This window comes from Rhinatrema bivittatum, chromosome 5, assembly GCF_901001135.1.
Source record: "Rhinatrema bivittatum chromosome 5, aRhiBiv1.1, whole genome shotgun sequence".
Classification (NCBI taxonomy): Eukaryota; Metazoa; Chordata; class Amphibia; order Gymnophiona; family Rhinatrematidae; genus Rhinatrema; species Rhinatrema bivittatum.
The window spans coordinates 205,507,767-205,651,945 of NC_042619.1; the positions used below are offsets into that span (position 1 = coordinate 205,507,767).

Here is a 144,179-nt window from a genome sequence, read left to right on the forward strand (position 1 = left end):
TTTTAAAGGCATTTGAAACCATCAACAGAAGGCCAGAAGATATTTTTATGCAGGGCCAAGAAAAGCAAAAGCAGCTACCAAGTCTGCTTTGGCATGCTTAATAAGGGAAGCTATTACAGTAGCTTATCTTGGTAAAAGGCAATCCTTTCTAGGAAATTGAAGGCACAGAGATGGCTTCCCTATGAAGAAAGGCTAAAGAGGTTAGCGTTGTTCAGTTTGGAGAAGAGATGGCTGAGGGGGGGATACGATAGAGATCTGTAAAATAATGAAAGGACCTGAATGGGTAAATGTGAAGCAGTTATTTACTCTTTCAGATAATATAAGGACTGGAGCACACACCATGAAGTTAGCAAATAGTACATTTAAAACAAATCAGAGAAAATTCTTTTTCACTCAATGCACAATTAAGCTATAGAATTGCCAGAGGACATGGTTAAGGCAGTCAGTGTAGCTGGGTTTTAAAACGTTTGGATAAATTCTTGGGTGAGAAGTCCATAAACTGCTATTAATGATGTTGACTTAGAGACTAGCTACTGCTTATTACCAGCATCAGTAGCATGGGATCTATTTAACGCTTGGATACTTGCCAGGTATTTGTAACCTGGTTTGGCCCCCTGCTGGAAATAGGATGCTGAGTTGATGGACCCAGTAAGGCAACTTATGTTCTTATTCAACAAGAGCTCAGGCGGCCTCATGGGCAGAGCTTCATTTAGTTTCATCAGCAGAGATATATAAGGTGGCAACTTGGTCATCATTGCATTCTTTTTCAAAGAATCGCCTGGCTCTTTGGGCCAGAAAAGAGGCTTTGAGAGCAGGTTTGGCAGTTGCTTGCCAAGGGAAGAAACAGCTTGGGTACATCCCATACATCTGGACTGGTCTGGCTGGAAAAAGGAGACATTTTACACTTACTTGCCTGATAATTTCCTATCCTTGAGTCCAGCCCCACCAGTCCAGAACCTGCCTGAGGCTGCCAAACTGAATGTTTCTGCTAATGTAATTACAGCAAAAGTTCAGAATTTTGCTATAAGTTTACTGTTATGGTTTTTCTGCCTAGCTATATTGAAATGTTAGTTTATTCAGACTATACTCTTCTGTAAGTCAGCTGGTTTGGAGGGAGAGTTAGCAATTAACTTGTTACAGGATGCTGCCAGGTTAAGATAACCACAGGAGCCTATAGAGGGTGACATTAGCAAAGCTGTTATACTACTGCCCAGCTGATGGAGATGGACTAACCCATATCTGTACTGGTCCAACTGGACTCAAAGAAAGGAAATTATCAGGGAAGTGTAAAATTTCTCCTTAATGCATTTTGAACAAAAAGGATAAACTATTTTTTGTACTTAGTATTTAAGCTTGCCAGAGGATATGGTGAAAGCTGTTAGTGTAGCAGAATTTTTAAAAAGTTTTGGATAAGTTCCTGGAGGAAAAGTCCTTTAACCATTATTAAGACAGAGTTGCAGATATCTACTGCTTATTCTTAGGATAAGCAGTTTGGAATCTCTCTACCCCTTGGGATCCTGCCAGGTACTTGGAACCTGGATTGGCCCCTGTTGAAAACTGGATACTGGGTTTAATTAAATGTTGGTCTGACCCAGTATGGCAAGTCTTATGTTCTAATCTGGTTTCTGCTCCATTGTTGCCTCAGACTTTTCTAAAAAAAATATTGGAGGTTTTATTTTAAAAGAGAAAATGATTATAAAACTGTAAAGTCATTGGCCTCTTGGCAGGCAGATTAAATTATTTATGCTTTATGTCATCAAAAAGCTAGAGGTATAAATCCAAATCAAGCAGCTCTCCAAAGGCTGAGCAAAATGTGCACATCCCTGTATTTGCAATAGACAATCAAATACAATCAATGCCATGGTCACTGATTCAATGTAGACATCCAGGTCCTCTAAAAGAGAATACAGAACAACTCCTCAAATCCAAAAGAAAACATTTAATTAAGGAAAGACCTTCTGACAAGACACAAAATTATTCTGACAAATGGATAAAGAATCACACATTACAAGCATTTGAAATAAGAATGTTGCAATAATTTTCCATTTTTCCCCCTAAAAAATATTAAATATATATGACAAAATAAATAGTCTCTTGCTACAAATTACAACCCTGGTCCAATTGTTATATCTAAAATAACATAGGCATGAGAAATAACTTACTAGAGTCTTAGACAGGATTTTCCACTCTTTGCTGGTGGGAAAATCCAGTCAGTTGAGTTCATAGCAATTAAGCTAGCTGAGATCTTTTTCTTCTTTCCTGTATAAGATTTAAGTGGAAGGCTTAACCCAGTTATAGTAGTGTATATATATATTACCCTGTTCACAAATTCAAATTAAGTCACCCAGTAAGTCTGACAGTAACTGTTAATTTAAACCTTGCTGAGAAATGTTGGCATTTATTATTTTTGGATTTTCCTCTATTTTTATTTTTTTTTTGCATTCCTTCGCTATTTGAGCAGATAGAGGTATGACTCAGTAATTTAAAGGCACAGCATGGAGCTGTGATCACTAGGCTGTAAGGATTGTGGCTCTGTCTACACAGAAGCAAGGCTGCTACAAATTTCAAAACTGGCACAGGAGCGAAATGTCTCTATTCTTCTATTACATTACAAGATGGGAGGAGCAGACAGCTTCCCTCTTTCTCTACAAATGAGGTCTCACGTTTAAATGGTAGAATTAATAGTGATCCCGACAAATATGCTGATAAAAGAACAAGGGTGATGGTAGGCAGATGGTAAAATCTTACACAAGAAGCTCCAGCTTCTTACAGAACCTGAAGGTCCAAGACACTGACTAGTAACTACATTGTGAAGAGCACAAATAATAAGTTTAATAAATTCAAACTCCTGTTGTGCTCATTTACTTTTAGCCTTGCACAACCAATCTTCCATGCACAGATCTCTAATTAAACCACAGCTAGTTCACAATAGCTGAAAGGCACTTTTTTCAAGTGCAGAACATCCTGGCTTATGCGACCCTTTGACAGGTTACACACTTTTCATTATGTTCTCACATGCATTCTTCTCATCCTGTGCTTGGACATACAAATTGCCTGGAAGAGGAGCCTTCAAACGTGTCCATTAGTAAGAACAAAATGTGTACATGAAATGTTCTTAATTGTGTGTCAGTACAAGTATTTTGTTCAATACCTTACTGCTAAGACTACACCAAAATACAGCAGAAATTGTAATAAAGTTAATAGCTGTTTAATCTTAAATAGAAAGATGTCCTTAATACAGATATACATGCAAAAGCTATTGCAGGAACCAGCAATCACGCCTTGTAACCTTATCATACAGGGTTCTAGACTCAACATTCTACTGAATAGCCAAATGAGCTTAGCACATTCTGGTCATATATTGCACTTAAAATGTTGCTGTACTGAATACTTCCTTTTTGGACTGTGAGGCTGTATGAGAGAAACAGGAATATTTTAATCATTTAAAGTTTCTAATTTACCATCTCCTTACAGCAATTAAGTTAGATCTGATACAATCCTGCTGCATGAAATCACTTTGTACCCAGCCGCAGTTTAACTTCAGATCTGTGGGCAAAATTCCCACATGTTGCTAGTACACAGGTGTCTCTGTAGGACTGAGTCTGCCCCATGGTTAGCACAAACAGGAGTGATGTGGTCGCTGCTGCCTGGAGGGCAGGATATATTCCTGCTGCACTCCAAATCTATGTACCATGGAACAATCAGCATAGTCATGGAACATCTAATTTTCCTCTCTCTCTCTTTTTTTTTTTTTTTTTTTATTTAGAATTTATTTAGAAAACTTATACTCTGCCCATGGCAAAAAAACAAAACAAAACTGTGCTGGGTGGATTGCAATAGTACACTCATAATAAAACAGTTAAACAATACAAATTAAAACAAATTAAACACATGAATTAAAATTATATCCATCTAAATCATACAGAAAATGCACTTATTGTCCACAAGCTTCCTGAAACAAATACGTCTTAAGTCGTTTATGAAAAACTGCAAGATCAGGACAAGAACGCAGTGTTTACTGTTATGTTTTGGAGTTTATGTTACAAATCCTCAAGAAGTATTCCTGCAGATGAGGTGTATTTAAACATCTGTTCAGTTGCCATGTATGCCTTGTGCAGAAAGCCTACTCCCTGTGCCATCTAAAGAATGGACATCTACAGGGGTAACCAACAGCTATGGCTTGTGTACTGTATATGTACCACAATGAGGACATGGCAGTAGTATTCTAAGCCAGCAAAATCCCAACTGTTTCATTCCGTGGCTTACGGAGGCTTTGCAGACCGAACTGTAACATAGAAGCAGTCATGATGGGCATTATCCAATCTCTGGACTAGCTATATAAACACCATTCTACTAGTGTATCATTCACACCAACATTCACCATATAGCTTCAGGGAAAAAAGGTTGACACAAAAGGTTTATTTTATTATAAACTGTAGACATACAGATTTCTCCCCCGCTTGAAACAGCAATGACCATCAGCAAATGTTTCTGATAAGGAACATTCCAAACTGCCCAAGAAAGTCAAAATAATCCTGAAAGGACTTAATAGGACCACGAGTTTCCTCACCCACTTCTGTATCTGTTAGCCTTTCCCATCCCCAACCAGTGTAAAGTGATCTGCAATATATCTGTACATTCAGATAATCCCCATCTTAGCATTTAGCTGCTCATTGTGCTTTGCCTGATGAAGGGCATGGAAGGGTAGCGGTGGAGCAGGCATTGCTCGACATCCAACAGGTGGCACTGATGGTGCCGATGCCAGTGCTCGCCCTGCTGGAACAGCTCAACGTGCTCATCGGTGTGTTACCAACCTAATTGGTACCGGTTACCGGAGGGCCATAGATACCCGGCAGGGCACTGATGCTTCCCCCCAACCAATAAAGTGCTTGTCACCAGTTCCTCTGAGGAGGACGCTCAATCGCAGCCGGCAGGGACACCAGGACCTGCTGCCTCCATCCAGCTTTGCCTGGGCTGGCATCAGTCCCACTGGTGCCCATGCCTCTGGACGAAAGCAGAGCACCTAAGGCTCCATCCCAGCTGGACTTCTGTGAGGATGAAGCCCTGTATGACACCTTGGGGGGGGGGGGGGGGAGAACGACACTGTGGAATCCTCCGAGGACTCAGAGGGTCTCCCCTCAGATCTGTCACCTCCAGAAGAGCAGAGGAAATCTTCTCCTGAAGACCTGACCTTTGCAGGTTTTGTGCAGATAATGGCTGAAGCCATCCTTTTTCAGTTGATGACTGAGGTGGATGCCAGGCATAAGATGCTGGACCAGCCGCCTGTACCTGCAACGCTGGACCCCCCAGTCAGGGGCAGGCTATGGTTCTTCGCAAACTGTTGGCCCAGTATAACCTCGGATCAGTGGATTCTGTCCATTGTCCGCCAAGGATACCAATTGAACTTATTGGGTATCCCACCAAATTGTCCTCCGTGCCCGTTGTGGGAGCCTATAGCACATCAGGATGTACTACTAAGGGAGCTCTCCACCCTCTTAATGGCCAGAGCGGTCGAGCCCCTTCCACCAGGCAAAGAGGGCAGGGATTCTACTCCCGGTACTTCCTCATCCTAAAGAGAAAAGGGGGATTCCATCCCATCCTAGACCTGAGTGCCTTGAACAAAAAAAAAAAAGAAAAGGTTCAAGATGGTTTCCCTAGGCACCCTGATTCCGCTCCTCCCAAAAAAAAAAAAAGGGACTGGCTATGCTCCCTAGATTTAAAGAACACATACGCCCACATCAAAATCTTCCCCAGTCACAGGAAGTATCTCAAATTTGTAGTAGGAATACAGCACCTCCAGTACTGAGTGTTGCCATTCAGGCTAGCGTCGGCCCTATGTGTCTTTACAAAATGTCTGGCCATGGTGGGCGCGCACCTCCGCAGACTGAAAGTGTATGTTTTCTATTATCTGGATGATTGGCTAGGCACCAGCACATTCTCCAGCTGGGGCCACTCGATCTATGCATATAACCATCCAGGTATTGGAGTCACTAGGGTTCATCATCAACTACCCAAAATTCCATCTCAACCTGTCACCTCAATTGGACTTTACCAGAGCCCTGCTAGACACAGATCAGGCAAAAGCCTTCCTACTGCGATCCAGGGCGGTCACCATAGCGTTCATAGCAGAGGGGATTCAACAGAGCCAGCAGGTGTCAGCTCGGCACATGTTGAGACTGTTGGGCCATATGGCTGCAACTGTCCATGTTACTCCCTTGGCACGTTTGAACATGCGCAGAGCCCAGTGGACCTTGAGGTCGCAGAGGTACCAACCCACGTACAGCCCCCAGGCTCACATCCAATTCATTCCGTCTCTCTGGGACTCTGCCTGGTGGCAGGTTCTCTCGAATTTGGAGTGGGGAATATCCTTCCAAAATCCACCTACCCAAATTGTCCTAACCACATATGCGGCCACTTTGGGATGGGAAACACATGTAAAGGGGCTCCACACCCAGGGCATGTGGTTGCCCAGAAAGCAAAGTGTCATATCAATTTCCTGGAGCTTCAGGTGATCAGGTACGCACTATGGGCTTTCAGAGATCGGCTGTCCAACAAAATCATTCTGATCCTACCAAGTTGTGATGTGGTATATCAACAAGTAGGGAGGATTGGAATCATACCTCCTCTGTCAGAAAGCATTCCATATTTGGACCTGTGGCCTGTCCCATGGGATGGTTCTCAGGGCCATGTACTTGGCCAGAGAACATGGTAGCAGACAGACTGAGTCATGCCTTCAGACCCCACAAGTGGTCGCTGAACCAGCGGGTAGTGAACCGGATTTTCCATCTCGGGGGGAACCTGGTGGTGGACTAGCTTGCGTCCCCCTGCAACAGGAAGGTAGCCCAGTTCTGCTCCCTGTACAGGTCATATGGGAATCCTGCCTCAGACGCCTTTACCTGCCACCATTGGGACAAGGGTATATTCTCCAATTCCTTTGACAACGAAGACTCTCTTGAAATTTCAAGAGGACCGAGGGACTATGATTCTCATAGCCCCTCATTGGCCAAGACAGATCTGATGTCTGCTCCTCTGGGAGTTATCCATCCAGAAACCGATCAGTCTGGGGACATCCCCATATCTCATTACACAAGATCGGGGCAGGCTTCGACATCCCAACCTCCAGGTCCTATCACTCATGGCTTGGATGTTGAGAGGTTAATTCTGCAACCACTCGATCTGTCGGAGGATGTGTCTCAGGTCCTGGTAGCTTCCAGGAAGCCTTCCACTAGAAAGTCCTATGGAATGCAGTGGAGGTTTTCTGTGTGGTGTAAGCAGTAGGCCCTAGATCCGTTCTCTTGCCCCACACAAAAATTGCTTGACTACCATCAACACCTGTTTGAGGCTGGTTTAAAGACCAACTCTGTTAGAGTTTCTTAGTGCAATTGGCACATACCACAAAGGTGCAGATGGTATGCACATCTCTGTTCAGTCTATAATTGTACGCTTCATGTGGGTGCCTGCTTCAATTGAAGCTCCCCTAAGGCCTCCCTCTGTGTCTTGGGATTTCAACATGGTGCTAGCTCAGCTGATGAAAGCTACTTTTGAGCCGCCGCACACTTGTGACCTGAAGTACCTGACCTGGAAGGTCATATTTTTGGTGGCAATAACTTCAGCACACAGGGTCAGCAAGCTCCAGGCCTTAGTGACTTATCCATCTTATACTAAGTTTTATCATGACAGGCTGGCCTTGCGTACACACCCCTAAGTTCCTGCCTAAGGTGGTGACAGAATTCCATCTTGACCAGTCAAACGTCATACCAACATTTTTCCCCTGTTCCCTTTCGAACCAAGGCAAAGGAGCCCTGCACAGTTAGGATTGCAAGAGAGCCTTAGTCTTCTATCTGGAGCGGAAAGAAGTCCATAGTCAGTCCACCCAACTTTTTATTTCTTTTGATAGGAATAGATTGGGAGTTGCCATTAGCAAACAGACACTATTCAATTGGCTAGCAGATTGCATCTCCTTCTGTTATGCCCAGGTGGGACTGCATCTTGGGGGTCATTATCCAGACTCATTCTGTCAGAGCCATGGCAACGTTGGTGGCCCACTTGCGAGCAGATCCCATAGGGATCCCATAGGGATCTGCAAGACTAAGTTCTCTCCACAAATTCGCATTTCACTACCGTCTGGATAGGGATGACAGACATGATAGTAGGTTCAGCCAATCTGTCCTCTGGAATCTCTGAGGTGTAGAACCCAACTCTCCCTGCCTAGGGCCCATTGTTTGGGTTCAGGCTGTCTCCCCCTCTGTTACCAACAGCACTGTGGTTGTTGTGCACATTGGCACCTGGTTGGGTGTCTGTTGGTTCCCTTTTTGTTGGGGTGCAGGCAGTAGCTAGGGATTCACCCATGCTTGTCCTAGGAGAAAGCACAGTTGCGTACCTGTAACAGGTGCTCTCCTAGGACAGCAGGATGTTAGTCCTCACAAAACCTGCCCACCACCCCACAGAATTAGGTTCTCTTATGTATGTTATTTAATTTCATAATTCTATGTTACCAGACTGAAGAGGGATCCCACGTGAACGCATAGTTTAGGGCATGCTCAGTGTGCGATGGAGAAGGTACAGAGAAGGGCGACCAAAATGATAAGGGGAATGGAACAACTCCCCTATGAGGAAAGACTAAAGAGGTTAGGACTTTTCAGCTTGGAGAAGAGACGGCTGAGGGGGGATATGATAGAGGTGTTTAAAATCATGAGAGGTCTAGAACGGGTAGATGTGAATCGGTTATTTACTCTTTCAGATAGTAGAAAGACTAGGGGCACTCCATGAAGTTAGCATGGGGCACATTTAAAACTAATCGGAGAAAGTTCTTTTTTACTCAACGCACAATAAAACTCTGGAATTTGTTGCCAGAGGATGTGTTTAGTGCAGTTAGTATAGCTGTGTTTAAAAAAGGATTGGATAAGTTCTTGGAGGAGAAGTCCATTACCTGCTATTAAGTTCACCTAGAGAATAGCCACTGCCATTAGCAATGGTAACATGGAATAGACTTAGCTTTTGGGTACTTGCCAGGTTTTTATGGCCTGGATTGGCCACTGTTGGAAACAGGATGCTGGGCTTGATGGACCCTTGGTCTGACCCAGTATGGCATTTTCTTATGTTCTTAAAGTTCTAGAAACTTTGACATAAGTTTTCCATGCCGGACTCCATCTGATGATGTCACTCATGTGTGAGGACATCCTGCTGTCCTAGTAGTACACCTGTTAAAGGTAAGCAACTCTGCTTTATCCAGGTAAGTGGAGCCAGCTGCAGCCACTTACACGAATAAGAACAGACTTTTCCACTGCCACTTAGTCAGAAAAGTCAATAAATATTTATCTAGCTAACTAGCAGCTAACTGCACCAAATACCCGGATAAGTACTAATTTATCTGGCTAAGTGGCAGTGGCTTGCTACTGACAGAGCCAGATAAATCAGTACGTATCTGGGTAAGTGCTGTGATCTGTCAGGAATGCCTTCCCCTGACCTTTCCGAGTTAAAATATGTGTTCAGGCTGTGCCAAATGTACATTTTACAGTTAATGCACATTTTTTTTAAACTCCTGATGCATTTTAGCTTACTATATCAGGAGTTAAATAAAACGTAATCTGAACATTCTGAATGTGCGCTGAAAACTAGCACAGTTTCTTAACGTCTAAGTTTGCTATGTTTAAGTTGAACCCAAAAGTTTACATTTCTAAAACCAATTCAAGTTCCAGAATTTGAGACTGATGCAGAAACAGCAGCTTTTTGTACTTTCAAAGTGGACTGCCGGGGACACAAAATGACCAAGGATTGCTCACCCCTGCATGTGCATTACTCCTGCAGAATCTCCAAGTCACATCTGCCCAGCTGGAAGCATTTCTTTCCTCTCACTCTCTGTTCAGTGACTACAGTTTCATAGGCAGAAGCTATGACCTCTCTGTTGAAAACATAAAAACATGGGCTAGCTGCTGTCCTATCTTGAGAAAGGAGACCACTGCCAGAGCTGAATGATCCAGCGCAAGCAAGCAGTAAGAGCAAGAGAGCATTGATCAGGCTGCCAAGCAGTTAAGACCCAAAGACAGGACTAGGAACATGCATGAAACCCCACCTCATATCCTAGCAGTGTCAAAAAACAGAGCAAATGACTGTGGATGCGAAGGACTTCTCAGTGCATCAGGTCACAAGTAAAAATTCCCAAAGCAAAACACTTCCATGATGGAGCACACTGTTTCTTAGACTGAGGAGAACAGACTTTTCTTTATTTTTTGCACTTAAACAAAATGCTGGCATCAGTATCTGGAAGAATTTCATTTCATCAGGAGTGTACTTTTATAATTAATTTACAAATATTATTTTACAACAATATAGGGTTGATGGTCAAAAACAGGTTTACTGAAAACTGTATTACAGTTCTTCAAAGAGTTAAATCTATTTGCTAGGGCTAAAAAGCAAAATCCTATTGAAAAAGTTGTGCCATCCGTTTCCTCCATTCAAGTTTCCATCCCTGCTGGAAACCTGAAAGGATCTACACAGCTTCATATGCAGAGCTACAAATGCTTTCAAAACTTAGCCCTTGTTTCGTTTCCCCAGTCGCCAGATCCTAGAAGGAGCTACTTATCAATAGGAATATGAGCAAAAACCAGACCCGGAATTCCAGTTGTACTGCTCCGTTTTAAAACCTAAAGATCTATTCATAGTACTGTTGACAATTTAACTACAGTTAGGGGTTTACAATGGAAGTGGAACAGCAACTTCACTTGATTGCTTATAACATTCTTGAGATATGTTAGGTCCGCATGATCAGGTCACAATTCCCAACGTTTTTCAGGAAGGTTGAAGATTACATTAGCAGTAAAAGGAGATACAGTATCTGTCATATCTTTACGTGCTTGGGAAGTTACCTTATTGCTCCATCTCTGAACACATCCTCCTATGAACATTCTCCAAACATGCTGTAATCCCATTCACACACGTAACAACTAAAATAGTACAGATAACCAACTTGTCTCCACCTAGATGAACTAGGGAACAGAATCGTCACATGTACCAGGTGAACCAGGCAAACAGCAAACGGGAAGGAAAGCCCAAGCAATGTCAGAAATCACACACAAAAAAAGCAAATACTAGACAAAAATATTTTTTATAAGAAACTGAAAAAGAAACTAGTCATGCAGAAAGCAATGACATGCCAGCTTGGCTATAAAGAACAGGCATAGTAATGACCTGTCTGCTTCCAACCTTAATGTGCCACATGCATACGCAATGAAAAAAATACAAATCATGGCTTTTGCACTGAAATACATTTAAGCAAAAATTTACCATGGTAAAGGTGCTATTCACAAGACTATACTATTACTTCAAACCAGAAATGCAGAAAATATACTCTGGAGGGTGTTGATCAGTGTACTCAAATCCATTCATGAATCTTTCATCTATCAAATATACTGCAAGGCTGTGTGCTTTTCACATTTTGAGAACACATAAATCAAAAAAGAAAAACAAAGACAGGTGGGTGTGAAATCTCAGATAGCTGGCCCATCACTAATGAAGGCCATGACCATGGGATGAGACGCAGCAATTGTACGGTTTCCAGGTCTGTGCCTTATGTACCATCTCAAGAGGCACAAGCACTCTCCTTTGTCACTGACGGACAAACACTGGGCCATGGAACAGCCAGCCACCGACATAGGTGCTTTAAGCACCTCAACACAATACATTACAGAAGCAGGACCACATACACCTGCAGCTATCCCTGCCTAACAATGCTGGCTAATTATATCAGTCTCTTTTCACAAAAATACATGGTCTTTTATAGAAGAATCTTCTACATAATTCAGCATGTCATCTACTTTGTCTAACCTGGTTTTTTTTTACACTTACAGGGCAGAGAGGCAGTCCTAGTACAAGCTTTCATCTGCCATGCATTTTATTCTCTTCACATCCCTATCGCGGGTTATGCAGGCTCCTGCTGAAGCTGTCTATGTGCTTAGTCATATTAAGAAGAGATCAGGAGTCTGCTGAGTGGTCTAGTTTCTGTGGTTTGAGTCATACAAGGCAATGCACTACCTCCATAGACAGTGATTTGCCTTATATGGGAACATTTTTACAGAAACAACAATTTGCCAAAAAATTGAAAAGAAATTCTTCCAATCAATATTCATTTTATCATTTGGCTTTCTTGTGCAAATCAACATTAATAAATTTTGATTATTTTTTTTTTAGCATGCCTTTACAAATGATGATCAAGGTGACTTACAGCATTATTAGTATTCGGGTACAATAAGTCCCTGTCCAAAACAGTTTACAACCTAAATGGGTACCTGAGATAAAGGGAGAGAAAGTGACATCCAAGATCACAAGGAGTATCAGTGAGAGAAGTGGGATTTGAACCCTGGTTTTCTGCCCATTGCTCTAACCACTAGGCCACATTTTAAACAAAAGTGTTAATGCACTTTCAGATTATATTTAGAAGCACTTAAGAGAGCATCAGTTTGCCATCTCCATAACCCTTTAAATAACTGAGCAACTCTACTCTCATACCACATAATGGAACCCAGTTTTTGTCCATCTGTAACACTACCATAGAGAGAGCATGGCACCCCACTTCTCATGTTGCCTATTGACTGGGGGACGGTGCACATATGCCCCATCTCTAAAGTCTCTGATTGATGGTGCAAATGGTTTGCTGCAATGGTGTCCACATACAACTCCAGGAAACATAGTGGCAGAAGTGGCAGCTCCTCCTCACGCTCCTGGCAGAACTTCTTACCTGCAGCCTCCTCCGGCCAGGTTACAAGGTGGCAGGACCTCAGATGACCTCAAGACATGATTTTGCTGGGTGACAAGTTGCCAGGTCCGCTATGTAAGTAGAGCTAGGGTGAGAGTGAGCTGCTGAGGAGCACTGTCTAACCGTCCCGAGGTTGTCAAGTTGCATGTGATCTGTTAAATCTCATCACAGTTGACAAACCTTTGATCCAAAAGGTATAAACCTTAAAGTGTTCAAAAAGGTTCTGCTAATAAGGGATATTGGGTTGGTTTCTTAATTTATCCAGTTTTTTGTATCCCAGCAATTTCTGGCACCAACACCCTTCATAAGTGCCATGAGCCACACCCTACCATTGCAGCATCAGTCCTTGGTTAAGGGGCACATACCACAGCTCCCTGGTGCAAGTGTACTCTTGAGCTGGTCCAACAAGGTCTGCAGTGTCCCCGATCCTGGTCAGCCCAAGAATTTAAACTTGGGTCCTCCAAATGGCAGCACATAGCACTGAAGATAGGCCATGGAACCAGCCCAGCAGATGTGCAATATTTTAAAAGATGTTACAGAAAACATTGCTTCTATTCTTGTGCACCACTGGAATCTGGGTATTCTATTGCATCAGACTGTAGTGTATGCTGCGGCTGCACAATGTCTGCAGCATCCACCACTGCCCCCACATCAAGCACAGGCTTATTTTGCTGTACAACTGTTATTCTAAGTGCAATCACAGTGCAAATCCCTTTTATGAGTATCACCCTTATCCAGGACATACAGCAAGTCAAACATTAAATGCACTCAAAGCCCCATTTATCAAGGCTTTCTTTCTATTCTCCGACTCTGGACCTTGAAAGGTCCCTGATTATATGCCCACAATTTTTTTTTTCAGTTTCAATGCCCTACACATCTAACGACAGAAAACTCAACTATAAATAAAACAGCCACTGAGATTCTTTCTGTAGGGTTAAAGCAGAAATGAGATGCTGAAAATTCTTCTAGTTGGCCTTGTATTTGGAAGCATCCCGGGGTTCACTGCTGGGATTGCTCCAGTCATCAGCTTCTGGTGTGGTCTTGTAGTGTCGCCATGCTGACTTATTGAAAACTGGAAGCCGTTCAAATGATTCACTGGAAAGAGCCTGCCAAAAAAGAAAGCCACACTAAACCTTTTCTGAGGATAGCTACAGAAAGGCAGTACATTAAGAGAATTAAATAAACTGTAAAGATATGCAAATGCCCTCGGGTGCTGCAAACACAGGGGGTTGTTTTGTATTTCATTAACGAGACAGACCATCACCTAAGCTTCCACAGGGATTTTTTATCCCAGACCTCTAGAGATACATGTACAACGAACTGTAGTTTACTTTAACCTACCTGAATTAAAGTTAACTAAAAATACTCTGCTACAGATGCTTAGGAGACTTTTTTTTTAGGAGAAAAGATTCTCTCTATACTTCAGGGTCTTTCTTCTAGGTGCCACACACTTGGCTGCCCTAATCAATGGCTTGAATGTAAATATTGTTAAGTGGCAAGAGATGACCATCCAGCCCTCTCATCTCTACAACATAATAAAAACAGGAGTTGGGCACATTTCTGGAAAGCAACCTTGAAGAACAATCCAAAATTAGACTCCAATGGAATACCAATTTGGACTAGTAGAGTTTGGTGAAGGTCCACAGTGAAGAAATCTTACTGCATGAAAGGAAAATTGGTTCTTACCTGCTAATTTTTGTTCCTGTAATACCACAGATCAGTCCAGACAAGCGGGTTTTATTCATCCCTACCAGCAGATGGAGGTAGAGAACAAAACTTTGGGCACTGCCACATATACGAGAGTGCCACCTGCAGTCCCTCAGTATTAATTGATACCCAAGCCAGGATAAGTAAAAATTAAAGAGCGAACGAGGCTCCCAATATGGATACCCCATACCAACTGAAACCCAATTTATAACAGCAAACTGAAAACTTGGCCAAAAATAGCAACTCTGCTTTGCAAACAAAATACATCAGTCTTTTGGCAGAGATCCTCAGGGCAGGTCTCTGGCCTGATCTGTGGTATTACAGGAATGAAAATTAACAGGTAAGAACCAATTTTCCTTTCCTGAACATACCCAGATCAGTCCAGACAAACGGGATGTATCAAAGCCCTCTTATACTGGGTGGGAACCCGAAAGACCCATTCGAAGAACACACTCCCCAAAAGGGGTTGTCTCCAGAGCCTGTACATCCAAATGGTAATGCTTGGTAAAAGTGTGCAATGAGGACCACACTGCAGCTCTACAGATCTCCTGTGGAGACACCAGCTGACACTCAGCCCAAGACGTCGCCTGGCGAGAAGAATGCGCTCTAAGCCCCACTGGAACCACTCTTCCTTTGGATACATAAGCTGCAGAAATAGCCTCTTTCAACCAACGAGATAAAGAAGCCTTAGACGCCTTTTCTCCCTTCTTTGCTCCCCCGAACAGGACGAACAAATGATCAGAACAACGGAAAGCGTAAGTGACTTTCAAGTAACGCAATACCACTCATCTCACATCCAAAAGATGAAGCTCTCGCCCCATCGAGGGATCCTGAGCCCAATCTGGAAACCCGGGCAACTCCACTGATTGTTTCACATGAAAAACAGACACCACCATAGGAAGAACTGAAGGTACCATTCACAAAGACACCTTATCCGAAGATATCCAGAGGAATGGATCACGGCAATAAAGCACCTGCAATTCCGAAATCCTTCTAGCCGAACAGATAGCTACCAAAAAGACCGTCTTCAGACTAAGGATCTTCAACAATGTCCGGTTCAGAGGCTCGAAAGGCTCCTCGCAAAGGGCCTGCAACACGAGATTGAGATTCCATTCCGGACAAATGCGACGCAGAGGTGGACGGAGATGCTTGATTCCCCATAGAAAATGCACCACATCCAGATGGGAAGCCAAGGCCTTCCCCTATACTCTCCCCCCTGAGAAAGCCGAAAACAGAAACCTGGACTCGAAGGGAACTATGGGCTAATTCTTTAGATAAATCCACCTGCAAAAAGGACAAAATATGGGACGCCGAAACCAGAAGAGGGTCCAAGCCCTGTTGTCCACACCAGGTCTCAAATACCTTCTATACCCTAGAATAGGCTAACGAGGTAGAAAGGCGTCTCTCTTGGAAAAGCGTGGAAATCACGGGTTCCGAACACCCTCTCACACGCAATCGCCTCCTCTCAAAAGCCAGGTTGAGAGACAGAAGCGATCCTCCCGATCGGAAAATATGGGACCCTGACGAAGGAGATCCGGTAGGTGGGTCAGGCGTAGCTTTCCATCCACTGCCAGAAGCACCAGATCCGCAAACCACTGGCGGCGAGGCCACTCTGGAGCCACCATTATCACTGACCCTGCGTGGCCCTCTACTCGCCTGAGCACCTTCGCTATCAGCAGCCATGGAGGGAAGACATACAGGAGGACCCCAGTCGGCCACAGACATACCAGGGCATCGAGCCCCACTGCCCCGGACGCCCTTCCGCAGCTGAAGAACATTTGCGTCTTGGTATTGAGACTCATTGCCATGAGATCGAACTGCGGCGTCTCCCACCGCTCGCAGAGGAGCTCCCAGGCCCTTGAGAGAGTTCCCACTCCCCCAGATCCAACTGTTGCCAGCTGAGGTAATCCGCTTGGACGTTGTTGACTCCTGGGACGTGGGAGGTGGCGATTCCCTCGAGATGAAGCTCTGCCCACTCGAACAGCAGCTGAGCCTCCTGCGCTACCGCGGGACTCTTGGTTCCCCCCTGGCGGTTCATGTAAGCCACTGTGGTCGAGTTGTCCAAGAAAATTTGCACCATCCAATCGCGGACCAAGGGTAGAAACTGCTCCAGAGCTCTGCGTACTGCTCTCATCTCCAGGTGATTGATGGAACATGCCTGCTCCGACGTCAACCAAAGGCCCTGAGCAGACTTGCCCAGACAAACCATCCCCCAGCCTCGAAGACTGTCATCCGTGGTGACCATCACCCAATCCGGGACCTCGAGAGGCATCCCCTTCTCCAGATTGCTCTGCGTCATCCACCAGGCCAGACTGGACCTGGCCGGTTCTGTCAGAGACAGGGGCAGAAAATATTGTTGCGACAGAGGATTCCAACGGGACAACAATGCTCTTTGCAGAGGCCTCAAGTGGGCAAACGCCCAGGGCACCAGTTCCAACGTGGATGCCATCGAGCCCAGGACCTGTAAATAATCTCAGACCTTCGGCACCTGTAGACGAAGCACACGCGTTACCCGCCCCTGAATCTTGTTCACCCTGTCGTCTGTAAGAAACACTCTGCTCCGCTGGGTGTCGAAACAAGCTCCCAAGTACTCGAGGGAACAGGAGGGGGATCAGATGACTCTTCTGCACATTGATAACCCAGCCCAGAGATTCCAGGAGTGACCGAACACGGACCGCACACACTCCTCTAGTGACTTCGCCTGGATCAGCCAGTCGTCCAAGTATGGGTGTACCAGAAATCCCTCTACTACTACTACCATTACTTTCGTAAAAGTCCGCGGGGCTGTGGCCAGCCTGAAAGGAAGCGCTTGAAACTGATAGTGCTGTCCCAGAACCATGAATCTGAGAAATTTCTGGTGCTCCTGACGGATGGGGATATGAAGATAAGCCTCAGTGAGATCCAGAGATGCCCAAAACTCTCCTCCCCGTACCACTGCAATGTCTCCATCCGAAAACGTGGTACCTTCAAACCCTGGTTGACTATCTTCAAGTCTAAGATAGGTCAGAACGTGCCTTTCTTCTTGGGCACCACGAAGTAGATGGAATATCTGCCTTGCCCCTGTTCAGACATTGGTACCGGCACAACCGCCTCCAAACTTAACAACCGTGAAGCGTCTCCTGGACCACTATCCGCTTGCTTCAGGAAAGACATCGTGACTCCAGAAAGCGAGAAAATTCTAAGGCGTAGCCGTTTCTCACCATGCTCAAGACCCACTGGTCGGAAGTTATCTTGGTCCACTCCCCGTAGAACCGGGCCAGCCTGCCCCCGATTACCATTGATGATGAGTGGACCTGCCGGATCTCATTGTGAGGACTTATTGCCACCTACTTCCTGGGTGGATCCGCCACTAGATGTCCTTCCAGACCCCCCAAAAGGACTGTTGTCTGTGCGAGGACTGTCTTTGGGCAGAGGACCTTGGTTGATGAAAACGTCTCGACTCCCGAAAGTGAGGCCGAGAGGAGAAACGTTTCCGGCCAGACTGGCGATCCTCTGGCAGCCTATTGCCCTTCGTCTCTCCCAGCGACTTCATCAGATGATCGAGATCCTCACCAAATAGCAGCTTCCCCTGAAAAGATTACAGAGCTGCGATTTTGACGACAAGTCCGCTGACCAGTTACGTAGCCACAAGTGTCTTCTGGACGCCACCACCGACACCATAGCATGGGTCGTGATTCTCACTAGGTCATACGAGGCATCCGCGCCATGGGCCACCCCCGCCTCCAGGTGGGCCGCCTGGACTGGGGAAAGAGACCCGGAGGCCAACTGCTCCTGCGGCTTCTGGATCCAATACAAACAGGCCCGCTGCATCAGGCTTGCACAGACCGCCACTCGCAGGCCGAGCCCCAGGACCTCAAAAGCTCGCTTGAGATGCACTTCCAACTTCAGATCCTAAACATCCTATAGGGCAGAAGCACCAGCAACTGGGATAGTTGTCTTCTTAGTGACTGCCGAAACTGCTGCATCCACCTTCGGGACCTTGAGAACATCCAAATGGTCCTGCAGAAGGGGATAAATCTTGAACATCGCCCTAACACTCGCAGACCCGAGTCGGGGGAATCCCACTCTCGGTTGATCAACTTCTGGATTTTCATCGGAATTGGGAAAGCGCTGGGGGGGGGGGGGGGGGGGGGTGTGTCTCCTCAGGCCATCCAGAACCGGATTAACACCCTCAGCATCTGAATCCTCCAGGGTGAGCTTAATTTCCAACTCCTCCAACATCTGAGGTATGAATGGGGGAAGCTCCTCTCTTTTGAAAAGACTGTTTAACCTCGGATCATCTCCTTTAGCCTCCGGACCCTCCGAAGTCCCCTGGATCCAGAGGGGAACCCCCAATCGGGTCCTCATTCCGATTGTCGTCCGAGGAAACCTCATCCTCCTCCTTAGACTCATCCAAGTCTTCCAAGGCCGATTCCAAGCTCGCTAGACGTCCCTCGGGAGGCAGAATTCGCGATCCCGCAGCACCGTTTAGCCAAGACCGCTGGGCTTTCTGTGACATCGCACTTACCTGTCTGCCTAGTCAGGAAGGCCTTGTGCAGCAAAAGTACAAATTCGGGAGAAACCCCCCCCCCCCGGGCCCCCAAAGGGCGTTTGGGGCTGCTAGGGCCCGAGACATCCAGGCCTTTCACCCTCAGTTGAACCATGGGGAACAGGAGCAGAAGGGACCCCCCCAGAACCCCCCCCCTTCTCTGGATCCACCTCCTCGGCCATAGCCACTCCCTCCTGCGCCTTAAGCACCACCGCCGCGGTCCACAAAAGGCTCCGTGGCTTTGATTGCCTCTCTGATCCCCCCTCCAGCACACTCCGTGCAGAGGAGGTCGTCATTCAGGCAGACCGACGGGCTCCCACAAGCCCTGCAGGCCTCCCTGCGCTGCCTGTCAGTCATGTAATTCAGCAACCAAAAAATAAATGCAAAAACAAGAACCAACAAGCAATTTTCTAGCCGACTGCGTTGCCACGCGGCCCGGAATGGGGGGGGGGGAGGGGCACACCACGCAGCAGCTGACAAACCCTGAAGAGGGCGCACTGCCCCAAAAACGTGCCGCCAGCGAGCTGAACAAGTCGCAGCTGCGGCTGAAAAATCGCGAAGCTCAATCGGCAGGGCAGCCAGCCCCCACCGGAGGAAAATCGGCCCGACCGGGACCACCCACCTTCAAAGACTCTCCCGATCCGCCTTCTTACTATGAGGCCTGCACCCAATGATCCTGCAGAGGTGACTGCCTGCCAGACAGCTCAGTCTGCCTGCTAGCTGCTGCTGTCGCAAAGCAGACAGTTGCGGGTTTCTTTTTTTTTTTTAAACAAAAATCTTAAAGAGCCAGGCACACAGGAAAGTAATCCCCCAAAAAGAAAAGACTAAGGGAACTTCCCTGCTCCTGGTCCGGCGGAGGGGCTTCAGTCCCACCACGGAAACCAGACCACTGGCTGTCAGTGGTCCCGGGGTTGCGGGCTGAAGCTGGTCAGGGGCATCCAACACCACGCTCGCCCGGCTCAACCCGAGGGACGACCCTTTTTCAGGAGCCTGCCACCTTGGGGAGCAATCTTCCTCAATATATCCAGTCAGTCAGGACTGCAGGGTTAGCACCTCTACCATCTGCTGGAGGTAGAGAAATACTGAGAGACTGCAGGTGGCACTCTCGTATATGTGGCAGTGCCCAAAGTTTTATTCTCTACCTCCATCTGCAGGTAGGGATGAATAAAACCCGCTTGTCTGGACTGATCTGGGTATGTTCAGGAAATGGATGCAAGATCAGCAAAGACATCACCATGGTCTAAATGTGCCCTTCAGATTCATGCCAGCCAGGGTAAAACAGTAAGAAATGCAGCCAGGAAGCTAGCTGACCAGATATGTTTCTTTACAAAACTAAAATAAAATGAATGTTAGAATGGACTGTAAAAGAAATTCCATGGTGAGCTGTAGGCAGGAAAGCAAGCAAACTAGAAAATATTTAATCAATAAATGAAAACTAAAGTAAAGGATGAGATGAGAGGCAGTCAAGGAAGGAAGAGATGTCCCAAGGATGGAGGTAAAAAAGATGCACCAGCACCTCCATGAGAAAGGGAATGAGCTGGCAGAGTGCCCTCTGCAGCAGGTTCACAATATCTTTTAAATTCTAACCTCACTGGAAGCTTTGCTGGCAGTAACCCATCACTATAACTATGCTAGTAAAAATTATTTCAGGAGGCCAGACTAGTTAAGTTGGAAAAATTCCAGTCCCAGAGACACTGCACAGAGGCCCACTGTGTACCCTCTGCCCCCATAATCCATGGGGCATTATTACCTCCAAGCCTGTACGCTTGTGACAACCCCCTATTTTCCCAGCTTTCCCATCCTTCCCTGCTAACGCTTCCCAAACTCCCCATGGCAACCTTTATCTGCTCCTGGCTGTCCTGCCTCTCTCTTCTGGCCATTGCTCAGTACATCATCTATGAGGCCTGTTTAATGCAACATATGATGTGTATGCAGAGTAGGCCTCACACATGCGCAGGTCACAGACAGATGGCTAGGACTTGGACATAAGGAGTTTTTTCCCCCCCAAGAAAGGAAAAACGGAAAAATTTGTGTCCAGGGTCAGGTGGCACAAAAATGGTTGATGGACTTTACCCGCATCACAAAGCCAAAATACAATATCTATTTTCTGACCAACTGGTGTGCTCTAAGGAAAAACCCAGAATTGGGACAACTGAGCTAACCAAGCTCAGGAACATTTGGAGAAGTTGTCACTAACTTCCAATCCTAAAGGACTTTTTCCATCAGCTTTTCAACAAATATACCTAAACTATTTGTATAATCTGATCTCGGCATCAGGCCAATTTGCTTAATTTTGAAATCCTGAATACCAGGCCTGGGTGCAGATCTTGAAGGACAGCAGTGCACACCACCTGCTCTACAAAAAGGGCAGCAGTTCCCCACATACAATTTTTAGATGTTACATGCGTTACCTTTAAATAAATGACCGCATCAGTTCCCACGCCCTCCATCGAATACAGTTTAAGGTCCCCTTGGAAATACATGGCATAGAGACGAGAAATTGGCAATCCGTAGCCAAATCCAGCCTACAAAAAGCAATTTACAAAAGAAGTTCAACCCTGGCAAAACATAACACTAAAAGTAGGATGAAACCAATCACTGTATAGTAAAAAAGTCTTTATTTAACACAATATTGAATAAAGTACTCTTGCCCAACTCTGTCCGAGTTTCGCCTTAATAAGAGGCTGCGTCAGGGGTTTCGCAGTGAATCCAACATGCACGGTCTAATCAGGAGCCAAGATGCTGGGGGTGGTGAGAGGTGAACGCGCAGGAGAAACAATTGCAGTGTTGCAGTTTCTTATACTCTCTAGCTTGATGTTCAGTGATTATACATATGATGACTCATTTATGAAAGAACAATACCAATAACATCGTTTTCTTGTGCACTGAAGCAAGGTTGGTCGCACATAATCACCCCTACAACAGAAAGATTAGACCGTGCATGGTGGACTTACTGCGAAGCTCCTGATGCAGCCTCTTAAGGTGAAACTTGGCCAAAGTTGGGCAAGAGTATTTTTTTCAATATTGTGCTAAAGACTTTTTTTATTTTTTACTATACAACGATTGGTCTCACCTACGTTTGTTGCATTCTGCAATACGAGACCATCCTCTGCTTCTTTTTGTTTTGATTTAAAACATATCACTAGCCAAAACTGCCATCATTTCCAAAAAAACCCCCCCAAAAAAGTGAAACTACTTACCTCTCTGAATGCAATTGATCACCAGTTACAGCAATGGGCAATGATATACAATAGCACCAGTTACATAAATAAGTAACATCTGATGGCATGGTGCCAGAGCTTCCCCATAATCTCTCTGCACATGTAACAAACTTTACCTCTGTACTTAATGTAATCAGTTCAACTCCATGGGGCCGATGCCGAAAAGTGCAGTCAGTCAAACACGCCTTTCTGCCTGCCCGTCACCACACATTTCCTGCACGCAAAACTTACTGCCGTTGCAGCAAGGAGTTTTGCACAACAGAAAATGTGCATTGCAAAACGGGAGTACTGCTTAGTGCCCTCGCATGAAACCCCATGCAAATGAGGGCATTAAGCAGTACTCCCCGATGCAAACTCTGTCCTGGCCAAATGCGGTCTCTCTTGGCACTGGAAACCTAACCCCTGGCCAGAGATGGAATTAAGTTTCCAGTGCTAATGCGCTGGCACTTAAATCTTCTGAAATAAAGTAAAAAAAAACAAAACAAAAAACAAGAAAATCGCACATGCTACCACCACTTAAGACTTACAGTATGGACTTATCTGGCTAAGTGGCAGCAGCAGCTAACGGGAATGCTTCAGCCTGTCAGGGAACCCCACCCTCCCAGAGTTGAAATGTTTTACACTAAATGCACTTTTTTTTTTTTTTTTTTAAATTCCCGATTCATTTGAATAGCATTAGTTCACTGCATCAGGAGCTAAAAAGAAAAGTGTAATCTGGGCATTAAAAATATACACTGAAATCCAGTGCACAGTGATTTAACGTGATTACTGCTTCGGCTCCTAGGAGAGGAGGGAGGGTTTGTATGACTGCTGAGAACACCTGTTACAGGTAAGCAACTTTGCTTTTTCTGAAGACAAGCAGTTCACTGAGTCACCATACAGGGGAACTCCCTAGCCAAGGGCTAACTAAAATAAGGTGAACCAACAACAAAAGCCACACTAAAAGGGTGGAACAATTATTTTTGGCAAATTAAAACTTTAAACAGAAGACCGCCTTAAATGAAAAAAATGGGCCACAGTGAGGCTGGAATTGGGCTCTAACCCTAAAGAGGACTTTCCAAACCTGCTGTCTAAACCAGTGGTTCTCCACCTTTTTCCCATCGTGACACACCTGACAGACCACGCTCACATGTGTAACACACTTGCTCATTACACTTCACGGCGGAAATAAAAAAAATAAAGGTCCAGTATTACTTTTATTGCTAAGAATGACACAAGGGAAAGATAAGTATTGTGTCTGAACAGAAATTACATAAATAGTAATTCTCCCATACCAGAACAGTGCCAACTTCCAGCACTCAAACAGTAACCACCTTACCTAAGAAAAGGCAACACTGAAAATATTATACCAGGGCTTAAGACACCGATACACCTCCTATTAAGAAAACGGAACAAGCCAGGCTGCTATAGAGCCCTACACAGAAACTACACGCCAGCAGAAACCTCATCCTCATGTCCTGGGAGAATAGCTAGATAACTTATCCAGCTAAGTCTGGCTGTGCCAGAGAGCAGTCCTAAAGCTAGACGCATAAGTTTATCCTGCTGACTAGGACCTTATACAGTTATATTCTGTGGAGTGCCTAAACAGCAGTACCCCGCTCAATATCCCGGACTAGTTATCCAGCTAACTTTAGGTTGATAACTTGTGCACACACCATGCTGCTGAACATCAGGCTCTAAGTTCTTACCTGTTAACAGGTGTTCTTCATAGATGACAGTGGGTAATTTTTTTTTTTTTTAGATTTATATTCCACTTTTCACACCTTTTTTTCAGCACTTGAAAGCAGATTACATTCAGGTACTGTAGGTATTTCATCAAACACACACAAGGTTCAGAAAAGCCTAGAAGGTGTTTTTGAGCATGCGTGAATGTTCCTGTGCCGGTGCCAATGCGCAAGCTTCCTCATATATAAGCTAAAAACCAGCTCCAAATGGGGAAGGAGGTTTGTGTGGGCAATTATCCTATGGAGAACACCTGTTACAAATAAGCAAGTTCATTTTTCCCATTGACATGTGGGATGATTAGCCACCCAAATGGGAATCACTAGCCAAGGATTGCCTTCCAACAAAAAAAGGAAAAATAATGAACTGCCAATGGGTAAGTTCACATATTTTTGTTAGGGAAAGCCCTGTTCCAGTTTTAAATAATTTAAGTTTCTTTTCTCTAAGGAAGACAATCCGAACTAAGAGTATTTCTGCTCTTTGCCACTGGATGACGTCACCCACTTGTGTGGCTGATATATTCTGCCTGTTGACAGATAAATGTGTTCCGTGTTGGCACCAGATGACATCAGTCTGTGTATGGCATGTAAGATGCTCACCCACACACTGAAAAGCCGAGTGCATGGGCAGTTATCTTACCTGGTGTGCAGCATGACTGCTCGAAGCAAGTAGAATCCTGTGCCCTCCACATGCTAGAATACAGGCTTATAAAGAAGCAGGAAGAATGTGAGGATTCCCATTCAAAGCATGGCAATGCACTGGGTGAAAGCAATATCAGATTCAATTTGAAACCAAAAAAGTTGAAAGAATGGAATAGCAGAGGAGCATAACAACTCCGGACTCCTTTAAAGGTGGTTGGTTAGAGGCCGATAGTATTTGCTTGTTACTGAATATATATATATCTGGAAGAAACGCTTAAAGCAGACAATTGTCGAAATGGAGCCTCACTGGAGTGACAGCCGTGGCTGCTAAATATTGCATTTAGAGTAGAATTCAGAGGGAAGCAGTTGAGTTCAGATGTTCAACATTTGATAAGTGCACTTTTAATGAATAAATGGCATGACATTTTATTGATGGGAAAAGCTCAAAGGGAAGCACTGGGAAACTTTTTATGATACGAAGCTTTCAAGAATAGGGTGCAATGATGAAACAGAATGTATGAAAATTTCAATATTAAGCACACTGATATGAACATTTGCAAACATTTAAGATGCAACTGGCTTACAAATTAAAAAAAACAAAAAAACAAAACTCAGTTTACAAAAATGCTGTCAGAATAATTTTGGTTAAAAATCTCTTTACAAACTACTGTGCCTTGTAAAACGAATATACCCTTGTTCATTTTTCACGTTGTCTAAAATATACAAATCAAAATGCATTAAAGTAGGAGTTTGCTTCACTAATCTATACAACATATTCTACTCTTTCATCATGCAAGAACAATTATAGAAATATTTCAAAAGTAATTAAGAATAAAAAACAAAAAAAAGTCTTGATCGTATGAGTCTCCACACCCCTTGACAATACTGGGTGGAAACCCTTTCTGCAGCAACAGCCAAGAGTCGTTTAGGATAAGTGTCTCTTCCAATGCAGCTGTTTTCCATTCTTCTTGCAGAAGACTCAAGCTCTCTTTTGTTGGGCTGGAGATCGTCCATGGACTGTGGTCTTCAAGTTTGCTATTGGATTCAGGTCTGGGCTTTGACTGGGGCACTCGAGGACATTCACCTTTTTTTTGTTGAGCCACTCCATTGTTGCTTTTGCTTTCTGCTTTAGATCAGTGTCTTGCTGAAAGGTTTCTTTTCTCCCCAGTCCCAGGTCTAAGGCAAACTGGAACAGATTTTCCTTTGCACCATCTTTTTTTTCAGTCTTCACAAGCCTCCTTGTCCCCACAGCTGCAAAGCATCCCACCACAATACTGCCACACCATGCTTTACTATAGGGATGGTGTAAGCAGAGTGATGTGCTGTATTTGCTTTACGCCACACTTATTTATGTGATTTATAAATGCTTACGCTTAGCATTGAGACTAAAAAGTTCCATTTTGGTGTCATCAGATCACAAAACATTCTTCCACATGCATGCAGTGTCCCCGAAGTGCTTTCTTCAGCAGTGGCTTCTTTCTTACCACCTTCCCCTATAGGCCATGTTTTTCGAGTAATCTTGAAACTGTTGAATAATCAACATTTTCTTCAGTCTCAGTCAGACTCTTCTGTAGCTCTTATAAATAAATCCTAGTGCCCCACAATAGTTTTCTTACCCAGGCTACAGACTTTGGAGGGACTGCCTAATTGCAGCAGTGAATGCAGACAAGGCCATGTTAAAATGGTTTCCACTTTAAAATGATGGACCTGACAGTGCCTCAAGAGATATTCAAACACAAATTTTCTTATAGTGTTCCCTCTATCTGTACTTTTTGAGTACAATTATCCTGGAGTTCTTTCGACAGCTCCTTGGTTCAGCATGTTTTGACCTTTGCTTCAAATTCCCTTCATACAACAGAAACAGCTTGGCTCTTCCATCTAGGAGTATTCGAATCAGGTCAACTACTGTGACTGGATACAGGTGGGTGCTATTTAACTTATTATTGGCCTTGTTAAGGCAATTTTTGGATCAGATTTGAAGGCACATCAGTGAGCCATGACACACTGGTTTACAGGCTGCTTGATAAAATCTTTTAAAAATGTATGGATATTGCTTACAATAAGATTTGAATAATGTGATATTTAAGCTAGGGACATTACAAGATGCCATTACCCATTTATGAGACTTAGTAAACTGCTTGCCTTCAGGGAAAGAATGGTTGCTTACTTTTAAACAGGTGTTCTCTGTAGACAGCAGAATAAATCTGATACACAAGTGAGTAGGCACTAGCTTGATGGTGCTCAGATGGAAAAGCTCTCTCAGAGCTCATTTTTTTCTGAGCACATTCAGATCTTACCATGCAGCTGTCCACCGCACAAGTCTTCTCAGTCTTCATAGCAGGCCAGCCTTCAACTTTAATGGGAGGGACTGTGTAGCTGATTTATCCTTCTGTCGATACAGAATGTTTTCTCCATGGACAAGTGAGATAAAGTCAGCCACACAAGAGATTCCCAAGCTGAGAGTTGCTTAATTTATCCAAGCATTGTAATTACTGCTTATGGCTGGAGAGTAGGGTTGAAGATATTCAACATTTTAAAACCTCCTGACAAAGTATTTCTAGGCAGTAATGAGTTGTAAAAGTAGAAGACCAAGTTGCAGCGTTGCAGATATCTTCTATGAAGCGGAATGAAGATGTGCCAAGGAAGCATGGCTTTCCCTTTATTTTGAAGATATAACCTCAATTGATTGTAGTAATAAGTGATGAAATCAGATATCCAAGTGGACAGAGCTTGCTTTGTAACTGATACCCCTTGCTTAATTGGGTTGAAAGAAAACAAAGGAGTTATGAAGACTTTGTGTAACATTTTATTCTGTCTAAACAGAATAATAAAGCTGTCTTCTGCAGTACAGTGTATGAAGAGTTTGCTTGCCCTTATGGGCATGTGGTCTGGAAAAGAACATTAGTAATACAATGGATTGTTTAAATTAAACTGGGAGACCACTTTTGATAGAAATTTGGGATATGTCTTCAAAGCTACACTACTGCAGAAGATGTGAGTATATAGAGTGTATGAGCCTAGAGCTTTTAATTAGTGCCCTCTTTGGACAAAAGTTACCACTACTGAAAGTAGAACTTTCCAGGAGAGGAACCTTACATCTGTTGAGGCTTCATAGACTGAACAAGGAACTTTGTTGTTGAGGAACATTGCAAAAAGGTCCAGTTGTGGAATGCCCCAAAGCTGAAAACCCTCCTGCACTATTTATGTAATGAAAAGTCGTGTGGTTGAAGCAAACAACTTAATATGACTATCTGATTTTGCTCTCCAGGCAGGTAAATATTTGATTTGATTTATATTCCGCTTTTTGACACTTTAAAGCGCATTATATTCAGGCACTGTAGGTATTTTCCTATCCCCAAAGGGCTTGCATAGCCAGAACACACACTCCTTGAGAAACTGCCCATTTCAAAGTCCATTCTGTTTCCAAGCAAAGCCTTAAGAACCCATTACCTTCTACTTGTTGATGTAGAACATTGCTATCTAGTTGTCTATTTGGATCAATAGAACCTTGTTCTTCAGCCATGGAGTGAATTGAAAATTGATCTCAATTTCAAATCATTAACTCTAGCAACCGCAACAATAGTGTTGGCCTGGCTACATCCTTCCCTTCCCCCAAAACCTTACATAAAACACCAATATGTAATAACACCCCACCACAGCAATTACAACAGAGGCATGTTAATTGAATATAAAAGGCCACAGCTTTATTCAACAATATGTTTTTAACATATTTTGGAGGCTCCTAACAACATGTGCCAAACAGTAAACTCTGGCCCTTTAAGCTGGTTGTGACATCATCCTGCTGCGACTGCTCCCCCCCCCCCTTGACCACGTCAATGGTAGCACTGAGGAACAGTGCACACAGTAGAGGAGGAGGAGGATTGTCAGGAGGAGTGAGCCACACGTGAGGTACCATGCCCCTGGAGTTCCACCTGTGATCAGACCGTAAAGAGGTCTCCATCTGCGGCGCCCACTTACAGGTGGGCTCCGGGTATGGGGAACAAGCCCATGTATTTATACAAAGTATTCTTTCTTTGAATGATTGGGTCACTTAGGAGCAGAGGCCTCTCAGATGAGCTCTCCAATCACCACCTGAAGCATCTATAGTAAGAATTTCTTGAAACTGTGGTCTGTGAAAAAGTTGATCTTTTAAACAGATTCAAGAGGTCTAACCACCAATTAAGAGTTGATAAAAATCGACAGATATCTTCACTTTGACACTACTGAAGATGCTGGTTCCATTGTAACTTCAGATACCATAAAGGTTGTTTCATGTGGAGATGGGCAAAATAAGCAACATGAACTGCTGCTGCCATATAGCTTAACATCTTCATGAAGAGCTCAGCAAGAACTTGTTGCTGTTTTATGACATTCAGGATTATTTTGGACAATTCATCTGTTCTTTGCTGAGGCAGACACACTTTCCCCTTCAATGTGCCTATGTGCACACCTACAAAACTCAGCAGTACTATTTGCCTTGACCTTATCCTCCAACAATTGTGGGAAATATAAGCTTTGCCAGCAGGCCAATTTGGGGTTTAAACACTAACTTCCCTGACATTTGCCTGAATAAAAGCATCACTTGTGCTTAAGTCTCTGCCTAGGAAAGGATACCTGACTTCATGTATTTCTCTGGCTTATAATTAATCCTGTTAGCCTGAAAGAGGGGCTGGGTGTTCCCTAGTCAGAGGCAGGACAAAGTCAGGAGGTATAGATTTCAGCAGCCAATGAGATGATCCGTGCACACCCCCTGAGCCAAAGCCAATAGTGTAGGGACTCGTCTGTTGCTATGGGGAAAGTAGCCAATCATGTAATGACACATCATCTGCCTTTGTATGAATGTACAATAAAAGAGAGCGCCGAAGTGTGCTCCAGTCCTTTTTCCTGCCTGCCATGAAAGCTGCCTCAAGTGTGTTCTATGCCTCCATACTCTACATCTGGTGAGCCCGACAGTGATGATAAACTCCATGCTTATTTCGGCTGGACATAGCTTAAGGTACGTACCGTTCAACAGATTTGCAATCGTAAATATTTTTAAAAAAGTACTTCTTAGTAAATTTTAAAGTATTTTTCAGCAAGTTTGTTCCCCACATTCGTGAGCATGGGCAATGATTTGACTGTACAGCAGAGGCTACATGCCAGGGAGCTGCAGAAAATCATCAATAATCATTATTTCATCACCAGAAGAAAAGAAATAGCGCAAGTCAGCCTGGGGGACTTAGAAAAATTAATAAGTGAAATAGCTTGCCGTTGCCCTTGGTATTCAATGGAGGCTGGAACTCTAAATACCCAGGACTGGATTTTAATCGGCAATTGTCTTCATACGGCTCCCAGAGCTCTCATAAAGCAAAGATTAATCTGGCAAAAATGTACAGAGGCCATCGAACACATAGAAAAAAAAAGTTTAAAGACAGCAGTTTCAAACCATGTGCTTTTAGAAGCAGGCAGACTCAATCAGAATACCCTTCCCCCATCTTATGCTCAGTCTTCCTCAGAGACAGCAAATTCTTTGTATCAGCTCTCCATACCCACACCCAAGCCCATTCACACCTTCCCCACTTCTTTAGAAAAGCAGTCCTTGAGAACAATTGAGCCACAACCTGGCCTGGGTGGGGCGATTAGCATTGAATTTCAGCAGAAAGAAAACCTTACAGAAAAAGAATTGTTGGAAGGACTTCAAGCCTTCCCCATCACAGAAAAGAACCATGAACAAAGGGGGACAGAAAATGAAATAGAACATCTGGGGACACACACTCACATGGCTCCTGTGGCTTCCTCTGCATCCATCTCAGAGAAAAGGCCCCAGGAAACTGAAAACACTGAGGTCAGAAAAACTAGCCTTCCTCCATCTTGCCTGCAACCTCCTTCCCCCACCAACCACTCCCTGTACCCTCATTTGCCATTGCCTGAGACAGTCATTGATTCTGCATCACCAATTTGTCCAGGTAAATTACCATCTCAAACCACTGCTCCCGGTAACAATTTATGTGCCGCGGTCAGCATGGGATTTCACCTAGAACATGGAAATCTCACAAGAGAGGAATTAGTGAAAGGGATTCAAGCCTCTCCTATTACAAAGGGGATTAAAGAGCTGGGTGTGGCAGCAAATGCCATGAGCAGTGGCTATGCCCACAGGTCTTCAAAGAAATCAGCGTATAAGACCTTGGGCCAGGCAGCTGCACTCCTGCGTTACAAGCAAAAAAAATATCAATATGAAAAAAAGGATTTAATTAGACTCCTGCGTTACAAGCAAAGAAAATATCACTATGAAAAAAATGATTTAATTATACACTTCAATGACCAGATTAAACAGGGTAATTGAACAAACAGTACAGATTTGGAAAAAATGGTTTCTCCTGGTCTTCGATGTTCAGTTGCAGAGGGACTGCATGCTTAAGGAGTAGTTTCTATTTGAATTCAGTTACAAAAAATCTGCATACTTTGAGAGTATTTTCCCCCACAAAGTGTATGCACAGCCTTATGTTAAAACTGTACTGAAATTTGAACAATTGCTGTGTGAATTTCATGTGAAATGTTCACTTCTTGCAAAATTAATTTGGCTCACATTTAAAATGACTCCATTTCTCTGAGATTTAAGTTTATAAGCAATTGTTTGAATTGCTAGCGTACAGAACTTATATTTTTACTGTGATTCTCCCTTTCAGGACAAAAGTAAATTAAAATAGAATCAGTCTGCAAGAAATCAGCAAGTCCTTAGATTGTTAAACAATGCTATCTTTAAGTTCCTATTGACTGAAGGATTAATTCCTTGGGTGCAGTTCTTTTCTTTTGAGAAACACTGCTCCTCCCCCCCTTTACTGTCTTTCTGTTAACTCCATGCTTGCCACTCAAGGGGGAGGGAGGGAGAACTTTTGAAAAGAAGAAAAAAACTGGACTTAGTCCTGCAGTTTCTCTCTCTAGTTTCTATATGTTAGTTAATCTTTTAATACTTTCAAACTTTAGCGTGCAGCAGACAGAGCTGCGTGAACAGCGTGTTTAATTTCCTATTCTAATAATTATATGAAGAAATTCTATTCTGATAGTCCACATTGAAAGTAAGCTCAGAGTATTATTGATTGCAACCTGGAATAATAGTTGCAATCTATAAAGTAATGATGGTGTCTCCACTAGGAGGCGCTATGTTATTCTACCAGTTATATTATTGTTTTAATAATTCTGTTGTATAATAGTTTCTATTTTTCAGATCTGCGGCCCTCATGTCTTAAGGACACTTCAGTTTTATTTTCTTTTTCACAAAATTTTTACAGAATTCTGAACCTTCTAATTTTTACTGACAGAGGTTGCTACATCTAAAGCAATCCCTCCCAAGCCTTTTCTTGCAAATCCAAATTGATTTTTATTAAATTGAATAATAGAATTGATTTATCCAAGGTTAAAAAAGTAAGAATTTCACTTTTATCCTTACCTTAGTAATTTTTTGCTGTATGCCAGTTTTTAATATTTTCCAGATTTACAGCCTTCCTGCCATGAGGAGATGTGAAGGTGAACACTTTGCAGTTTATTTTAACATTTTTCTAACACCTTTTGACTTTTGATTTTTGATCCTTGATCTAATTTTGTTTTTGATACCTTTTGATAAGATTTTTAGCTCATATTATGTGTTATCTGTTGTCTGTCTTGATGCCAAGAAGACTATGAATGAATATTTGCAGGATGGATGAATGTGTCAGTTTTGTGTAAATGAATATTTGCAGGATGAATGAATATGAATGTGTGTCAGTCTTGTGTAACATATGTTTAATGTAATGTCTAATATACTTGTCATTTGATTCTGCTTACTACAAATGACTTTTCCTTTAAACGATTAATTTACATTTATTGCTATTTTACTGAATGAAAATTGATCACTGCATAAAAAATTCTTGATAATGGGGTTACCCTCTGTTCTGAAAACTGATAATGGCTCTATTTACTGCAGCCATTCCTTTGCATGAATTTTGTCAATAATTGAACATTAAATACTTATTTGGCATCCCCTACAACACCACAGGGCAAGCCCTTGTGGAGAGAGCCAATCATACCCTTAAGAGCTCTGGACCAAACAAAAAGAAAAAGGAGGGATTGCCCCTGGATCTTCCCCCTAAGAAGGACTGGCTGAACAAGAACAAAGTATTGTTTTAAATCACTTTAAATCATCCAAACATATCAAATTTAAGACCACAGCCATGAGTAATCATTATGGGACTAGGGTTAGTCACCCACAGCCATCAGTTTTGTATAGAATATTTAATGTCTGGTACGGTCCCGTTCCCTTAAAATGGGGAACGAGGATATGTTTCTGTGCTTGCTCCCACAGGTCCAATCAAGCCGTGGAAAGATGGAAAGGTGTCCAGGAGTACAGGACCCGATCCCCAACTTCTCCATGAGCCTCCACAGCCCTCAGAAGGACAGAGACCGGACTCCTCGCAAAAAAGCAGCACCACATGACCTGGGGACAGATCAAGGCCCTATCCAACCAATCTGCACAACTCTTAGAACAGCAAGGCCTTGAGAAAACTCCAGAGAACTTATTAGCCGCCTTTTCTTGCCTGAATGCCAACTCATTAAGAATTGTGTTCTGCATCCTCCTCCTTTGCCTTATTTCTCCAGCTATGGCGATTTCAGAACAAGGACTCTGACAGGACAACATGTACATCCTCGATGCACAGAACTTTTCACACCTGTTGAATCGAACAGACTGTTGGATCTGCACACACATGCCAACCCAAGCCTGCGGAGAACGACTGATGCATGCTGTACCATTTAACCTTACTGTATGGACTAATTATCCTTTACAGAGAGGTTTTTATTAACTCTCCAGTTAATAATACCATACTACACATTGGTAGCCGTATTCAAGAGACTGCCGCTCTTTGTTGGGACTATTGATACAGGGGATGGAAAGGGACTTCAGGTGGGAAATATCCATATTGTAACCGAACCTTTGTATTAATCACTGAACACTTACATAATTATACCACATATATGTGCAATTGGCAGATTTCAGGATGTGCAGTGGGAGACCCAAGCAAGTACAGAAAGTATAGAGGGGATGAAGGATTTACCCTTTGTAGTAATATAACCCAAATGATATGAATTACAGAGACTTACACGTCCTAGCTAACTGGACAACTGCCCTATTTAATCAGACAGTCCATGCATTAAAACTACTCACAACAGAAGTCTCTCAGATTAGAGAAGTAGCATTACAGAACAGCTATACCTTAGAAACCATTTTAGCCTTAAAGGGTGGTGTTTGTGCATTAATTGGATCTCATTGCTGTGTGTACATATCAGACTATAAAGCAAACCTCACACATACCATAGAGCAGATAGAAACCATGGTTGCTGATGCACCACTTTCAGACAGAATACCAACTTCTCCATGGGACTGGCTATGGTCCTGGCTCCCTGATATTTCTGGTCTCAAAAGGGTGATTTCTATTATAATGACCATAATTGTCTTAATTATCTGCCTGTGATGCTGTATTCAGTGCATACCCAACCCTCATATCCATACTGAAACCTTGCTCTCAGCCCGAATACAAAGATGTCTTGTAAGATGCCTAATAGGGAATCATGAGCCCTGCAGCGTTGGCACACCACCTGCACCAGCTCTGGGTGATATGGAGATTCAGGAGCTCATCGGCAGCTGGCACACCACGTCGAATCAGCTTTCTTCTCTCCATAATCCCCCTTCCCCTATTTCCAGCCCATACCAAGACATAACAGATTTCAGTAAGGGTCTAAAGCTTTATTGAGCTACCTAAACAAAAACAGAAAGGATGAGATGTGGGAAATATAAGCTTTGCCAGCAGGCCAATTTGGGGTTTAAACACTAACTTCCCTGACCTTTGCCTGAATAAAAGCATCACTTGTGCTTAAGTCTCTGCCTAGGAAAGGATACCTGACTTCATGTATTTCTCTGGCTTATAATTAATCCTGTTAGCCTGAAAGAGGGGCTGGGTGTTCCCTAGTCAGAGGCAGGACAAAGTCAGGAGGTATAGATTTCAGCAGCCAATGAGATGATCCGTGCACACCCCCTGAGCCAAAGCCAATAGTGTAGGGACTCGTCTGTTGCTATGGGGAAAGTAGCCAATCATGTAATGACACATCATCTGCCTTTGTATGAATGTACAATAAAAGAGAGCGCCGAAGTGTGCTCCAGTCCTTTTTCCTGCCTGCCATGAAAGCTGCCTCAAGTGTCTTCTTTGCCTCCATATTCAACATTCAACAAACAATAACTTCTATAGCTTGTGTGTTGAGTAAAAAAGATACTCTCTCCAATTAATTTGAAATCTGTTGACTATTAGTTTCATATAGTGTCCCCTAGTCCCTGTACTATCTGTAGGAATAAATAACCGTTCCCTATTTACCCATTACACTCCAAGATTTTAGATACCTTTATCATATCTCCTTTCAAGTTGTCTCTTCAACAAACTAAAGAGCCCTAACATATTTAGCTTTTCTTCATAAAGGGAGATATTCCACCCCCTTTATCAGATATATACAGTAAGCTTAATTAGCACAAAATCTTGAACAGAGTTTTATAGACCCTTACCAAAGGTGCAGCTCTGGTTGGTTCCAGACTGGGCTGGGGTGCCGTCGAGTACATGTAATTGAACAGACGATCTATCTTTCGCAGAGGGACACCACCACCGTGATCACTTATCTATGGCATAAAGCCAAGAGTCAGGTTTTTTTTTTTAAAATTAAATGTTTTCACAGGAGCAGAGAAAATCCAAGTCTATTACATGCAAAATATGTTTATAGATTTTAAAATGCAAATGAAAACATTACAAACTGCAGCTGCTTAAATGAACACTCAAGTAAATCTGATAACTGCCGGAAGACACACTTGGTATACTGACTTCATGCTCCATGTAATTATGAAATGGTATCCAAATTAGATATAAATAGGGAGGATAAAAATAAATCCAGAAAAGTCAATTTCTTTAAATAAAATGCAAACTGGCTTACCTTTATGGATAAATCTTCTTTACCCAAAGTGACTAAAGTTTTAATAGGTGGGTATCCTTCTTGTCTACCCTCATGCAGTTCTACTGTAGCTCTCATGGAGTTCTGAAGTTAAAGAAAGATAAGAATTCATGTAACATGCCCACACAGGCACCAGGCAATATTATCCTGTCAAGGAAATTTCCAGATAGACGATTTCACGATAACAGTACATCATGGCTATATAATTAACCACGTTGTTTCCAATTCAGTTGAATGGTAGAATGGATTGACTGAACAATGTTATGAAGAATATAACAAGTTTTAGGCTGCCCTTAAACTCCAACTCACTGGCATGAACAAAATATTCTCTGTAATATTTTATATCTGTCACGATTTTGCAAACAGTGAGATGGTATATTTTTAAATGAAAACAAAGCCTAACGTTCTGTATTTTACATAATTGTGGGATCCTTCTTCAACAACTATTTGCAATATAACAGATGCAGAGTTATGGTTACAGGGGCATGTTATAATTCTGACTTTCACAACTTTTGAACCTTTCTTGGAGACCTATTCTCCTAACAGTTTTTAACAGATGTAGCTTGCATTACAAAAGCATACTGCATGCATTACAACATATGATTACTTAGAATTCAAGTGACTTAACATAGCAACTAATAATTATTCAACTTGTGAGCAACAAGATGATAAAATATATCTACTGTTGTAATTAGGGCCAATCTGGCAACTGTGCCATGCTACATATCACTAAATATACCATGCTGAATTAAGAATAGTCTCAATCTACAGTCATTCTGCGTACCTTGAACAGTTCAAACAGCATATGAAACAGATGTGATGGCACATAGACTACTTGAATGGGTCTGTCTGGAGCTTTGGCTAGAAAGAGGACAAAACATCATGAATTTAGAGTCCAAGATTGCTGCAGTACAGCAGTCAAAGGCCTGATTTACACATTCTTGAATATATAGTACAAGTACAAAACAATACTCAAGCACTGCTAGATGTCTAACTGGATTTAGATGACAATAAACTTGCTTTGTTTTAGCAAGAGTGAATACTGTAATGCAGCCAAAATATTTCACTACACTCATCTAGGTTACATATGCCAAATGCAGAACATAAAGTTACTATAGTAGCAAAAACACAACCAAATAAACAAGAATTACCGAGATGACACTTCCACTTTCAGATGGGGAAAATATATGAACCCAAAAGGCTGTAAACTAATTTGGATGATTTCTGAGAAAATGGTAGGGATCTAAAGATGAATAGTTGGTGTGGATAGGCAGACTACATAGACCATATGGTCTCTGCCATCATGTTCCTATGCCTCTAACACCCTTGCCTCCTCTCCCCAACAATGGCTTTCATCGGCCACATGAACCACTATTTATCATCCTTGTACCATTAGTATAGTAGAGAATATTCTCACTTGTCATAAGGGAGAACAGAGTTCAATTCTCTGACAGATGTAAAATGTTTAAATCCTTAAAAGGACATTGACAAGACAAATGGAAATCAGTGGAAGGCCAGGATTTGTGGAATTGAAGCGTGACTAGGAGGGATCCTTTGCCTCCCACACCAAGAATCAAAGACTTTCCATACCCTAACATAGGTGAGAGAAGTAGAGGTTTTCCGCGCTCTTAATAGGGTAGAGATGACAGCATCGGGATAGCCTTTCTTCCTCAACTGTTTCCTCTCTTAAGCCAGGCCGCTAGACAAAAGCAAGCCGCCTGGTTGAAAAATACTGGGCCCTGACGCAGAAGGTTCAGAAGACGACTTAGGCGCAACGGACCGTCCAGCGCCAGGTTGACTAGGTCTGCAAACCATGGCCTCCAGGGGCCATGAGAATAACCTTCCCCGGATGAGCCTCTATCCTTCTAAGAATCTCCTCGACGAGCGGCCAGGGAGGAAACATGTACAGCAGAACGTTGTGGGGCCAAGGGAGCACGAGGGCGTCCACTCTCTCCGCTCCATGCTCCCTTCTGCAACTGAAGAATCTTGGGGCCTTTGCATTTGCACGAGTTGCCATCAAGTTCAAATGGGGAGTGCCCCATTGACGAGAGAGGAGATCCATTGTCTCTGCCGACAACTCCCACTCTCCAGGTTCCAGACGTTGACGGCTGAGGTCCAAGGAAACAAACCGGAAACCGATCCAATACTGCAAGTAGCGACCAAACGAAGAAGATCGGTAAACAGCAAGGAATTTATTAGTACAATCTGTCATAAAAAGCCCGACTCAGGCAGAGTTTTGCTCTATTCAAAGTTGCTTCAGGGGCTACATAAAAACAAATAAGACCAATACAAAACAATTTTTCATATATAAAAAAATATAAAAATATATATTAAAAATATATTAAAAACCTTGTAAGACCATGCTGACATTATAACAAAAATTATATAAAAAAGAATTATATAAAAAACATATGGAATAAAACTGAACAACAAAGGAAAATATATGAATATTAACCAGATTGGCAGGCATTGTAAGGCTAATGGTACAGAATTGATTTAACCTCTGCCTATGAATGAAATGCAAGGTGGTCACCTAATAATCAATTATTTTAGAAAACAGCTTACTGTGTATCCATGAACTATTGAAATACAACAACAAAGGTTGGTATGTTTGTTAATTAGTGTCAACAATATGATCTCCCATTATTCATTATCAATTTAATTGTTTAACAATATCCTCCCATCTTAGTGGTACAATATATGTATACACCAGTATATTCAATTGGTACCCATATGAAATTCAAGAAGTTAAAATAGTTTAAAATTAAAAATAAAGGAAAAAGAAGAAAGAAGAAAGACAATGAACCAGTAGTGTGAAAAAACTCTAACTACCTGTTAAACAATGATGGCGGTGTTTGCCTATTTGCAGCAAATCCATGTATTGTGCTAAACGACTCTTAAAAAGAACAGGGACAAAAGACAACCACGTAAATTAAAAGGAAGAGAGAAAAACCAGTGCTTATTGTAATCTAAAAATTGTATAAAAACCTTGCCCACAATCTCTCTAAGATCTAATGTTTGAAACATAAAAAATAAAACCACCGGACGGATTGGCACTCTGGGCTGTATACGGAATTAACAAAAAAAAGAGTATAAAAGGATTGAGCAAACAAGTAGGGGGTCTGAAGTTGAATTGTTATTTATTATGATGGCTGAGGAAGTCCGCTTGGACATTGTTGACCCTGGCTATGTGAAAGGCCGCCAACGCGCGAGATGGCGCTCCTCCCAGGCCATCAAATTGTCTGCTTCCAAGGCTACCAGATGACTCTTTGTTCCCGCTTGACGGTTGCCAGGGGTTGCAAGGGGCCATTGCCAGACTGAACGGGAGTGCGCAAAACTGATAATGCCTCCCTAGGACCATGAAGCGCAGAAACCATTGATGATCTTTGCAGATCCCTATGTGCAGATATGCCTCCGTTAAATCCAGTGAAGCTAAGAACTCTTTTCTGCGCACTGCCGCAATCACGGAGCATAGGGTCTCCATACGAAGCCGGGGTACTCGAAGATCTCTGTTCACCTTTTTCAGGTCTAGTATCGTCCGGAAGGAGCCTTCCTTCTTGGGGACCACAAAATAGATTCAGTATCTGCCGGTCCCACACTCGTCCGGGGGGTACAGGGACAATGGCTCCAAGATCTTCCAGCTGACAGAGAGTCTGACTCACAATCTGCTTCTTCAATAGGGAACCACAACAGAAACAAGTCTCGGAGAGGGAGAGCAAAATCTAAAGCATAACAGTGTTCTATAATGCTTAGAACCCACTGGTCTGATGTTATCTTGACCCACTCCTCTTGAAACAGGGAGAGCAGTCCCCCTATCGCAGGGACTGAGGAATGGGTTGGTGCTATCTCATTGGGAGGATTTAGTGCCCAAAGAACCCTGGGAGACACCGTTGCGGGTAATTAGACGCCCGCGTAAGGACTGAGCCCAAGCCTGGGACCTTGATGAGGGCTGCCGCTGTCCAAAAGAAGGTGCCCTGTTCTGACAAAAACAGCGCTGACCACGAAAACAAGAATGGGAAGACCCAAAATTCCTGGGAGTCCTCTGCTTGTCCTCAGGCAGCTTATACACCTTATTGTCCCCCAAGGACTTGATGAGCTGCTCTAAGTCGTCCCCAAAAAGGAACTTCCCCTTGAAAGGAAGTGCCCCCAACTGCGACTTAGACGAGACATCCACAGACCAGTTACGGAACCACAAAAGCCTCCTGGCCGAAACTGCGGTGACCATGGTTCGGGACGAAGTACAGAGGAGATCATACAAGGCATCTGCGCCATATGCCACAGCCGTTTCCTAGCGCTTCACCTGCTCTGCTTCCGGAGGGGATAGATCCTTAACACTCAGAAGCTGCTGGAACCATCACAGGTTAGCTCGTTGCATCAAACTACTGCAAACTTCCGCCCTGACACCAAGCACAGACACCTCGAAAATCCTCTTAAGAAGGACTTGAGTTTCCTGTCCTGGAGATCCTTCAGAGCCGCAGCACCTGCCACCGGAATAGTGGTATGCTTCGTGACAGCCTACACCGAAGCGTTCACTTTCGGAATCTTCAGAAGCTCCAAAGACTCTTCAGCAAAGGATAGAGCTTATCCATGGCTCTCCCGACCCGCAGGCCCGCCTCTGAAGTTTCCCACTCCCGGAACATCAATTGCAACAGCATGGGGTGGAAAGGAAGAGTTCTAGCCGGAGCCCGAAGACCCGATAGAATGGGGTATTCTGTGCCGAGACCCGTACCCTCCGGGGTGGCCGGGATCCCCAACTCAGCCAGTACATGTGAGATCACTGGATCAAGCTCATCCCTTCGAAATAAGCAGAGCACCAGCAGGTCTACACCATCCACTGGCACAGCCCTATCTGGAGCCTCATGGGCCGCCAGGTCCGGTGGATCCACAGCTGGGGGTTCCAGCGGATCCGAGTTTCCATCTCGGACCTCCCTAATTCTATTGGCTTCCTGAACCTCTGACATCCTGGGGACCTTCAAAGGAGGAGGGTCTGACAACATCGGACCCCCACCAGAATCTCCCTGCTGGGGACAGGCTGGTCACATAGGCTTTGTGCATTAGAAGCAAAAAATCCGCCAAAAAAGGTTGCTGGCCCTTTAAGGCTCCCACCCGAGGGAGGTCCTCCGAATATCAGGATAAGCTGTTACTGAGTCCCGGGGACTCTTGGGGCTCAAATCGGGCGGAGAAATAGGAGGAAGAAATTCTCCTCCCCCTGCAGGCTGATTCTCCAAGGCCAGCAAAGTGCTCAAAATGGCCACTGTTCCCACACTCCGCGGGAACGGAGGAGGCCAACTCTGACCAACGGTGCACAGTCCACCCACACCGCGGGAGCTTGCAGACACCCTTCCCACTGCTCCCCCGCCACTCCTGAAGATCCTTCCCCCTGGGAAGACATTTGGAGCAAAGACTGTTGCGGGAGAGCCGCGTGGCCGGCTCCCCATAGGCCAAACAGCAGGACGCTCACGGCATGGCTCAGCGAGCGCGGCAGCGAGGGAACACTAAAAATAACCTCTGGAGCCTGGGTGACCTGAAAACAATGCAGCCATCCGTTTTGTGAGGTTTTTTGTTTTTTACAAGGTCACACCAGAGGAATGTGACTTCTCTGGGTCGGGGAGGGACCAGACCACCAGTATGCCCCCTACAATAAACAGTCACTGAAGCAATCAGGGTCACTATCCCCTAGCCCCGCCTGCAACCAGGGGGATGGTCCCACCAGGACCTGCCGACCCCCTGGGAGGAACCGTCCTGTTTGAAAGAGAGAAGGCCAAAAAATAATAAAGACATTCTCTATTATACATACTACTATTTTTTTTTTTTTTACAAGAATAGCCTTAAAAGATCAGGACCGCAGGTTCTGCTATCTTCATCTGCTGGAGACAGAGAGATATTGAAGGATCGCAGGTGGCACACCGTACTAAGGGGGGGGGGGGGTGCCCTTCAAGTTTTTCTCTGACTCCATCTGCTAGAGGGGAGGCATAACCCAGCAGTCTGGACTGATCCGGGTACGAACAGGGAAAGATCATTGACAAGACAAATGCATATCAATGGAAGGCAACCAAAATAGTGCCTAGCCTGCATAATAAACTACAGCAAGAGAGACTAAAGGAGCTAAAGACATGATCAGTGGAAGAAAGGAAAGGGAAATAGGATGCAAATATTCACCTATCTAGCAGCTTCAATAAAGAACCAGAAGGAAGCATTTTCTACAGAATGAAAAGCTCAAGACAAGCGGATAATGATATGAAACGGAAGGAGGAATGTAAGAAAATCCTCTTTCATTGAGGGGGTGGTGGACACCTGGAAGAGACTTCCAGTGAGGTCCTAGGAGCCAGAAGTCAAGAATGCATGAGACAGGCACAAAGGGACCTTAGTGACAGAGGGAGGAAGGACACACAGATCAAGTAAGACCTGTGACAGCACAGCAGGCAGAAACAAACGGGCAGACTGGGCGGACCAAATGGTCTTTTCCTGCCAACTTCTGTGTTTCTATGTAAATAAAAAAAAAGTATTCCCAAGCAGTTAAATATGACAATACAATTATACATGAGCCAAATGATATAAACACATTTACTGATCTTTATATCATGCCAACTGGAATCTTTGAGGTGAGAAGATTTAAATTTTCATGTGACCCACTTGTGTTATAGGGATTTGTTGTATCACGTCTTTTACTCCTAGTTTTATTATGAATATATATATAAAATACACAAAGTATATACACAAGATTATGTAAAACAAATACTTCATGATTACCATTGAATTCTTCAATTTCCAGCTCTGGTGCAACCAAATAGTACTGTTCACAAAGCAGCTTTGCAGTTTCATATGCATCTGTACCAAGAGAAAACACTACACTTTACAAAATATACAGAAAGGATACATTAACAACCAGTAAAATTACAAATATTAAAGTGGCTTTTAACAACACCGGACTTTGAAACTGGGAGAATCTATACATAATTTGCAGAAGTTTAATTTATTTTCTCTTCTCTAGCTGGACAAAATACAAGAACATTCTTTAAAAACACGCCCATGGAGATCACATGATGCAGCGAGTCTAGTGAGTCGCACTCCACTAGAGCTCCGGGTGCCACCCCTTCATTTGTGAGAAATTTTAAATTTACAAATTCCCTCTGGCTCCAACTGGAGAACTATTTCTATCTTAAGGGTGTAGAGATTTTATCAGTGCGCTCTGGAAGGGATCTATGTTGGCAAAACCGCTTAAAAAAGATTTAAAAAAAAAAAAAGGTAATAAAGTAGCTGATCCCAAAATGGCAGAAAAGCAAAATTCTTTAAGCATGGTTAATATGGAGGAACAGACAGTGCAGAGGCTTACTAATGCGGTTGTTGCGGCTTTAGAACATAAATTTGAAGCCATCAGCAACAACTTCTCTGAATTTAAAAAAACGATGGTTGACGTGCAAAGGAGAATGTAATATAGCAGAAGTCAGGATTTCGGTGGTTGAGGAAGACACAGTGGCTCTGATGTCCCACATATGCATGCTGGAGAAGTCCTTAGCAGCGAGCGTTACCAAAATAGAAGACTTAGAAAATCGCTCACGTAGAAACAATTTCGCTTTTTGGGTCAGCCAGAAAGTATCTCAGAGAGTGATTTGCTGGAAATGATTAAAAGCTGGCTGCCACCAGAGCTAAATCTACCCAATCTGGCTGGAAAACTTTTCGTTGAGAGAGCGTAAACAGGATACAGAGGCTTGCCCAAGAATCGTGATCGCCAGGTTCCTGAACTCATCACAAAAAACGGCAATATTCACAGCATACAAGAAAATTAGAGATTTAAAAGACAAGGATCACAGAGTACTGATTTTTCAGAACTTTTCAGCGACTGCTGTGGCGCAACACTGGGCTTTCACCCCAATATGTGGTGAGCTTATTAACTGCAACATCAGATTTACCAAGCTGTTTCCAGCTAAGTTGAAGATTTGGAAGGAAGGTAAGGTGGCCACCTAGGATTCGCTGAGCCAAGAAAAGGAGATGCTGTCCAAAAGCCTGATCAGTTGAGGCCAAGAGCTAAATTTAAGTTGGAAGAACTGAAAAGTATCTTTCATTGCATCATGTTTGCCCGTGAAAAGCACCAATGGTCAATAATGTCCTGAATTCCACTTCCTATGTGCTCTGTTGACTCATATTACCTCAGGATGGAGATGAGCTCCATGTTAGAAGAAAAAAAAAAAAAAAGCAAGCTTTTTTAAGCCAAGATTTGACAGAGTGATTAATGAAATTTATACTTCAGGAACAGAAGATTGCATGATTTCTGGTCTGCAATGTGTAGTTTAACATTTGGTTTCTCAGGACTTTCTTTCCTAATGCCTTGTTTTAGAATTTGCAAATTACAGCTCTGATGGGTAGGTTGCATTCTTATTAGAATACTGGTGTCATGGGGGGGGGGGGGGGGGGGCGCTCTAACGACATCGACCAGGATGGCTGCCTAATTCTAGTGCTCCTCTCCCCTGCACTTTAAAACCTTCATTTCTCTGGCCCAACGCCACGATTTTTGCATATTACTTATGAAGTGAATGGGGGCGGCATGCCCTGAGCACCAGCTGTGACTCACGGTGTTGGGAGCGCTGGTGATTTCTGCTTTCTCCTACATAGAGAGGAAGCTGGAGTCTAGGAGTGAGGGGGGCAGGATAGACAGAAGAGCAGTTCATGTCTGCTGAGAAGCTGAGTGAAAGGAGGCGTAGGAGACCACAGGCAGTGAAGAGCACAGTAGCATCTGCTGCAGGAAGAGGAATTGGGGCAGATGGGTGATGTTCCCATGTTAAGAGAGACAGCTGAGTGTAACAGAAGGCGAGAGGAGGCGACGGTCCCCAAGGCAATACTGCTGTGCACAATGGGACCAAATTGTGGGCTGAAGTCCAAGGAAGCGTCACAGAAAAACTTCTCTCTTTAGTGCAAGAGGAGCCATGGAGATGGTGGGAGAAATTCATGGGCAGAGATTGGAGGTCCTAAACCAACAGCACTGTGTATACATGGCTGCCTATTTCTGTATAAATATAAATGTGTGTAATTATACCTGCTTAAGACTGGCGGTACGGAAGAGCTGCCAGAGCCTCCTGCTATGACGCAGACATGTCAGTTAATTTCAAGTGTTTCCTTGTGACAGATCCACGGGTGTCTACGCCAGCTTTCTCCCTTTCTTTTAAAATTTGGAAGAGAGACTGGTGGGGCTTTCACTACTTCCCTAGGATTCTTTTGTAGGCCATATAAGTCCTCTTCGTGTTCACACTGCCTGCTCCATGGGGACTGGTGTACCACACATTTTTTGTACAAGGAAGCCAGCCTTAGGCTTGAAAAGTTAGGGAAAAACTGTTACATCATTGTGTCTCCGATGGAGTCACATGGCAGTGCATTAACCCCGCAATATAGTTCAGGTTCTGAGCATCAGTCAAAAGACCAAGGGAGAGTAGTCTTCTCATAGGTCATTCCCTGCACTTAAATCCCAGCCAAAAGGCCCCATGTATAATATGCCAGTCTATTTCATTTGAAAAGAAACCAGAGTATCTTACAAGAAAAATGCTGATATAGGTGGCCTCTGAATTTTGCAGAACAGAGACCCTAAATTTGAATTTTAACTGCAATTTACTTCATGGAAAATCTAATTAATTTACCATCATTTCCTGATGAGTCCTAAAAAGAAAAGCTTTGGAATGACTGCCCTAGTGTGTGCATGGTTACAACAAACAAGACTGGGGATAGGCTGAATAGCTACTACCTTTCGTGTCTTTACTAAGTTTCCAGTTTCCTTGGCAAACACACACTCGGTCTCAGAGGATTCTTCCTCTACTGGGGCTTCAAAATAACTATAAACTCATATGAGAGAACTCATATTGAATAACTAAGAGAAAAACTAAAGTACCAGCTATGTAGTCTTGAAAGCTCATACATATCATCTCGGGATAATTCTTACATTTGATTCATCAGTGGTTTCACAGTCAGAGAAGAGTCCAGCTTATATATCTATGAGAAAAATCCTATGAGGTCTGCTCTGCAAGCGATGCAGCAGCCACAAACCAGGAAAGTGCACATCTAATCAATTCACTTGGATGACTTGGGATTTTTGTCTGCATAAAAGGTTCAATATGTGGGAGTACAGAAACTAAAATTAGGCCTAGAGAAAACAGACTCAAGGAATTTTTACAATTAAAACATCATTTGCCATTCATAGCTACAGATAATGAGGACAGATGGTATAAAATATTCACCCTACAAAAAGTCAGGAGCTTTACTCTAACATAAAACTTCAATAAATGCTTTAAAAATGTCAACATTACACTGGTATTTAGGTAAAACCTCTGCTGATTATCACCATCTTCCTCTGCTGCTGTCACACCATTCCAAAAGGACTGGCAAATGTAAGAGAAGTGAGATTTATTTAGGTGTTGCCAAGGAATAGCATGGATCTGAAATCTTAAATCAGAGTTTAAATTGTTGAATCTTGTTTGCTGGATACAAAAGATGAGTACTGACCTCTTGTTTCAGGGAAACTTTGTCAATTTTGTACCAGAGGAAAAAGCTCAAAATGTACAAAAGACCATCTGCCCCATGTACAAGGTAAACCCCTCTGCACCTGTTCATCTGTTAGCCAATGCATGCCTGCTGTCACATCAGAAAGGATGCACTTTGGAGAAAATCTGCTTTCTACAATGGAAGTCCCAATGAGACCAAAACAAAATGCTCGCAAACCTCAACCAATACTGCTGTAGGGATAGCTGTGTTACATTTTATTAAAATGTCTTGGATTTGCCTTAGATCTAAGACACAAATTATTGTACAGTGGAAATTGAAGAGGCTCAAGAATATGTATGCCTTCTTACAGAGAGATGGGTCTTCATCATTTGGTAACAATCAAGACAGAAGGAATATAAAACTTCTGAAAAAAAAAAATGCCTCAAGCAAGATGAAGGGGAAAAGCATTTTCATACCTTTTACCACCTCTGCTACATTACATGTTGGATCGATACTCCCAATGTGCTTAGGATGAGCTGGATTTGGGTCTCCCCCGAAGAGAAGTGCTAAATATTAAAATAAACACACAAAAAAAGCAAATCCAACCTCAATATCCTTTGATGAGATGCTATATCATTCTATAAACAGACACAACAGGACGCTGCTTCCCAATCCTAGGCTTTTACCTTTATTAAGCTTTTAGCAGTAAAGTAAACTGCATTAGGTCTGTGCTATGAAGCAGGAGACCAGCTTCTTCCTGAAGGCCAGGGCTAGAGTTCTGCTGAAATTGCACATAAAGTCCCATCCTGTTCTTACAGTGACACCTAAGGGCCAGCCAGAAAGCAGCACTGAAATTATGATAGCAATCTGAGCAATGATTATTACCAAACTGAGGGTCAAGAATACAGCCGAGGAAAGATGCCAAGAACGAAGATTACATTTTATGCTGGATCCTGCTGGAAAAATCACAGCACTAGCATGTTTTCTAAGAAGGCCTGCTCATGTGAACGCTTCTTTCCCCTTACCCACACAATCTTAAAAGGCAGGCCAACATGCTTTCATTACAGATTTGTGTTAAATTGTGTGCCAACGAAGTTTGTAAGCAAATCATTCCTAAACCAATATCCAAAGGAAAATGCTGTAATACAAATTCCAACCTGACTAGTAGGAAAATGGGATATGCTCCTAATCCTTTAAAACAGGGGGGTCCCAACCTTTCAGGGAACACAGACCCCTTTTCAGCTTCAAGAAGTTTCACGGCCACGGCCCCCCCTCACACACACACACACACACACACTCTTCTCTAATGTTTGCATGCCATAACAAAAGAAATAATGAGATGCACTCCAGAATCATTTGTAATGTATACAGCTTTGTTCTAAACTGAATACAGAGGGTGGGCAATTTCCAAAGCTATTTAAAAATTGCCCACTTAATTGAAGGTTGAGGCCATTTCACCTTCCAATCCAGCTGCAATGTGGAAAAGGAAGCAAGTTCAAAAAAGTTCCAGGGTGAAGATCAGCACCGCTACTGCAAACCTGCAATCTAATTTTCAAAGGGAAAGTGCCCATGGAATTTCTTTTTGAAAATCGGGCTGGTAGGGGAAAGTCAGTGCTTTTATTCCTGGGTACTTTTCATCTGCTTTGAAACAGGTGCAAGGAACATGTGTGAAAGTGTGCTCAAATGAAATCTTTGCATGTACTTTCCCCTCCCCCAACCTACTCCTCCTTCCCCGCAGGCTGTTTACAGCATGGGTACTTTTACCCTCAGAGGCAGGCAATAGCAATTTTCAGAGGGCCTTTGTATGTGGATAAACAAGTATTTACCCCCACAAATAGTTATGAGATTTACCCTCCCTGAAAACAGACTTCCTTCAGCCTGCTTTTCTTTTATGATTCTTACAAACATACAGAAAATGAAATGATAGTCACAAAATAATTTAGATTAGCGACAGCAGAGCAACTTGCTTTTCAAAGAGAAGATGGCTTATGAGATCTCCAGGTCTGTCTGTGTGCCCCCTGAAATAACTTTTGTTTAATGTCATATCCAAGCCTAGATGTTTTGCCCTCCCTCCTCCTTGATCCTTGGTGGTCATCTATCCCTTCTCCCCTCCTGGACCATGAGGGCCCCTCTATCCCTTTCTTTCTCGCTGCTTCTGTTCAGCATGATTCCTGGGGGGGGGTCCTCTCCCCTGATAGGCTGCCCTCCACTTAACCAGATTAATCATGGCTTCCTGTTCCCCTCATCCTTCATTTCTACATGCCTGTCTCATTTCTTCTTCCCTCTGTCTTTCCCCTCATACTGTCAACGCCAGTCCCAATTCTTCCTTTGCGCCATTCACCTCACTTTTCTGGTGCAGTTCTCTCCTCTCTGTCAGGCCAGTGGCAGAGCATGTGGAAGTAGTGGGAAATGGTTCTCACTGCTGTGATAACCCAGCCTCCCTCTGTTTTCCTCAGTGTGCAGCAGAAGCTGAAAAGGTTCTGAAAGTCGCAATCGGGCCCTCTCTTTTCCGCATGAAGTGCAGCACTGGACTTTATAAAATCGCTCCCTCTCCTAACCATCTCCGCTAAACATGTGGCAGTGCGGTTTGATGCTTCTCGTCGATGTAAACGGCTCCTCTCTGTCCCTCCTCCTCCTAGTCCGCAGCAATGTGAGGTGACGTTTTCAGAGCCACACTAGGCCCCACTCACGCTCTTGGCCTGTGGCAGCAGCTCAGATAGTCACAGGTAACAGCAGCTCACTCATTTTCTCTTCCCTAGCTAAATTTTTTTGTATCCCTTCTGGAGGACCCCCTGGGATGGTCTCGCAAACACCTGGGGGTCCTCAGATTGCAGGCTAGGAATCATTGCTTTGAAACAATGAAGTTTTATTTCAATTTCTTGAACTGGGAAGCTAAAAACAGACAAATAGTCTGTTTTCAGTTATTATGCTGATCTCCTCTTAAAAAACAAAATGTGCTCCTGAGCCTGGCTGTTGCTCCCCTGCAGGCGGCAGAAGCATATAAACTGTTTTCTGCAGTCGCATTATTCAGCTTTTTTTTGAGATCATAAGTATTTTTTTTTATGCTTTTAATCTTTTCCTTTTAAAACTAAAAAATGATCAATTCCCCACCTTGTGTTGTGCGTATTTGTATCCTCTCATATCACGTTTTTGGTTTTTCCTGCTTTTGCTCCCCTGCTTTTTCTGCACCCCCCCCCCCCCTCCCCCCTCATCTCTTTCCATCTTGTACCCACTGGCATGGGCCTGTGGCTGCAAATGCATAGGCAGCACGAGGCAGTACATGGCCCTGGGTTTTTATTTAGCCCATAATTTAAAGGGAGTCTGTCACCCACTAACATTTCCACACCATCTAAAAAAAAAATATATATATATATATACACATACATACACACACAAATATATATTTCTTCTCACTCTCTGTAATTTACAGCACCTGAAGACAAAATGAGCCATCCAGTCTGTTCAGTAGAGATTCAACTAAGAGTCTCACTTTAAGCAGGTGCACACACAAAATCCCTTATGCAACCCGACTCACTCCCTGCTCCCCCAAGTCTATTATACCCTTTTCTCACCACTGTCCTCCACATCTGTCCTGCTAATTCCTGAGTCACCTTTTTACAGGCATGCATGTAACAAACCCGCCAAACGCATAAGTCTTTCCTTCTCTGTGTCCAATCTTATGGAAAAGAATTTTTACTAAAACTAGTATTTCTGGAGCAAGCCCAATGACTCACTACAGGGGAAGAAATATTTTTAAAAATTTAGTTGCCAGGGAAATTACATTTTCCTTAATGCAAACTCCAATCTTCTACAAAAAAATGTTGGGGGGGGGGGGGGGGAGGAAGGAAGGAGTGTGTGCTTATTTTGCTATTGATTTTATTTGGCTGATTCTGGAGGCTTATTGTGCTTGGTTTTTCCCCTTTCATCACATCTTCAATCACATTCCCACCCTTCCTCTCCCACCAGCTGTGTGTAGCCCAGTGACAGGGGGTGTTTCTTTTTGAGCCTGGGCCAGCTGTAGCATGTGACCAGGAGTTTTCCAGCCCTGGCTCACTAGCACTGCCATACTGTCATAAGAAAGACACAGGTCTGGCTGCCGACCCTGGCTTCTGCTTCTTTGGCTGATGTCGAAGATAATCATGGAAGCAGTGTCAGAGTCCCGGTCACTGCATAAGGACACCTAACGGCTGTCTAAAGGGAACACTGATGCTGGATTCTGTACGGAAATCACACTCTGTGCCTCTTAGTCAGCAAGCTATCGCCTTCATGGATAAACTAGAAAAGAAAGGCGCTACTTACTGTGCTGGTTAATAAGCATTCGGAAAGAGATGCGGTTCGTGTAGAAGCGATCCAAAAAGTACTGAATGTTGCTGCTAACAAACGGATCAAAGCCATATTTTTCCTTGTATTCAATCACCCCTTGGGCCATTGTAGGAACCACATCATTGTGTCTATTCCTGACTTTAATTAAAATTTCTAAAAAGCTGCAAAAAAATAAAAATGAGTAGTAGATATTTCACACATTTCTGTAAATCATTTCTGAAATTCATAGCTGCATCAATGCCAAACAATAAAACCCTTTTTGTTTTCAGACACTTAGTGAGGGTTTATGCATACTCAAGCCTCTCTCCTGTCCTGTCTATGGATTTCTGACTGATGCCAAACCAAGGAATTGGGACCGACTACAAACTTCCATTTGGATTAATTACTGTATCCCTAAGCAACTTGTGCAGAGAAACATGGAGCATGCCAGATAAAGACCACATGGCCTGTCTAGTCTGCCCTTTTCTATATCATTGAATTCACAATGTTTGGCTTTCCTTTCCCAATTAGGAATCATTTGCACTTGTTCCACAGCTTCTTGAATTCAGTTACTGTTTTTGCCTTCAAAACCTCTCCTGGAACACTGTTCTATGCATCTACAACCCTTCCTGTGACAAAATCTCTCATTATGTTATGCATGCATCTACATCTTTAACCACATAATGGGACCTCTTGAGTACTTTTTTCATTAAAAAGGTTTGCTTTCATTAAAAAGGTTTGCATTAAAAAGCAAACCTTCGATGGAACCGAAGGTCCTGCTGATATCGATGGCATGGTGTCCTATTGGTGGGGCTCCAAGGTCCATTGGTGCCAACACCGCCAATGTTGATGGCTTGGACTTCCCTGACCCAAAGAGTTTCTCCATCTTGTCGAGTCGGATGAGATGTCCCTTTGGGGTCATTTGGGCACATCTGCAGCAACCCTGTACTTCATGCGATGCCCCCAGAGGACACATATATCATGAGGATCCAAACAAAGGCATGGCCCTCTGGCACCAGGGACATCAACAAAAAACATTTGTGGCCATGACAGAAGTGAAAAAAAGAGGGATGCAAAAATGACAAGAAACCAGTGGGCTACAATGACCAGCGGGCACCAAGGCATCGAAGCCAAGGGGGAGGTCTATGTGAAAAAAAAAACTTACTTGAAACACTGAAAAACCTAGCTGAGGAGGTTACAGGAAGGACCAAGAGGGACCTGGCGTCGATGGAACACAAAAACCCAAAGAAAAAAAATTGGGTGAAAAAAGTTTTCCACAAGTTTTACAAAAAAATGCCAAGAGCTAACTTAAATCGCGATGCAACAGCTCAGCGGAAAAAACAGACTGAAGAGGGACCCTGCGTGCACGCGCGTTATGCCAGTATGCCAAGTCAAAGTTCTGGAAACTTTGACAGAAGTTTTCCTTGCTGGGCTCCATCTGATGTCACCCATGTGTGAGGATTACCATCCTGCTTGTCCTCGGAAAAACACTGCAACCTGGTTGTCTGTTTGAATCAGGGTACTCTTCCCTTGAAAATATGCAAAGGCTGATAGAGTTGTGAGCAATCAGGTATGCTCTAAAAAGGTTGATTTGACATAGTTTTTTATTCTTTGTGGAAAGCATTAAGCTCTCACAGAACTACTATTAAAGACTGGTTGTCATCTAATGACGTGATGCTTAATGTGGCAAAGACCACAGGTATGCCAACATGCAGAGCAGGAAATATCACAATTTTTAGATTTTGCCGGGGTACATATTCCAATATGCTCTGAAGTATGGAATTTGGGCATAACATTGGATTCCTGATTAACTATGAGCCACAATGGTCTTGCCTGCTTAAGAATGTTTTTTTTTCAAATGTATTTTAGCGACATTTATAGGGCATAAAAGGGGATACAAATATCTTCCATCAAAATAAACTAGATGTGATTGTTTGGAAGGGACAGTTTATAAAAAGTTAGGGATTCTCAATTGGAAAATTACTACTCATCGCTTCTACAACACTATATATAAAAACATGTAAGAGAGCTCCTGCTCAGTAGAGCTTACAATCTAATCAAAGCACACATACAGGGCAAAAGAGACTTTTGGAATTTCATTTATTAAGAAAATTGTTAAAATCAATTAAAGCTGTATATTGGATAATCAGGGATTAAGATTTAAAAGCATAGTCAAAAACTTGGGTTTTTAGACTGGATTTGAAGGCGGCCAGAGAAGGAGCATGGCACAGACACAGGAATCTATCCCAGTGTTTCTCAACCACTGGTCGATAGACTAGAGCTGGTCCACAGCAGCTGCAACTGCAGGAGGGAGATGGAGGGGAAACAATCCCCTAAAAATCACTCCTTCTCTTCTTCCTTGTCCCCTCCCAGCCAGCCACTAAGCGACAGTCCCCCTAACCATCTCTACACCAGTCTTAAGACCCAACACAAAGACCAGCAGAATCTTAAGGAATGCAGTCATAGACCATCAGCCTGTATATTACTTGACAGCATATTTATTTATTTAGTAGTTTTATATACCGTCGTTCCATGTGAGAATCACTAGATCACAACGGTTCACACAAACACTCAAAATAATAGATCATCTGACAGTTTAGACATACAAGATTATGATCCAATGGACAGAGGTCAGACACAAAATACATACGTATTATTCAAACATATATATATAAGCATGTTAGGAACAAATGGGATTTTGAAGGAAGAGCATATGTCATAGACATGTGTAAAATTATCATGCTAATCAAGTTATCTGAATCTATTCTGCCCTCAGGTCTGCAGTGGCCCCATCTCTCATGGCTTCCCTATGAGAAGCAAGCTCTAAGAACGCAACATAAGCTGACAGTCTTTGGTTACAGTCCACTGCTGTCTCAGTGATCGAGCCTCAGGGCCAGCCCAAACTTAAAAAAAAAGAAAAAGTCTGACAAGATGAAAGTGGAATGGGCAGAAGATTCGGTTGAATGGTAAAAGGGGGAAGAGAGTGAGCAAGAGAAAGAGATTGGTGACTGACTGGGAATAGGTTTGCCAACTGACTCTATAGTCACCCAACAGGTCTGATCCAATACTGGATTTACCCCTTTGCATGCAGGGATTTGCAGTCTTACTTATCTTAGAATCATGGAAATCAGAACTACACATCCATGATGTAATGGGGTAAATCTAGGACTGAATCAACCCTCTTCAGTGAATCCGGAGCCAGCTGGCAACCCTAACTGCGAGAGGTTTGTGTTTTGATATTTTTATTTTATTTTTTTAAGAGATACTAATGGGTGGACATAGGGGTGGGTGGGTGTTATTTTTTGTTTATTTTAAAAGTAATTTTTTAATAATTTTTTTTAACTGGCAAACTATCTGCTTAAAATTATACAGAACAGTCTCATCAGTCAGCTCTTGTACAGCTGAAGAGCGAGGGGAGGCAAACAAGTCTTCCATCCCACCCCTCCCATTCTTCAATATTTTTCATTGGGGAGGAACAATCCCGCCCCACCTCACCCTCAGCCTTGCAATATGTGCACATAATTTAAGGAAAGTAGCTAGCTGGTCCCTGGCATACAAAATGTTGAGCAAGGAGAAATTACTACTTACTTGATAATTTCGTTTTTCTTAGTGTAGGCAGATGGACTCAGGACCCTGCCAGCAGATGGAGACGGAGCAAGTTGACGTCACAGTATAAATACTCCTGCAGTGACCCCAGCCTGCCAGTATTGTCTTCAAAAGCAACTGTGGACAGACTAGCAAAAACTTGACTAAAATCAGTCAACCATTACTGTACTCAATAAGAACACTGAACTCAAGTAAGGAACATATGTGCCCCAATCTAGGGACTGATGAACACTTACCAGTAATCCCCTGGAACACAGCCCCACATGAGGACCATTGATACAATCATTTGGCAGCTAAGGGTGGGAAGCTGAGTCCATCTGTCTATACAATGAAATTATCAGGTAAGTAGTAATTTCTCCTTTCCTAATATGTAGCTAGATGGATTCAGGACCAGTGGGATATACCAAAGTTACTCTCGAACAGGGTAGGAGGCTGCCAGCTGCCCAGTCAACACCGCATGTGCAAAGGCTGCATCCTCCTGGACCTGCACATCCAGACTTGTAAAACCAGGAAAAAGTATATAAGGAAGACCATGTCGCAGCTCGGCAAATGTCAACAGGAGATAATCTAACCTCCACCCACTACACTGCCTGAACCCTAGTGGAATGAGCCTTAATCTGAGTAGGCAACGGTTTTTCAGCATCCACATACACAGCTGTGACTACCTCCTTAATCCAGCGAGCTATAGTAGCCCATGAAACTGGTTCGCATTGCTTATGAAGAACAAACAGGGTGATCTGTCTTTCGGAAAGGTTCAGAAACCTCTAGATACCGTATGTACCTTCAAGGAATTAAGGACCAATCCTTTATTTAATCCATCCTACAAAAATTCCAGAATGAGCGGGATCTTAACTGAACGAGGAAGAATACCTCTATCCTCATACCAGGCCTCAAACATTCTCCAAACCTATACATAGGCCAAGGAAGTGGAGAACTTCCGAGCACGGAGCAAGGTAGCAATCATTGCAGAAGAATACGCGTGCTTCAACAAGTGAGCCCTCTCAAGGGCCAAACTGAAAGACAAAATTGAGTCTGATCTTTGTGAAGTACAGGTCCCTGCTGCATCAGATTCTTGTGCAGCAGAAGAAAAGGGGAGGGGGTCTCCACCAGGAGTCTTTGCAGTCTTATACCATGGCCGTCTGGGACAATCTGGTGCCACCAGGAGTACCATTCTTCTGTGGCCTTCAATCCTGCGAACTATCCTGCCCACAACCTTTCTCCTGGGTCCAGACCCTCCCTGCTAAGAAAGTCTGCTCTTACGTTGTCTTTTCCTGCAATGTGAGAGGCTGAAATCATCTGTAGATGTCCTTTCACCCATTCCATAAGTTGATCTATTGCCTGCAACACTTGCTGGCTCTTGGTTCCACGCTATCGATTGATGTACTGTCGTTGAGTTGTACGACATCACTCGGCCAACTTGACTCTGCAATCTGTGGCTGAACTGCAAGCATGCCAACCGGACCGCCTGGGCTTCTAAGCAATTGATGCTACAGAGGGACTCTTCGGCATTTCAACATCCTTGGGCTGTCAGCTTCTGATAGGGAGCTCCCCAACCCTGGAGACTCGCATTTTTCATGAGTATCAACCAGTTTGAGGTGGTCAAGGAAACACCCTTTCTCAGAGAAGCCTCCTGCAACCACCACTGGAGGCGAGAGTGAATTTCCATCGGCAAGTGGAGCTGAACTGAATAGTCCTGAGACTGCAGGTTCTAACAAGACAACAGTGAGCGCTGAGGAGGACGCATATGCACCCTCGCTCACGGCATCACTTTCAGGGTTGCCGCCAGCAAACTGAGAACCTGTAGATAGAACCACACTGTCGAGTGTATAGTGCTCACCAACTGATGCACCTGTGACATCAATTTCTGAATAGAATTTCTGACAGGAAAACTTTGTCCTGTCTTACGTCGAACCGAATATCCAGATACTCCAATGTTAAAACTTACCTGAGCTCAGCCCTTACTGGCTGAGTACAGAGACTGTCTCTGGCTGCTAGGGGAAAGGGCATTTGCCGTCACCACCGCACTCAACCCCCTGCACCAGCTGCCTTTAAGGTGTACAATTTCTATGTCCACACCGGGAAACCCAGCTACCAAAGACAGACATCTGAGGGACCACGGAAATCACTTCAGGAACTCTTAACTGAGGGAGGGACCATCTGGTATGGCTGCAGGAGAGCAAGGCTTTTCTTTTTCTAATTTGAAATTCTCCTTCCAAAACCTGAAGCAATTCCCATAGGGAGATGCATGTCCACCATCTGCTGGAGATGGATAATACTGGCAGGCTGGGGTCACTGCAGGAGAGTATGTGCTGTGACGTCAGCTTGCTCCGTCTCCATCTGCTGGCAAGTGAGCATAACCCACTGGTCCTGAGTCCATCTGTCTACATGCTAGGAAACACTGGTCTATTTCAAGCATACGGAGAAGCAAGGTGGAAAACACGGAGTCAGGAATCTGTGATGGACAAAGGCATAGATGGAATTGACTTGCCGAATGAGCAGAGTTCACAAGGAGGGGTGTGGGGAGAGAGAAGGAAAGAGATGTAATGAGAAGCTATATATTAAAGGCTCTTTTAGGTGAATTAAGAGAAGCTTGAACTGTATGTGAGAATGGATTGAGATCCATTGTAGTGACTTGAGAGGATTACGAGTGTAGCGAATTTGGCGAAAGATGAGTTGTACAGCTGACATCTGGATAGACTGTATTGGAGAGAAATTGTTCATTAGGAGACCTGCAAGAAGCAGGTTTTTCACCACATGCATGTAAGACTATTCTTGGGCCCATGCAAGAGTGCTAGAAGGATGTTGTATCAATGTAATGCGATCAATATCAGTGTACCACAGGGCTCAAAATACAGTAATCTCATTGCAGAACTAGAAATACAAAGCATGAACTATACAATATATTTAATTACATTTTCCACCCACAATGGCTCCAGGTGGATTACAGTAAAACATTAAAATACAGTACAATAAAAATTAAACAATATCCATCAGGACTCACAGTTGTCATACAACCAAATTAAAATCACATCATAACACACAACAGAGCAGATCATCCAACACAGCAGGAAGAGACACTAACCAGGCTGAAGAAAAGAGCCATACTTTGCTTTGTTACCTAAAGGATAACTAACTCCCTTATCATACGCAGATCCTTTGGGATAGTATTGCACAGAGAAGGTCCAACATATGAAAAATGTTTTCCTAGTATCCCATAATCTAATATTTTTCATAGAAAGACAATAGAACAGAGTATCTTGTGAGGACCGCAAGCATTGCACTGGCCTGTACTTATGTATCCATTCCTTCAGATGGCTGAACAGTTTTAACAGTATCCTGAACACTAAGGACAAGATGTTAAATTTAATTCTACCGGACAAAGGAAACCAATGTAGTTTCTGCAATGCTCCACATCATTCTCTGGGTTTAAGATCCAAAAGGATCCAAGCAGCAGTATTCTGCAACAGCTGGAGCCCATTCAAATGCACTTTTGCAAGCCTACTACAAAAAGAAGTGGAGAAATTACTTACCTGATAATTTCGTTTTCCTTAGTGTAGACAGATGGACTCAGGACCAATGGGTATAGTGTACTCCTGATAGCAGTTGGAGACTGTTCAGATTTCAATCTGACGTCAGCCCTAGTACATATACCCCTGCAGGAAGTGCAGCTCTTCAGTATTCTCCTTGAAAAGCATTGTGGATATATGTATGACTGAATAATTTGAATAACTTGGTTAACTTTATAACTTGGTTAACTTGATTAATTTGAACCGGTTGAATTGGTTATAGCTGGAGACCGCCAGTGCCCTCAACTGAGAAACATCGACACCAAGAAGGATGGGTGTCCTAGCTGGAGGAAAGCATAGCTTACCCGTGAATCACTCGCTCTCGGGGATGTCACCCGAGAATTCCATGAATAACGGCAGCCGTAGGTGGGATGCTGAGTCCATCTGTCTACACTAAGGAAAACAAAATTATCAGGTAAGTAATTTCTCCATTTCCTAGCGTGTAGCAGATGGACTCAGGAACAATGGGATGTATAAAAGCTACTCCTGAACCGGGTGGGAGGCTGCCCGTGACCCACTTAGTACTGCCCTTGCAAATGCTGTGTCCTCCGAGCCTGAACATCCAGGTGGTAAAACCTGGAGAAGATGTGGATGGAGGACCATGTCGCCACCCGGCAGATTTCGGCGGGTGACAGTATCTTGGTTTCCGCCCAGAACACTGCCTGGGCTCTAGTGGAATGGGCCTAGACTTGAAAAGGCGGTTGGTTGCCTGCTTCTACGTAGGCCGCCTTGATGACTTCTTTGATCCAGCAGCAATGGTTGCTCGCGAAGCCGCTTCCCCTTGCTTCTTTCCGCTGTGAAGGACGAATAGATGGTCCGTCTTTCATACAGATTCCAACCTTTCCAGGTATCGGACTAGGAGTCCGCCGACGTTGAGATGGCGTAGACTGAGAGACTCTTCCAAATTCTTATGCTCATCTGGCGATGGTAGCGAGATGGTAGTGAGATACCACTTTGGGGAGGAATGACGGAACTGTACGTAACTGGATGGTTCCCGGGGTGAGTCTGAGGAACGGCTCCCGGCAGGACAGTGCTTGCAGCTCTGAGATACGGCGGGCCGAACAGACTGCCACCAGGAAGGCAGTCTTCAATGTTAATAGTCGGAGAGACAGGCTGCGAAGAGGTCTGAAGGAAGCTCCTGCTAAGAAATCTAGGACCAGGTTGAGGTTCCAAAGAGGCACCGGCCACTTTAGCAGTGGTCGGATCTGCTTGACTCCTTTCAGAAAGCGGGAGACATCCGGGTGAGAGGCTATGCTGCCGCTCTCGTTCTTGGTTCCGTAGCATGACAATGCGGCCACCTGTACCTTGATGGAGTTGAGAGACAATCCCTTCTTGTAGACCGTTCTGCAGGAATTCCAAAAATCGCAGGAATTTTGACTGAGCATGGATGATGTTGCGGTCCTCACACCAGGCTTCAAATACTCTCCAAATCCTTATGTATGTTAGGGATATGGAGAACTTGCGTGCTCGGAGCAGGGTGTCAATTACTGCCCCCGAGTATCCGCTCTTCCTCAGGAGAGTCCTCTCAATGGCCAGACCGTAAGAGAGAATAGAGCTGAATCCTCATGGAGGATCGGTCCTTGTTGGAGCAGGTCTCTGGGTGGAGGGTTAGCGGGAGGGGGCTCCCTATCAGCAGCCTTCGCATTTCTGCGTACCACGGTCTTCTTGGCTAGCCTGGGGCCACTAGAAGTACTGGTCCTCCGAGGTGTTCTATCTTGTGAATGATTGCGCCCAATAGGGACCACGGCGGGAAGGCGTATAACAGAGTCTCCTGTGGCCAGGTCTGAACCAGGGTATCGATTCCTGGGACTGGGGTTCCCGCTGCGGCTAATGAAGCTGGGCACTTGGGCGTTGGACCAGTTTGCAAGGAGGTCCATGGTTGGTGTTCCCCAACGGTTTACTATTAATTGGAATGCTGTGGTTGACAGCCTCCATTCTCCTGGGTCTAGACTTTCTCTGCTGAGGTAATCCGCAGCGACGTTGTCTTTCCCCGTGATGTGGACAGCCGAGATCTCCTGAAGGTTCGCTTCCGCCCATGACATTGGCTTCTGGTTTCTCCCTGATGGTTGATGTAGGCCACTGTTGTGGCATTGTCTGACATTACTCTGACTGACTTGTCTTGGAGTCTGTGACCGAACCTTAGGAAGGCTAGTCCGACTGCCCGGGCTTCTAGGCGATTGATGTTCCACCCCGACTCTTTTTTGTTCCATTGCCCCTGGGCGGTAAGCTCCTGGCAGTGTGCTCCCCTTCCTCGTAGGCTGGCGTCCGTGGTGAGCAGTATCCAGGATGGTGAGGATAGTCTCACTCCCTGGCTCAGATGGCCTTCTTGTAGCCACCATCATAGTTGGGTCTGAACTTTGTCCGGAAGCTGAAGACATACGGTGTAGTCCTGGGACAGTGGATTCCATCATGATAGTAGTGAGTGCTGTTAGAGTCTCATGTGAGCTCTTGCCCATGGCACTACTTCCAGTGTGGATGCCATGAGGCTGAGGACCTGAAGGTAGTCCCATGCTGTGGGGCGCAGCTCGCTCATCAATTTCAATCTCCTTGTCTGTGTCAGGATGACCTTGTCTTGTTTGGTATCGAACCGGACTCCCAGGTATTCTAGAGATTGGGAAGGCTGCAGGCAGCTCTTTGTGTTGACCACCCACCCGAGGCTCTCCAGTAGAGTTTTGACTCTGTTGGTCGCCTGGTGGCTTTCCTCTGGGGATTTCGCCCTGATCAGCCAGTCGTCTAGATAAGGGTGTACGAGGATTCCTTCCTTCCTCAGTGTTGCTGCTACTACCACCATGATCTTGGTGAACGTCCAGGGTGCTGTGGCTAACCCAAAAGGTAGTGCCCGGAACTGGTAGTGATGGTCCAGGATCGTGAAGCATAGAAAACGCCGATGCTCTTGATGGATCGGAATGTGCAGGTAAGCTTCCGACAGGTCCAGGGATGTAAGGAACTCTCCCGGTTGTACTGCCCTTATTACCGAGCGTAGGGTTTCCATGCGGAAGCGAGGAATCTTCAGGTGGTGGTTGACAGACTTGAGGCCCAGGATGGGCCTGAACATTCCTTCTTTCTTGGGAACGATAAAATAGATGGAATATTGCCCAGTATTTATTTGCTGTGTGGGCACCGGTGTTATAGCCTCTAAGGCTAGCAATCTGGTCAGTGTAGCTTCCACTGCCATCCTCTTGGAAGGGTCGTGGCAGGGGGATTCCACAAACTTGTCCGGAGGGAGGTGGTGGAAATCCAGTTAATATCCCTCTCGAATGATGGCTAGGACCCACTTGTCCGAAGTTCTCTCGACCCATCTTTGGTAGAATAGGGCAAGTCTGCCCCCTATGGCTTCTTCCTTTGGACGGGTCGGCTGATTTTCATTGTGGGGTGCGGCTGGGGCCTGGGCCCGAGCTGGCTCCCCTTTTGTTGTGCTTGTTCCGAAAGGACTGGCCCCGGCCTGCAGGGTGGGCCGCTTGATATGTGCTTCTGTATGGGTTGAAGCACTGTGATCTTCTGCCCCTGGAAGTTCGGGGGAAGGGTCACTGGTTTCTCTTATTCCTGTCCTCCGTTAGCCGCGGCAATGGAGATACGCCCCCATTTGTTGGCTAGTTTCTCTAAGTTCGCTTCCGAACAGGAGGGTTCCCTTGAAGGGCATCCTTGTGAGTCTCGTTTTGGAAGATGCGTCAGCTGACCAGCTTTGGAGCCAGAGTTGTCTTCTAGCTGCCTCGGCTGATGACACTCCTCTAGCTGCGGTGTGAACCAGATCAGAAGCGGCATCCATGAAGAATGATACTGCTGGTTCCAGGGCTTCCCCAGGAGTGTTGTTCCTGGTCTGTGATAAGCAGGCGCATGTCACCACGGCACAGCAGGACGGGATCTGTAGAGACATAGCGGAGACGTCAAAGGACTGTTTGAGGATGGATTCCAGACGTCTGTCTTGAGCATCCTTGAGTGCTGCTCCTCCCTCCACTGGGATAGTAGTGCGCTTCGAAACCACGCAGACCATGGCATCCACTTTCGGACATGCCAGGAGATCTTTGGCAGCTGGGTCCGGGAGGTACATGGCTGCCAGAGCACGCCCCCCTTTGAACGTAGTCTCTGGGGCATCCCATTCCAGGTCAATTAGCTGCTGGATGGCTTGTAATAGTGGGAAATGACGGGAAGTATGATGGAGTCCCTCTAGTAGGGGATTCGTCTTAGGTTCCCCCCGAGGCACTTGTGCCCGAGATAGCAAGCTTTTTCAAGCTGTGTGTGACCAGGTCTGGAAGCTCGTCCTTGGTGAAGAAGCGTCTCATGGTTCAGTGGGCTCTGTCCCCGGAGGGAGTTCCCCCTTCCTCCAGGAGTTCTGAATCCTCATCTGAGTTGTCCGTGTCCCTGAAGGTGGGGCTTCTGGGCGGTGGAATCACTTCCCTGGACATAGAGGGTCCTGGGATGTTGAGGTCCTCTGGTGGAGCTTGTGGCCATATTATCGGAGGCCCCGGTTGCATGTGGACGAAGGTATGCAGACCTTTGAAGAATTCCACCCAGAAGATAGATGCTGGGTCTAAATTAAGAGATGCCGTGTCCCTGAGGAGCCCCGTTTGAGGGAGGGTCCCGCTGGGAGATGCTAGGTCTGGCGTACTATTCGAGAGGCTGGAACCCAACACCGGCTGGGGAGGGTCATGGGCTGGATCTCATAGGGCTTCTTCGCACTGTATACACAGGGCCGTGGCCTCCTCATGCTGTGTAGCTCTAATGTGGCATGCTGGGCAAAGGCCCTGAGCCTTGGGTTTCTTTTCCGGTGGTACCATGGCTTGTGCGCGTAAAATACAGTTATGCGCTCCAGTGCGTCGAAGTTGTGCGCATAGGTTTGGTGCGTGCTGTTGTGCGCACAGATCGAAGTTATGCGCCTGGCACAGTAAGCGTGTGGCTATGCATGTTGCCTGTGCGCATGGTACTTGGGCGTGCGACGTTGTGCGCACAAGGTATTTTACGCAAGACTCGCCTCTGTGCACACAGATCGGGACGGCGGACAGGGAGGCGAACAGATCAAAATGGTGACGGCGACCACCTCGGAGGGTCTCCAAGTGGAAGGACCCTCAGATCTAAATCGAGGTCTATCCCTGCTACGGCAAATCAACCCGGTGGCACTGGTCCCGGCTGGCGACCTGTGCGACTCCTCGAGCTTCGCAGACTGGAGACTTTTAAATAGTTTTCTACCTTACCTTGTCTCGGCGCTTCCCGGTCTCGTTCCGGGCAGTCTCCGGCTGCAGGGGGAGAGGGAAAATACCTTCACTGCCGCGCTCAAAGTTGCACCCGCTGCCTCTCAGCCTCACCCGATGTTGGGGGCTAGGTCCCTGCCGAGGGTCGGCCGCCAGACTGAGGCTTACCTCCGAGGGATCGTGGAAATCACTTTGGGAATTCTGAACTGGGGGAGGGACCCAATGTGTGTCACTGCAGGAGAGCGGGGCTCGTCTATAGAGGTAAGATTTTTTCTTATTTTGGTTTTCTTTGGTAAAGTTACTCTAACGCTGTGCGAGCGTGCATAGAGTCCCTAACTGCTATGGAGATGGGAAATACTGAAGAGCTGCACTTACTGCAGGGGTATATGTACTAGGGCTGACGTCAGACTGAAATCTGATCCGTCTCCAACTGCTATCAGGAGTACACTATACCCATTGGTCCTGAGTCCATCTGCTAAACGCTAGGAAATACGCTACATTAATCCAGTCTCTTAACTAGGAAGATGTGTTACAGATGTCAGATCCTTATGCTCTAAGTAAGGCCTAGGATTATGAATTAAACATAACTGTAGATGATGACCTAATGACTCTGGTTATTTGCAACTGCATAGTTAATTTGCATCATCCCATGATTTGTACTTCCTTTTTAACCACAGGGTGGTGCCCCTAGGAACATCCAGATATTCAAAAGAATCCTTTAAACAAAATTCATCAACTTGACTATTTTCATGGAAAGTATAATAAAAACAACTGAAAAGAAAAAAGATGATCAAATATTGGCTTGGACAAATATAGAAAAGTTGGTTTATATCAGCATTGCTTGTTCACCTCTGGTCAAATTTTAATAATGTCCCACCTCTCTGCTTAAGTAATCCAATCAATTATTTCTCTCTCAGATTATTTTGTTTTATTTAAAAGTTTTTAGAGACCGCCCAAATCAGCCCAAGCCACCAGGGCAGTTTACAATAAATAAATAATCAGGACCACCGGTGCACTTCCAGTGATTCTCCTTGGCTACAGAATGTGAGCTCCTATTGGCTGAAACGAGATGAGGTCTGGGGATGCCCCGGGGCAGAAACTGAAAAAGAAGCATGGCAAAGCCAAAAACAAAAAAAGCTTTCAGATTCAACATGTAAACAAAAAAAATCCTAGGAAAGCAGACAGAAAGCTTCTGGGGAAGTGAAGCGTTTGTAGGGTGCACTGTTTCTTTAAAGATGAAGATTCTAACCTGCTGATGGGGGCTGAAGAGTCTCAGAACAAAATAAAGGGCATAGTTAATCGGTGGCCCTGAGATTGAATCTCATGCGGGTCTCTGAAAATGGCCTAGCGTACATTATCTGTGATACTTGCAAAGTTGTTCAGAAATTTCCAGCATGCCAAAATCAGTCAGCTTACAAAGGCAATTTCACCAGCTATTGCCCAATCTGATTGCTATGATTAATTCTAATTTCTCTTTTTTATCATCATCTTATTGTGATGGCTGGAGGTCCTTTCTAAGCGCCTGCTATCTAAAACCCACTCACTCAAACTGCTTTGTCCTTAGCCCTTGAACTCTTTCTCCCTGACATCTTCATGGTCAAAGTTATGAATTTTTCAGTAATTTTCCACAGACACTGAAGGCATTTCTTTCTCCTTTCCATTGTCTCATCACTGATCTGCTGCTACCACTCTTTTCATTCTATACATCTGAATAAAATTCTATTTCATGGTTTGTATGCTATAAATTCTGCACACACACCCATATACATGCACCTAATATGTGCATATGTGCCACATGCATGCATCCCCTCACCTCCCTCTCATTTCACTTTTTTGCTTATACTCACTCGTCCAGAACTTGTGGGTCTTCCGGAGTCTTATTCTCATATTCTAAAAGCTCAAGAAAGCTTTGCATGTACCTGAAAGGGCAGGAAGAGGCCAGCATCAATGCTCTTGCAATGAGAAATCATTTGCTAACTTTTACATTTTTCTATTTTATGGAATTCTAATACCAAAAGTTGACCATTTCACTTGTGCTGAGTTTTCATATCTTGGAGAAAATTGGAGTATCTGTATCACAACTTACAAAGTCCTCAGTTTCCATAATGCTAGGCGACAGTGTTAACAGGACTTCCCATTTGTCATGTTTCCTGTACAAAAGAATTTTCACTCCCTTTTCTGCTTGTTTCATTATAATTACATCTATGAAATATTGCTAAGAACAACTATAATAAAAAAAAAGGTGTTTGCATAGTTGGAACCTATGTAATTAATTCCATTTATACCCCACGTATCGACCAATCTAGATAAATTCCACATGCCCCATAGGATGCCCTTCTAAACCGACATAGGTCTGTAAATGCATTGACACTTGGATATATTTTGCATGTATGTGAGGCTTGTTCTAATGTAGCTAACTGTAAATCTATTTTATTAATTGTACCCCATTTTGATGCGTAAAATGAAAGGTGGAAAATCAAATTTGAAATAAATAAAAGCTAATCACCCAGACTGGCAAGTCAGAGCCAGAAGCCTGAACAGTGAATGGGGTAAAGGCTGGGATGTCAGTGGACAAGGATGTCAGTTCCCAGAGGCTGGGGACTGACATCCTTGTCCATTTTCAAATGCTGGTGGATTTAGACTTTTTAAGTAAACATCCACAAGATTTTACAATGTGTTTTACTAAGTGTGACCCAAATTATTAGTAAACTAACAGGGGAAGAAATATAAAAATAATTCTACAAGCAAAATACATAATTGTTATGAGAGAGAAATAATTGTACTACTTGTCATTGGATTTTGACCTGAAGTAGACACTACTCTGCACTTACCAGCTCTGAACCAGTTTGACTGAAGGCCTCTGAAGCAAATTATCAGGTAACAAGTTGACTTCTCTCATGGTGTTCGCCAGCCGCACTGGAAGCTCCTTTCGCAGAAAAAGGTACGACGTTTTCTCACATGCATTATCACGCCCTGATGGAAAGGAACATTGAATCAAAGTCTTATATGGATTTGAGAAAATGAAAGAAAGGCAACCAGCAGGTATTCGGAAATACAGATGTGGTACAGTGTTGAGGTCTGGCTTTCTTTGAAGATCTCTCCTCCAAGAGTAGAAATGTGCATGTTGCCAGCACTACAAGTGCCGCAGAGAGAGGAAGAGAGGAAATGAAAATGGCCAACAAGCCTTGCTCGGTGAATTGGCTACATCTCAGTAATCATACATTGCTCAAAATAAAGGCAATTTTATGCTCTTTAGTGTTTATATAGTAAGAGAGGAAATGACAGCAGATAAAGACAAATGTAAAGTAAAGTCAATTAAGATGCTATACTGAAAAAACTAAAATCCTATTTTCCTACATGTTGAGACAATTATATTATGATATATACTGTGTAGCAAATAAATACAACCCAACTCAAACATGCTTCTAAGTAATTTTAAAAAATAACTTTACAAATGTATCTGATGTTCTGCGATACTAATAGGTAATGAGTTCCTCAGAAACTTTAGCTGGGGGGCAGGGGGAATATTTTGAAATCTTTGTTCCTATCCAGGTCTTTTAATATTGACCGGAATACTTCAGGTGAGGTCTTGCACTTCTTTTTCTTCTTGCTGCTATACCTCTCCCTATACACCCAAGGATTCCTCTGGCGCTGGCCACAGCCTTAAGAATGTAAGTGCCACTATACTGGGTAAGACCAATGGTCGTCCCATTTGAAAGTACCTGGCAGATGCCTCCCCTTACTCATTCTAGCACAGAAGCAGGCAAGAGCTGGACTAAAGGTGTCCAGCACAAGGCTGTGCTCACAGACTGACTCAAAAGGGCAGCATAGTGCATCCCTGAGCTTGGTACTGAAGTGGTGGTATCATCCTGCTTAGGAAGTGGCAATCCCAACATCTGCCTGGCTATTGTGGCAATAGGCCTCTCCCTCCAGAAACTTGATCAAACCTTTTTTTTTTCAAAACACAGCTATGCTTTGGTCACATCATCTGGCAACAAATTCAACAGCTTAATTTTGTATTGATTGAAAAAACACTTTCTTAAATTTGTTTTTCATTTGCTACTAATCAATTTGATAGAGTATCCCCTAGTTTTATCCTAGCTGAAAGGGTAAGTTTATATTCCTTAATATACACTACTGACTTTATTGGAAATTGTAATTTGATACAGATAAATTAATTTAGATAAATTTCAGGTGGGGCGGAGTTAAGATGGCGGCGGGACCCTAACACTGCGCTGCTCGGCGTCTTGTTTCCTCGAAAAATTTCCTCTAAGCAATCGTTATGCCAGCGAAAAGGAAGGGGAAAACAAAGATCTACCCCTCCGAACCCCTTACCCTTACTGGGCAGCAGACCATCCAGCAGTGCTTGGAGACAGCTATCATGAAAGGGCCAGGAGGTCCGGCTGTCGAAGGCAGCGGAGGAGAGTTACCTTCGACCTCGGAAGAAGTTTCCCTGAGCCCGGACGTCAGACCTCCACCGCTAGAGTGAGAACTCCAGCAGAAGTTAGCCAGCCAAAGCCTCGAAACGGTGGCTACGGATTCGGCGTTGGAGGGAGCAACTGCTAGGATAGAACCCGCTCTAAGAATGCTGGAATCCTCAACCGGAGGGAGAGACGGGAGCCCGGCGGAGGAAACATCAGCGGATGGAGGAGAAGGTGAGACGCTGAATTTTCAGCCAGCCTTCGTCATGATTCCAAAACCAGCAAATGTTACCCTTGATTCTATTTGGGATGTATTGAAGAACATGGGAAATGCTGTTAATGACTGTTCTAAGAAAATAACAACTCTGTCTCAACAAATGGACATAATTTCAAATAAGAATAATACTCAAATAAAAGAAAATCAGGAAAAATTCGTTAAAATGGAAGAGGACATAAAGGTAATAAAAGATGTGCAAAATTCCCTTATTCAAGATGGAGACTTCTTGAGTAGGAGGGTGGAATTTGTAGAGAACAGATTGAGACACTTAAACCTGCGCTTTTTAAACTTTCCCAAAGTGGTGGGGGAATTACCCCGTGTTACGCTGAGGAGATATCTCCTAGAAAATTTAGAATATGCCTCTGATCAAACCCCACCCATGGACAAGATTTATTTTTTGCCAACTAGCGCAAAGATTCAAGTGCAAATACAACCAATGGATTTAGAAAACCTTACAGATTACCTTGAGTCTTCTCACTATGAGATCATTGAAAGAGCAACATTATTGGTTACCTTTTTGACTGAAATGGATCTTAGCGAAGTCATGAAGAAATATTTTAGAAAAGTGAATAACCCATTTATGGGTCAGCCAATAAGAATATTCCCTGATTTATGTAAGATCACTCAGGAGAGAAGGAAAGGCTTTTTAGCCCTAAGACAAGAAACCCTGAATATTGGGGCTTCATTCTATTTAAGATATCCTGCAAAATGTCTAGTTAAAATAAAAGGAGATAATTTTGTGTTTACAGCTCCAGAACAGTTGAAAAAATTTATAGATTCAAGGAAACAGGGAACAACAGTTGAAATCAATGAATGACATAAATAATTGGAAAAATAGCTAAAGAACCCGCTAGGTTATTTCCTATAATGTGTTTTCTTTTTTTATCTCCTTGATGATACTCCTCCCCCCAGTTTGGGGTCTAATGGATACTAAGATAAAAGTAATTATGTTTCTTTTGAATTTTGTTTTGGTTTCCTGTTAAAATATGAAATTGTATCATGTTTCTTAAGCAAAGTTTTATCTTTGTGAAATTATTTGAAATTAATAAAATATAAAAAAAAAAAAAAAATTTCAGGTATCAACTGCCACTCCTACGATCATGGCAATTTACAAAAACAAACATCCATAATGTTTAAAACAAACAAAAAAACAAAACCATGCCATGTTTAAAAACACAGGATTAACTCACAGTTGCTCTGCATAAACATCACCCAAAGTGGGTCAGTAGGCCAAGAACCAGTCACGAACAGATAAAATATAACTCATGGTACTTGTATTTGAAAAGCCTGCTTAAACAACCAAGTTTATAAACTCCTTTTAAAGGACATTGTCTCAGCGAAAGCTGCTCTAGCAGGGCATTCCGTAGTATGGGTCCAGCCAGGTTCTTATGGCCTGGATTGGCCACTGTTGGAAACAGGATGCTGGGCTTGATTGACCCTTGGTCTGACCCAGCATGGCATGTTCTTATGTTTTTACCACACTGTCTCACCATGGGGATGACTAGAAGGCCATTATTAGCTGAACTCAGTGTCCTTTGAGAGGTGTATAAGTAAAGGGCAGCTCCGAGCCATAAAGTGTCCTTATCTGAGACAATTTTGTGAAGCAACCTAAGTATTTTGTCTTGGTTTCTAAATCGAACAGGTAACCAGTGAAGCATAGAAAGAACAGGGATAACAGGATCATAAATTGAGTACGTACGGCAGAGTCCTGTGCTGAAGGGGGGGGGGGGGGGGGGAAGAGTCCAAGCATTCGTGAGTTGCCTGAGAATAGCTACGACTGAAATGTGTTGCTCTGGCATCTCCCCCGGAGGTGGCTGCATACATGCTTCTGAAGTATTAAAAATTGTAAAACTTATTGTGACCCTGCCCCTGTATATAATGAAAGTATCCGTGAACACAATCAGAAATTGTCTCCATGACGGTCTTAATTGGCTCAGTTCAGAGCAAGATGATGCAGCAGTGATGCTTGTGCCCTGCCACCAGTGCTCAGTGTATTATCCCGTAATATCCTCATGAAGCAGACTATTACACCCAAGTTTCTGCTCCAGTTCAGCTGGAACCAGGCCTGCGATCTGGCACCATAAGCCCTCATTTGCAACTATCCAGGGATTTGTTTTCCATATTTTATTTTCTCACCCAGCTTACTCAGGGCAGGCATCATAGCGCCAGTCCTCAGCCAGGGCTCCTTTTGGAACCCTACAAGCATAGGCACAAAGTCCGGTCACTTGCTGTCATCGCTGCACAATAATGATGATGATGATGATCCCCTTCCCCAAAGAGGTTGTGAACACTGCCTCCACAGCGTCCCTAGCCTCAGCTCACAGCACTGACACAGATGGTCTTCCGATTCCTAGCTCTTGTTGATTCTCAACCTAGATATTGGGTGTTGCTCTTTATCACAGTGCGTATTGCTTTGCTGTGGAGGACATTAAATTAAAGCTCTTTTTACTGGAGGTGTTTGAAAATTGGACTAAGCTAAGCCCTTTGTTCTACCATTGCAGCACCATTCCCATATTCATTTCACAGCACTCAATTGGAGGCCACCTACAGATATTTTCTTGCAAGAGAAAATGAATTTCCAATAACTTCTGTAATACCAGGAAGCTTATTTAGCACTTGTTAGAAGTAGTTATGTAATACCTGTGCTGCTCTAACACTCTTGTTTCTATAGCAATAGAGTTTCCATTACAGAATAGCAACTATTAATGTAGAAATGCTATTATGATACAAGCATTATTACTCTGATTCACTTCTATAAGAAAAAGTGCTAAATACGCCTACCCATAAAGGAGAAAATTACATCAGACTTCTCTTGCAATGAACTGCTACTTCTTCCAAGATAGTTATGGTCATAACTTACGACCCCTATTTTAGGGTCAAGAGAATTCAATCTGAACACTAAATAACCAATTATATTGTCTTCAGAGTACATGCCAGCTTTCCATCCTTGTGTGTCCTGGTGACTCTAGACTAATAGGTTCAGAAACGTCAGCCCTCAAGGACCTCAAACTGATATGGTATTCAGAATAACCACAATATGGACATAACTATTCAACTAGTCCCACTCCCTAATACTCAGATAGGTTTTCTTGAAACCTTTGGTTTGTGGCCCAAGACAGGACTTATAGGGATAAGCCAGTAACCCTAAAAAGGGTGGTGCAACTGAACCAAACTCTGTAGGCCTGCCACGTGATGGTCCCTGCGGTTTTAATACCTGCAAGAACTACACAAAGAAGAAGCTGCTGCTATTGTTCTTTATAGTGAGCAAGCATCTGTCTTCACCTTATAATTTTGCTGGTACTGCCAAACACAAGCTTGCTTAAGCTGTGACTTGACCAACTTTGTATCCAGTTGAGGTTCAGTATTGTTTGCCAGCATTTCTGTGAGAATATATACCAGTTAAAATGAAAGTATATCGGAAGCCCACCAATCCCATGCCAACGGGTTGTGGTAACATCCAATCAATATTAATTTTTGGATCATATGAACATAACATAAGACTTGCCCTACTGGGTCAGACCAAAGGTCTATCAAGATACATCGAGGCCAGTATCCTGTTTCCAACAGTGAGCAAACCAGGAATGTATCTACCCCTTGGCAGGATCCCAAGGGGTAGATAGATTCCAAGCTGCTTACCCCAAGAATAAGATTTCTGCAACTCTACCTTACTAAAGGTTAATGGACTTTTCCTCCAGGAACTTGTCCAAACCTTTTTTAAACACAGCTACACTAACAGCTTTCACAACATCATCTGGCAACGAATTCCAGAGCTTAAATATGCGCTGAGTAAAACAATATACTCTTATTAACTTTAAATGTATTACCTAGCAACTTCAGTGTGTCCCCTGGTCTTTGTACTTTTTGAATGAACAAACTGATTAACGTTTACTCGTTCCATTCATTTTATAGACCTCTATCATATCTCCCCTCAGCCTTCTCTTCTCCAAGCTGAAGACTCCTAACCTCTTTAGCCTTTCTTCACAGGGGAATTGTTCCATCCCCCTTTATCATTTTGGTCGCCCTTCTCTGTACCTTTTCTAATTCTTATATATTTGTTTTGACGTGTGGTGACCAAAACTGAAAACAAAACTCAAAATGAGCTTGCACCATGGAGAGATACAGAGGCATTATGATATTCTCTGTTTTATCTCCATTCCTTTCCTAATAATCCCTAGCAGTCTATTTGCTTTCTTGGCTGCTGCTGCACACTGAGCAGAAGATTTCAATGTATTTTCATGAGGAAACCTAGATCCTTTTCCTGTGTGATGACTACTAATGTGGATCCTTGAACAGCGCAGCATATAATCTGGGTTACTTTTCCCTAAGTGAATCACTTTGCACTTGTCCACATTAAATTTAATTTGCATGCCCAGTCTCCCAATTTTGCAATGTCCTCTTGCAATTTCTTACAATCCACTTGTAATTAACAACTTTGAAAAATTCTGTCTCATCAGTAAATCTGATCACATCAATTACTGTTCTCATTTCCAAGTCATTTATAAATATATTAAAAGGTAGTTTGTCTCAGAACCGATCCCTGGGGCACTCCACCATTCACCTTTTCCCACTGGGAAAATGTACCATTTAGACCTACTCTCTGTTTTCTATCTTTTAAGCAGCTGGCAATCCACAATAGGACACTGCCCCCTATCCCATGACTTTTCAATTTCCTAAGAAGTCTCTCATGAGGGACTTTGTCAAATGCTTTCTAAAAATCCAGATACACTATATCAACTGGCTCACCTTTATCCACATGTTCATTTAAGCTCTCAAAAAATGTAGCAAGCTTGTGAAGCAAGACGTCCCTTGGCTAAATCTACGTTAGCTTTGTCCCATTAAACTATGCTTAGCTATATGTTCAGCAATTTTGTTCTTTATTATATAGTTTCTACCAGTTTGGCCTGGCACAGACATCAGACTCACTAGTTCTGTAGTTTCCTGGATCACCCCTTGAGCCTTTATTCAAAACTGGCGTTATATTGGCAACTCTCCAGTCTTCAGATACAATAGATAATGTTACTGGTAGTTTATCAATTTCCAATAGCAGGTCTGCAATTTCGTTTCTCAGTTCTTTCAGCTCTCTGGGATGTATACTATCTGGTCCAGGTGATTTGCTACTCTTTAGTTTGTCAATTTGCCCTTTATATGATAAAGAAACTCAAACCACTCCTTCTTCCTAATGACTTTCGACTGATTACTCAGGCTTTAATTTTATCCTCATTAGATTACTGCAACGCTCTCTTCCTTGGTTTACCACAAGCAACTATACGTCCTTTACAATTAATACAAAATGCAGCTGCTCGCATGTTATATAATACACCATGGTCAGAACACATCACCCCCGTTTTACAACATTTGCATTGGTTACCTATTACATACCGTATCACTTACAAAATTCTGACTACAATACATAACCTACTCTATAATACTAACTCCATCTGGTTATGTTCTTTACTACGAATTTACAGACCTTCTAGAAAGCTCCGCTCTCTTGATAAATGTATTCTTGAAGTACCTACCATAAAATCTGTCAGTTTAGCACTAACCCGTAAACGAGCATTCTCTGTTGCCGGTGCAATACTTTGGAACTCATTGCCTGAACATATTCGTCTGACAGCCAGCCGTATAGAATTCAAGAAACTGCTAAAAACTTATCTTTTTACTCAAGCATACAACATATACTAAGCCTACTACAATTACATGTCCCTGGTATTTTATGCTTATTTTATGATTTTAATGTGCTTGTACATGATTTTATTTTTTGATTTGTTTGATAATGCAATGTTAGTGTAATATTATTTGTGTATGTTCTAATATGTAAACCGCCTAGAAGGATAGTTCCCTACCCATTGTGCGGTATATAAGAATTGTAAATAAATAAATAAATAAAATACATCTTCCAAGTTCACTGAGATTTGTTTCAGTTCCTCTGAATCATCACTTTTGAATATCATTTCTGGCATAGGTGTATCTTTGACTTCTTCCTCAGTGAATTCCAAAGTAAAGAATTCATTTAGTCTCTCTGCTGTGGCTTTGTCATCATTATGTGCCCCTTTTATCCCTTGATCATCTAATGGAAAAATTGACTCCATCGCAGGCTTTTTACCTCAAATGTACTTGAAAACGTTTTTATGAGTTGTTGCATCCATGGCAAGCTTATTTTAAAAATCACTCTTTGCTTTCCTTATCAATGCTCTGCACCTGTTTTCTTCATTCAATCCCTTTTCCATTTCTTGAAAGATGTTCTTTTAGATATTATACCCTCTCTCACCTTACCTTCTAACCATGCTAGTAGTCCTTTGGCCTTCCTTCCACTTTTTCTAATGCATGAAATATATCTGTTCTGGGCTTCCAATATGGTATTTTTAAACAATGTCCATGCCTGATCTAAACTCTTAACCTTTGCAGTTGCTCCCTTCAAATTTTTCCCTACCCATTTTCCTCATTTTATCATAGTTACCTTTTTGAAAGTTAAATGTTGCAATAGATTTCTTTTTTGCACTCCCTCCAGTTATTAAATGAAATTTGATAATGTGATCATTATTGCCAAGTGGCTCCAACACTGTTACCTCTCGCATCAAATCCTGCGTTCCACTAAGGATTAGGTCTAAAATAGTTTCCCCTCTGGATGGTTCTTATACCAGCTGCTCCATGAAGCAGTCATGTATTTCATCTAGGAACTTTACTTCTCTAGAATGTCCTGATGTAACATTCCCCCAGTCAATACTGAGGTAATTGAAATCACCCATTATTACTGTGCTGTGATTTTGTTAGCTTCCCTAATTTCTTTTAGCATTTCATTGTCTGTTACTTCATTTTGGCCAGGTGGAGGATAATACACCCCGACTACTATTTTATTCCCTTTTTCACCTGGAATTTCTATCCATAAAGATTTAACAATGCATTAATGTGAGATTAAATTTTTCCCAAATTGAGAGTAAAATAAATCTATGGACAAGAAAAGTAATGAAGGTGCATGTACTCCCATGCATGTCAAGAAAAGCTTTCAAAGAAATGCTCTGTATCAGCATGATCAGATATCACCCAATTGGGTGGCTGATTCATCCCATTTGTCTTTGACTTGTTTGTTGACCTTTATGCCTATGTATCCAAACTGTATAAAACACAGCAATCTCAGAACTTTGTTCTGGTCCCATTAAACTAAATTCCCTTTAGCTCTTCCAAATACAGAAAGATTCCTTCCCACCCCAAAACACAACACAAAATAAAGCAGCAATACTGCTTAGACTGCTCAAAACATAAACAAGCCTATTTCTTGGCTGTAGTGCTTTTTTTGGTCTTATTCCTGGGTCATTTATTTTTTGGCCCCACTCCAGCAAACTACATTTAAAACTAAATAAGAGAAAATGTTTTTTACTCAACGCATAAAAAAGATCTGGAATTCATTGCCAGGGGATGTGGTAAACGCTATTAGTGTAACTGTCTTTAAGAAAGGTTTAGGTAAGCTCCTGGAGGAAAAGTCCATTAACCATTATTAAGGTAGAGTTGCAGAAATCAAATGCTTATTCTTGGGATAAGCAGCTTGGAATCTATCTACCCCCTGGGATCCTGTCAGGTACTTGTGACCTGGATTGGCCAATGTTGGAAACAGGATAGTGGGCTTGATGGACCTTTGGTCTGACTCAGTATGGCAAGCTTTATGGCAAATCTTAGTTTAATTGCCCTAAAGTGCTGCTAAATGCCTCTACTAACTCTTAACATTGTATCCGTCGAAACTTGTAAACGGTTATGATGGCAAAACGAATGACGGTATATAAAACGCGAGAAATAAATAAAGTAAATTAAAGTCTTGAGCTCTACAAAAAAGGCATGTCTACAATGAAACAGCCTTTTATCCTTAGTTTTAATGGTTTACATCTACTTTAATGTTTCTCAATTCAGTGGCATTACATTGGTTCAAAATACAAAGAAAAAATACCATAGAATGCCACACTGTAACAATAAATGTAATGGCAACCAACTTCTGAGAGCTCTTAGAGCAGTGTTCCCCAACCAATGTGCCTTCAGACAAGTTCAGATGCGCCACGGAAAGGTCATCACCGCCTTAATGCTCAGGTCCAGACCAGCACCTGGGCTCTGCTCTCAGCACCTTGCAGCAACAAGGACACAGGCAGTGGCTTTTAAACATGTAAGAGCTCCTTTCTGAGAACGTGTGTAATCTTCTTAGCTACAGAGCATGAGCCCCTGAATGTGGTAATCAATGGGCAGCAAACAGGGAAAAGATAGCAGGCCTCCATTTTGTTCGAGACACACAGCACCTCCTCACCTTCCTTGTCCCAAGCTTCATCCTTTGGATCCTTCCAGCCTCTGTCTTATCCCTAGATTGAATGAGATGGGGAGGTGTGCGCACTGAGCACTGGATGTGACTCACTCTTCACTATTAGGAAAAGCAGCAGTGGAGGAGCTCCGGCAGCTACTTGCGGCAGCCAAAAGGAACTGAGTTTGTCTATACCACATGGACTTCTCCCTTCTCCTGCACTTGTATATAGAGGAAACTGGCTCATTGTGTCAAGTTAATGTGCGTCTCTGCCCCCCTCCCCCCCGCTTATGATTTTGACGTGCGTGTGGTGGGGCTTTCAGTGTTTCTCTAGCTTTTGGGGGTTTTTTTTTACACTATATGAGTCCTGCCTACTGCTTGCTTTGCAGAGGTTGGTGTGCTGCACAATACTGTCGTTATTGTAGGTATGCCTTGAGCTCGAAAAAGTTGGAAAACATTGTCCTAGGAGAAAACGCCGGACTTGTGACAATCCTGTCTTGTGCCTCTTGCTCGTGGTTGTAAATAGAGAACACTTGGGTGCCAGCGGAAAACGCACGTCCAACCCACCGAACCTAATAGCGCCCTCAACATGCAAATGCATGTTGAGGGCCCTATTAGGTATTCGCGCGCGATTCAGTAAGTAAAATGTGCAGCCAAGCCACACATTTTACTTTCAGAAATTAGCGCCTACCCAAAGGTAGGCGCTAATTTCTGCCGGCACCGAGAAAGTGCACAGAAAAGCAGTAAAATCTGCTTTTCTGTGCACCCTCCGACTTAATATCATGGCGATATTAAGTCGGAGGTCCCGAAGGGTAAAAAAAGTAAAAAAAAAAAAAGAAAAAATTTTTTTTGAAGTCGGCCGACGGCTGTTGGGTCAAAAACCGGACGCTCAATTTTGCCGGCGTCCGGTTTCAGAGCCCGTGGCTGCCAGCGGGCTCGAAAACCGACGCTAGCAAAATTGAGCGTCGGCTGTCAAACCCGCTGACAGCCGCCGCTCTGGGGCAAAAGGAGGCGCTAGGGACCTAATTTAAATACTGAATCGGCCCGCAAGTGAGCTGCAGAGGAAGTGTTCACAGCCCCCTGGAGCAGGGGGCAATGGGGGAGGGTCAGCCTTCATGTAATTGCAAGACTTAACAGCTAATTTAAGGCTCAGGGAGCCCCCAGCTGCAGATTGTCCCTGCAATAACTGAAGTGTGGAGGAAGAAAATATAAAATAGGGGAAACTCCCCAGGTAGGTACAAGGCTCATGACACCAGATCCCAGCCCAAAGGAGCGGGAGAAATCTGGCAGGTCAAAAGAATGTGAGCAGGAGACTGGATGCTACCCTTCACTATAGGGCTGGGATTTCCTCCCTATGAAAGGGCAGGCCTCTGCAATATCTCTGCCTCCTGCAGATTCTAACATACATTCCTGGACCTCTGGGGGGCCGATGTAATAAGGCCCACAGTGAAATTGGTGCTAGTTGTCTGTACATTTTTTTTTTTTATTAGCATGCACAACCAAAACAGGCGCCTTCATGGGTTGTAATAAAGGCGATGTATGCAAATGAGATGTGTGCAGAAAATCCATGATGTGAAACCCGCGTGGAAAAGCATGCACAAATGCATGCTCACAGTTCTATGTAATAAACTGTGCCAAAACCCATGTTAATGTGGTGACCCACGAGTGATTCTCATAGTGAATAAAACCATGAAGACATCAGTGATCCAGGAGTGGAACTGAAGGTGGACAGAGCACTGTCTATCCCCTTCTTGTTCTGTCTCTGGCCACATGGGCTGCTGTTCCGGCGGAGGCCAGTAGGCATGGGTAACGCAGCAGAGACTTTTTTCTACCGACCCGCAGAATGAAGTAAACATCCAGAAAAAGTCAAGGTAATCTATTTATTTCCCCAGAGCTGCATGGACAACCACACTAATGCAAGCAAAACCGATCTCCAGACATGTGCTTTAACTTAAATCCTGCCCTGACCCATGCACTAAAAAAAAAACAACCCAAACACAAAAACCCACACTAACTGATGAGCGCCTTACTGCACAGCCTGTGAATAAATTTGCTTCATTTACATGCACTAACACTAAACCAGCCACGTGTTTTTAAACGGGTTTCTGCACGCTTTTTCCCCTACACCGATTACATACCAGCCGAAGGTTAGTGCGGGAAATCCACACGCAGAAACCCGTGCAAGTACATGCAAAAACCCGTGGCAACTTTAGCACTGCTTATTGCATCAGCCCCTCAATATGTTAAGTATTACTCTTACATTGTGGTCTGGCTCTACCAAGTCCTGCTTTCATTTTCTCCACGTTTGAAGGAACTACTGAAGCTGGGAACCGAGGTAGCCAAAAGGAAGGTTAGCATTTTTGGAGCCTAGGGAGCCATTCTGTTATTTCCAGTGTAGCTGGGCTCTTTTACATTTCATATTGCAGGGGGTTAATCCTAGTTTGCTAACCCTGATTGGATATGGAGCACTGCTGAGACAGGTCCGTTTGCTAGGCTGCTATATCCGGAAGCAGTGGGGAGTATTATTGCAGTTTGAAATTATGTTCTATGCTGTTTTAAAAGCAGTTATGTAAATAGTCTTAATGGAGCTAATGTAATAAGGTGCACTGGGCACAACACACAGTTTAACCTGCAGCTGTGTGCAAACTATCAGCAGCAAACTTTTGCGCACAAAAAATGTGCATATACATTGGCGCACTCTAATGCTTGGGTACTTGCCAGGTTCTTGCAGCCTGGATTTGTCACTGTTGGAAACAGGATGCTGGGATTCATGGACCCTTGGTCTGACCCAGTATGGCATATCTTATGTTCTTATTACTCCCCAGTACAGAGAGGTGCATTGGCTTAACTCATGTTTCTTAGTGCTGGAAACTTAACTCCTAGTCCAAGGTGGAATAAAGCTTCCAGGGTTAATGTTAGTCTACCAGCAGAAGCTGCAGTTTTGATGCCAGGAAATGTAGTCAGGCTTTTATGTGCAGAACACATGCCATGTGTGCTTGTTTTTTGTGCACATAACAAGCCAGGTTTTCAGGATATCCACAATGAGTGTATGCAAATCTCTCTCATGCATATTCATTGTAGATACCTTGAAAACCTAGCTTGTTTGTGGTACCTGAGAACTGTAGCTCACTAACACTGGCATAGAGAATTAACTAAAATGTAAATATACTGACATGATCAACCCATGAAAAGACCTCACTGTCTTACTGAAGCCTGCCACCTCCATAACAGGAGTAGAGAAGGGCTGTCAATCTGTTCTTTCAGCTACAGAAAGCTACTAATAGGGGAATTGAGGAGACGGGCTCAATGTAAAGAAAATCCAATGTAAAAGGCAACTGGTTGAAATGCAGGGTAGAGAAAACACTGCAAGTGGTCTAACTGGCTGCCAGTCACCCAGGACACAGTAGTGCTTGGAGCTCTGAGAACAAGTACCAATACAGCTGAAGAGAGCTCAGAGATACAAGAGGCTCTTAAAGCTCAAACAGCATGTCACTGAATGGTAACATTCAAACTACAGGATCCAGGACTTCCCTGCCTCCTTCACACTCATTAAACTGTCTAGATCAGAGCCAAAGCCAAAGTTATAGATCTATAAATTAGTAGAACATATTTCTTTTTTTTTTTTTCTTATTTATTTATGCAATTTTACAGTAATAATTACAAAGAACCAACTTTGTTAGATATTCGGTGCAATAGTAAAAGAAATATTTTTAAGTAATAAAGAAAAACTTGAAATATTAGGAATACAGTCATATATTATGCTTATACTCCTATTTCTTACTATTACATCATAATAAGAAATTTGTGGGGGGAGTATATTCTATTATTAGAGGAATTATAACATATCATTCAAGAACAAAGTAGCTGGACGGCTCAATACATCAATATCATTTTATGCCCCAGTATTGTCATTTGCATTGCTATGTCTTCTTCCTTCCAAGAACTGCTTTAAATGCTCAGGAATAAAAAAGATAAAGGTGTTGTTAGACCATTTAATAATACAACGGCATGGATAACGAAGTGTAAACTTTGCACCTATTGCTGTTACTTCAGATTTCAGAGCTAAGAATTCTTTACGTCTGATTTGTGTTGGTCTAGCTAGATCTGGAAACAGACGCACTTTCTGATCATGAAATAGAGCATTCAGATTTTTAAAATATGCTTTCATTATTAGGGAAAAATCTACCTCTGAATAACATGAGATAAACAATACTGCTCTATCTACCACCTCCAATACAGAATTTTCCAAATAATGAGTCAAATTAGGAAAAAGTGAATCAGCTTCCCCTCTCTGAGGAGTTGAAGCCATTCTCTGAACAAGAAAATTTATCTTTTTGAAGGCAGGAATCTTTTCTTCTTCAATCTTTAAGACATCTTTCAAATATCTTCTCAATGTTAGTAAAGGAATTTCTCCCATTATCTTCGGAAAGTTCAAAATTCTAATATTCAGATGCCTTAAATAATTTTCAACTGTTTCCAATCTACGTGATAAAGAGGTATTTTCACGAGTAAGACCACCAGTGGCTTCCTGAACGCTCTTTAAGTCTTGCTTTATTTCTGTCACCGTTGTAATTGTTGTTGCATGGTCGTACAATCTTCTTTTCTTATTAAATCCAATTTCTTTTCAACATTTGCAACACGATTAGCTTGTTCTCGTAGGAGTTTTGACATACCTGCCATGAACTCCCATAACGAGTCCATCGTCACCACCTCCGGTTTCGTAAAATCCTCCATTTGCCTATTAGATGTTCCAGGGAGGTCTCCATGTTCCCCTTCTTCCACGACAAGGTTCCCAGGGCTTCCAATCGGTCCTCCGCTCGCGTGTTCTCGGGGTAACAGGTTTCCTAACACCACAGGCACTTCCGGGTATACAACGGCGGTCCCAGCGTATTCAGGGCCTTCAGCGGGTGTCCCGCCTCTTGCCTGAACATCGCCCGAAGTCCCCGGTGAGGAAGCCATCAGAGGAGGTCTGGGGTCCGGCGGGGACAGTGTAACATCCCCAGACAGAAGTAGGTTCCCTCCTCCTACCCCATCAATGGGGCTTAACCCCGCCGCTGTAGGTAGTATTGGAACGGCGTATTGGGTTATCAAACTCTGCTCCGTGCAAGGGCCTGGTTCAGCTGGGTAGACGCGGACCTTGCCCTTTCGTTTGTGCGGCATTTTGTAAAAAGAAACTCCCGAGCAAACGGGTCTGAAAGGTAATGTAAAGAGGAGCAGGAACCAACACGTCCGTTCACGCCGCCATTTTGACACGCCCCAGTAGAACATATTTCTTATAACATAAGACATGTCCTGTGCTGGCTGAGCAGAACAGTTTAATGAAAATATTTGATATTTTAAATTAAAAAAAGGTACCCCAGAATATAGACGTGCCATAAAACAGATACAGAAAGGGCCACATTACAGCTGGAAAAAAGAAGCCCACAAGGTTAAACCTTTTTCAGTCTACAAGTTTGTTTGCTATGCTCCAGAGAAAGAAACCAAAATCATCCACAGAACTACTTTTTTTTTTTTTTTTTTTTTTTTTAAACACAATCAAGAGGTTCCTTGCTGGGCCTGAGAAGACAAACCTGCCTGCTCATCAGAAATAGAAACATAGAAAGATGATGGCAGAAAAAGACCATATGACCCATCTAGTCTGCCCATCCATCCAATTAATTTAGCATTCTAATTTTCATATAGAAACATAGAAATGATAGCAGCAAAGGACCAATGGTCCATCCAGTCTGCCCAGCAAGCTTTCCATGGTAGTATCTGCCACGCAAATTATCCCCATGTACCAGTCAGTTTTGCTTGGCGCAGAAGCAATTCTGTGTTTTATTCCTTAAAGTCTGCGTATCAGTGCCCCAGTCTGTAAAACAAACAAGTCATGCCTCGTGTTGGTTCTCTTTGAATCCAAATTCCTTTTTCCTTCCACCACCCACTCCCTCCTTCGAAGTAGAGAGAGATGCTGCAGTTGCATCGAAAGTATCAAGGCTTATTGGTTAAAGGCAGTAACTCCATGCCTTCTGTTAAGGGTAGTAACTGCTGCTCTGTGCAGGTTACCCCCATGAGTATCTGTTCCCCAGACTATAAAAGTTGGGGCCCTCGGTGGTTGCTGTCTAAATCCAATTTCCCCTCTTCCCCTGCCACGGAAGCAGAGAGCAATATTGGAGTTGCATCAAAAGTCTCAAGGCTTGTCAATTAAAGGTAGCATCCGCCGCATCAAGTTACCCCCATGCACGCTTTCTTCCTTTCCTTTAGGACTTGGCTTGAGAAGCAATCCTGTGCTTTTTCCTTTATGTCCGCATAACTATATCCCAGACCATGGAAGTCAGGGCCCTCAGACACCTGAATCCAATTCCTCTTTCCCCCCTGCAATCTAAGCAAGGAGCAAGGCTGCAGTTGCAATAAAAGTATCAAAGCATATTGGTTAAGGGGAGTAATCGCCAAGCCTTCTGCTAAAGGTAGTAACCATTGTAGCAGCAAGTTACCCCCCTGTACGTTTATCTCATTTCCATCCTCTAGCCTTTATAAACCCACTGTGTTTATCCCATGCCCCTTTGAATACTTTGACTGTTTTCTTCATCACCACCTCCTCCAGAAGGGCATTCCAGGCCTCCAGCACCCTCTCCGTGAAGAAATATTTCCTGTTGGTTCTGAGTCGTCCCCCCTGGGCTAACCAGCCTCCTCTCTGCTACCACTCATCACTTCCTTAGAGATCCTCTGTATTTATCCCATGCTTTCTTGAATTCAGATACTGTTCCACACATCCACCATTCTCTCTATAAAGAAATATTTCCTAAGATTACTCCTGAGTTGACTTCGAAAATAGCCACTGCTATTACTAGCATCAGTAGCATGGGATCTATTTAGTGTTTGGGTACTTGCCAGGTACTTGTAGCCTGGATTGGCCACTGTTGGAAACAGGATGCTGGGCTTGATGGACCCTTGGTCTGACCCAGTATGGCAATTTCTTATGTTCTTATGAGTCTACCCTTTTCAACCTCATCTCATGACCCCTCAATCTAGAGCATCCTTTCCATTAAAAAAGGATTATCTCTGTACATGGAAACTTTTGAGATATTTGACTATCTCTGTCCTCTCTCGCCTTTCCTCCAGGACAGCGGTTCTCAACCGGTGTGTAGCGACACACCAGTGTGTCGCCAAGCACCGGCTGGTGTGTCGCGTGCTCCCGGTCTCTCCCGCTGCTCTTTCTTCCCTGCTGCCGTTGCCGCCGGGCTATCAGCACGTTCAAGCCCAGTGGGAACGACAGCAGTGCTAAAAGAAGCGGTGGCACCCGTGGCTGGCCTTTTCTTCTTCTCGCGCCTGCATCCCCCCCCCTCCCCGGACCAGGAAGTGATAAGCGGTGCAAGGGAAGAAGAAAGAGCCGTGCCGCGTGATAAAGTAGCAACGGCCGCTGCAGCATCGGCCCCCGAGCAATTGAAGCAGCCGGTAATCGGGAAAGGAGACAGAGCCTCCCGCGGCCGATGGGATTCTTCCTTCTTGGCCTGCAGGGGCTGGAGGAGGAGGCTGCTGCAGCTACCATTTGTGCTCGGGGGGGGGGGGGGGGGAGAGAGGAAGTGAGTGAGAGAAAGAGAGAGAAGCAGCCAGCCAGCCAGTGTGTGAGAGAATTTGTGTGTGATTGAGAGCCTGTGTGTAAGTGAGAGAATGTATTTGATCGAGAGCATGCGTGTGATTGAGAGAAACTGGTCAGAGAGCTGATGTATGTGTATATGTGAGAGACAATGAAAGTGACTGCTCAAGGAGAAGACTGATGTGTATGTGAGAGTGTGAGACAGTCAGGGATGTGACGTGTGTGTGTGTGTGTGTGTGTGTGTGTGTGAGAAAGAGAGAAAAAGCATGGAAGTGAGAAATCTGGGTTTGTGAGAAAGCATGGGAGTAAGAAGCCTGGTGTTGTGGGGGTGTATGTGAAAGAAAGCATGGGAGTGAGAAGCCTGTGTGTGTGTGTGCATGTATGAGAGAGAGACTGGTTGGTAAGGTGACGGTGTGACTGGTGTGTATGTGAATGTGAGAGAGAGAGAGAGAATGTGATTCAGGGAATGAGAAGCCTGTGCACATGGAAAGCGAGCATGGAAATGAGAGAGAGAGACGTGTGTGTGTGTGTGTGTGTGTGTGTGTGTGTGTGTGTGTGTGTGTAACAGAGAGAAAATGATTATGGGAATGAAAAGCCTGTGCATGTGAAGAGAGTGAGCATGGGAGGGAGAAGCCTGTATATGTAAGACAGAACATGGAAGTGGGAAGCATGTGAGAGAGAGAGAGAGAGAGAGAGAGAGAGAGAGAAAGTGATTATGGGAATGAGAAGCCTGTGCATGTGAAGAGTGAGCATGGGAGTGAGAAACCTGGGTGTGTGCGAGACAGCATGGGAGTGAGAAGCCTGTATATCTGAAAGAGAACATGGGAGTGGGAAGCCTGTATGTGTGTATGCATGAGAGAGATCAGGTGACTGGTGTTTGTGTATGTGTGTGAGAGAAAGAAAGTGATTATGAGAGTGAGAAGCCGGTGCATGTGGAGAGAACAAGCATGGGAGTGAGAGATTGGTGAGTGTGTGTGAGAAAGAGAAAGTGATTATGAGAGTGAGAAGCCCATATATGTAAGTGGAACACGGGAGTGGGAAGCCTGTGTGTGTGTATGGCATGAGAGAAACTGTTCAGGAAGGTGACTGATGTGTTTGTCAAAGACTGTTTGGGAGATGATTGGTGTGTGAGAGACAGAAACTGGTCATGGGGGCATGACTGGTATGGTGTGTGTGTGAGAGATATGGGCCCTAAGGAAGAGGACCATGAGTATAGAGCTTAGCCACTACTGCTGCTGCTGCTTCTGGTGTGTGCTACAGCCTGCATGGAAGAGGAGTAGGAGAGCTGCTGGAGGGGGTAAGTAAAGGTGGCTTTTTAAGTTCATTTTTCTTGATTGACTGCCATTTTAATTATTTAATATTATGTGATGTGTCTGCTTTTTTTGAAATATTGTATTGGTGTTTGGAGAATTTTTAATAGTTTTTAATGAGTTTTTAATTGTTGGATGTTATTCTGTTCATAGTTGTTGTGAAATATTTATTCTGCTTATTAGTATAGTTTTACAATTATTTTTGTGTGGGGATCTATAGCTGCTTGCTAGTTCTGTTTTCCTAATAAGAGGTGTATTGGTTTTTAGGACCTGATTTAATATTTGTAGTGTTGCCTTTTCATAGATAGGGTTGCTCCTGTTTGAGTGTATTCCATAATACAGGTGTAACTGTGTGCGGATTAGTTTATGTGCATTACTACAGATCCTGGGAGTATGTTAGGTCGGTTCTGTGTCTGTTACTGAGATATTTTACTAGCATGTAAGCGTTTTATCAGTCTTATTTGTTGTGTTTTCTCAACAGAACATGCATTGGTGGTAAATTACTGTTTTTCATAAGGAGGGCTATTGCACCTGGTAGGAGAGAGTGTTTATGTTACTGTTATTGAGATGTCACCAGAAAAATCTTTTTTTCTAAAGTAAATTGAACGGGGAATGTCCTAGTTCTGCTCTGCACCCATTGTTGGGGGTCGAGGGGGTTCCTGTGGAATGCCGAGTGTTTGTTTACATTTAGCCTTTTGATGGTCACATGTTCAGTATGTCACGCATGTGAGAACCATCTGTCAGGTGTGTCCCGACAGAAAAAAGGTTGAGAACCACTGCTCCAGGATATACATGTTAGATATTTATGTCTATCCCCATATGCTTTAGAACAAAGACCACTGAACATTTTAGTAGTCATCACTGGACCAACTCCATCCTGTTTATATCCTTTTGAAGGTGCAGTCTTCAGAACTGTACACAGTACTCCAAGTGAGGTATCACCAGAAACCCATACAAGGGCAATATCACCTCCCTTTTTCTGCTGACCATACCTCTCTCTATGCAGCCAAGCATCTCTCTCGCTTTTCTCGTCACTTTATCCACCTGTTTGGCCACCATAAGATCATCAGATACAATTGCCTCCAGTTCCCGCTCTTTGTGCCTAGAACAATTTCACCTCCACTACTGTACCCTTCCCTTTAGTTTTTGCACCCTAAATTAATTACTCTGCATTTTTTAGCATTAAATCTTAGCTGTCAGACCTTTGACCATTCCTCGAGCTTCACTAGATCCATCATGTTTTCCACTCCTTCCTGGTTGTCCACCCTGTTACAGATTTAGTATCATTGGCAAAGAGACAAACCTTTCCTGATGACCCTGCTGTTATGTCACTCACAAAAATGTTGAAAACAACCAGACCAAGCACCAATCTCTGAGGCATCCCATTAGTTACAATCCCCCTTCTCAGAGAAAACTCCATTTACCATTAACCTTTGTCACCTCCCACTCAGTCAGTCACTCTAGGATCCATGCCAAGGGCGCACAATTTATTTATAAGTCTTCTATGTTGAACTGTGTCAAAGGCTTTGCTGAAATCCAAGGACACTGCATCTAGTGCTTTCCCTTAATCAACTCTCTGGTCACCCAAAGAAATTGATCAGATTATCTGACAAGATTTATCTCTGATAAAACCATGCTGCCTCAGATCTTGCAATTCTCTGGATTCCTAAAATTGCACTATCCTCTGTTTTAGCAGCAATTCCATTAGTTTGCTCACCACAGAGGTCAGACTAACTGGCCTATAGTTCCCAGCCTCCTCCTTACTTCCACTTTTATGATTGGAAACCACATCTGCCCTTTTCCAGTCCTCTGGAACTACTCCAGACTCTAAACAAGTATTAAAAAGTTTAACCAGTGAAGCTGCCAGGACATCTCTAAGTTTGATTAATACACTCAGATGCAGCCCATCTGGCTCCATCGCCTTATCTTGTGGTGATCCAATCTGCAGTAGATGGCCTATAGCTGGAACCGTTGGGAGTTCAAGAGTAGAAACTAGAAGCATGTTTTACTATACTGCAAAGGTATATTGTGCTTAGTAACTACATATACCTGTGGCAAAAAGGTACTGAAAAAGGACTTTGGTTACAGTGCTAGATAAACACCAAGTGGTCCATCCAGCCTGCACTACAGACTTCTTCTCCGGTACAAGAGCATATAGAATGCTCAAGCTTAAACCAACATTAGTTGCTTCCTCCTCTCTCTTATGTCTAACCATCATCCCTATTTCTATCAGTGCCCCAAACATGTCCAAATTCTGTTGCAGCGCTGGCTTCCAGCACCTCTGCTAGTAGGCTACTTTAGGTATTATTCTCTTTGGTTGTTTTAACACTAATACTTCAACAAACCAGGCCCTCTTTCTTTCGTACCATCTAGTTTTATAACAATTCAGAGTCACCAAAGTTTGTGAGGCAGTTATCCAAAAACATCTGGCTTCCCCTACCTCACTAAATGTTAGGTTGTAACCTTGTATGTAACACTGCAATTAGTGCTTTAGAACGAAGTGGTAGTTACAGCCTTATTAGATATAAGAAAGATGGTCCCTTCTCCATGGAGCTTACAATCTAATCAAGGCAAACATATATGGTAACTAGAAACATATTTGTTGAAAAGTGGTTAAGATTTAAAAGCAGCTTAAAAAGGTGAGTTTTTAGACTAGATTTGAATATGGCCAGAGAGGGAGCAAGATGCAATGAAAGGAAGTCTATTTCAGGCACGTGGTACAGCAAGGCTGAAAGCACAGTGTCAGGAGTTAGCAGAGGAGAAGCACACAGATAAAAGACTTGACAGATGAACTGAGTTCACCAAGAAGAATGTAGGGAGAGAGAAGAGATGCAGAGTGAAAGCAAATAAGAAAAGCTTGAACTGTATGCGGAAATGGACAGGTCACCTGAAAAGATTACTCCTAGATCTTTTTCTTGCTTGACAGTTTCCAGTTCTTGCCTTTCTAATTGATATATGACTGAAGGATTTTTATATCCCAAACATTATTTTACTCTTTTCCACAATGAAACTCATTTTCCATAATTTTGAACATTCTTCCAGTTTTCTCAGGTGGCATTTCATACTTCCCATCCCTTCCAGCAGGTCTAGCCTGATATAGATTTTTAGTACCTTCTGCAAACAAGCATATTTTCTCTCAAGTTCACCAGCAATGTAACTAATAATGATATTGAAAAGCAGATCCAGTATTTTGCCCTGGGGAACTCCACTGACCACTTTGCCTTCACCAGAGTGGACACCGTTTACCACTACTCTCTGCATCCTACCCATCTACCAGTTCCAAGATAGGAAACTAGAGGCATCCCTTAAATAGGTTTTTATGGTTAAGGTATTATTTCCGGCAAGCGGGAGTGGGGTGGGGGGGAGCAACATGGCTCGAATCATTTGGTGCTGGGTTCAACTGGCCCCATGCAGCCCATAATCATCCTGTATGGAATCAGCCTGCACCTGTCAGCCTGGAAGACGATAGGTGCAACCTGATGAGGATGCACTTCAGGGCTCTGGCTTTAGGACTACCCACAGAAGAGAGGGTTCGTGGCCAATGTGCCCTTTAAGGATTGGGATGCTGTGTGCAAAACCTTTTGCTTGTGAGCAAATTTTTATTTCATTACCCTGTGAACATTACTTTCTTTGATGCAAAAAGCTATCAATTTTACATTCACAGGAACCCAATCCATACAGAGCTGGAGCAGCATACACTGGAGAAATTACTTACCTGATAATTTCGTTTTCCTTAGTTTAGACAGATGGACTCAGGACCAAAGGGTTATGCTCCCCTGCCAGAAGATGGAGACGTACCAAGCTAACGTCACAGTATATATACTCCTGCAGTGACCCCATCAATCCAGTATTCTCTTCAAAAGCCACTTGGCCAGACTAGTAAAAAAACTTGATTAAAAAATAGTCAACCATAACTGTACTCAACCAACAATAAACTGTGAACTCAAGTAAGAACATATGTACCCCAAGCTAGGGACTGGATGAACACTTGCCAGAAATCCCTTGGGATCCGTATCTCCCTAGGAGGACTATTGACACAATCAGTTGGCAGCTGAGGGCGGGAAGCTGAATCCATCTGTCTACACTAAGGAAAACAAAATTATCAGGTAATTTCTCCATTTCCTAGCGTGTAGACATATGGACTCAGGATCAGTGGGATGTACCCGAAGTTGGGCGCTAAGTCCACACCGAGGGTCGGCCGCCGGACTGAGGCTTACCTCAGAGGGATCGCGGAAATCACCTCGGGAATTCTCAACTGGGGGAGGGACCCAAGGGATGTCACCGCAGGAGAGTGGGGCTCGTCTGTAGAGGTAAGATTTCTTCTTGTTTTGGTAAATTACTCTAATGCTGTGCGAGCGTCAACAGTTAGCATCACATTCCCTGTTTTTGGATGGACAAGCTGCAGTCTGTGATAGATCTAGTGAGACTGGGGGGGGGGGGAATATCTTGCGTCTTTTGACCTAACTGAAGCTTACTCCCATATTCCCATCTGGGTATCTCATCAGAACCTAGTAAGGTGATACACATTGGGCGAGCATACCCAAATGCAAGTGCGGCATTCAACCTAGCGGCAGGCCACAGAGCCTTCATCAAGGTTGTGAGGGCGATTTATTTATTTATTTTTAACTTTTATATACCGACATTCTTGCATCAAATACAAATCATTCCGGTTTACAATGAAACAGAATAAGCAGGAAATATGATTCCTTAGTCTAATACATTGAACATCTATAACGAAACAATTGTAAACAAGGCGAAAAGCTAAACAACTTTAATAAAGGTTAATTAACAAAAGAAACATAAATAAAAAATTTTTTAAAAGAAGCACAAAGGTTTGCACGAAGGGGTGCACAAAGGGGAGAGCCCCTTTGTCGCGGCCCTTCGGCGAGCGACGCCTGGTGGACCGGCGTCGTTTACCGGCTCGAACACTGAGCGTGGTGACGTCAGAGGGGGGCGGATCTCATTCTCCCTGAGCTCTCTCTAATCTTCTTTGTTTCCTGGCGATTTTTCAATAGCAACAGCTTTATATATACAAAGAATTAGAGCGCACCCATATCTAGACAACTGGTTTATAAGAGCCAAGGCGGCTCAAAGGAGCCATCAAGCCTCTAAAGCCGTACTCCATCTCCTCTGTAGTTAGGCTGGGCAGTGAAATTCTGAAGAGCAGTTTAGAACCTTCACAGGCTCTGAAGTTCATGGGAACCCACTTTGGTACAAGACATTGGCCTGTGTATCCAATTTAATAGACTAGATACTAATGTTCAGGCTTTGCTTTCACACTAGGCACTTGTCCTTTCTCGGGACCACCAATGGCAGTTTTCGGCACCCACAGGGGTAAGAAATAGCCTAATTTGATGGGCTCCACTCTCAAACCTCCAGAAAGGGATACTTTTAGATCCCTTCGATGGGGTGTTAGCCACAAGGGATGTCAATTGGAAGAGGAAGGGTGCACATGGCCAGGGCCACAGTCAGGTTAGAACCAAGATCCATCGGTCTAGCTCGGATATGCTCCCCCCCCCCCCCCCCGCTAGTAAGGTTGGAATGCAGGCATGATTCTTTTAGATATTGCCACAGCAGTGGCATACGTTAGTAGACAAAGGAACTAGCAGCCCCTCACCAAGGTAGGAAGCAGCCCAATTGCTCGAGTGGATGGAAGAATACCTCCTTCCAGCAGCCTATATAGCAGGGAAGAACTTACAAGCCAACTTTCAGCAGGAACAGATTGGACGGAGGCAAATGTGTACTAGGTCCACGAACTTTTCAAATGATGAGTGGGGTACCCCACATGAAAGGTTAATGGCATCACGTGTAAACATCATAGCAAATTTGTTAAGTCACAGAGCAGAGCCAGGGCCCAGAGGCGTATATGCACTCATGTGTTTGTGACCAAGATCACTCCACTGTATGCCTTCCCACTTTGGCCACCAACAGGCTGGACAATTAAGCAGAATCTTTCCTCTGGAAAGCAGTTATCCCACAAGTTTAGATCTCAGGCAAGCTGGCCAGGACAACCAATCAGCACACAGGTCTTTGAAGGTCTAGGCAGCAGCTGTCACATGCAATAGGAGCAGAGTTAAAAGCACCCCAGTAGCTGGGCAGCAGAACCCAGGGCATTTTCCTGGGAATAAAAAAAAAAAAAAAAAAAAGGTAAGATGCATCAGGTACTGTTCTGTCCAGATGAGCCCCAGAGGAATCTCTGTCAGGTGCTAAAGGCCTTTGGCAGACAGCCTTTTGAGCCATTAAAACAAGCATCCATTAAGGGCTTACCTCTAAACTTGCTTCCTAGAGGGAACTGACTTGGCTAAAACACATCTCAGAGCTGCAGGCTTGGTCCTGCAGAGATCCTTAACTAAGAATTTCATAAGGGCCAGTTCCAGCATTTCTTCCCAAGCTAGGATAGGCATTCTATGTGAATTAATCAGAATCCCTTCCAGCCCTCAGTAGAAGTAGCTATTAAGAGAGTCTGTGACTATTAGAGGCATATCAGGTTATCTGGATATACCTGAAGATAACAGACAGACAAGCTAGCAGCACAAGAAAAGGGTAGACTGCTTCTAAGGCCATCATAGCCAGATGAATCAAGGAGGTAATATCACCGTTCTACCTGTTATCAGGTAAGCAGCCCCCAGTAGCATTTTGGGCTCTAACAGTGCAAGCTTTATGTGGGCCAGAGGCAGCTCGGCCGCTCTGGAAGAAGTTTGCAAGGCACACACCTGATCACCCTTATATGCTCCTGTTGAACAGTACAGACTAATCACACAAACCAAGGGAGACACTGTCTCCAAAGCAAGCGTTAGTAAGACAGCTTTGTCTTCCTTCTGCCCCAGCAAGGAGGAGCTTTGGTAACTCCCTAGTGGATAAGGAAGGTTGAATTATACTTACCTGATAATTTTCTTTCCTTGAATCCTACTAGACCAGTCTAGATCCTGCCCAGGAAGACAAGGGAAGAAGCAGCATTAGGATGATAGGCAACATGTGAAGTATGTCTGGCTGTGCCCACCTTTCTCTGCCTCTGTCTTGCACTTGTCTTACCTCTTGACTAACTAGTACCATCAGTATGTATTTACAAGAAAGAGACATTAAGGAGGATTTCTTGTGGTTGCAGTGCTTTGGAAGTAGGCTACTGGTTTTGGGTCAGGATCACATTCCCTTTATACGCCACAGTGAGGTCATGAAAGAGGTAAATCTCTAACATAATGACTGGTCTAGCAAGATGATAAGAAATGGGAATTTGTATCCTTATCCCAAAGTGGAAAAATTGTGACTGGGTAGACTAGATGGGTCAAATCTGGTCTTTTTCGGTCATCATATACTATGTTACTATAATCACATTCCACTCCCAGTTTTGGCAATCACAACTATATCCAAGTCTGTCTCTACCACAATGGCCTCCAGGTCTGTGATTCTGTTGACAAGACTTCAAGCATTTGGGGGAATGGTGAATAAAACCACGGTGAGACCACACCTTGAATACTGTGTACAATTCTAGTCGCCGCATCTCAAAAAAGATATAATTGCAATGGAGAAGGTACAGAGAAGGGCGACCAAAATGATAAGGGGAATGGAACAGCTCCCCTATGAGGAAAGACTAAAGAGGTTAGGACTTTTCAGCTTGGAGAAGAGACGGCTGAGGGGGGATATGATAGAGATGTTTAAAATCATGAGAGGTCTAGAATGGGTAGATGTGAATCAGTTATTTACTCTTTCGGATAGTAGAAAGACTAGGGGGCACTCCATGAAGTTAGCATGTGGCACATTTAAAACTAATCGGAGAAAGTTCTTTTTTACTCAACACACAATTAAACTCTGGAATTTATTGCCAGAGGATGTAGTTGATGTAGTTAGTATAGCTGTGTTTAAAAAAGGATTGGATAAGTTCTTGGAGGAGAAGTCCATTACCTGCTATTAAGTTCACTTAGCAATGGTAACAAGGAATAGACTTAGTTTTTGGGTACTTGCCAGGTACTTGTGACTTGGATTGGCCACTGTTGGAAACAGGATGCTGGGCTTGATGGATCCTTGGTCTGACCCAGTATGGCATTTTCTTATGTTCATAAATGACTCCCTTTTTAAATTTTTCTTTTGTTTTCTTATTCTTCCATTAACTACATTAGGGCTGCCCACCATTTGCACAACTGGGTCAGGCCTCTGGCAGACAGATAACATTATAACTGTTGGCGACAAGTACCGTTACCAGTCTCACAGCCCCCTTCCGCCTGCATCATTGTGGCCTGATGTATACTTGAGTCATGCTACAGGGACAGGTAGCCACTGGTCTGCTGTCCCCTGTTGCTGCAGCATCCTATTGCTGTCAGCCTTGCTCAAGGTGGTCCCGCCCTCAATGAGGTTGAGAGTGCACCATTTTTAAATACCACATACTGATGCAGAAGGAACTACACTACTTCATCTGTTATCCAGATCTCTGCTGCTCTACTCATGTTGCCTGCTTTTCACTGAACTCCTGTTCCACAATCCTGTTTAGCAGGTTTGCTGTTCTCTGATGCCAAGCCATTCTATTGCAGTCAGCCCAAAGCAGAGGTAGTCCTCCACCCTGACGACGTCAGTGATGCACCCCTAAGGCTCCTTTGTGCGCTACTGGGCACGATTGTATGTGTTTGTGTTAAATTCCTAATATCATCATGGCAATTTAACTGTCAAAGCCAGGTCAGTCTCAATTATTACCAGTCAGGGTTTGTAGGCTAGTCTTCCTTTTTGTCACTCCGCTGTACGAAAGATCTCTACGATGAGACAGTTTTTTCTTTTGGTCAACTTGGTGGGTGGTGAGTCTTCTATTAATTTGAGTTTGACGTTAGCAATGATTTTAATTAATGATCAACCATTTGGAGAAAAATTAAATGTAGTTACAAATTTAATTAGAGATAATCGGCTGACTTATTGTGTAATACTGAACTTGGTTGCTACCAGCTTGCATTGTATTGATTAACCACTTACGTGCCGTGTTCTCCCAGCTGTGTGTCGGTAGGCAGGGTGGTGGGTTGCTTATCATTGCTAGGGAAAGATTTCAGCTTAAGCAGGTTCAGACAGAAGAGATTTTACATTGAGTTATTATTACTTGTCCTCTCTCTGAATCAGGGTTATGCCTTTACAGCCTCCCCACGGTTTTTGAGTAGCAACAATTTTCTGTTAACTAAGGCATTATTTACTTCTAAAGATGACGAAGAATTGTCTGGTCTTCAATGATTTCAATCTCCATGTTGATGCCATGCCTCTTTCTAGCTGCTGGGAAGACATCTTAGTGTCAATGTCTGCCCAAGGCTGGACTCAGATTATTCATTCTCCTTCTCACAGGCTTGGTAACACTTTAGATTTAGTATTTGTGTGGGAGAACCATTTAGCGAGTATTACCCCACCATATGCATGTCAGAAAGTTCCATGGTGTGATCATATTTTAATCATCTTTTATGAAATAAGGATTCTGGTACGGTGCTTCATTCCACCTCTATTCCTCATGTGATTTCTAGATGTCCATACAATGGGTGTTAATCAAATGTGTGAAATCTGGCTTCCCAGTCTCAGAGCAGTTTCTACCGGACAGTGTTATTGGTTGGCAGGAGTCTTTAAATACTGCTTTGGACATGATAGTCCCAACTAAAACGGTAGTTGTCCAAAGGAACTGGGCACCCTGGTTTTTCCTAGCTATTGTTGCAACCCAATGGGAGCTTAGGCATACAGAGTGCTTCTGGCATAAAAGCAGTCATACAATTTTTCCTCCCAAATACTTACCTCTAGTTTCTCAGCCTCCGGAGTTATTCCATATTGTCAATTCATTGGCTGCTGCATCATCTCACAGTTCTGATACTCTTTCGACTATCCATCCTGACAATTTTGCACTTTTTTTTTTTTTTTAAAAGGAAAAAATCTCTCTGGTAATTGGTCAGTTTTTTTGGGGGTTTTTTTTTTTTTTTAATGACAGTTTGATGGACCTTTTTCTGATATAATAATCAGTAGGATGCTTCTGAACCCACTACAACTACTGAAGACTGCGAAATACTTAGCTCAGTCTATGATACTATTTGTCTTATGAATTCCTAACGCATTATTTAAAGACCTGCAAAAAGATGCCTCTGAATTCCTTGCTAAATGCCTCTGAGTGAAGTTACGGACCCGGCCCTCTCAAACTGGCATCAATTCGGTCACTGTTGAAGGAGGAATCTTTGTACTCTTCTAACTGCAGAATTACCAACCAATAAACTTCATTCCATTTTTGCCTTAAATACTAGAGAAGGTTGCCTTTCGACAGTTGCAAAACTTCACTGACGACAACCTATGATAATTCCCAGTTTGGTTTTTGGGCTTTACATAACACTGAGACATTGTCAAATCTTGATCTATTCCATCAACGATTTACCAGTAATTCCAGCACAGATATCTTTCTGGTTCTTCTTGATATATTTCTCCAGCTTTTGAATATGTTTAATCACTCCATACTGCTTGACAGACAAATCAACTGGATTTCTTCTACAGTTTTAGCATGGTTTTCTTCGTACTTGGGTCAGTGTTATCAGAAGGTAACAGATGGCTTAAGTTCGCCACCCTTTGTCCTGAATACAGGAGTATCCCGGGGCACTGTTCTCTCTGCCACATTGTTTTAACATTTATATTCTTCCCTTATGTCAGGTGTTAGCTAAACTAACCCAGGAGCAGGTTTTAAACTATATGCCAATGGCATCCAGTTTTATCTCCCAGTCTTATCAATGACAGATGATGCATTGAAGAAAATATCTTGCTGTTTATCTGAGATCAAATGCTGACACAGAATAGGCTTCATTTAAATCTGAACAAAAATGATCTTGCTTGTAGGTTTTTCAAGGCAAATGATGCTTCATATTTTAAAGTTTTGATGGTTTACAGATTCCCATTAATAGCCAAATATGTAATGTTTTGGAATCTTGATTGATTCTGCTCTTTCAATGCAGCCACATATTAGATCAGTTTTCAAGAATTCATTTGTAAGAAACTTGAAACCATTTCTTAAATCTAATAATTTTTGATCAGTTAATTCAGGTCCTGGACATTTCTCCCATTGATTTTTGCAATGTGCTCTAATAGGGTTTATTGCAGAGTACAATGAGGCCATTGCAGATTACTCAGAATGCAGCCACTCGCCTTGTTTCAATTGCTCCGATAGGTGAACATCTTTCTCCAATACTTATGAAGCTGCATTGACTCCCAGTGGTATTATTGGTTCAGGTCAAAATATTTAGTTTATACAGTTAATGATCTTGCCCCAGTTGGTTTAATGCTACTTTAAAAGATCTATCACCCTCTACATTCTTTACAATATACATTTCATAGCTCATTAGATATATCTTCGCTAAAACAAGTGAAGCATGCTAAATCTATGAAGCGAACATTTAGTATTGCTGGATGCTAACTTTGGAATACTTTACCCAATGCATTGAAAGGAGTAGAGACTTTGGTCAACTTTAAGAAACAGTTAAAGGATTTGGAGGGAGAGCTGTTTTTGTCTGGTATAGCAAAAAAACGACAGGAGTCGGATGGCACCTTCTAGTCTAACCAATTTATTGAAGCATGAGCTTTTGAGAACAGTGTCCACTTCGTCATATGCATGAAGTAATGTACAGGAGATTGTTCTATATATATTTTATCTAAGAGAAGGCAATGGATTAGGCAGGACATAGTGTGGAGAGAATGTTAATAGCATTATAGAATAACCTACTGACAACTGAGGTCAGTGTGAGAAGACAAACTGGCTGATGCAATACCATGCGTGTAAACAATGTGCATCCAAAGTGGACACGTGTTTTTTCAACGCGCGCACATCCACCTCTCCTGGGCGCTCAGTGTAATACACGAATGAACTGCTGTGCTAAGAGGGACATGCAATTGATAATTTGTGCGTCCCTAGCGCTCTGCATTGGGTGCCCAGGAGAAGTGGCTGTGCATCCACAACAGCCTAGCCAGAGCTTCCTCCCCATCACCCCCCCCCGGCAGGGCTGTACCCGATTGGTCCTTTTCATTGAAAAGAGTCAGTGAAAGGACCAATCCCCAGTAAGTGAAGCAGTGAATATATTAAGTGCCCTGGGTGTGCAGGTTCCCAAAATAGACACAAATTATATTCTAATTTACTGGCACAAAACGCACACACAATATACATGGCCCTAAACGTGTACATTGTGGGTGTATATTTTGCACCCTGAAATTTTTTTTTTGCATGGTGCTTTTTTTTGTTATTAAGTTGTGCCCTTGACACGCGGGAAGACTTTTCACCTGCTTCGGGCAGGCATAAATTTGACGGGCGAACTGGGATTTTTTTTTTTTTTTATCGTGGGGTAATAGCTAATAGCCTCATCTACATGGAATTTACATGTAATGAGCGCCATTAGCTACACTTGAGTTTGGACACGCTGATCCCCTTACTGCATCCAAAATGTGTGTCCAAGCACTCGTTAACCTGTGTGCTAGGCTCAGCGCACGATATCACATCAGTCTGAAAATTACCGTATTTGAAAACAGTTACATTCGTAAATAGTTGTAGTGAGTCACAAGCCATGCCTTCTCTTTGTTCTATATGTATTTTACTCATCTCCTGTTCATCACTTTATGCATCTGACGAAGTGGACACTGTCCTCAAAAGTTCATGCTTCAATGAATCGGTCTATAAAAGGTGCCACCTGACTCCTGTCATTTTTTGGTTAAAGGCTTGTTTATCCTTGCTTTCAGTAACTAGTTTGTACAATTTTACTACATTCCTTTAGCATTTTTTTAGGCTATAGTTGGACAACAGGTGTGCATGGATAGTAATGAGATGGGAGCTACATCTGTTCACTGAAGAGAAGTAGCTATGATTTATGCATTCGCAATAAGTGAGCCCATTGTTATAACTGCTGATGACAGCATGAGCAGTACTGTGTTATTCTGATATGTTCAGAGCTGCTGTGATTTATTGTGAGTTATTTTGTTTTGTACTGTATTAGGGCAAAAAGTTACAACTGATTTTGAACTGTGGTCTGCTATGAGTAGAGCCATAGAATGGATGTAAGAAAGCCAGGCTCAGATTACTGATAAACCTGGTGTATGGCCTCACCCCTGTGGATCCGGATTGGACCTCAGGAGATTCAAAGGTATGCTGGACACCTGGAAGGTGTTTCTGGCATTTGGATGGCTAGGAGGGTGAGTGATGGTGGGGATCCTGGAGGAATACCTGCAAGCTCTCATGTGTAATGTGAAAGGCTTGAAGCTCTGTGTTAAACCTGTAAGTAGAAGTGCTGTTTCAAGTAATGACTGTCCATGAAGAGAATTACTATGGGAACTGACTTGGACTGGATTTAAGCTGTGCCACTATGAGTGTTTGCAGTCTTGATCGAAGTTACCTGCAGTGCATCATAAGTGAGAGAATGTTTTTTACTGCCTTATCTAATAAAAAAAACAGCACTGAGACACCATTCCCAGCATGGTTTGCATTGCAGGGACTTCCAACCTGACACTGTCACCTCTGCTTTGTTTGCTGTGTCCTGGAAGTTGTCGGACATTATTTGGGGCTTTCGTCCCCTGGTTAACATCACCTGTTTTTGCTTGGGGAGGAGAGCAATCTGTGCCTCCCTGCTTGCTTAGTTTAAAAATAGTGGTCTAAGTAGGACTTGAAATTCTACCAAAAATTTAAATCAGCTTAAAACAGGCAAAACAGATTCAAGAAGCAAAGCAGATTAAAGCCAAATAAAATTCCATAAAAATCAAACACACTTAGCAATTGGGGAGCCCAAATTCCCTTGTGGAACGCTGTAGATAATGAGCTGAGTTAACAATTGGAACAGCAGCCTTTATATATTTAAACTGATCTTGATGCAGAAGCTCTGATAAGGATTCTCAAGTCTTTCCACTGGCAATTAAAACCCTAATTTTTATTTAAAGTCCAAATGAAAAATGTTAAAGTGTTGTCAGGTTCTTCTTACTTAAAAACTCCCATTACTATAAACAAAGTAAATTAAGGCAGTACGTTGCTGATCCTTAAAACCTCTTCCATACAGCATTCGAATACATATAAAACTTTTGAGGACATTAATTGGACTGTTTTAGAAACTATTCCAGCACATTGGAGGGGAGGCAATCGAGTCAGAAAACTTGCTCAGCAGGAACAGAGATAGATTTATCATATGGGAACTGTCACACCACTTGGTTTGAATAAAGAAACTGAGTGGTCTGTATTTATGAGATTTTTCTTGTGTCCTTTTACATCACTGTGATGTCTCCTTCGTGAATGGGTGATGCATACCGTGTGTATGCATAGGAAGAGCATAGGTGGCTGATACATCTGAGAATTCCCGCGTCAAGTGAGTACTTCTTAGTAAAATGAGTATTTATCCTCTGTGTGATATGGTTTTTAGTTGTTGCTTTTATGTTTCAGAGAATCCTTATATTCAACAGAAAGTGAATTATATGTGTTATAGTGAAGCGTATCTATACTCTTTTTACCACTAAAAGATACATCGGGAGCCCCTGAGGCAGTAATTCGAAACGTAATACCATGCTGGGCTTGATGAACTTGTTGAAGGGGAAGTATATTCTATTATAAGCATTAAAAAAAAAATTAAAATTTTCTCAAAGGGATTTACTCTCTCAGGACCAATGATTATTTGTGACCCTTAGCGGTGAAAATACTGAATGAAACTCAGGTTCAGCATTCACAGGGTGTTATAATGGCCCTTCATTTGAAACAAAGTATCCTCTGTTGTACCTTTTGATTAAAGTATTTATTATACAAAGCATTAAGGGACTCGTTTGCAACGTTTCTTGTCAGCATATAAAACAAATGCAGAATTAAAGCAGAGGGGCAAATTTAGGGCAGGGGTGAGGCAATAATATAGAAAAATAGCTCTTACTACTTTTTTTTTTTTTGGAGTATCTACATCTCTAGAAAGACAGGCAAACACAAATTAAAGAGCTAAGCAAAAAACAAAAACCAGCAGCAATTGATTTCAGAACGAGACAAGCAGGTATTGGTCAAAAAACTGTATTGTTTTAAGATTCCTGGCACTTCAGTGGTTCTTGCTATCTAGTTTGTGATCAGTTACTTACAATGTGTCTCACCTTAGTATTGTCCTAAAATAGACAACACAATCAAGCTGTTTCAAGACACGAGAGATCTAAGATTTGGGAATCCTGTTGGAATGCCATTTCTTTAAATCATAACATGAGACTGTATGGAGATCATACACAGATTCAGTGTTAATGAAAGAACCAGACATTTGCATTGCATCTTTTAGGCTTCCTTAATTCAACATCACACTATAGTGGGCTTAGCTGTGACCTTTTAAAAGAAATAGCAATGCATTTTATTTCTATCTCTGGCAGCAAGGCTGAAAAGGATCAACACACCACCCTTTTAGTACAGTGCCTTTGGAACACATTACTTAACTAAACAGGTTATTTAAAAGGCAAACCCCTCCACTCAAGTTGAATCTTTCAGCCCTTATGTGCTATATAGGACAGGCAGTATAAAGGTTGTGGTTGGAGTCAAGAGTTATGAAACATGGAGGCACCAATTCAAAACCCACTTTACTCTTCTGTTTGTAACCTTGAGCAAAAAAAAACAAAACAAAAAACCAGAAAACAAATCATAATCCTTTGAAGGTCAAAGACCTTGCAGTTATGTGATTGGGCTTGCCCAGCATAGTATCCACTGACAAAGCTATACTAATTTATAAATAGTGCCAGTTACACAGGCTTTTTAGTTAGCCAGATAAACAGTGCTCACACAAGCCATATAACCTGTTTTAAAATAGGTAACTCATAATGGAAGAGAATGCCGCTAATTCCAAGGATGGAAACAAAAAAGCACAAATGCCAGTAAATTAAAGTCCCACCCTTCAATGGCAGTTGATAAGACTATTTGTGCTACTAATGGTGCAACAGAATGATCTTGCATTTTTCCATTTCAATTTTCCACTTGACCTTTTGGGATCCTGCCAGGTACTTGTGACCTGGATTGGCCTGTGTTGGAAACAGGATAGTGGGCTTGATGGACCTTTGGTCTGACCCAGTATGGCAAATCTTATGTTACTCCTTTGATCCTCACCTATAGAAAATGACAATGTCAAGAATTACATAGGAAAAAAATCTAACAGAACAAGACCCTCAATGGAAAAGCTTGTAATTGGCAGACTTTTATAATAGCCACTACTAGACTGAAGGTGAATGTTCTTCGCTTGCCTTATGCTTAATCATTGATCTAGTCCATCATTACCACATTTTATATATATATTTTTTTATTTTTACATTTATGCAAGTAAAACCAGACTTATCTTTCTTGATTTTAGAAGGACGGCATCATGGTTAGTCGAATCCCAACATGGTCTGTGTTTCGAGATGGCTAATCTGCATGAGGGGGTACATTTGCTATATCTTTATTCAGTTCAAGCAATAAGGTCATCTTGTAAATCCATAGCAATATGTGGAGACACTGCTAGAATCAGAAATATTCTGAAGATATACGGCTATGGATTTACAAGATGACCTTATTGCTTGAACTGAATAAAGATATAGCAAGTGTACCCCCTCATGCAGATTAGCCATCTCGAAACACAGACCATGTTGGGGTTCGACTAACCATGATGCCGTCCTTCTAAAATCAAGAAAGATAAGTCTGGTTTTACTTGCATAAATGTAAAAATAACCAAAAACTATATAATGTGGTAATGATGGACTAGACCAATGATTAAGCATAAGACAAGTGAAGGCCATTCGTGTTCAGGCCAGTAATACCTGTTATGATGGTCTGCTAATTACAAGCTTTTCCACTGTGTATAACAGAGAACCTCAATTGATCCTCTCCATATGTCTTTTGCACCCTTTTGTTATTTCAGCTTCCTCCAGATTACAGGGTCAGTGCTTGCTTGCAAGTTTGATACTATAATTGCCTCTCCTCTGCAGATGGCTCTTTTTCTTTTCTTGATACACAGCATCTAGCCAACCTCCTCTGAGTCTGGGACAGGCAGAGCAATACAATTTCTTCTGCTCCCAGCCTCAGCCTCTGAATGTCTTCTCATTTACTGGGCCCTAAATTGCTTGACACTTCTACTTTGGGATCCCTCTCCTCAATGTCAGTGGCTATCATCCATTCCCTTTTGGTCTCCTTTTCTGCTCTGATGCTATTTAATCTCCCTCTTCACAGCAAATATTTTAGTGTCTTAAGTGACAGAACTGTCACCCCTGAGAGTTCTCCTACAGAAAAGATGCTACTGATCCACAAGCCAATCATCCTTCCCTAAATTTCAAATAGAGTATCTGAGGGAATCTTTAGCAGCACTGAAGCAACAACAAAGCGAGTTCAGACTGCCTGGTCAAAGTTTCTCTTTCCTTAGAAACTCCATTTCACGCAACACAAACCTTCACTGCCGCACCTTGATCCCCAGTATTCTCGGTCAAGCTCCTGCTTGAGCTCCAAGGTCCACACTGGAGATTTTTCTTTACTTGGCTGGTACCCTCAGCAGGCTGTCATAGATCTATCTACTCATGTATCTGCAGCATACACTACTCTACATTTTAGCAACTAGAAACGTGAAAACAGGCCCGGATTTAGGCACAGGCAATTGTCCAGGACGCCAGATAATAAAGGTACCAAATACCCAGACCAGAGAGGATCCTGCTCCCACACTCCCCTTCAGAGGAGCACTACTCTGGAGATAGTGGGGGGGGGGGGGGGGGGGGGGGAAAGACACCTCTCACTTTCTGATCGCAAACCCTTAAATCCAGCCCTGCGTCACTGCTGACTAGGAAGAACATTCATGTACACTAGGGCACGGCGAGGAAGCATCCGGGAGAGCAGAGGCAGGAGCTTTCCCGTGTGACGAGAATACGAGGTGGGGGAAGCAGCCCCAGCCGGGACACTCACCGAAGTCGAGGAACTGCTTGATGGAGAGCGGGGAGGGCGAGAAGCGGGAGTAATACTCGATCTGCTTCGGCACGGAGCTCCTCAGAAGCCGCCCCAGCAACCTCATGGCGCCACGTAGGGTCCCAGCGACCGCACGAAGAGGCGAGGACAGCCGGCCGCAGCGCTGCGAGGACAATCACCAGGGTCGGAGACACGCCATGGCGGCCGAGGATGCAGGAAGAAGGCCCGGAGAGCCACCCCCTAATACACAAGACTCGCGGCCGGCTCCTCCGGGCCCAGCGACTGCGCGCGCACACATCCACAGCAACACAGTGGGAGAATGCCGACCCAAGCCGCGCCCCCTGACCGAACCCCCCCCGCACCGATTGGGCGACGGGGGAGGCTGGGCGGAAGGAGTAGTCCAGCTTCTGGCAACCTGCCATTTACAGGTAAAGGAAGCTGATGCTGCGTGCGTGCGTGCTAACGTCACTCTGACGCGCTGGTGGCCGGGTGGAAGGCGGGAAAAAGCGGAAGCGCGAGGCAGAGAGAGGCCAAGTCTGCGCACTGGGCGGTGATTCTAACCTCCCCTCCATTCCCCCAGTCCGCTCCCCAGCCAGCAATAGCGCGAACTGAATCCCAAACCTCCATTAGGGTTGCCAACTGTCCAGAATTTTTCTGGATTGTACAGATCTTTGGGGTACTGGCCTGAAAAAAGGAGGAGGGCTAAAATGTTCGAAAATGTCCTGATTTTTAGCCCTCATGCTGCAGGTTAGCGTCTAATCCCCACCCTTCAATTATACAATATACAGGTCAATCCTGTAAAGTGCGTCCGCGGTTTCCCCGTTCCTAACCCGCTTTCTACTCTCTTTCCGGCCGCGTTAGCCCTTCCTGCGATCCCCAATCCCCTTTAACCTACTCTTACCGCGTCCTTAAATCCCCGGGCAACCCCTTCCGCACCCCTGACAAGTTATTTTACCCTCTGTTGCCTCAAGTACAAACTTAGTGTTGCGGTCCTAGTCGTGGCAGCCACAACTAGGCCCTTACCTCCTTGGTCCTGGCCCGTCTCCAAGGGTCTGCGGCCTGTTTCGTGGCATCCCCGCGGGGGGGGGATGCCGCCGAGAAGCCCTGCCTGGACGCCTTCTCCCTAGGCACGTGCGCGCGCGCAAGCCGCACTTATGAAGGCCGTTTCCCGCCACTGAAGGCTCCGCCCTATCCGTGACATCAGATGCCGCGGCCTATGTAAGGCCGCCGCGGAGCCCAGGACTTTGCCTTGCAACGGGGTTCCTTGTGGTTCTCTGTTACGCCGTGCCCCGGAGTGTGCTATTGCATTAGCAACTCCGTTCCTGCCTGAGACTTGTTTCACTCCGTGCCCAAGTCTTGCTTCTGTCTGGCTTGCTTGCAATAACCTGTTCTGCTTCAGTTCCAGCTTGATTCCAGTAGCCAGTCCTGCTTCAGCTCCTGTCTGATTCCAGTAGCCAGTCCTGCTTCAGCTCCTGTCTGGTTCCAGTAGCCAGTCCTGCTTGCTTCGGTCCCAGCCTGCTTCAGTTCCTGCCTGACCGCTGATTCCTGCCTGCCTGCTCCAGCTCCAGCTTCCGTGATCTCCTAAGTCCCAGTGGCCGGGCTCCTCCCCGGGGAGTACCGGCTTCCAGGGTGAATCACCTAAGTCCCAGCGGCTGGACTCCTACAGGCTCCTCCCGGGGGAGTACCGGCTTCCAGATTGAAGCTCACGTCCAGCTCCTGCCTGGTATTCGCCTCCCGACCTGTCACTCACTAGAGACTATAGTATACCTCTCCCCAGTCTCTCACAGGTCGGCCCAAGGGTCCACTAAACAGCTCACTCACAACACTTAGGCCTAGATTTATCAAAATACTATAAATATAGCAGAAATGGCTATATTTATATATAAATGCCTTAAATATAGCAGAAAAGGCTATATTTATATTTATGCAAAGTGCAATAGATTTATCACATTGCACATGCCCATTCGGCGAGAGAGACTCTTGAAATCAATTTGTCATTCCGTATTTATTCCACTGTACGAGGGGTTACTTTTAACTCGGTGTGGGGTTTGGGGGAATGGTTTTACATACACAGTCAGCGGCATGAACAGCAAAGTTGACATCACTGAAGATTTTCTGTCGTTTGAATAGATGAAAGGTACAAAGGAGTTGATTTGCATTCTTTACCTACCTAGTGCTAGGTAGAGAGTGCACTGTACAAATCAACTCATCGTTTCATCGATTCAAACGACAGAAAATCTTCAGTGATATCAACTTTTCTGTTTGACTTTAGTGTAATCATATTTATTTATTTTTTGTTATTACCATCAACAGCAATAAGTGACAAAAGTACAGATCTAGTACCTCTGCAAACCATGTCTCCTTTATGTAACTTAAACTACTCCTTTGGTTTTACTTTGACCTTTTTTCAATGCATTGAATACATTTTGTTTGCGCATCAAGGATAGTAATTTTAAACAGTATCCATGCCTTCTGCAAGCTTGTAATCTTGTGAATTGCTCCTTGTAGGTTTTTTCTAATAAATTTCCCTTTTTATAGTTAAGTGCTACTGCAGTAGTTTTCCTTAGTATTCATCCTCCAGTGATTATGTCAAATTAAATTACATTATGATCACTGTTGCAAAGAGAATCCACCGTCTTTATCTTTTGCACCAGGTCCTGCATTCCACTGAGAACTAGATCAGATATAGCCCCCCCTTGTTGATTCCATGACCAACTGCTGTTTGAAGCAGTTATTGATGGCATCTAGAAATTTTACATCCCTTGCATGTCCTGAGGTGACATTTACCCAATCAGTATTCAGGATAATTGAAATCTCCCATTATTGTGTTGCCCATTTTACTAGCCAATCTAATCTCTGTTCCTAGATGCCTATTATGCTTATATCTTCCTTTAGTGCCATGCAATCTAATTCTCCAGGCTTATTTTTCGGACTTCTGGCATTCACAAACAGCCTTTTTAAAGTAGAGCTTTTTGTATTTCTATTTTTATATGTACCCACAACCTGCTTATTATCAGATGATGAGGCAGTTTGGAGTCCTTTTTATTTGTGTGCTCTGTATTTAAGTACATTTGGTCTCTTTCATCTTTTACAACCATCTCTATCAGGTCTTTCTAGCTTGCTTGGTTTGCCAGTATCCTTAGAAGATAACCTTCCCCCAAATCATCCGCTGCTTTCCCCATGTTCTTTATTTATAATTTTATTTTGATTGAATTTCTGTTATACAATAACAAGAAGAGGGAATCAGAGCATAATAAAGCATATCCAAATGAAAGAAAAAATAAATTTCCACATAGTCCCCTTCAATTATAGGAAGAAAAAAGAAAGGGGTAACAAAAGAAAAGAAAATCTTTACAAAGGGAACAAAACAGTAATGAGACAATAGTTATTCTATTGACTTTACCTAGTCACACCACGAATCTAGACTATTCCTGATAACAAGCTACTTTGCATGCTTATCCAAAATAAAAGTTTCCAGATGTGAGAGATCCACAAAGATTAATTTATTCTTTTGAAAAATAATTACACATGGAAACCTAAGAGAGAATGTGGTTCCTAAATCCAGAACTTTCTATCTCAGCTAGAGGAATTGCTTCCTTAAGAACATAAGAAAATGCCATACTGGGTCAGACCAAGGGTCCATCAAGCCCAGCATCCTGTTTCCAACAGTGGTCAATCCAGGCCATAAGAACCTGGCAAGTACCCAAAAACTAAGTCTATTCCATGTAACCATTGCTAATGGCAGTGGCTATTCTCTTAGGGGCGGATTTTAAGAGCCCTGCTCGCCTAAATCCGCCCAAAACCGGGCGGATTTAGGCGAGCAGGGCCCTGCGCGCCGGGAAGCCTATTTTACATAGGCCTACCGGCGCGCGCAGAGCCCCGGGACTCGCGTAAGTCCCGGGGTTCTCCGAGGGGGGCGTGTCGGGGGCGGTCCTGGTCGTCGCGGCGTTTTGGGGCGTGTCGGCAGCGTTTTGGGGGCGGGTACGGGGGCGTGGCTACGGCCCGGGGCGGTCCGGGGGCGTGGCCGCGCCCTCCGTACCCGCCCCCAGGTCGCGGCCCGGCGCGCAGCAGGCCCGCTGGCGCGCGGGGATTTACGCCTCCCGGAAACAAAGGTAAGGGGGGGGTGTAGACAGGGCCGGGCGGGTGGGTTAGGTAGGGGAAGGTGAGGGGAGGGCGTTAGAGGATTCCCTCCGAGGCCGCTCCGATTTCGGAGCGGCCTCGGAGGGAACGGGGGTAGGCTGCGCGGCTCGGCGCGCGCCGGCTATACAAAATCCATAGCCTTGCGCGCGTCGATCCAGGTTTTTAGCAGATATGCGCAGCTCCGCGCGTATCTACTAAAATCCAGCGTACTTTTGTTTGCGCCTGGAGCGCAAACAAAAGTAGGCTATTCGCACTCCTTTTAAAATCCGCCCCTAAGTGAACTTAATAGCAGGTAATGGACTTCTCCTCCAAGAACTTATCCAATCCTTTTTTAAACACAGCTATACTAACTGCACGAACCACATTCTCTGGCAACAAATTCCAGAGTTTAATTGTGCGTTGAGTAAAAAAGAACTTTCTCCGATTAGTTTTAAATGTGCCCCATGCTAACTTCATGGAGTGCCCCCTAGTCTTTCTACTATCCGAAAGAGTAAATAACCGATTCACATCTACCCGTTCTAGACCATTCTATTCTGAATGCTAGGTGTTAAGACATCAGAATAATCTGGATACTTTGTTCACAAAAGGAAAATCCTTACAGGAAAAATACTTTTGAAAAACCCATTCCTTATCTTTTTCAGCACAAAAAGAAACAAGTAAGATAGCCTTAAGTGGGATATCATCAATTTGCACCTCTTTTCTACTACCTTCCATCCATCCATAAGTGTCACCTGAGAAGGCTCCCTGGTAGCTTCCATATTGGAAATAGGGAGATTTTCTGAAATCTCCCCATCTCCTCCCTAAGTATAGCAGCACTAATGGACTGACCTGATGGTTGTGGTGGCGGATGATTCTGGCCTGGACTCAAGGAAGCCCCTGAGCAAATGGAGGCTTCCCCACTCGTGCTCATCGAGGGCTTCTGAACTGGCTGCCTCAGGTGGAGATCCATGGTCCCCCAAATTGAACTGGAGCTCGGGGAAGAAGTCTAGGTCTTGCTCTTCCTTTTCCTTCCTATACAGTCAGTATTGACACTGACTCCAAAATCTTCAGAAGGGGCGTGCCCCTTTGGTGCACGGCTTTGGCAGCATGCCAGCAGCAGTGCACTGCCAAGCCGTTCCTAATATAAGCCTCGGTCGCCAATAGATGACGTCAGCGAGAGGCCAGGGAGAAACATAGCTGAGATGGGGGGGGGGGGGGGGTGCTTGCTATCACTGCCTTTGATCTCCTGCTGAAAAATGACAGTGAGTCTCTCCAAAATACCCCCATGCTTACCCCATGTTCTAAATTAAAAGCTCCTCTATCGTCTTTTTAAAAAGTTAGCACCAGCGGCTTGGTTCCACTCAGGTTAAGGTGGAGCCCATCCTGTTAGAATAGACTCCCTCTTTTTCAGAATGTTCCTCAGTTCCGACGATTTCAATGTATTATCCACTATGACGCCTATATCTCTTTCCTGGCTGGTAACTCCTAAGATAGAACCTAACATTATGTAACTACAGCATGGGTTATTTTTCCCTATATCCATCACTTTGCACTTGTCCACATTAAATTTCATCTTCCATTTGGAAGCCCAATCTTCCAGTCTCGCAAGGTCCTCCTGCAATTCATCACAATCTGCTTGAGATTTAACTACTCTGCATAATTTTGTGTCATCCGCAGATTTGATCACCTCAATCGTTTATAAATATATTAAAAAGCACCGGTCCAAATACAGATCCCTGAGGCACTCCACTGTTTACCTTTTTCCACTGTGAAAACTGACCATTTAATCTTACTCTCTGTTTCCTGTCTTTTAACCAACTTGTAATCCACAAAGGACATCACCTCCTATTCCATAACTTTTTAGTTTCTTAGAAGCCTCTCATGCGGGACTTTGTCGAATGCCTTCTGAAAATCCAAATATACCACATCTTCCAGTTCACCTTTGTCCACACGCCTATTTACCCCTTCTAAAATGTAGGAGATTTGTGAAGCAAGACTTCCCTTGGGTAATGTTATGGTTTTAAGGTGTTTGAGTGGATTCTGGGTACTGTGGGGATGACCACGCCCACGGGGAGGAGCCCCATGAGGAGCCACAGTACTAGACTAGACTCGAGATGCACAAACACAGAGTTCTGTCTTTTATTATACGGCTGATGTATATCACCAGAGGTGGCAGTAGTGAGGTGATCCAGAGGTAGCAGTCCAGGGACCCTCGGCAGAGGGAACCCGTCTCACCGAGATGGTATAGGAACTTCCAGGTGTAGGTTCCCAGCGCAGCAGAGCTGTAGATGAGACAGACTGAGAAGTTAGATTACTCACTAAGTTGGTGGCTGTATGGGTGAAGATTCCAGCAGGCAGAAGTAGTTGAATACAGGCACTGTACCAGGGAGAGCAGGCCCTCGAGGAGCGAGTACCTGATCACAGATAGGCACCTGAAAGAGAGTAAAGGGCCCCCGAGGAGTGGGTACCCAAGGTTAGTGAAATACCGCGAAGGGCAGAGAGAGCTTCCCGCGGCAGCAAGGAAGCGGCAGAGTAGCTCAGACCAGAGGCTTGCCATCCATTCACAATCCGTATCTCGATCCGTAACTTGGTCCAAATCTCGGTCCTAATCTCGGTCCTTGCTAACTCGATGAGCTAGCAAACAAGGGCAGGCTAAATACCCGGATGGTGTGACGTCACTCGAGGGGGACGCCCCCAAGTCTCCCGTCATGATGTGGATAAAGACGTGAGTGGCGCACGCACGCGCACCCTAGGAGGCCCTTAGGAGAAACATGGCAGGAGGATTTGCCATAGCCGTTCCCGGGGACACCAGAGAGAGCGGGAAGTAGACACGGCGGTAGCCATCTTCCCAAGGCTAGCGGGGAGAGCAGAGAAAAAGGTGAGGCACAAAGGTCGAAGCCGTCTGAGACCGACGGACGCAATAGGTAATTCCATGCTGGCTGTGTCCCATCAAACCATGTCTATCTAAATGTTTTGTGATTTTATTCTTTACAACAGTTTCCATGATTTTCCCCGGCACTCTTTTTACCAGCAAGCAGGCTACTCCCACTGATGTCAGACATGACCGCAGGGAACCCAATAGGCATTATGATCCGAGGCAACAGACAGGGAACAGATGGATTCTCCCCTCTCCTCCAAGGTTGCTAATTTTGAGTGGAGTTTGTTTAACTTTTCCACTGTTTGTAGAGAATCAGTTAAAGGTTCCTGGAGTGCCCATAGTTCCCCATATGTCTTGATATCCTTCGTATATTGTTCTCTCTGATTCATGTCACCAAGAAAAGTAGAGACAGGCATCTTTCTAGTTAACCACTCAATCTTTCCCCTTGTATTTAGGTGAATAACAGCCTGATAAGACTCAATGTCTAATACAAATCACAAAGAGTATCTGTGTTCCAGTCTTCACAATTTTGTAGAGCTGTTTGACAGGGGTGGTTCTATAATGAGGCAGGGTGAGGCAGCCGCTTCAGGCGGCAAAATTTGGAAGCAGCAAAAACTCCCCCCCCCCCACACACACACAAATTCCTCTAGTAGCCACCTCACTCTGCTGCCAAAACAGCAAAGGACCTGCAGGTCTCCGATGGATAGTCCTGAGTTAGGCGCAGAAATGCCCCTGCCTCAACTGGAAGGAGAGTGGCAGCCTCCAGTCCAGGCAGAAGCAATAGATCCTGCACGCAGATTCACAGAAGGCAAATCAGGGGAGCTGGCAGTGCTTAGCAGAGGCTGGGCCATGCAGGAACGCATGGAGAACCTACACAGAAGTTTCAGGGGTGGAGGTTCAACAACTGCTTCCTGGGCACCGCGATGGCAGGAAAGGCTGAATGTAAGTCCCGGTCCAGCAAGCGCTGGCCAGTAACTGAGAAAGATAAACAGAGTTACAGAAGATAGCTTCTGTTTGCTCTCCTTCCTTTTTTTAAGTCCAAAAAGCCAGGGAAGCACATTAAAGCTAATTCAAAAGATAGATGGTGACATGTGGACTATTTTGCAGTCCTTTTTATTGATTAGACAGAGAGGTGCCAATGCAAATTCTTTCCTTTGAAGCCAACAAAAGTCGTTCTCTTCCTATGTTAATTTTAAATTACCCATGTCTGCACAGTAATAGGGGGGAAGGGGAGTTATGGCTGAAAACCAGTGGTATTATTTCCTAGGTTGCAGTGACAGAGTGGACATGACTGTAATTGCTAGAGGGAAATTCAGCGTAGAAAATGGCAAACATGGGATGAGGAAACATCCCTCAGCCCCAGCGCACCGAATACCCCGGAGCCACCGTCAGGATTCTTCAGCTCGACTGGAGAAGTAATGGCTGAATGACTGGAAGAGAAAGCGGTCACAATAAGGACTATAGCCCCGAGAAAATATGTGGCGGCCGCAAGTGCCGCAGCTAAAACGTCTATTTCGGAGAGCCTGACTAATCTAGGCTCCAAGGGCGTGGAGACCGAAGATCAACAACAGTTTGGTGAAGATGGGGACCCTGAGGCTACAGGAAGAAGTGAACCTGAGGTACACATTATTTGTAATTTACCTTTGGTCAAACCTCAAGTAATAACTTTGGATATTATATGGAAGGTTTTAGTCTCAATACATAGCTCTATAAACGCCTTGACTGGTATGTTGAAAGACAATCTACAAAATACTAAGAGGCAAGATTCTAAGATATTAGTACTAGAAAATACTGTGAAAGAAATCCAACAAAAAGTTGAAAAAAACGAAGAAGTCCAGTGTAATCTTATTAAATCTGAGACAATTTGCTTTAATAGGATGGAAAATTAATATAGAAGAGCAAATTTGAGAATAATAAACTTTCCTCGAATGAAAGCAGTATCCCCAAGAGATATGTTCAAAAGTTATTTAAAGGATATATTGAACTTTCCTGAAGAGGGGATACCTGCAATATCCAAGATTTACTATATACCTAGATCTAAAGAAAGGAAGGAACAATTACTACAACAACAAGGAGGACAAGAAGTATCATCTTGGAATGTTTCTGCTTTACTTGATTTGACTTTAGAGACAATTATTGATAAAAGGGAAACCCTATTAGTATAATTTGTGTTCATTACTGAAAGGGACGCAGTTTTAAGATTATTTTTGCGAAGTCAAGATCATAGTTTTCATGGATATAGAGTCTGGATTTATCCGGATGTAACTAAAGTTACACAAGATAAAAGGAGAAAATTTTTACAGATGAGGTCTGAAGTTGTATCTAGAGGGGCAAAATTTATTTTATGTTTTCCTAGTAAATGTATTGTAATTTATCAAGACTCCAGAAACATCTTCTTTGAACCTGAACAACTACGTGTATACTTAGATTCACATTCCTGAAAAAACTTCAGGGTTCAGTAATTAGAGGGTTACTCATGGGTCATACTCTATTTGGCTAATGTTTATAAATGTATAATATTTCTTTTCAATACTGCTTATTGTATCTCGGACTCCTATATTACTTATATCTATCAGATAGGTCTTATAACAATTATGTTAAAGAAGTATAAATATCCAATATATGAATAATTATGTATCTGTTTTCTGTGAACATTAAGTTCTGTGATGTATTTGAAATCTCAATAAAAATAAAAGAAAAAAAAAAGAAAATGGCAAAGATGGAGGAGATCCCAGCGTGCCGTGAGCAGAACTTGTCCGCTCGTGGTGAAGATGAAGGCCCCAGTGAGAGGGAGTGTGTGTGTGTTTGTGTGTGTGTGAAGGATTGAGAGCCTGTTGGAGTGAGAGAGCATGTGTGAGGGTGTTTAGGGGGGTGAGAGGTGAGAAAAGATAATGAGAGTGCATGTGTGTATGGAAGAGGGAGAGAAGTGAATGAGTGTATTTGTGTGTATGCATGTATGGGTGTGTGTGGAAAAAGGAGAGAGGGGGTAGGGAGGGCAGAGGGGGGGCAAAAGGGGTGCTATATCATCCCTCGCTTCAGGCAGCAGATTGCCTTGAGCTGCCCCTGCTGTTTGTTATTCTCAAAAGTCAACTCTTCTTTTTCCACGAGAATAAATTCTGTACTTCTCCAAAAGGAGATATCTAGCGAGGACTTTTCTTCATAGGTGGGCCCACAGAATCTTAAAATCCAGGAAATTGCATCCAAGGCAACTGGATATGATCGAGGGGTTAAAGGGGCACTTAGAGAAGATAAGGCCATCGCGGAAAGATTAAATGATTTCTTTGCTTCGGTGTTTACTGAAGAGGATGTTGGGGAGGTACCCGTAATGGAGATGGTAATGATTCAGATGGACTGAATCAAATCACGGTGAACCTAGAAGATGTGGTAGGCCTGATTGACAAACTGAAGAGTAGTAAATCACCTGGACCAGATGGTATACACCCCAGAGTTCTGAAGGAACTAAAAAATGAAATTTCAGACCTATTAGTAAAAATTTGTAACCTATCACTAAAATCATCCATTGTACCTGAAGACTGGAGGATAACAAATGTAACCCCAATATTTAAAAAGGGCTCTAGGGGCGATCCGGGAAACTACAGACCAGTTAGCCTGACTTCAGTGCCAGGAAAAATAGTGGAAAGTGTTCTAAACATCAAAATCATAGAACATATAGAAAGACATGGATTAATGGAACAAAGTCAGCATGGCTTTCCCCAGGGCAAGTCTTGCCTCACAAATCTGCTTCACTTTTTTGAAGCAGTTAATAAACATGTGGATAAAGGTGAACCGGTAGATGTAGTATACTTGGATTTTCAGAAGGCGTTTGACAAAGTTCCTCATGAGAGGCTTCTAGGAAAAGTAAAAAGTCATGGGATAGGTGGCGATGTCCTTTTGTGGAGTGCAAACTGGCTAAAAGACAGGAAACAGAGAGTAGGATTAAATGGACAATTTTCTCAGTGGAAGAGAGTGGACAGTAGAGTGCCTCAGGGATCTGTTTTGGGACCCTTACTTTTCAATATATTTATAAATGATCTGGAAAGAAATACGACGAGTGAGATAATCACATTTGCAGATGACACAAAATTGTTCAGATTGTGATAAATTGCAGGAAGACCTTGTGAGACTGGAAAATTGGGCATCCAAATGGCAGATGAAATTTAATGTGGATAAGTGCAAGGTGATGCATGTAGGGAAAAATAACCCATGCTATAATTACACAATGTTGGGTTCCATACTAGGTGCTACAACCCAAGAAAGAGATCTAGGTGTCATAGTGGATAACACATTGAAATCGTCGGTTCAGTGTGCTGTGGCAGTCAAAAAAGCAAACAGAATGTTGGGAATTATTAGAAAGGGAAAGGTGAATAAAACGGAAAATGTCATAATGCCTCTGTATCGCTCCATGGTGAGACCACACCTTGAATACTGTATACAATTCTGGTCGCCGCATCTCAAAAAAGATATAATTGCAATGGAGAAGGTACAGAGAAGGGCTACCAAAATGATAAGGGGAATGGAACAGCTCCCCTATGAGGAAAGACTAAAGAAGTTAGGACTTTTCAGCATGGAGAAGAGACAGCTGAGGGGGGATATGATAGAGGTGTTTAAAATCATGAGAGGTCTAGAACGGGTAGATGTGAATCGGTTATTTTCTCTTTCGGATAGTAGAAAGACTAGAGGGCACTCCATGAAGTTAGCATGGGGCACATTTAAAACTAATAGGAGAAAGTTCTTTTTTACTCAACGCACAATTAAACTCTGGAATTTGTTGCCAGAGGATGTGGTTAGTGCAGTTAGTATAGCTGTGTTTAAAAAAGGATTGGATAAGTTCTTGGAGGAGAAGTCCATTACCTGCTATTAAGTTCACTTAGAGAATAGCTACTGCCATTAGCAATGGTAACAAGGAATAGACTTAGTTTTTGGGTACTTGCCAGGTTCTTATGGCCTGGATTGGCCACTGCTGGAAACAGGATGCTGGGCTTGATGGACCCTTGGTCTGACCCAGTATGGCATGTTCTTATGGATATGAGTGTCCCCTCTTCAAGGCTGGCATGTCAAGCTGATGTCCCCAGTGAGACCTTTGGCAAGACTCCACCGCTTGTCTCCATAAGTGTATGCTACAGTCACCAGTGGTTCATAATCAATGTACACTCACTCACCTGGCTGCATCTGAATGAGGGCTTTTCCACTGGAGTCTATTCAGAGAGCACAAAAACATCAAGCCTGGGGTGAGAAGTATCCATAAAGCTACAACTGTGAGGTGTCGTCAGGTTGGCATCCATAACTTCTTCTTCAGTCCTGGGTTCTTCTTTGGTGAAGTGGCCGCTCTCTCCGCAATGAAAGTATGCTTGTGGGCCTAGGTCCTGTGGCTATTCCTTCTCTGGGTCTTCTGATACCTCAGTGTGCACATTTTCCTTTCTTTCTTGTTTATCATTCACAATAATCCTCTTGTGAATTTCAACACTCTCATGACCTGTTTTGCATTTCCAGCATTATTCCCCTCAGCCTCCTCGTCATTGGGATTCACCTCCTTCTCTAAGTCCTCTTGTAGGCCCATCTTAGGTATCAAAGGAGTAATAGAGATACATCAGGACTCCAGCCTTTTCTCGACGGAATCAGCTTTATTATTTACAACACAAAAAAAGCTAGAAAAGTCTGCTTCCCTCAGCAATTCTAAATCAAAAGTTACAGCAATAGACAGTCTTGTCATAGGAGCTGCTATCTCATTGTTGTCAGGGTTTCTCTGTTTCCTCCTGGGCCTGCCCTCTTATTCCCTTGCTTAGGGAAAAACCCTGAGACCAGAATTTACTTCTGGGCTGTGCCTTAAGATGGACCAGGCTAAATGCCTGGTCCTGGTCTTTAAAGGGGGTCCTTTATCCTAGCAATCAAATATTAACCTTTACTAGCTCACAGAATTTAAAAAAAGTCTGTTTTCTCAAAACATGCACAAGTACTAACCTTAAAACTAGCACAGAATGTACAATGTACACAGCCAGTAACAGTTTAACCCTCCAAGAAATTGTTTTCTCAAAATTTAAGCCCTGTGTCCCACCAAGTCCATCTTATCATCAGCAGATGACGGTTCCACTGTCAATACTCCTCCCCCCCCCCCCCCCCCCCTCTATTCGATAAGCTATTCCTTGTGATTAAAAATTTAGCAGAAGTTATGGATTTTTCCTCTAGTGCTGGGAAATGTTTCATCTAAAGATGCTACTGAGCTAGATTTGAACCAGTGTGAGCAAAAGGTGACCAGTTCTGTGTCCCTGAGCACTATATTCCTAGAAATGTCAAGCTCTGTATCCTTGTGCCTGTCTCCTGAGCCCTCCAGTTCTAGAGGTGACAGATTCAGTGTTCCATTGCTCAACCCTTGAACCTTCCAGTCCTAGAGATGACAGGCTCTGAATCTCTGCACCCATCCCCAAGCCTTCCACCCTTAGGAGTGATTCTCTGTATCCCTGCACCCATTCCATTAGCCCTCTAATCCTAGAAGTGACAGGCTCTGTGTCCATCAGGCCTCCATTCCTAGAAGTGACAAGCTCTGCATCTTAGTGTCTGTCTCCTGAGCCCTCCAGTCCTAGAGGTGGCAAGCTGTGTATCCTTGTGTCTATTCCCTCAGCACTCCAGTTCTATAGGTGACAGGTTCTGTATACCTGCACCCATCCCCTAAGCACTCCAGTGGGTGCTTAGGGAATGAGCTCTCTATGCTTGTGCCAGTCTCTAGAGTCATTCAGGCTTACAGGTAACAAGCTATGTTTCTGTCTGCCCATGTCCTGAATTATCCAGTCCTAGAGGTGGCAGACTGTATTCCCATGCTTATCCCAGAGCTACCCAGACCTAGAGGCAATAGCTTCTATCTTTATGGCCATCCCCTGAATCATTGAGTCCTAGAAGTGACAAGCACCATATCCTTGTGCACATCTCATGTGCCCTCCAGTCCTACAGATGACAGGCTCTGTATCCCTATGCTCATTTTCAGCCTTCTGGTCCCAGTGAAACTGATTCTGTATCTCTGTGCCCAACTCTGGAGCCCTCTAATCTTAGAGGTGACAGGCTCTGTATTCCTGCATCAGATCCTGGAGGTGTCTAGTCATAGTAGCAACAGGCTCTGTAATCCTAGGTGGTGAGATTCCATTATTAAAATAAACCTAATTTCTTTCTTGTCTAAAGGCAGAGGGGACAGAGAAAATAAACAACTCTTTCTTCAGGATATCCCTTATCCATCCACCATGAAAGTTAAGGCTTCTGTTTAGACTGACTGAGAAAGTGGGTGTAACTGAGAAGAGCCTGAAATTAACGTAGTAACATATTTTTATTTTTCAATATTTGAATCACAAGACACAGATGACCTCTGGACTATTTTGCAAGAAAGAGGTAAGAGGAATGCAAAATAAATTCAATTCAGAACAGATTTTTCAGTGAAATGGTGGAACCTTAGAGACAAAGAAAATGTAAGATGATAGCTGAACATTTTTATTGTTAAGTCCAAATGAGTTAGCAAAACAAATATGAACTAAAGGAGGTTTAAAATGTAACAGAGGACATGAACGTTCTTTGCTCACATATAGATTAAGGATTAACTTTCCTACTTGTATTTTTCTAGCTATTGAAACAGCAGGAGATTTTCTTACTTAAATTACACCGTTTATAGTCACCAAAATATGATCTCCATTCAAATAGAAATTAAAATACATCAGGAAACTTGTAAAAATATTACTGTTCATGTAAAAACAAATTTTGGTATCTAATAAAACAGGCTAAGGCAATACAAAATCATAAAATCTTTCACAAATGACTTTGTAGTGCTTAAACCATCTTGGCTCCCACCACCATGTATGGCCACTCTTTTTTTTTTTTAAGGAGCAGGGAAAGCCAAGGTGAACCAGAAGCACTTAATCTAAGGAATTCTTCAGACTGACGAAATCAAAAACCTTGGCTAATCTAAATTAAGTCACAAAAGCCCCAACAACAAACGTATTCCAGAGACCCACACAGTCATATAAACTCACAAAAACAAAATTGGTCAACTGGTCATATAACTTGATCTTCTAGAAACTCATACTTTACGTAAAAAACTCTTTATGCAGACATTTATGTGGGACCGACAACCCTAAGCTCTTCAGTTTTATAAAAGAGCCAATTCAGGAGGAAAGTCCACTTTTCTTTATTGGATCCTATCTGTATTTTTTATGTTATTTTTTATTTTTTCAAAACTCTTTAGAAATAAAAAATATTTAGAAATCACCAAAAACAGTCCCACAGATTCACAGAACAAAATTCCTTTTCAAAAGAGCATCAAAGTATTCCCACACTTATCTTGTCATCCAACCCTGACATGATATCATGTTTCGAACTTCTGTCTGCCTCAGGGGGAAAAAACCCAAATCCACTTGCTCACATTCCTATATTGTAATGTGAGCAAGCCTGCCAGCTGCCGGCGCACCAACCCCTGGCACAACCGCTCTGCTGGAGGACTCTGGACCGCCCCCGGACCGCCCCTTTTTCAAAGCCCCGGGGCTTGTGCGTGCCGCCGAGCCTATGCAAAATAGGCTCGGCGTGCGCAGGGGTAGGTTTTAAAGGGTTACGTGTGTATATTACGTGCGTAACCCTTTGAAAATCTACCCCATGAGTTTATAGAAGATCAAGTTATATGACCAGTTGACCAATTTTGTTTTTGTGAGTAATCTAAATTAAGAACATACGAACTTAAGAATTTGCCATACTGGATCAGACAGAGGGTCCATCAAGCCCAGCATTCTGTTTCCAACAATGCCAATCCAGGTCAGAAGTACCTGGCAAGATCCCAAACAGTAAATAGATTACAAGCTGCTGTCGCACAGTGATAAGTAGTGGTTATTCCTTAAGTTTACTAGTTAATAAGTTGATGGACTTCTCCTTCAGTCCCATTTTATTCCACTCATGATTTTATAGACCTCTATCATATCCTCCCTCTGCCATCTCTCCGCCAAGCTGAACAATCCTAACTTCTTTAGTCTTTCCTCATAGGGGAGACATTCCATCCCCTTTATCATTTTGGTCACCCTTCTCTGTACCTTTTTCAATGCAATTATTTCTTTTTTGAGATGTGGTGACCAGAACTGAACACAGTACTCCAAGTACGGCCTCACCATGGAGTCATATAGAGGCATTATGACAATCACTGTTTTATTCTCCATTCCTTTCCTAATAATTCCTAAACACTCTGTTTGCTTTTTTGACCGCCACTGAAGATTTCAAAGTATTGTCCATTATGAAACCCATATCCTTTTCCTGGGTGGTAACTCCTAATATGGAACCTACCATGGTGTAACTATAGTGTGGTTACTTTCTTTCTGCCCTGCCTGTTGAGGAGCCGCAGCCTTCTGATAGGTCAAGTAGAATTTTAGGGAATATCCAGGGGTATAGCATAACATTTTTATTTACTGCATACCCCACTTTTCCAGGTAGCTCAAAGTGGGGAACAGCATATAGCGGGGTGGCCACCCTTTCAGACATTAGGAGCCACAAAACCAGAATTCACAGAGGCAGAGAGTTGCTATATGTTTCACGAACTGGGGAGACAAGAGGGGCTTAATTAACCATCCCCAACCTGAAAAAAAAGGCCACCTCTCTCACAGACACATACACATAATCGCTCTCAGGCGCAGAGGCACACATTCTGCTGATGTGCTGTTGCTCATGTGCTCATTCAGTGAATGCCCTGTACCCCAGTACTGCTGCCTTATGTAACGTTCTTGCTTGCTGCCAGCCCTTCCACAGCCTGCAGCAGACCCCTCTCTTTCTCATTCCCACCCCTTCTCAGTACTCACATTCTCCAGGAGACACTGATGCCAGTCAGTGCATGCAGCTCACGAGACACCAGTTGGCCACCCCTGCAATAGCAGAATACTTTACACATGCAGAACACAGACAAACCCTCACCAAATAAAGAATAGAAAGACCATAAATTATAAATAAAAACATGTTGACAAAAACTGAACTGGGAAACACAACAAGCCCAACTGTATTATATAGTGCAAAAATGGAAAAACAGAAACATCATCATTCCTTACAAAACATCAAGCAATAAAATCAAGAGATATAACCATTCATAATATTATAAAACCATACTAATAAAAAGAACAAATGTCAAAACTACTATCAAATAAAACATCCAATAATTAAAAACTCACATAAATTTGCCTGTTTCCCAAACACCAATAAAATATTTCAAAACAGCAGACACATAAAATAACATCCAAAAATTAAACTAATAAAGATTAAAAATAAATCTCCCTCTTTCCATACCTCTAATCTTTTGATTTCCAGTCACCCTGAGATTGTTGTGCATTGGGGAAGGGGAGCCACACAAACTTTATCATCTCTTTCTCTCACACCTACTTACACATGTTCATTCTCTCATAAAGTCCCTCACTTGCTTTCCACATACTCCTCCCTCACACATGTATGCTATCACACATACCCTCTCTCCCCCAATCTCACACACATGCTCTTACATAACACAGGCTCTCTCCCCTCTCATACACACTCAGGTTCACACACACAAACAAACTCTCTCTTTCTCTTACACAAGCAGACTCAGGCTAAACACATATATATACACAGACTCTCTTGTACACACACAAGCTCACACACATATACAGATTTGCTCTCATACACACATGCAAGCTCACTTGCTCTCATATACACCCACAGGCTATCTCTGTCTCACATACACAAGCAGGCTGTCTTTCATACACATGCAGGCTGTTACCCACACGTAGGCTCGCTCTCTATCACATACACATACAGGCTGTCATACATACATACAGGCTCTTTTATGTACACATGCAGGCTCTTTCTCATACACACATACAAACTGTCACATACACATGCAGGCTGTCTCCTTCATATAAATGTAGGCTCTCTGTCTTTCTATTATAGACCCACACAGGCTCTCACACACACATGCAGGCTTTTCCTCTCATAACAGACACATTCAAAGGCCTCCCTTTCTCTTCTGCACCTTTTCTTCAGCCACTACGGGATGAGCTCCAAGGCGGCTGATCGCGCCTGTCTTCAGCTGCCGCAGGATGGGCTTTCTGCAAGGGTCTATCGCTCCTATCTTTGGCCTGTCAGGCCCCCCTAGTCCATCTGAGGCTCCTGAAACTGCTTGGGAGGGGAGACGATGTGAAGGCAAGTGCATGCTGCAATCATCTCCACTCTCAAACTGGCTGCTGTAAAAGGGGAGAATCGCAGACAATACGGTTTACAGTTTACAGCCTATTAAAACGTATTGTCCTCTTCATCATACTGGGACAGATTCAAAGAAGAAGAATTTAACTTGCCAACCACACTTTGTGCTTCAAACAGCTCTATGTGGCTCGCAAGACACTAGTTGGCCAACCCTGGAATATAGTAAAACACAAAATTAAAAAACTATGGTATTTAGAAGACTACGAGTAAAAAAATTGAATCAAAGAATCAAACACTCCTGCATAAAAATGTAGTGTATAATAAAGCACTAATTGTGAAAAGGCATCAATGTAATTTATTAAGGACCTTCATACCACTGAAGCGTGTACTGGGTAGATTACTTTTCTCTGCAATACCAGTCATATATAATCATCAGTCCAAAAAGTCTCTCTTTTTTGTATTTTTTTCAAAATTGCTCATTAACGGCCAAATTTTAAAACCCCCCACGTGCACAAAAAACGGGGGTTATGCACATGGCCAGACCTTGCGGGCACCACGTGCATCTTCAAAGGGTCCCGGCCACACAAGTAACCCACGTTTTGCGCCAAAGTGCCAGGCCCAGTTAAAGGGGCAGGGCTGGAGGCGGCCGGTACAGCAGCCATTTACTGCTGTACCGGGGAAGGGTCGGAAGGCGCGCGCAAGTTGCTACTGCTCTGTTGGAGTAGTAAGCAACAAAATAAAAAAATCGACAGGTAGGATAAAGGGTTTAGAAGGTGGGGAGAAGAGGAGAAGGGGAAGGAAGGTTAGGGTTGGTGGTAGGGAAGGCCGGGATGCGTCGCCATGCGACATTTGCGAAACTGTACTCTCCTTTGCACGTGGATTACAAAATCTGGCACCCATGTGCATGCGGCCTGCCGAATTTATAACATGCGTGCACCGGCATGTGCATGTTATAAAATCCTGTGCATCCATGTGTGCGCGCCGGGTAGCGCATGCACATGGACGTGCGTGCCTATTAAAATCTACTCTTAAGTGTCCAAGTGGAATTGACTGCATTATGACTAGTTGCCTTCCAGGTCAAAAGTTTTTGTTTGAGACTTAATTTTTAATCCCACTGACATTGTTTATTACCTCATATGTTTCTATACTATTTTATAGAAAGCACAAGTTGGCAAACTTATATGTTTTTTGGGGAACCTTTGGATGCATTCTTATATGGTTTTTGGGCTAGTATTACTATGAATTATTGCTCCTGAAGCAGAGACCATCGAAACATAATGCCATGTCGGGCATTGCTGGACTTTTCCTTTTGAACATGTTGGTACAGCCAAATTTGACCTTCTATCACAAGTAAGCCCCCTTTTTGTAGATGTTAACAATTTCAAATTCCACTTGGACATTTATGGCTGCATTTTTATTCCCCCACATGCATAAAATACGGGGATTACGTGCGCGCTGGGCCTTGTGTGCGCCATGCGCATTTTAGAAGGGGCCCGGCTGCACGCATAACCCCTGTTACGCACACAAGAGCCAGGCCTCACAAAAGGGGCGGGGCAGGGGAGAGGATGGGAGGGGCTGTCCAGGGGGCGGAGTTGGAGGCAGAGCTGGAGGCGGCCGGTACAGCGGCCATTTGCCGTTGTGCTGGGGGTATGCGCGCCGGCAGCCTGCCGGTGCACACAACTTTCACCAGCTCAGGAGCTGTCGTAAGTTCTGAAACAAAAAAAAACAAAACGCTGTTTTAAGGGGTCGGGGAGAACAGGGGAAGAGGGAGGGAGTATGGGCAGGGGGTAGGGAAGTTCCCTTCCAGTCTGCTCCTTAATTGGAGCGGACTGGGAGGGAACTGGGGATGGCTGCGATGTGTTGCTGTGCAAAAGTTGCATTATTTCACCCCCCCTTGCACTCACCATCCCGGATTTTATAACATGCGTGCATGTTATAAAATCGCACGTCCATGTGCTTAAGTCGGGTAGCGTGCTCACATGGACGCGTGCGTTATGTTTAAAAATATACCGCTTAATGAGCAATTTTGAAAACAATACAAAAAAAAGAGAGACTCTTTGGACTGATGATTACATATGACCGGTATTGCGGAGAAAAGTAATCTATCCAGTACACGCTCCGGTGGTATAATGGTCCTTAATTAAATTACCTTGATGCCATTTCACAATTAATGCTTTATTATACACTACATTTTTATGCAGGAGTGCTTGATTCTTTGATTTAGAAGACTACTCCAGCAAATTTGGATATAGTAACTTTTAATTCAAAAATTGTTTTTGTCTCCTGAACATTTGTTAAATGAACCAAGAAGAAAAGAGTTACCCCCATATGGAAATCAATGAAAGCAAATGAATAGGTTACAGCTAAAGAATCAGCTTTGTAAAATGTCTCCTGAAGAGCAATCAAATTGATATCATATAGAAATGTAAAAAAATAAACACAGGAGAATGGCACACTTCAAAGATAAATACAAGAAAAACAGACTAGGAATAATAAATAATAAAATTACTGTAAATGACCAATAAAGAACCAGTTTAGATATGGTAATTGTTCCTTATGGCCTCAAAATGATGCAGATTAGATCTTTTGTCCATCCTGTTATTGTCAGGCAATACATTTTGAACCATTTCACTAATTGTAATTCAATGAATGTTGTTTATATTGTTCAGTGTCCTTGTACTCTTTTGTATATTGGGAAGACTAAAAGAAAATTAAAGACTAGACTTTTCGAACACAAAAGTTGCATTAAAAGGAAAGTACATAATGCACCTTTGGTAGAACATTGTTAAATGTATAATCATGTTTTTAAAGAACTTAAATTTTATGTCTTGAAATCTGTCAGACTAAAGTGGAGAGGAGGAGATTCAGACTGTGCTTTTGAAAGAAGAACAGAGATGTATTTTTTAGTTGAGTACAGTGAACTGCTGGCCTCCATATGGAATTAACCCTGTCTATATTTTTATTAATATGTTGGTATTCTGCTTTTGGTTTTATATTTTCAGATTTTTAATTTTTAATTTATTATCTTCTATTTCATTTTATTTATTCTTAATTTCAATACATTTTTTTGTTTTTGATATTTTTACATTTATCATATATTATTATATCTGTATTAATATTTTTAATTGTTTTTCATTTGTATGCATTTTTCTGATATATGTATATATATTTTATGTTGGGCTTTTATCACTATATATTTTATATTTTTCTCTTTTTTTAATATTTGTTTTTTTACCTATATTCTAGGATTTATTTTTTGTTTTATTATTTATATCTTTTAGACCTCATTGGTTAAGAACCTAAGAACATCAGAAATTGCCATGCTGGGTCAGACCAAGGGTCCATCAAGTCCAGCATCCTGTTTCCAACAGAGGCCAAACCAGGCCACAAGAACCTGGCAAATACCCAAACACTAAGAAGATCCCATGCTTCTGATGTCAGTAATAGCATTCCCTAAGCCAACTTGATTAATAGCAGTTAATGGACTTCTCCTCCAAGAACGTATCCAAACATTTTTTAAACCCAGCTACATTAACTGCACTAACCATATTCTCTGGCAACAAATTCCAGAGCTTAATTGTGCGTTGCGTGAAAAATATTTTCTTCGATTAGTCTTAAATGTCTGCTTGCTAACTTCATGGTGTGCCCCCTAGTCCTTCTATTATCCAAAAATGTAAATAACCGATTCACATCTACTCGTTCTAGACCTTTCATGATTTTAAAGACCTCTATCATATCCCCTCTCAACCATCTCTTCTCCAAGCTAACAGATAAAAAAAAACAAAACTTCACATGTATATGTATATTCAAACTAATTTGATTTTGTAGTTTAAAAAGATATTGTGACAAGGAGGAAAAAGACCTTAGAACCTCATGCCCGTTCTAGTTAGAACAAAATGGCATTTTCAAGGTTATCTCAATCATAGGTCTTAGAAACCTTTAACCACCTAATTCTTTAATTTTATTATTCAAAAAATTTTTTCTTTTTCTATGTTTTTTTCATAAAAAATATATATGCTTGTCAGTTCATCACTCAACAATGGATCCAAAGAGCAAAATATTATACCACGGTTGTTTATAATTGCTGAATGTATCAGGCAAAAGGGTCTGAAAAGTATTCCTCCGTAGTTAAGGTCCTTTAGAAATATTTATAACTTATCTGAATCATGATGTTATACACAACCATCTCCTTCACATATTGCTTCTTACTGATGATCCTAATAATTCCTAACATTCTGTTTGCTTTTTTGACTGCTGCAGCACACTGAGCCGACAATTTCAAAGTATTATCCACTATGATGCCTAGATCTTTTTCTTGGGTGGTAGCTCCTAATATGGAACCTAACATCGTGTAACTACAGCAAGGGTTATTTTTCCCTATATGCAACACCTTGCACTTGTCCACACTAAATTTCATCTGCCATTTGGATGCCCAATCTTCGAGTCTCGCAAGGCCCTCCTGTAATGTATCACAATGTTCTTGTGATTTAAGTACTCTGAATAATTTTGTGTCATCTGAAAATTTGATAACCTCACTCGTATTCCTTTCCAGATCATTTATAAATATATTGAAAAGCACCGGTTCAAGTACAGATCCCTGAGGCACTCCACTGTTTACCCTTTTCCATTGAGAAAATTGACCATTTAATCCTACTCTCTGTTTCCTGTCTTTTAACCAGTTTGTAATCCATGAAAGGACATCACCTCCTATCCCATGACTTTTTAGTTTTCTTAGAAGCCTCTCATGACGGACTTTGTCAAATGCCTTCTGAAAATCCAAATACACTTCATCTACCAGTTCACCTTTATCCACATGTTTATTATCCCCTTAAAAAAAAAAGAAGCAGATTTATGAGGCAAGACTTGCCTTGGGTAAATCCATGTTGACTGTGTTCCATTAAACCATGTCTTTCTATATGCTCTGTGATTTTGATCTTTAGAATAGTTTCCACTATTTTTCCCAGTACTGAAGTCAGGCTCACTGGTCTATAGTTTCCCGGATCACCCCTGGAGCCCTTTTTAAATATTGGTGTTACATAGGCCACCCTTCAGTCTTCAGGTACATTGGATGATTTTAATGATAGTTTACAAATTTTAACTAAATAGATCTGAAATTTCCTACAGAACCCTAGGATGCATACCATCAGGTCCAGGTGATTTGCTATTCTTTAGTTTGTCAATCTGGCCTACTACATCTTCCAGGTTCACAGTGATTTGGTTTAGTTCATCTGACTCATCACCCTTGAAAACCATCTCCACAACTGGTATCTCCCCAACATCCTCATTAGTAAACTCAGAAGCAAAAATTAATTTAGTTTTTCTGCAATGGCTTTATCTTCCCCAAGAGCCCCTTTAACCCCTCGGTCATCTAATTGTCCAACCGACTCCCTCATAGGTTTCTTGCTTTGGATATATTTAAAAAGTTTTTATGATGAGTTTTTGCCTCAACGGCCAACTTCATTTCAAATTCTCTCTTTGCCTGTCTTATCAATGTTTTACACTTAACTTGACAATGCTTATAGTTTTTCCTATTTTCTTCAGATGGATCCTTCTTCCAAATTTTGAAGGATTTTTTTTTGGCTTAAATATCCTATTTCACCTCACCATTTAACCATGCCAGTAATCATTTTGCCTTCCTTCCACCTTTCTTAATGCATGGAATACATCTGGACTGTGTGTAAAGGATTGTATTTTTAAACAATGTCCATACCTGTTGAACAGTTTTAACCTTTGCAGTGCACCTTTCAGTTTTTTTCTAACTATTTTCCTCATTTTATCAAAGTTTCCCTTTTGAAAATGTAGTGTTAGAACTGTAGATTTACTTATTGTCCCCCTTCCAGTTATTAGTTTAAGTTTGATCACGTTATGATCACTTTTTCCAAGTGGCCCCACCACTAAGAATAAAATCTAAAATAGCTCCCTCTCTCATTGGTTCCTGAACCAATTGCTCCATGAAGCAGTCGTTTATTACATCCAGGAACTTTATGTCTCTAGCATGTCCTGATGTTACATATACCCAGTCAATATTGGGATAATTGAAATCTAGCTTAATCAAGGGGAGTCAGTGGCTAACCACACCAATTAAATCGCAACAAAAAAGTGGAAACCAAAAATATGTTTAGGTCTAGCCTTAATAGAAAGTGTCAGCAAGCCTGACATTGTGTAACTTCAAAAGAAACCAACCGGTCTTATAATCATTCACCTTCCAAAAAATCTTTTAATTAAAAAAACTTCTTTTTTTATGTCTTTATATATTAATATAAAATTATCCTCTATCTTCAGAGTATGTCAAAAATAGACTCTTTACTATGATTCACAAACAGACTCCATCGATGCATGAAACACTTCCGCCGATGCAGCGAAGCAAAACGACGCATACTACGTTAGTACCGGCGCAGATGCGGCTCGGCGACGCCATTGCCGACACCTAGAAAATGCTCTTCGAAGCCATCGATTCAAAGTCAATTACCACTCGCTAAGAAGAGGAAAGATCTCAACAGGTGACTATGTTGCCAGCTGGACATGCCTCAATCGTAGCATCTAGACATGCTCCCCTGTCTCTCAAAACCGCAGGGGACGTCCGTGATCCCAATGGCCCCAAACTCAGCAACCTCCTGATACATCCAAGCCTAATTTGTCTTTTTAAAGATAGCCATGCCGCCATCACAGACAGTATTGACAGGAGGAATAACATTGCACATCCAGGAGTGGGAAAAGATCACAACCGATCGGTGGGTGCTGGACATTGTCTGTCACGGGTACCGGATTCAATTTCAGAGCCCACCACCACTTCCTTACCTAACAACCAGAGGGGGCAGGACAAATCTTACCCAGCTGGAGATGGAAGTAGCTTCCTTATTACGACAACAAGCAATTCGCCGTCTACCTCCATCAACCCAGAATACGGGTTTCTACTGCCCCTATTTCCTCATTCCCAAGAAGTCGGGGAATCTCCATTCAATCTTGGATCTCCGAGAGCTCAACAAATACATAGTCAAGGAAAAATTCAAGATGATCTCTCTAAAATCCATATTACCCCTGATCCAGCCCAATGCTTGGATGTGCTCCATAGATCTCAAGGATGCATACACTCATATTCCAATTCATCATTCCTCCTGGCAATACCTATCCTTACAATTCAATGACCAGCACTTTCAATACAAAGTCCTCCCCTTTGGTCTTTCAAGGGCACCCAGGGTATTCACCAAGTGCATGGCATTCCTCCGTCAACAAGGAATCATAATCTTCCCATATCTCGATGATTGGCAGATTGTGATTTCCAACCCCAACATGCTACAAAAGCATCTCCAGGACACAATCATATGTTTCGACAAATTAGGCCTTGTCATCAATTACCAAAAATCCCACTTACAGCCTACACAAACGATCCAATTCATAGGAGCATGTCTGGACATAACCAAACATAGAGTTTTCCTGCCACTCAACAGAAGAATCACCATTCGCCTGTTCTTCAAGCAACTCAAGCTCACAAAATCGCCGTCAGCTCGTCAAGTCTTAACAGTCTTGGGTCATATGGCGGCCTCGATTCACGCAGTTTCCAAAACAAGGCTACACATGAGACAGATCTAGTGGGATCTCAAACAGCAATGGAAACAACATTCTCAGCCGTTAACATGGAAAGTGTCCTTGACGGGGGCAATGATAACGGAGATAGATTGGTGGTTAAATAAAACAACACTCACCAAGGACGCCCCCTTCACTCTGTTGCCACACAATGCAGTCCTCACCATCGACGCCTCCCGCAAGGGCTGGGGAGCTCATCTCAATCATCTCCAGACACAAGGCCTCTGGACCAGACAGGAACAGACATTTCAAATCAACCTCCTAGAACTCAGAGCAATACGTTACGCGTTGAAAACCTTTGTCTCTCATCTCCAAGGTCACTGAGTCATGGTCTACATGGACAATCAAGTGACCATGTTTTATGTCAACAAACAGGGCGGGTCGGGCTCATGGATTCTTTGCCAGGAAGCCCTCACCATTCTACAGTGGGCCAACCGCCATTCAATTCAGTTGCAAGCAACATACCTACCAGGCATAGCCAATACTCGAGCAGACAAATTACGTCATGTATTCCATCCACATGAATGGTCCCTAAATCACGAGGTGGCAGACGCCATCTTCCAACAGTGGGGATGACCATCAATAGACCTTTTCGCCACCGAGTTCAACAGGAAAGTGACTCATTTCTGCTCCCTTTGGCCAAGCCCATGCAGGGACGCCCAGGATGCTTTTCTCATTCCCTGGACGGAACCTTTAATGTATGCGTTTCCTCTGATTCTTCTCATCACAAGGACACTACAAAAATGCATGCAGGATGTGGTGCAACTGATCCTCGTGGTGCCGGCCTGGCCTCATCGACCATGGTACACACACCTCCTACAGTTGTCCACAGAAACACCATTTCGGTTACCAAATCGAGAGGATCTTCTGTCACAAGAAGAGGGAACCCTTCTTCACCCGCTCCACTCCTCCCTACATCTAACAGCTTGGAGGTTGAGCAGATCCTTCTAACCAAACAAGGGTTTTCCATCACGGTACAAAATGTAATATTGGCATCCCGGAAGCCATCCACACGAAGAAATTATCAATTCAAATGGAAGCGTTATGCAACATGGTGCGAGTCAAAGAGTATCGACCCGCTCACCTGTGCACCGGACGTTTTATTGGATTATCTGCACACCTTGTACATCGTAGGTCTTGATATAGCTTCGGTCCATTTTCACCTCAGTGCAATAGCAGCCTTCCACAGGCTACATGATGGTCAACCCATTTCCATTCACCCAATGGTATCTCGGTTTGTCCGAGGACTAACACATCTTCGACCCTTGGTTTCCAAGCCCCCTATACCGTGGAATCTGAACCTTGTTCTGGAACAACTGATGGTACCACCATTTGAACCGATGGACTCGACTCATATCAAATTTCTCACCTGGAAGGTCGTATTCCTTATGGCAGTTACATCGGCTTGGTGGGATAGCGAATTACAAGCATTAGTGCATTATAGCCCGTATCTCCAATTCTATCATCATAAAGTACTCCTACGCACTCACCCGTCATTTTTACCGAAGGTGGTATTGCAATTTCACCTGAACCAATTGATTGAACTGACGACGCTTTGTCCCAAACCACATGAAAACGAACGGGAGAAGCTTCTACATACATTAGACTGCAAGAGAGCATTAGCCTATTATAAACAGCGAACCCACTTGCCCACTAGGGCATTGCAACTATTTGTTTCTTTCAACCCCAATCCTCCTGGACTTCCAGTAGCTAAACGCACCATCTCTAGCTGGATTACTCAATGTATACAATTCTGCTACGACAAACGACAGTCCAAACTGTCTTCTCACCCCACTGCTCATAAAACGCGTGCAGTGCTGCCTCATTAGCTCATTTAAAGCATGTTCCACCATCGGACATTTGTAAAGCAGCCACGTGGGCATCTCTTCACACTTTCACTTTTCATTATTGCTTAGACCAGCATACTGCAGCAGATGCCAAATTGGGTACAGCACTTCTGCAGTCGTTGTCCACAGAATCAACAGGGTCGACTGTCACTTAACCTTCATCATGCTTCACTATGCATAGACTAATAAATTTTTCCTCAGCGTGATGTGAAGCTTAGGATTCCCATGATAGCATGGCTAATTCAGCCCTGCTATCGATGGGAAAAAGCAAGTTTGCTTACCGTAAACGTTGTTTCCGTAAATAGCAGGATGAATTAGCCATGCTGATCCACCCACCTCCCTGACTGTTACGCTCTCCTCCTCCAGAGGGGAGGAGTTAGCAATCTGTTATCATTTACCCCACCAGGAGAGCGGAGTTAGCAATCTGTTAAGCTTTTCTCCTGAAAGGGGGAGGAGTAGCAATCTGTCATGATCTTCTCCTCCAGAGGGGAGGAGTTAGCTATCTGTAGTGCAAGAAGTAATCTGTTAGCGAACTGCTGTAGATGCTCCTGTAAGGGAAGGATGTAGCAATTTGTTATGGATCAACTCCCCAGGGAAGAGGAGTTGGCTGTGTACAATGATACTCTTCTGAGGAGAGGAGCTGACAATAGGTATATAGTACTTCGCTTCAGAGATAGCAATCAATCATGCCTCCGCTATGGAGTAGCAAGCTGTTATATATAGGCTGCTAGCAAGTCCCATAGAAAGAGCAGGTAGCTATCTATATAATACTTCCGTAAGCGGTGTTAGTGGTCTGTAGTGGTTGGCTCCCACAGAGTGATAGTAGTGTAAGGAATGACCACTAGGAGGAAATGGTGAATCCCTGGGCCGATGTTAGATGACAGCGCCCCCAGGAGGAGATCCTGAGAGGAACTACCGGCTAGGCTAGAATATGAGATAAACACAAATAGTTCTTTATTAGACTGGAAGCTGGACCACCAGAAGTGGCAGTAGTGAGTCGATGTGTTCGGCAGGGCTGAAGTCCTTCTGATACTGGAATATAACCTCTGGGTTGCTGAGCTGTAGAGAGAGACTAGAAGTAGTGAGTAGACAGGGTATACTGGATACAAGATGGTACACTCACAATAGTAGATGTCTGCAATGGTCTCTATGCCACAGAGAGTCTTCAGGAACAGGAGCCGTAGGCGAGTACTGGTTCCCACAAACAGTCTGTAATAAGAACTCACAATAGCTGTATATGAAATGGCTTCTAGAGTAGAAGAGAGTCTGTAAAGGATTCTAGGAACATGGGCCCTCGTGGAGCGAGTACCAGTTCCTATCTGCACTCTTGCCAATATAACTCTCGATCTCCATACCTGTGATAACGTCTTGGACGGAAGGAAGTCTTCAGAGCTATAGGAATGTAGGCCCTCTTGGAGCGAGTACCGATTCCTATCTACAATAGAACTCACTGTGTTCACGTCCGTAATCGCTTCCAGGCAATGAGGAGTCTTCTGAGTATTCCGGCAATCTAAAATCAAGAAGAGAGAGCGGAGCCCCCGTGGAGCGGGTACTCCTGGTAAGTTTGAAAAGGCTGAGCAGTGGGGAAGGATTCCCCTGGCTGACTCGGATCGTTGTTGCAAGTATCGTGGACTGCCGAAGCAAGTCCTGTTGGAGTTCCTTGCTAACTCGTTAGAGGTTAGCAAACAAAGTCCTTTTAAAGTGGAAATGGATGATGTCACTACGGGGGGACGCCCCCGAGGTTCGCTCCCTTGCTGGTACAAAGTCTGGAGCGCGCGCGCCCTTACGTCATCAGGAACATGGCGGATCCATAGCGTCAAGCCAGCCCGGGGATACCGGGACCAAGAGGCAGGGAGAAGCCGCGGTTGCATCTGTCCGTCAGAGCTGAAGGGAGTCGCTCCCAAGGTAGAGAGGGTGGAGCGAGGGAAGAGAAGAGGCACGAACGCAACAGTGACCAGTCGACCTTAGCCTTCATGACCATGCTTGCTTTATTACAGACTGAGGAGAGTCAATTCCAGTGTGGGAACCCATGCGCAGCCTCAGAGCAAAGCTCTGACATCACTTTGAAGCTCCGCCTCCCAGGCCTGATGGACAGTTCCCATGACAGCATGGCTAATTCATCCTGCTATCTATGGAAACATCGTTTACGGTAAGCAAACTTGCTTCTGATACCCGCGCGCACATGCACGCCCAATTTTATGTCGTCGTGCATATATGCACACGGGTTCCGACTCGCACGCGCAAGGGGGGGATTATTTTGTAAAAAAACGGACGGCCATGCAATTGGGCCTTTGCCCAGTTCCCTATCCCTCTAACTAACCTTTCTCCTTTTTCCCCTCTCCACCCCAACTCCTAAACCCAGCCTACCTACCTTACTTTTTTTGTTTAAAAATTTACCTACTCCTCCGACCAGCTGCTGCTGCCACGCGCTTCACCGGAACAGCACAAAATGGTGTTGTCCCTGCCGGCCCCCACTCCGTCCCCGCCCCTCCCTTGGTCTGTCCCCGTTTAAAAAATGCGCTCGGCGCACGGGTGGTCTGGCCACGCAAATATCTCCTGGGAATTTGAAAAGAAGCTTGCCATAGAGGCAAAAACTCATAATAAAAACTTCTTTAAATATAACCAAAGCAGAAAGCCTGTGAGGGAGTTGGTGGGACCGTAAGATGATTGAGGGGTTAAAGTGCACTTAGGGAAGATAAGGCCATCGCGGAAAGACTAAATGAATTTTTTGCTTTGGTGTTCACTGAAGAGGATGTTGGGGAGATACACGTTCTGGAGATGGTTTTCAAGGGTGACGATTCAGATGACTTGAACCAATTCACGGTAAACCTGGAAGATGTGGTAAGCCAGATTGACAAACTAAGAGTATTAAATCACCTGGACTGGATGGTATACACCTCAGGGTTCTGAAAGAACTAAAAAATGAAATTTCACACTAACCTATCATTAAAATCATCCATTGTACCTGAAGGCTGGAAGGTAGCCATTGTAACCCCAATGTTTAAAAAGGGCTCTGGAGTGATCCAGGAAACTACAGACTGGTGAGCCTGACCAGTGCCAGGACACTGATAAACAGGCAAAAAGAGAATTTGAAAATAAGTTAGCCATAGAGACAAAAACATTTTCAAATAGAAAGCCTGCGAGGCAGTTGAGGGGTTAAAGGTGCACTTAGGGAAGATAAGGCCATCACGGAAAAACTAAATGAATTCTTTGCTTCGGTGTTCACTGAAGAGGATGTTGGGGAGATACCCTTTCAGGAGATGGTTTTCAAGGGTGATGATTCAGATGAAATGAATCAAATCACAATGAACTTGGAAGATGTAGTAGGCCAGATTGACAAACTGAAGAATAGTAAATCATCTGGACCAGATGGTATACATCCCAGGGTTCTGAAAGAACTAAAAAATGAAATTTCAGACCTATTTCAATTAATTTGTAATTTATCATTAAAATCATCCATTGTACCTGAAGATTGGAAGGTGGCCAATATAACTCCAATATTTAAACAGGGCTCCAGGGGCGATCTGGGAAACTATAGACCAGTGAGCCTGACTTCAGTGTAAGGAAAAATTGTGGAAACTGTTATAAAGAACAAAATCACAAAATATTTAGATAGACATGGTTTAATGGGACAGAGCCAGCATGGATTTTCCCAAGGGAAGTCTTGCCTCACAAATCTACATTTTTTTGAAGGGGTGAATAAACATGTGGACAAAGGTGAACCAGTAGATGTGATGTCTTTTGATTTTCAGAAGGTGTTCGACAAAGTCCCTCATGAGAGGCTTCTAAGAAATCTACAAAGTGATGGGGTACGAGGCAATGTCCTTTTGTGGATTGCAAACTGGTTAAAAGACAAGAAACAAAGAGTAGGATTAAATACTTTCACTCAATGCACAATTAAGCTCTGGAATTTGTTGCCAGAGGATGTGGTTAATGCAGTTAGTGTAGTTGGGTTTAAAAAAGGTTTGGATAATAAAAATTGTTTCAACTAAAAAGGTTTGGATAAGTTCTTGGAGGAGAAGTCCATTAACTGTTATTAATCAAGTTGACTTAGGGAATGGCCTCTGCTATTAGTGGCATCGGTAGCATGGGATCTTCTTAGTGTTTGGGTACTTGCCAGGTTCTTGTAGCCTGGTTTGGTCATTGTTGTAAACAGGATGCTGGGCTTGATGGACCCTTGATCTGACCCAGTATGGCAATTTCTTATGTTCTTACATGGTCTATTTTCACAGTGGAAAAAAGTAAACAGTGGAGTGCCTCTGTACTTGGACCGGTACTTTTTAATCTTCTATATAAATAAAAATGTAAATGTTCGTTTGTTCAAAATCTTAAATCTCTGAAAGTTCTTCACCGATTGCTTTGAAATTTTGACACAACGTTGCATTCGAATACGCGTGTGTTTTTATATACCTATATCATATAGATGTCACACCTGTGACAGGTAAAAACATGCTTTTTTGGGAAAACAGCGCCATCTGTTGGACGTACAAGCAACACACGCTATCTACAATATAAATGGGCTCTGACCCACGGCCCGCAAATGCGCAGTAGAGAGCAGCTCTACCGCGCATGTGCGGACCATTGAGCTCTGTGCTACGTGCTGGGTGTCACAGAGGGGAGGAGGAAAGGGCAGAGGAGTCGCCGCTCTGAGAAACGGCTCAGCCCGTTCCTCCCCCGCTGGGGAAGGGGGAGAGGGGACTGCCAGACAGTTACACACAGGAGGAGGAAAGGATAAAAGAGTTGCCGAGCCAGTCCGTCCACCGCCGGGCAAGGGGGGGAGGGAGTTGGGACGGCCGGAGCAGAGCAGATGCAGTAGAAAGCGGCTGTGAAGAGATCACAAGCAGCTGCAGCCTGCAGCAGCCAAAGCGCAAAGAGCTGAACAGAGAACAGCTCGCCCTCCTCCCACGCCCCCTGAGTCCCGCAGATAAGGAGAAGCCAAGTAAATATCCCGCAACTGCAGGGGGGGTGGGAAGGGAGGGGGAAGGCAGTGCTGTCAGCCTGCCCATGGCTCTCAGCCGCCACAGGAAGAGTTTACATGGGCATCGCTCCACCCCCACTCCCAGCAAAGCACCGTGACGAAAGTGAAAGCCAGAGCCCTGCTCCCTCCTCCCTCTCAAGCCCCCGATCGGATTTCTTAAAGGCACAGGTCTGCTAGAAAGAGCAAAGTAAGCTAGGCAACGTGTCCCAAATGTGTTGCAGTGCCTGCCGCCTGCCCTTTGCGAGGGGGGGGACGGAGTGTTTTCCTCTCTCTCCCAGACACAACTGGCGTGGGAACTTTGCAAGCTCTTGCGAGTGCAGAGCAAAGACTTAGGTGGAGAGGGGACAAAAATCCCGCCCGTTTTAACTGTGTGAGAGAGAAGTGTGGTAATGTGCGCTGAAGGCGAGTGTGAGTGCCAGAGAGAAAGGGAGACTACGTGAGGGATTGTGTATGTGTGTGAGAGGGATTGGGCGTGCATGTGTGAGGGACAGAGGGAGAGTGTATGTGCAAGAGAGAGAGAGAGAGGAAGTCTATGTAGGGAGCTGTATGAGAGAGAGATTCTCTACCCCCCCAGCTCTCCACTTATAGGTTACAGTGGAAGGGGTTCAGTGTAGAGGGGAATGGGAGAGCAAAGGAGTTGGGGCCTGTAAGGAGAGAGTGAAAGGGGTTTGAGCCTGTCCCTCTGCCACTGGGGAAGGGGGGAGGGAGTTGGGGTGGCAGGACCATTATGCCTCGCGAGATCCCCCTCGGCCACCGCTGCAGCTCCTACCACCGCCGCCTCCTCTGGCCCTTCGTGGTGCTGGGGTGGGGGAGCGGAGCAGAGCAAAGACGTAGGAGGAGAGGGGACAAAAATCTCGCCCGTTTTAACGGGTTTAACAGCTTGGACTAAATATTTTACGATTCCATTTCAATGTTTCTGATTGCATTGTTAAATTGAATTTTCATAGATTTCGATTTATTTTCATTTTGATTTAATTATTTCGTGTGACATTGCATTGGAATTGAGCTGTGTCGTTTACCATATCGTTCATTTAGTGAGTATAGTTTATGTTTTTTCTTTTTTCATTCTTTTTCATTTCTAGAATTATGCGGTTTACATCTAGACACGGATTGCTTCTCACATGGACAATTATATGTTGCGTGTTCTAGAGTCGGCAAACCAGACAATCTCTATATCTACACAGACAATGGAACAACAAAAAATATTGTATACCCACAAGCATTGTGAAATTTACCATATTCAAAACATGCGCTTTCTCTTTTCTTTCTTTTCCATTTAACCAGACTCAGCCACAGCAACGCATGGCCGGGTACAGCTAGTATATTTATAAATCATCTAGAAAGGGGTACGACAAGTAAGGTGATCACATTTGACGATGTCACAAAATTATGCAGAGTAGTTAAATCTCAAGCAGATTGTGATAAACTGCAGGAGGACCTTGTGAGACTGGAAGATTGGGCTTCCAAATGGCAGATGAAATTTAATGTGGATAAGTGCAAGGTGATGCATATAGGGAAAAATAACCCTTACTGTAGTTATGCAATGTTAGGTTCTATCTTAGGAGTTACCACCCAGGAAAGAGATTTAGGCGTCATAGTGGATAATACATCGAAATCGTTGGCTCAGTGTGCTGTGGTGGTCAAAAAAGCAAACTGAATGTTAGTAATTATTAGGAAGGGAATGGCAAATAAAACGTTGGATGTCATAATACCTCTGTATTGCTCCATGGTGGGACTGCACCTTTAATACTGTGTGCAATTCTGGTCATCACATTTCAAAAAAGATATAGTTACACTGGAGAAAGTGCAGAGAAGGGTGACCAAAATGATAAGGGGCATGGAACGGCTCCCCTATGAGGAAAGGCTAAAGCAGTTAAGGCTGTTCAGTTTGGAGAAGAGACGATTGAGGGGAAATATGATAGAGCTCTACAAAATCCTGAAAGGACTTGAACAGGTTAATGTAAATTTGTTATTTACTCTCTCAGATAATAAAAGGACTAGGGAGCACTCCGTGAAGTTAGTATGTAGCTCATTTAAAACAAATCGAAGAAAATTCTTTTTCACTCAGTGCATAGTTAAGCTCTGGAATTCATTGTCAGAGGATGTGGTTATGGCAGTTAGTATAACTGGATTTAAAAAAGATTTGGATAATTCCTAGAGGAAAAATCCATAAATTGCTATTAATTAATAAGCAATAGTAGCTTAAGATCTATTTAATGTTTGAGTACTTGCTAAGTACTTGTGAATTGGATTGGCTACCCTTAGTCTGACCTAGTATGGCATATTTTATGTTAATATGTTCTTATGCTCTAGAATTTCTTTGCATTCCTCTGGATGCCTTCATGGTCTCTCTAACTAACTCCCCTCAGCAGATGTTAGAAATGGAAGTGACATTACAACGAAGTTGAACCTGAAAGCGGTGATTCCAATTCCCAAATCACAGAGATATATGGCCCATTATTCCATTTATTGGGTCATGCCCAAGAAAGAAGGCCCGTTTTGGCCCATACTGGATGCATATTCCCATCCGTTGGGAACTTCAGCAGTCCGTTTTGCTGTTCTGGATCATCCTTACCAGTTTCAGGCCTTGCCTTTTGGGCTAGCCACAGTGCCCAGGACCATTTTTCCTAAGCCATGGTGGCAGTAGTGGTGGTTCTCCACAAGGCTGGCATTCTAGTTCACCCCTATCTGGACTACTGGTTGATTTGAACCAAAACTGTGGAAGAGTCTTTACACTTCCCGCAGGGTGGTTCCTTGCTACAGGAACTAGGCTCGGGATGAATGGCCTACAGTGATTTGCAGCCATCTCAGACCCTGGAGAATCTCGAGTTTCGGTTTGGTTCGAGATGGGGCAGAGTACTCCTTCCTTAGTCTCGGTTCCACACTTTGATACTACGAGTTTGATCCCAAAGGAACCCTGTTTGACTCTGGGTGTCATCTACAGATCCAGGGGTGATGGCTGCTCCATTAGAAGTGGTTCCCTGAGAGAGGGCACATAGGCACCCTCTTCAGTGCCTGTTGATCTCCTCCTGTTGGAGTCCGCAGTTGAAGAACTATATGGTGAAGCTGTTCCTCTAGTTAGAGGTGAGATCCCAGTTGGACTAGTGGTTACAGGAGGGTCATCTTAGGAAAGGAATTTCCCTGATGATGCCTGATTGGTTGTATTCATGATAGATGCAAGCCTCTTGGACTGAGAGGGCTCATTGTCAGGAGTTGGTGCTGGAAGGGCACTGCAGAGCAGTGGTGAAACATCAATAAACAGGAAGCATGAGCGGTTTGATTGATGTGCCAGTGATTCACCAAGTGGCTAGAGCAGCTTCTCCTAAACAAATCCTCTTTCTCAAAGCCGAAAAGAACAACTTCAGAGCTGATTTCCTCATCAGGAGAAACGTGGACCTAGGAGAATGGGAGCTGGCAGATGAGGCCTTTCTGCTCCTGATGAACTCTTGGGGCCTATTGGATCTAGGCCAGTTGGTAAGTTTCAACTACGTGAAGGTTCCACACTTCTTCAGTTGCAGGTGGGACCCAAAAGGGCATCAATGCTCTTTTTCAGGAGAGTTCACATAGCACCCTGCTGTATGCAATTCCCCTTGGCCTCTGATAGGCAGTCTGGTCCAGAAGGTTTACAAGTCAAACCAACACCATTCTTTTACTAGTTCTGGATTGGGTTTGAAAGCCGAGGTACGCCGATCTTCAGAGACTTCTGGTGGACAGTCCCCTCAGGCTACCATCTCGGATGGACCTTTACATTAGGGGCTCATTCTGCAAGAGGATCTGGGTCTATTCTGTCTTACGGTTTAGCCATTGAAAGGGCTCAGTTGTTGAAACGAGGTATTTCACCTGATGTAATTTCCACTTTTCTTCGGGCCGGGAAATTTTCTACTTCTCCGGCCTAGGTTAGAGTTTGGAGGGTCTTGAGGCCTGGTATTCTGAGCAAGGTTGTTAATCATTCAAGGTGGATTTTCCTTTGATTTTGGAATTTTTATAAGATGGCTTGCTTAAGGGTTTGGTCCTTAGCACCTTGAAGGTTCAAGTCGCAGCCCTGGCTTCTTATAGGGTAAGAGTCATTAGAGGACCTTTTTCTTCCCATCCGGCCGTGTCCCGTTTCTTGCAGGACATGTCCCATTTCATGCAGGGAGTTAAATATCTTCACTACCCTTTGCAGCTTCCAGTATCTCTGTGGGACCTTAACATGGTCCTCAAGTTTTTGGTGGGTCTGGCTTTTCTACCACTGCAAACTCTTTTCTTGCAGCTGCTTACCTTGAAGACAGATTTTCTGGTAGTAATCTAATTAGCACATTGGGTCCCTCAGCTGTAGGCTCTTTCCTGCCATGAGTCTTCTCCATATGACCCAGGTGTTGTTCAACTTCGGACGGTGCCCTCTTTTGTTGCGTCCGTCGGTCTCAGACGGCTTCGACCCTTGTGCCTCACCTTTTTCTCTGCTCTCCCCGCTAGCCTTGGGAAGATGGCTACTGCTGCATCTGCAAGCTGCGTTCTCCGGTGTCCCTGGAACAGCTATGGCAAAGCCTCACACCATGTTTCTCCTAAGGGCCTCCTAGGGTGCGCGCGCGCATGCCACCCATGTCTTTATCTACATCATGGCGGGAACCTTGGGGGCATCCCCCTCGAGTGACGTCATGCCATCCTGGTATTTAGCCCTTGCTTGTTTGCTAGCTCATTGAGTTAGCAAGGATTGGACTTGTCCGGTCTAAGCTACTCTGCCGCTTCCGTGCTGCCGCTGGAAGCTCTCTCTGCCCTTCGGGGTATTCTCTAACCTGAGTACCCGCTCCTCGGGGGCCCTTTGCTTTCTTTCAGGTGCCTTACTGGGATCAGGTGCTCGCTCCTCGAGGGCCTACTCTCCCTGCCTCAGTGCCTGTAACCATCTACTTCTGCCTGGTGGAATCGTCAACCTTACAGCTACCATCTAGTGAGTAATCTAATTCTCAGTCTGTCTCATCTACAGCTTTGCCGTGCTGGGAAACCTGCACCTGGATCTCCCTATACCATCTTGGTGAGACGGGTTCCCTCTGCCGAGGGTTCCTAGACTGCTACCTCTGGATCACCTCACTACTGCCACCTCTGGTGGTATACATCAGCTGTACAATAAAAGACAAAACTCTGTGTTTGTGCATCTTGAGTTTAGCCCAGTACTGTGGCTCCCCATGGGGCTCCTCCCCATGGGCCTGGTCATCTTCCACAGTACCCAAGAATCCACTCAAACACCTCAAAACCATAACATCTTTTTTGCCAAAAGTGGTTTTGGAGTTTCATTTTAAGCAGTCCATTTCTCTGCCTGCCTTGGACAAGGACAGAGATGAAGATGAGTACTGCCTTTTGCATTCCTTCATCGTCAAGTGTCCTGTAAAGTGGTGTTAGGAGGTGACTAAAGCTGTTTGGAAATCTGATTGCCTATTCATGCTCCATGGAGAAGGTAAGTAAGGAGCTCCAGTGACGTGAGCAATGATTGCCTACTGGATTAAGGAAGTCATTATGACAGCCTAGGAGGCTGCTGAAGTTGCCTTACCGAGACAGATTAGACCGCTTTCCACGTGGGTTCAGGCGGTATCGTGGACGAAACTTAATTTGATGTCACCTGTTGAAATTTGCCAAGTGGCAATATGGTCATCTTTGCTCTCCTTCTCCAAGCATTACTGCTTGGATGTTAGGGCTAGGGAGGATGCCACCTTTTCACAGGGGGTATTGTCTGGACCACTGGCAGCCTCCCACCCTTTTCAAGATTAGCTTTGGTAATCCCACTCATTGGGATTGACCTATGTGGACGAAGGAGAAATTACTACTTACCTGGTAATTTCCTTTCCTTTAGTGAAGGGTTGGTCAATCCCAGATCCGCCCTTGGCTTCCGGAGTTTGAATTTGTGGATAGCCTTTCTTAGGGTGAGCTGTGCAGAATATGATTCCATCTCTTCATTGTCAACTAGTAAGTGACTTCTCTAGCCCTTAGTTTGCTAGTGTTCCTTTCTTTGACTGAGTTCAGTGTTCCTGTTGGTTGAGAAATATGAATGTTTGCCTGTTGATAATAACATTCAAGTATAATCAGTTTGTCCACAGTTTGGCTTTTCCAGGGAATACTGGGGGGCTGATGTCGGAGCAGGACTATCTTCTGGCAGAGGGGTATAATCCACTTATTGGGATTGATATACCCTTCACTAAAGGAAAGGAAATGATCAGGTAAGTAGTAATTTCTCCTTAGTTCTGCTTAGTAGTTATATAAAACATTGTACTTTCCAGCTCATAACTTTAACACTGTATTCGTCCTCGCCACATGTGATGCACAATTACACAGATAGCTAAACTCTCATTCAGTTTAATACACAAAGACAGGTCAATTCTTAAACTCCATAAAAAAATAGATTTTACTGGAAGATGAAATGAAGAATAACTGAACCAAAGTCTCTGAAATGTTTTCACAGATGGATTGAAGACTTTGAATACTCAGCTGAACCAGATGAAAAAGCAAGGGGGTCTCAGAGAGACAGAGGTTACAAGTTTCTGCAAGCTTTGCTATGAGCTGCTGTTTACACAGTCTCAACATACATAATTAAAATGTATAATCTATACACAACATAAAGACTAAACACTTACATGACGACACAATCAGCATCAGTGTTTCCATTTGACACAGCTATATTACAAAAGATGTTCTTATCTTATGCGCTGTCCTACTAGTTTAATGAAAAAAATAATCTGAAATTCCATTTAGCTCTGAAACTGTGCTCTGACAAGTTAACGCATATATTTATTTCAAACTCCTGCTGGAAGAGCCATATTTTCAAAGAAATTTTTTTTTTTAATTTATATTTTATTGCATTTTTAACATTTTAACAAGAATGTATACAATGTTTATACAGAATGATCAGATAACCAAATAGCTCAAAGAAAATTCAAAGAATTTTTTAATGCTTTAAGGTTCATCATTGTTCTTAAATGTTCTGGCATAATATTCCAGAGAATTGGACCAGCCACCCAAAAGGCACGGTCTCTGGTTTCTCCCAGGTGAGCTTGCTCTGTTGAGCAGGGACTGTCTTTTTGTATGTTTGTATAGTGCTGTATATGTCACATAGTGCTGCAGAAATGTTAAGCAGTAGTATTAGTAGTGTATTGTGGTTATTTCTAACAGTCCTTTGTTTTGAGAGTGCAATGCATGTGATGGAGTATATACTCGAAATACTGTGTCATGCCAGGGAAGTCTTCCAGAATACATTCCTTTTTGGAGTGATTGTAACCAGTCAAGGCAAGGCTATAAATCTGTTTTCAACATATACTGTACACATAGGGCAGATTTTATAAAACTATGCGCGAGCGTACTTTTGTTCGCGCACCAGGCGCAAACAAAAGTATGCCAGATTTCAATAGATATGCACGTAGCCGTGCGTATCTGTTAAAATCCAGGGTCGGCATGCGCAAGGCTGCCCAAAATCGGCAGCCTGCGCGCGCCGAGCCGCGCAGCCTGCCTCCGTTCCCTCCGAGCCCGCTCCAAAATCGGAGCGGCCTCGGAGGGAACTTTCCTTCCACTCCCCTGCACCTTTCCCTCCCTTCCCTTACCTAACTCACCACCCCGGCCCTATCTAAACTCCCCCTACCTTTGTTGCATAAGTTACGCCTGCCCGAGGCAGACGTAACTTGCGCGCGCCGGGCCGGCCGCCGGCGCGCCATGGTCCGGTCCAGGGGCTGGTCCGGAGGCCGCGGCCACACCCCTGGAAAGCCCCCGATGATGTACCGGCCGCGACATACGCCCCCCGACACGCCCCCCCCAGGAAAGCCCTGGGACTTACGCGCGTCCCGGGGCTTTGCGCGCGCCGGCAGCCTATGCAAGATAGGCTCGGCGCGCGCAGGGGGGGTTGGGGTAGGTTTTCGGGGGTTACATGCGTAACCCTTTGAAAATCTACCCCTTTGTAAACTTGCAAAAGCAACATTTAATACAATCACTAGTTGGGAATATAACACAAGCTCATATAAGACCTGCAAATACAAGGCATCCTGGCTCCAATTTTTCTTCATTTTAAAGTAGAACTGCAGACCAAATTCTCCTTTGTCTGTCTATTGTGGTCTCTTCCAAAGGGCTTCTTTCTTTGTTGAGCTAACATACCTTTATTGCTTGTATTTGTATAATTCTTTAGAATAAAAAGTGTGCCTCATATCATAAACATAGGCCTATTTTTTTAAAAAAAGGAGTTTTCTCAAGCCTACTTCTTATTCATTTTATACTGTACATGTGTCATTGTGACAGCTGCATGGAGTTCTGGGAAGGACCAGCACAGCGGAGATTCATAATGGTAGGAGAAGATGCGTAGGAGTAGCTTTCAAAAGCTTTAGACACTAACATCTCCTTAGGAATGGCTCTGTTTCAGAATGAAAAGGATGTCTTAGTGACTTTGCTTTTAAAAAACGAAAGTTGCCTGTTCTTTTAATACCCACAGAAACAGCCTGCGCTGGCGTTCGAGGGCTTCAGGAATAAATGCTTCCAGCACTATAAGTGCCTCAGGCCCACCTCAGTGCTTATGAATGTAGGAGGTGTTTAGACACTGGGCACTTGTAGGGGGTTATTACTTAAATGCCTCAAATTTCAGTACAAACCTGTTGGATTGTTGACAGGATTCAGATTCGATCTGCAGGAACAATTCATTTTACTCAAGTAAACTATTAAAGGTTTAGAAACTCTTTTGGAAACGTAAAAGATTAGAGAACAGAGACAATTACACACTAGTTCAGGCTGTATATATATCATCAACAAAACTAGCAACAATCATGCTGAAGAGAAAAGAGGGGTATTAAAATGGAGGATACTTGTAATCCCCAAGAACCCTATTATTCAGGCTCATTATTATACAGTAATGCCTTATGCCACCTACAGTGCATGTTGACCTTGTATATATGGAGATGGGGTTTAATATTTACAGGCATTCAAAATCACATATCATGAAAGAATTAAAGGCAAAATAATCTCATCATGGTTTTGAAAGGATTAAAGAAATTATGCAGTGCTGCAAAGACAGGTGCTCACCATAGGGAGAATACAGGGTCTTAGTCCTCAAGTGTTTTCACATTGCTACAGAGTAAGTGAAAACCCTTGATGAATTGGGCCTGTAATTTGGTGTTTTGGTATTATGGTAAATGGATTTGAGCATACTGTCGTCATAAATATAGAATGCAAATGT

The 144,179-nt window shown here is 43.5% G+C and overlaps 1 protein-coding gene across 1 annotated transcript; it reads right to left on the reverse strand.

Annotated features, from left to right (window-relative positions):
- Positions 1-11,824: 11,824 nt before the first annotated feature.
- On the reverse strand, positions 11,825-102,720 carry PDK3 (pyruvate dehydrogenase kinase 3). The gene is made up of 11 exons (XM_029603090.1): positions 102,427-102,720; positions 65,524-65,665; positions 64,540-64,611; positions 50,332-50,516; positions 46,509-46,598; positions 42,319-42,396; positions 36,353-36,429; positions 35,551-35,652; positions 35,132-35,242; positions 21,398-21,511; positions 11,825-13,857 (listed from the first exon to the last, which is right to left on the reverse strand). The coding sequence occupies exons 1-11, from the start codon at positions 102,530-102,532 to the stop codon at positions 13,717-13,719; spliced, it is 1,218 nt and encodes a 405-aa protein (XP_029458950.1). The 5' UTR covers positions 102,533-102,720; the 3' UTR covers positions 11,825-13,716.
- Between the last annotated feature and the right edge of the window lie 41,459 nt (positions 102,721-144,179).

Excerpts from the sequence above, each read along its gene's own strand:
- PDK3 (XM_029603090.1), bottom strand. The coding sequence starts at position 102,532 with ATGAGGTTGCTGGGGCGGCTTCTGAGGAGCTCCGTGCCGAAGCAGATC. Across the intron at positions 64,612-65,523 it reads GTCAAACTGGTTCAGAGCTG|GTACATGCAAAGCTTTCTTG; the intron begins GTAAGTGCAGAG and ends CTGCCCTTTCAG. Across the intron at positions 50,517-64,539 it reads GACCCACAAGTTCTGGACGA|CTTTTTAGAAATTTTAATTA; the intron begins GTGAGTATAAGC and ends ATTTTTTTGCAG.